A 144,179-nucleotide genomic window follows, 5' to 3' on the forward strand; every position below is an offset into this window, starting at 1 on the left:
TTAGTTTAAAATGCCAGCAACACAACAAACGCACCAAGAGAACACCTAGCGTGCGCCACTAATAAGTGTCCCGCCAGAAACAAACCCTACATACTTTAGTTCCGGGAATAATCTATGACTATTTAGCTATGACTAAATATAAATGAGCAATACAAATCAGAAAACGGTTTAGATCAAATTAAATTTATTAGTGGTAGTTAGTCTATTTTCCACATTTGATTCGACAGATCTATGTAATTAATGGCTAAATAATCATGTGCCATTCCAATCATTTGTCACAAAGCTGCAGATGGCAGATTATGATATTACAGTGTAAATTATGACAGTATTAAATCACGTTTAATTCAAATTCAGAGTACTTCTTGTTTACTCTTATGGAGCCTGATTTATTTAGTTTATCCCTAAATGTTAATTAATGCATTAATTATCAAACATGTATTAACGCGTAGTTAAGGCTGCTGTTTTCATGCATGAATCCTTATGACTCCTGTAGTAGTTAAGGATCACTCTTCATTAGTTCATATCTTAACTAATCATGAGTTCATGTTGAAGTAACTATTAATTTAGGTATTAGTTCATGATTATTCATGTACTGTTATTGTAAAGTGTTACCCGTGATTGGTTGACTACCAAATCAAAATATTAAACGGAACGATAAAATAACGTTATTAAACCGGGTGTGTCTCATACGTCCTGAAAAGTGAAGCCGCGGGCTCTTTGATCGCCCCCTGGAGGCTGGATGCAGTACAGGTCATAAACCCCGCCCTCTCAATGCAGTCGAGACTTCAGTGAAAACTTAAAAATAAATTCTGTTTCAAATAAAACTTTCTGAAAGATGGTTTTGGTCATTTAAGGTAGTTGTTATCACGCTGATATATATTCAATTGTTCGTTTTTGTGATGATTTAGATTTTAGCTAGTAATTTGATGCTATAAAAACGGGGCGTGTCGTCATGATTCGAAGTTGATTGACAGCTTGTCTGAGGACTGTCGGAGCTTCGAGGGGAGATTGAAGATGTATTAACTAACTGTTAATTTTCGATTTCTTTGTTATTTAACACCAACAAAATTAGTTGTTCAGCAGTAAACTGTACTAACCGACCTACAGGATCTGACGGATCACTGAACCTTTTTCTGTAACATTAAATATGGGTGTTATAAGCTAATTAATAAATGTTATTAGTTAAGATAACACACCTAATGTTAACCATGTCGGGAAAAAGCAGGTGATCGTTATCTGGCAGTTACTTGTTATTTTTATGGGTATAAAATAATAATTAGCAGGAAAAAACTAATGATAGCCTACTCTAATTACAGCAATCGATCTCCTGTAACGTTAGTTGAACTTGATTTAAAATGGCAGGACCGTTTCTGACGATTTAGAGTTGTTTCTAGTGGCATATTATATTGATTTTATCTACTGAATTTGCTGTTTCAAAAATATTATTGCTCTAGAAACAGAATAGCCTATTATTTTATAGGTAGAATTTTAAATTGTATATAATTTTTATAGTCTATTTAAAATACATGAATGATGACGCAGTCGTCTGGGCGGAAGTTTGATACCGCGACTCCGCCTCCGGGCTCCACTGACGATTCCTTCTGCGCATGCCCAGGCTCCAAACTTTTTTTTTTTTGAGGTATTGCGTAATGTGTCAGCGCCCATTCAACGGCCCATTTTGGCTTCAGTTCAATACAATGGAAGGAGGCGGCGTCGCGTCGTCCATCTTTTTTTACAGTCTATGTATTAAACGGTTAATGGCCGTTTCCGGTTTTTGTTTTCGTTCCTTGAACCGGTTCAGAGCCCTGAATAAGAGGGTGATATCTAGTGGAGAAGACTCGTAATTAGATTAACGTTAATCTTACGTTCAATGTTTGCGGAAATAAATATGGAAAAAAAATCGATTCGTGGCCTTTGAGAATCGATTTCGAATCGACCACATTTTTAAAAAACGATTAATCGAAAAATCGATTTTTCGATTAATCGTTTTTGTGACATTTAAATTTGGATTTGGGAATGCAACATTCGTCATTAGAATTGTTTTTAATTCTGTTGTTGTTTACAAAGAGAAGTTTCAGTGTCACATGATTCTTCAGAAATGTTGATTTGCTGCTCAAGAAACATTCACTATTATCAGTTTTAAAATGCTTTTTTTGCTGCTTAATTTTTGTGGAAATCCAATTTAAACATTTGAGGTAGGATTTAAAAAATAGAAAAATTAATACTTTAATTCGTCATACTTTAAAGTGATAAAGTGAGTGAAGAGTGAAGACATTAAAAATGTTACAGAATATTTCTATTTAATAAATGCTTTAATAAATAATATATTTGACAAATACATGTAATAATTTCAAATAAATGCTGTTCATTGAACTTTCTAACGCAATAACTACCGCGAGAAAAAAAAAAAACTTCTGTTCAATGATCAGTATACTGATACAGTATACAGTTTTTTTTTTCTCGCGGTAGTTATTGCCGTTTGTAGAAAATGTTTTAAACTGGTACAATGGCATTAAAGCGGTACGCACATGCCGAGCATCTGAATGCTTCTTTTGCGGTAATGCGACGGAATATATCCGGAATTCCGTTTTTTAGGTCTAAAATCATGACGCACATGAATCATGCAGATCAGTAAGATGTTTTATATGTTTTATGTATGTTATGTTTCATGTTTTCTAATACATCAACGACGGAATGGTCCAGCGTCGTGTGCCGCCATCTGCAGGACAAAGGTCAGCAAAGATGTAGGAATATCTGATCAGAGCTGTACACGGATGCACATTTTTTAATAAATCTGCTGTGGCAAAGCTACTGCAAGTGATTTTCGGTGCTGGAAATCCATATATCCTTTGCTGAAACAAAGACGTCATGGAAAGCGCAGCTAATGGTTGCTTAGTAACGGCAGACGCCACCGCAGCGCCCGAGCGCTTTGGAAAGGAGAAAGCGGCGCCGACGCGTTTTCCATACGTTTTTCGACGCGACATATGAACGGTCCCTAAAGAGTTCAAATGGGTCAACGCGCCAAATGCGTTGAGTAGAATGAGTAGAATCAGCACTGAAACGTGTTACTCGCTCGGTAACTTTTTTATGAATGGTGGTGAGAATTTAATATATAATTTGCTGATGTGATGTAATTATATAAATAATAGTCTGACGCCGCTGCATGTTTGCTGTAGCAGTGGTGTTTTAGTTTTCGATTCACTGTAAATGCTACTTTTTTTGTGACGTTTAAATTTGGATTTGGGAATGCAACATTCGTCATTAGAATTGTTTATAATACTGTTGTTGTTTACAAAGAGAAGTTTCAGTGTCACATGATTCTTCAGAAATGTTGATTTGCTGCTCAAGAAACATTCACTATTTATATTATCAGTTTTAAAATGCAGTTTTTGCTGCTTAATTTTTGTGGAAATCCAATTTAAACATTTGTGGTAGGATTTAAAAAATAGAAAAATTAATACTTTAATTCATCATACTTTAAAGTGATAAAGTGAGTGAAGAGTAAAGACATTAAAAATGTTACAGAATATTTCTATTTAATAAATGCTTTAATAAATAATATATTTGACAAATACATGTAATAATTTCAAATAAATGCTGTTCATTGAACTTTCTATTTTTCAAAGAAAACTAACAAATATCACCATTTCCACAAAAATATGAAGCAGCACAACTGTTTTCAACATTGATAATAATTCGAAATGTTTCTTGAGCATCAAATCAAATTGTAATGATTTCTGAAGGATCATGTGACACTGAAGACTGGAGTAATGATGCTGAAAATGATCACAGGAATAAATTACATTTTATAAAATATTTTTTTATAAAATATAGAAAACTTTTTTTATTTGTAAGAATATTTCACAATGTTGCTCTTTGTACTGTATTTTTGATCAAATAAATGCGGCCATGGTGAGCAGAAGGGACTTTTTGATTTTAAAATTTATTTTAAAATCAATAATTGTTTCCAAACTTTTCGCAGGTACTTTAATAATAACAATTCTATCAATACATTTAATATATTATATTATATTAATTATTATCATGATTATTAAATTCTGCTTTTTAATTTTACAGAACAATAATGTGCATTATTACAATAGGCCTATATGACATTATCTTTTAATGTGATAAATATATATTATTTTTTTTTTTAAATTTGCCGGGGCGTGGCTTGGGTGCAGGGTCAAACTTTCCTGCTTTTTTTATCTCTAGCTGATCACATGCCTGATATATTGTGTGTGTGTGTGAGAGAGTGTGTTTCCATCGCAGGTTTGGTCTTAAATTTCATGTAAGGTGGTATTAAAAAGGTCTTAAAAAGTCTTAAATTTAACTTGTTCATATCTGCAGATACCCTGTTTAAGATATGCGGAAAACGTAGACAGAATTGCAGAATCCATTCATAAAAATTGAATTGATGAGGAATATTACAGATTCAAGCATTTAACGGCCCTGTAGTATTAGCCTAATATAAAATAACAAATAACTTACTCAAAGTTTAAATAGGTAGGCCTATACAAAACTTAAAATCATTAAAGAATGAGGAACAAATAAATATGAAATGTAGAACGTTTAAAGAAAGTTTTGAGGCACGGATGGCATACACCTTCATGTAAAATAAAAAAAAATTAAAAAATACACAGTTTAAAAATAAAAATCAGCAATATCTCTGAATCAAATAAATGAGAAACGAATGTTTAAAAAAAACTTCCATGTCACTTAGATTAATGGCAGAAGACAACAGGCTTTTCAAAATCCCAAATATTTTTAAAACGGGCACATTTACATTTAGTTTTAAAACTCTTCCGCCATCATCTTGTCTTTTTCACCTCACTCTTGTCAGTCAGCTCGACTCACTCTCTTCACGTGATAAATAAAACCTGATCTGTGATGTGCGGCTGTTATTCATCCGCTGCATTTAGGAGCCGTGTTCAGTTTTAATTGTAGTGTCCTCTAACTGAACTCAATTATTTATTACTAAAAAAAAAAAAAAAAAAAACGGTGCCTAGTTGGGCAAGTGATGTAACCGGTGTTGCGGCTTAACACCAGTATGACCGCAAAACAGTCTATCGCAGCAAGATTCCAAAGTCTAATTATCGTTATTGATAAAATCCAAAAAAAATTATCGAGATACCAATATCGCACACCCTAATTTGTTATTTAATTGATATAATAATTTATTGATAATAATTGTTTGAACTAATATAATAATTAATACTTATCCATTTTCATAAAAATGGTTTAAAGGCAGAAATGTAAAGTTTATCATTTTATAAAGCTTGTTTTTGTGAAAACTTGTATCTGAACTGTAAATTATGCTTTTTACAATAATTGTACAGTTTAATATGGTACTATAGACATTTCCCTACCCCGCTCATATGGTATTAATTTATTTGTGCAGGTCTTAACAAGGTCTTAAAAAGGTCTTAAATTTGAGCTTAAAAATCCTGCAGAAAGCCTGCTACAGAAGAGTCAAGTTTTAAATAGGAAAAATATTGAAACTCTTTGGTAATTTTTAGCTAATGGTCTAATCCGATTCAATTATCTGTGCTAAGACTAAAAGTGCTACCCCCAGACCCGGAGATCGGCTGAATGGAGTTGTGAAATGAGCCTATTTTCAAAAATAGTGGAGTTCCTGTAAGGACATTTATTCAAAAGCCTTTTACTGATTTTTCTTTTTAAAATATCTTTTTAGGCCAAATAGAAATTTTTTTCCTTGCACAAGCGAAGAGTCAGACAGCACTGAGGATGAACTACCACCCACACCTCCCCACCAACTAAAAATTACAACCCAGAAAGTCACCACCAAGAAACTGGATGGCCAGACTGAAACAGGACCTGCCGCTCAGAGAGTCGCCACGACAGGACCTGCTGTTACAGGACCTGCCGCTCAGAGAGTCGCCACGACAGGACCTGCTGTTACAGGACCTGCCGCTCAGAGAGTCGCCACTACAGGACCTGCCGTTACAGGACCTGCCGCTCAGAGAGTCGCCACTACAGGACCTGCCGTTACAGGACCTGCCGCTCAGAGAGTCGCCACTACAGGACCTGCCGTTACAGGACCTGCCGCTCAGAGAGTCGCCACTACAGGACCTGCCGTTACAGGACCTGCCGCTCAGAGAGTCGCCACTACAGGACCTGCCGTTACAGGACCTGCCGCTCAGAGAGTCGCCACTACAGGACCTGCCGTTACAGGACCTGCCGCTCAGAGAGTCGCCACTACAGGACCTGCCGTTACAGGACCTGCCGCTCAGAGAGTCGCCACTACAGGACCTGCCGTTACAGGACCTGCCGCTCAGAGAGTCGCCACTACAGGACCTGCTGTTACAGGACCTGCCGCTCAGAGATTGGCTACTTCTGATTCTGCTATGTTCATCAAACTCTTAACTCTATTAGAAGAAGTGAAGGAGACCCAGTGGGTGCATAGCAATATGTTAAATGCTTTGCTCAAGCAACATGATGAGTCTTTGCCAGAGGTTCCTGAGGGAATTGTCTTCCCTATAACAACAACTGAAGACTTGGAAGCAATGAATGAAAAGTTGCATGACTCAAGATTAATGTCCATTGTTGTAAGTTCATATTGCTTGCTGATCTTATTTTTGTGTGGTCATCCAGGTCATCCATTAAGACATCATTTCAATTCATATACAACCAAAGCATGCATGCACAAAGCTGCCTCTCAGACAGTGTGCGTCTATTAAAATGAGTTATTTTTAGTGACTCATCATGTCAAATTGCCCATCTTAGTGAGTATTCACGTAAATGGTCATTATATATATATTAAGTGAACATAAACAGTGGAGAAACAATGAATTTTTTTGCAATGCAACAATAAACAGCAATAAACAATGCAATGTTTATTCACAGATATGTATAGGTAGATGCCCTATTAGCAGCTGTTTGTATGGGCCAGAATATGCAAGCCGTCCACCAGATTAGAATGATTAGAGCAAGTCTGTGAAGACTTGAAAGATGCAACCATAGTTATACACATAATGCAATGATTTTGCTAACCCATCACAATACAAGATGATGAATCCTTTATCAAACAACATTAAAAAGTTACTATAGTTTAAAAAGCTGTAATATTGAGTTACAGTAAAAACAAACCAACATTCTTACATAAAGTTTATCCAATTTTTCAGGAAATTAAAATGTTGGTATTTTTTTGGTGGTATCTCATTGATTGACAAAACCACACATTGATTATTCGGAGATGGCAGATGCGTTGACATGTCTGGAGCGGTCAAATGTGGCGTCTACCTACATATCTAAGAGTGTGTCAGTATATCATATCCATGCGTGAGGTCTTAAAGATCCAGGAGCCTAAATAAACCTGCTACTGTCAGTGTCATTAATGTTAATCAAACAACATAAGAGAGTAGTGTTGTCAAAGGTACCGACTTCGGTATCAGTTGTTATTGAAATTTTTAAAATATTACGATACCAGCAATTTCCTGCGAACATTTTGTGCACTTTTGAGCAGATTAAAGCATTTCTGATTGGCCATTGTTTTCATGTGCTCAACAGATATGTCTGTGATTGGGTACAATGATCACTGATTCATGCTCTTCACTGAGCGCTTACACAGACACATGGGAGCATTTGAAGCCACATCTATCAGCAGATCTGTCAGCGGATCCCTAATATATCTGCTCATAGACAGATCCTCTGCGATGCGGCTTTCAAAATCTCCTGTGTATATCTGTGTAAGTGCTCCGTGAGGAGGGTGAAGCGATGATTGTTGAAGTTAATCAGACATATCTGTTAAATGCGTGAACTCAAGTGCTGGAAATGCTGGTATCGCCACATTTTGGATATTGGAAATGCGCTATATAATTAAAAATAACAATTATTATTAAAATTATTACTATTATTTAAAAAAAGAAAGAGAAAATCTAAAATGTACTTTATGTTCTGAGATCACTGCAGGTGAACTGATTTATGCATGTCATCTACAAATAATTGCAAAGATAGCAGATATTGGTGGTTCTTCACTGGATGATGCTACGAGGAGGATGATGAGATTCCTGATTTCAAATGAATTGGCGATCCAGTACAATCGCTTTGGCCGTCATGGCAAGAAAAGATTTCGAGATCTTTAAGAGGATTAGTATGGAAGAGGATTAGGGCCAAGCAATAATAAAAAAATAAAACCATCTCGAGATTAAAGTTGTTAAATTTCGAGAAAAAACTCGTTAAATTACGAGAACAAATTCGTTAAACTATGAGAAAAATGTTTTTTTTTCATAGTTTCCAAAATTTTATATATATATATATATATATATATATATATATATATATTAGCCTAAGTATATTAATTCTGCAACACATGTATGTGTTTTTTTTTTTTGTTTTTTTATATGTGTTGAACACTGTTATCTTATAACGAAATAATGGTAACACTTTACATTAAGGTTCCCTTTGTAAAGGGTTTATAAAGGTGTTTGTTAATGAGTAATAAGTAATTTACAAATGCATTATAAATCAATAATAAGCAGTTATAACTGCATGAATAAAAAGGGCGACTTTAATGCAATACCTGCCAAATAATGAGCTGTTTTTAACTCACATGTTAAATGCTTAATAAATGTATTTATTCACACTTATTTAACTCAAAACCAGATTCTTGATTTATTTCATGATGCAGCAAAAATGTCTATCATAATTGACTATCATAATTAGATATGACTATCATAATTAGACTGAAGGTTGTTGTTTTTGTGCTTTTCTTATTAATATCTCATGACTGCCACTTTTCTTATGTTGCTTACCATAAGTTTCTGTCTTACCCATGATACTCTCCAAAAAGGTCATGATGCCTATCCACAGCAGTGTATAAAAACTGATTTCTTGTTTTTTAAGATGAAATTCCAACTTTATTTTGAAAATAAAACATAAGATAACCATGACTTTATGAGATAGGCCTATTAATAATGAAAAATTTAATTCCAGTATTAGTTAACTGTGAACCTTAATGTAGGGTGGACACTTGTGAAACATTTATTAATGAGTTATAAACATTAATAACCTGTGAATGTTAAGTGGAAACCTACGGATCCGGACATGGTGGAAAAAAAAAATTGGGATGGGAGGATTTTTTTTTTTTTTTTTTTTTTTAATCTTTTGCGTTCCCTCGCAAAAGATATTTGCGTTCTAACGCAAATGGGAATTTCCTCCCTTCCCAATTTTTTTCCCACCACCCCTTTAGGGGCTCCGTAGAAACCTGTGAAAATTGTACATGTATATGTTAACAGTTTGTACAAATCATTTTTTTCATGCTTTATCACGACATTTGAATCTGAGAGTTATCAGAGTTAGCGCACAGCGCCCCCTGTTGTACAGATATTTACAAACATTTTGTTGCTTGTTTCTGAACTTCTTTTTCTTCCAATCAAATCTTGACATGTCATTTCCTCATACGCAGAGAGACTGTACTGAAACTAAGAAGTGTTTGCTCTCCGCTGCTCTTAAAACGTGTTAGATTTGTTCGTAGTAAATTAGTTTCATTTTTCTCTCTATTTATGGCGCTTGAGGCTGACCTGTCGTGTCCCGTGTGCACTGAACTCTTCATAAATCCTGTGTTATTGAGCTGTGGACACAGTTTCTGCCGTCAGTGCATCAATGATCACTGGACCTCGAGTAGATCCAGAAACTGTCCCGTCTGTCGACAGGTGTCACCGCAGCAACCGGTGTCCAATCTGAGCCTGAGGAACACCTGCGAGTCTTACCTGAGAGAGCAAAACACGAGGAAAGAGAGGGATGGAGGACAAGAGTGTCAGATACATGGAGAGAAAATTGAGCTGTTCTGTCGAACAGATGAACAGGCTATATGTGCAACATGTAAGAAACACGAACACAAATGGCATAAAACACTGTCGCTACAACAGGCTGTTCGACAACGAAAGGTGAGTAGTCTACGCGTGCAATAAATATGTAATTATTAAAGTGATAGTTCACCCAAATCCAGTGATAGTTCACGAAAATGTAATGTGAACTATCCCTTTAAATGCTTAAGTATGGCAGCCCAGTTAATTCCTGAAAGAAATCAAATGGGTTTAATGAATTGTATATGATTACAAGTGTTGTTACTTTTAAAGGGGAAGCTGAAAGGGGATCTTCGTTCAGCTGAAAAGAGTTTGGTGTCATTACAGAATGGAACAGCACAAGATAACAAAATCTCCAGGTACATTCAGGTGAGGTTTGTTTAGAATAAAGATAACTGAGCAGAAATTACACAGATCTTTGCTTCACACACAAAGAAAGTTTAATTAGAAAGGCTAAACTGAGGACTGTAGTCTGACTGGTTACGAAATGTGTTAACAGGTCTGCAAAACAAACAAACAAACAAACAAAAAAAACACCTAAATATTACTAGAATTTTACAACATTGTTTGCTATAAAAGTGTATATATGCCCACAATAAAGTGACATGCACAGTAAAAGGGAAGAATTGTTGTGTTTTTAGGCCTCTCATATAGGACAACACATTTAAATGTTTTCTTTTTATTTGTCTTGTTATTTTATGTGTGGATGATTAAATGAACAGTTTTACACATGCCATTCCCCCAGTCTCAAGTTCAGCAGACAGAGAGGATTATCAGGATGGAGTTTGAGAAACTCTATCAGTTCCTCAGAAAGGAGGAGGAGAGCAGGATAGCAGCTCTGAATGAAGAGGGGAAAGAAAAAGGTGGGAAGATAGAAAGAAGAATACAAGGAGGAATACTATCTCTCTGTGAACAAGTCAGAGAACTGAAAGAAGAAATTGAGGACGATGACATCACCTTCCTGCAGGTCAGTACACACACACACACACACACACACACACACACAAGCAAGCTGTGGTAAATCCTGGCATTCACTCCACACAGCTCTGACACAAGTGTTATTCTTTTACAGGAAGCAAAGAAAAGGATGTAGGTGCTTCTACATCAGTGTTATTCAGCTATCATTTCCCTCTGAGGGAAAAGGTATACAGGGTTAGATTTAGGGGTAGAGATATCCCAGCGGGCACCTTGATGTCAATTTGACGTCAAATATTAGGCAAGATTTGATCGATGCTGCAAAACATAATTTCAAAGTCAGATTATTCATCAAGTCCTTCCAGTGGTTACTTGGTGAAAATATTAGGTTCATCCCATACTGAAATTGATTATGTAAGTATATGGGCCAACATGTTTGACATTGAGGTGACGTCAAATCAACGTCGTGTTATAGGCATTCAGTTGATGTCATATTGACATCACATTGATATCAATGTAAATAGCAATTTTATTCTTCAAAATGCATCCATTCGGCATATTTTGAATCATATGGTGTTTGATTTCTGCATGAAAGTGGACTTCTGTAACTTCTGTGGTTAAAAACATAAACAACAAAAACAACAAAAAACTATTTATATAACATTATTTGACTTTGTTGTATATTTGTTTTGTTTTCAAAGTTGAATTATATTGAATAGTAACTTACAGTAGGCATACTGATAATGAAAGAGGTGAATATATTATATTTTACACAAAATATACTGATTTGCTTAATTACAAATAAAAAAAAATATGCAGCATTTTTGCTGTAACCCCACATTAAGTATGTGTATATCCTTATTTTTTTATATACCTTAAAATTAAAATACATTTGCCATAATTGATAATGAAATTGTAAAACCAAGTATATACACTCTCAGAAAAAAAAAGTACAAAATTGTACCTTGAGGAGTACAATGGTACAAAGGTACAAATTTGTACCCTTGTGATTTGTACCTTAAGAGACGAGTTTTGTACCTTTGGTGACAATTTTGTACCTTTATTTAACAGTACAAAAATTGACCCTTCAAAAAGGGGACAAAATTGGCTTTGACAGCGTACAATCGTTGACCATAATGATATATATATATATATTTTACACACACACACACGCTGAATTAAAATCAGAATTTATTAAATCCTTTTCATTTTAAACACATTTTTAAACATTCCATATGAGTCCATCTTGCCGAGTGTTAAAAAGTAACACTGAAGCAGTGTTAAAGTTAATGAGATAATTGATTGATGATTGAGTGATGATTGACAATTAGTGGAGACACCTGATGTTAATAAGCAGAATCACTGAAGGAAAGAGAGAAAAAAGGTCTTAATTAATGTTTTATGGAGTTTCATTTCAAGTCACCATGAAAGAGGGCAGCGTTTGCTTTAGTTGGGCTCTTGACTCTTTACCTTTTATTGTTAATTATTCTCTGGCTGCTCCAGCTTTGTGTTTGTAAAGCACTTTTGTTATGGTCAGAGAAAATAGGATCTGGTCACAATATGTTTGGTGATGATATTGTCATCATGTGATGGCCTGATGTTGTTTAGTGTCGAAATCTCTAACCATTTGCTTGATGTGTAGCTTTAGTATTAATGATTGTAGTCCTGTGATTTTACAGCTTGAGATCCAACAGTAGTATTAATTTATTTTTTTTTAAGAATAGCACATTATGCACTGAAGCTTCAGAGTTTAAACACACACAGACATCAAGAATCAGCATCTGATTCTCAAGAACGGTGACGATAAATAAATACAAAATACTGACAAACAGATCAACTCTGAACATCACAAAACAAGCTACTGTCACAACAAAACAACAGAAAAATAAAAGCAAACATGAACAATCTACGAAAATTACAGGACAATTCAGCTGCATAATTTATTCATGCAGCAATGCATGATGGGAGCCATGGATGAGTTTTGATTGGTGGTTCCCATCATGCACTGCAACATGAAGCACTTTGTTTGATTGTCACCATTGTTGAGGGTCATATGCTGATTCTTGATGTCTGTGTGTGTTTCAAAAAAACCCTTCAGATTATAAAAGCTCTGCTGGATCTCAAGCGGTAACCGAGATTTACTATAAAGAAATAATATAACATCTATATCACCAGTTAATACTGGATGTCACCAATGAATCTGACCATTTCACAATGAGAAAACACAACCATTATGACTGTGCTTCCCAAAGCATTGTAAACCTAAATTGATCAACTTTGGCTCACAGCACTTTTGGGAAACACAGTTCAGATCATAGTTTCTCTGGCCATAACAAATGTGCTCTACAAACACAAAGTTGGAGCAGCCAGAGATAAATTAATGTTAATAAATAGAGTCAAGAGCCCGACTAAAGGAAATGCTTTTCACCATCATGGTGACTTCAAACTAAACTTTCATTAAAACATTAACGTCTAAACATCTGTTAATTCTCAATAAGAACTTTTGTTGATGTATGACAGAAATCAAATCAAACTGGTTAATAATAAGTGTAATAATGTTTAATGGCTGGAAGTCAGTTGTAGTTGTTGTGTCTCTCTCTTTTTCTCTTGTTGTTTCTTCAGTGATTCTGCTTATTATCATCAGGTGTCTCCACTAATTATCAATCATCACTCAATCATCAATCAATTATCTCATTAACTTTAACACTGCTTCAGTGTTACTTTTTAACACCCGGCAAGATGGACTCATATGGAATGTTTAAAAATGTTTCAAATGAAATGTTGTAAAATGTGAAAATGAAAGGTTTTAATAAATTCTGATTTTAATTCAGCGTGTGTGTGTGTAATATATATATATATATATATAGCATTATAGTCAACGATTGTACGCTGTCAAAGCCAATTTTGTACCCTTGTTGAAGGGTCAATTTTTGTACTTTTGTACCAAGGTACAAAACTGGTCTCTTAAGGTACAAATCACAAGGGTACAGATTTGTACCTTTGTACCATTGTACTCCTAAAGGTACAATTTTGTACTTTTTTTTTCTGAGAGTGTACAGTATTACAACTACGTTCATTTGTGGAAAATTTACATTTTTCATTAAATTTTTCATAGTGAACAGGCTACATATTTTAACATTATTTCGATTTTCTTGTCTTCAACTGATAGATGCAATGCTAGGGTTCTTAAAAAAATCATATTTATTTTTCAGAAATTCTGTTTTCTTTTTTATTCTGAAAAATGTAGGGCCTACAATGCCCATTCATATTCTCTATTCCTAATACCACCTGTAGATGGCGCCTTTTTCACATTCTCGGGTTGTTTTGCAGCTTAGATCCATTACGCAGGTAACGACTGTTTTTTTTAAAATGTCTATTTTGAAATGTCACGAGTACTGTTAGTTTTACAATTTTTGTTCATACTAATAAAAATGTCCTAACGTTTGAATCTCTTTCCCGATGCGATTCGACAAAACGCAACATTATTATGATTTATATCAGATTAAAATTTATATATAAAATTCTGATATAAACCAGTGGATTTAATAAAACATGTCTTGCATTTAATACTGTTTTGTCATTATTCTTGTGGTCTAGAATAGGACATCAATGTGTTAAAAAATGTTTAAAAAAAAATGCAAATCAAATGAATGTCAAAACTTGACGTCAATTTAATGTCAAGTTTTGACATCAATTTGATTTGCATTTTTGACCAATTCTTTGATGACTGTTTGACATCAATTGCCCGCTGGGATGGTTAGGACTAAATTGTCAGACCAGAATATTGTTCCAGGATTAACAAAACATGTTGACCCAGGAACGCTCTGCAAAATCAGGATGTGCAGTTACTCATTTTTCTTCCAAGTGGTTTGGGTTTTTGTTGCCATTTAAAGCATTTGAGATCATTTCAGCTAAACATCTTATAATTCGCTGCACTTCTTTAAATGTTTGCCCCACTCCAATCAACTTTGTAATCAAATTACGTTGTTCCTCTGAACAATGTTTGGAGTGGCCATAATGTGTAAAACATTTGCTACTCTTTTACCTCAGTAAGGCTGTGTGTCCACCAGAGTGTTTTTTCCAGAGGCTAGCGTACTTTTACAGTTGTTTTTAATGGGAGCGCCACGTTTTTTAAAACTGCATGAGCGTAACGAGGCGCTGAGCATCTTTTTCACGCTGAAGCGTTGAGTGCTCTGCATTTTTTACCAGTCTCCTCGAGTTGATTGAAGAATGTTCAACTTAGAGTAAAACGAATCGCTCATCACTGTCACTTTGTATCCAGCCATCCAATCACAGCGGAGGAGGGGCGGGACAAATACAACACCGACCAACCCCCACATTCTGCTTGTACAACGTCAACAGCATAATAACAGAACAAAATCATTTAAAACAAGAACCAGAGCTAATACTTTACATTAGCATATAAAATACTTACATTAACATATAAAAATGTTGCAAATACAACATTTTTATATAGAAACAGTACAGAAACAACCTATCTGTGAAATGAGATACTAATAACACTTCTGTGGATTTTCCGTATCACAGCAAGCAAACAGTCTCAACTGAAAAAACGCTGCGCTCACAGAAAGACGCTTTTAGCAGAGCGCCTAGTGTTTTCAGCTGGCTAAAATGCTAAAATGCCTAAAGGACAATCAATTACACCTATTTTTTTTCACAGAATGACTGATGTAATGAGGTTATACTTTATTATTGTTAAATTATAATGTGGTCTAATATTATTGTCCTTCTGTGCTTTTTCTCAGAACTATCACACAACTATGAACAGGTATTCAGATTTCCATTTTTCATTTTACAATGATCATGAGAATTAACTTTCAAAACTGATTCTGTGAGGTGTGTGTGTGTTTAGAGCTAAATACATGCTTCCAGATGCAGAACTGAGTTCAGAAACATTTATTGATGTTTCCAAACATCTGGGCAACTTGAAGTACCGAGTGTGGGAGAAGATGAAGGACGTCTGCCCTTACTGTGAGTACTAGACTTGATCATTCCTGTAAAACTGCTTAGTTTATCAACATACGTGACTATTCCCTGTTCTCCTCAGATCCTGTGATCCTGAATCCAAACACATCTCCACCGGACGTCTCTGTGTCAGATGATCTGACCTCTGTGACCTCATGTTTCCGTTGGCAGGATGATCCCAACCCTCTTCCTCTGCACAGGAACCGTGTGGTGCTGGGGAGTGTGGGATACAGTGATGGTGTTCATACGTGGGAAATTGAGGTGGGAAACAGTCGGCACTGGAGCCTTGGAGTGTGTTTTAGACAGGAGGGAAAACCTACTACACAACCTTTGACCTCTGAAAATGGCTTCTGGGGTCTCAGTCGTGATGGAGACTCATACAGATTGATGACCGCTGGACTGCTGAGAGTGCAGATGATGGATGATCTAGAGGTAGTCAGAGTAAAGCTTGACACTTGTCATGAGTTTGTTCAGGACACGTTGCAGCGGAGACGCTGGAGGATGGTGAGCTTCTCTGATGCCAGAAGTAATAACCTTATTGCATCATTTAATAGAGTGCCACTGGGGAATGAACTCTTTCCCTTTGTGATCCCAGAAGATCAGTCCATCCCGCTGCGTGTCGTCCCAGGTAACGTTACTCTGACTGTTGAAAAGGAATTATCGTTCCTGGAGAGACATCTAGTCTTGCTCATTGCCTGTTTTGTTTTTGTGTTTATATTGGGGATTTCATTTGGAACGAGTGTCAAACAAGGCAGATGAAAAGGAAATGGTTGTTCATTTACTGTAATTGTCTGTTAATGGTTCAGTCAGCTTAGACAGACTTCTGAAAATTGAAGGGTTCCTGCACTATTTAATATAATATATACTTATATTGAATATAATGGAGAACATCCGTGATGGTGTATCATGTTATTCTCATGTGACTGGGACATAAGTTAATGACTCTAGCAGCACGGTATCCTGGTTAATGTGTGTAAATATCCCATTTGACCAGGTCTTGTAAAACTTTCATGTCTTCCCACTTTTCCTATTAGTTGTTTGCATTGCTATTTGTTTTTTGACTATAATGGCTTTCTCCAATAAATGTTTGTACATGGGTGAAGCACATTCGTTTGTCATGTTATATCTTTAACATTCAGACTCAGGACTGTGAGATCCAGATTAAGGTCTTAGTTAATCAAACATTCAGATGGTCCAGTGATTGAAGTATGAGGCTTCAGTCAGTGTGCTGAACAGGATCTGGGAACTGCCTCATTAAACAAAGACTAGATGAGTCCAGTTCCCAAATCAACCCATATATCATATCTTATGATGGCCATATATATTATCTAGTCTATATATAATAGAAAAATATCAAATAATACTGGATTATCATTAATTATTTGATTGAGTTTGTTTATTTGGTTGTCAGTGTGACACTAAATCTATCCACCTGTTTCCGGGGGGCGCTACTGTAAAAAAGAATATGGGTACAACTTCCGGTAAGGCGGCAGAAGTAGCATACCAATGGTATTTCGTGTGCTAATTACTGAAGAGGCTAAGTGTTTTTCGGATCATTGTTTACTTTGTAAAGTTCCAAACTTTTATGAGAGTTATGGCGCTCAGGGACAATATTTCAGTCTAGTACATTTATTAGTTAATAAGATCACAATACAATAAACAATTTTCCTGCCCTTAAAGGGTTAGTTCACCCAAAAATGAAAATTCTGTCATTAATTCCTCACCCTCATGGCATTCCACACTGTAAGACCTTCTTAATCTTAATCTTTTAAGACAATCTTAATCTTCGGAACAAAAAAATTAAGATATTTTAGTTGAAATCCGATGGCTCTGTGAGGCCTTCTTAGCCAGCAATGACATTTCCGCTGTCAAGATCCATTAATGTACTAAAAACACATCTAAATCAGTTCATGTGAGTACAGTGGTTCAATATTACTATTATAAAGTGACGAGAATATTTTTGGTGCACCAAAAAAAAACAAAAAACAAAAAACGACTTATATAGTGACGGCCGATTTCAAAACGCTGCTTCAGAAAGCATCGGAGCATAAATGAATCAGTGTGTCGAATCAGCTGTTTGGAGCACCAAAGTCACGTGATTTCAGCCGTTTGCTGGTTTGACACGCGATCCGATTCATGATTCGGTACGCTGATTCATTATGGAATCGGCCATCAATAAATAAGTCGTTATTTCTTTTTTTTTTTTTTTTCTTCTTTTTTTTTTGGTGCACCAAAAATATTCTCTGAAGGATTGTTACGTGTTTGATGATAAAATTGGGATGTTCTCATAACATTCAAGTGAGACAACTGTTTCAAGGTGTGGTGCGGACCAAAGATGAAACAAACAGAGCAGTTTTAGATTATTTTTACTTTGGCGTTGTTAGGTGTTACAAATAATTTAGAAAGATGAGAAGAAAATGTTACCATACATAAAAGAAACAAGAGTGTCGCCCAAATAAAAGAAATAAACAAAATAAACCAATCCTTACAAATAACCTCTAAACTAACTAACAAAAGAAAAATGTGAAAAGAAAACCGAAATCTTCAGCGTATACGACGCCCAAGCTAAACTATAATAATCTACAAACAAAAATACATGGGTGGTGCGACACTCATAAACCTAAACTAACATAGTATAAATTAACCTAATCAAAACCAAGGCCGAAGGCTCATGACTACATTCTCAAAACATGTCAGATTTAATAAGACACATAAACGCCAACCCGACACACACACACAGTAACAAATACTCCAACACGAACGTTATTAGATAAATCTATAATTTGATCAAAACTCACATCACGAAGCAAAAACTGGCACCAAGTGAGTTAACTAAAGAAACAAAATAGCCATAACCCAAAATAACTGGCCGCGTTGGAGCACGAGGTACGCCAATCTGGCGCACGCCAAACACTGTCACATCAAGCCATTAAATACAGCTGGCGCATCAACGAATGGGCCGGACATCATGACGTCAGCAATGATTGGCAGTCGAAGTAGCCAATAAACGCCCACCTACAGGCAGGAAGAAAAGAAAAGAAAAAAAAACAGAAAAGCGCAAAAGTGCACACGACACGTGGAACGTAACACTCTCCCCCTTAGAATAAAACCATATGGGTAAAAAAAAAAAGAACCCATATAGTTTTAACATTTATCACTCCCCTTTAAGCTCTTGACAAGGCATCAGCCATTATATTTTCTGAACCCTTCTTGTGTTCGATCTTCAGATGGTAACCTTGGACAACCAAGGACCAGCGCATCAGCCGCTGATTATGGTTATGCATGCGGGACAGAAATACTAGAGGATTATGATCAGTATAAACGGTTATGGGCAAATTACTTGAACTCACATATACATCAAAATACTGCAATGCCAACAATAAAGCCAAAGTCTCCTTCTCGATGGTAGAGTAATTCAACTGACTCTTGTTGAACTTACGTGAGAAGTAACATACAGGATGGTCAATTCCGCAGGTATCTTCTTGAATGAGCACAGCGCCCGCGCCAACAAAGCTTGCATCAACCTCCAATTTGAAAGCTTTTTCATACACCGGGGCTGCAAGAACAGGAGCATTACACAACAAAGCTTTGACACTATCGAAAGCATTCTGACATTCATCAGACCACACGAATGCTCGAAGAGGACTGATGAGTGACGTCAGTGGGCTAACAACTGTAGAAAAGTTCTTACAAAAATTCCGGTAATAACCAGACATCCCCAAGAACCTGCGCAGTTCTTTCCGTGACAGAGGGACCGGGAACTCCACAATAGCGCTTACTTTCGCTTCGATAGGTCTCACTTGCCCTTGACCCACTTCTCTGCCTAAATAAGTGATTGTGGCTTGACCAAAGTTACATTTGGCAAGATTCAACGTTAAAGAAGCATTCTCAAGCCGTGTAAACACCTCCCGAAGAGTAGAAACGTGCTCTGCCCAGTCAGTAGAATAAATTACAAGATCGTCCAAATAAGCGTTACAGTTAGAAACCCCTGCAAGTACAAGATTAATAAGTCTCTGAAATGTGGCCGGCGCGTTGCGCATGCCAAACGCCATTACGCAATATTGCATGAAGTTATCTGGGGTTACAAACGCAGAAATGTTCGAAGCGCGGTCTGTTAAAGGCACTTGCCAGTATCCTTTTAACAAATCCAGTTTACTGACAAATTTCGCTGGACCAAGTGTATCCACACAATCCTCCATGCGTGGCAACGGAAAACAATCAGGAATAGTAAGTGCATTCACTTTCCGATAATCTGTACAGAATCTAGCAGAGCCATCACTCTTAGTTACGAGCAGACATGGAGAACTCCACGGACTGCAACTTGGTTTCGCCAGCCCATTCTCCAACAAATACTCCACCTCGGCTTTCATCACGGAACGCTTCAAAGCATTCACTCGATATGCATGCTGCTTTACAGGGACAGCATCACCGACATCGATGTCGTGGCTAAGGACAGTGGTGCACGAGGGAACATCGTGAAAAAGTGAACGGAAGGTAGTAATCAACTTTTTGATATCATGTCTCTGGGGAGCAATTAAATGACGTAAGTGAGAATCCAGGTCGGCTAAAACCTCGGAATTTTTAAACCTAGCGCACTGTTGGTACGTGTGTCTAACAATTATCCCATCCTCTTCACCATCAAGAACAGTATCACAAGTTAACACCGCGACTGGTACCTCAGAAACATCAGACTGTTTAGCCTCGAGAGCATCTCCTAACAACGGCTCTCGAGCGCGAGCATAAAACGCCTTTAACATGTTCACATGACAAACGCGGGTGTTTTTTCGGCGGTCAGGAGTGCGGATTACATAATCGGTATTGCTCAATTTTTTCAGCACTTCATACGGTCCCGAAAAACGTGCCGAAAGAGCAGATCCAACAACTGGCAGTAACACCAGTACTTGATCACCTTCTTTAAATTCGCGCAGAACAGATTTCCGATCAAAGTGACTTTTCATTGTGATCTGTGCATTCGTCAATGCCTCCTTAGCAGCTAGACAAGCCTGATGCAGTCGTTCTCGAAATTTGCTGACATAATCCAGTACATTGGTATTAACACTTGTCCCCACAGATAACATGTCTTCCTTAAGCATCTTAATTGGACCCCTCACAGAATGACCGAAGACTAAGTCCGCAGGACTAAAGCCTAAGCTATCCTGCACAGCTTCCCTAACGGCAAATAATACTAGAGGTATCCCCTCGTCCCACTCCTTACCCGTATCCAGGCAGTATTTACGAAGCATAGCCTTTAATGTCTGGTGAAACCTCTCCAAGGCTCCTTGCGTCTCTGGATGATAGGCACTTGATGTCCTGTGAGAAATTTTCAAAGTTTTCAACACTTGAGCAAAAAGATTCGACATGAAATTTGTACCCCGGTCAGTCTGTATCACCGCGGGAAGTCCAAACAACGAAAAAAACTTCACCAGCGCTTTAACTACTACGGGCGCCGTGATTTTCCTCAGCGCAATCGCTTCAGGAAAACGCGTTGCCGCGCACATCATTGTCAACAAATATTGATTACCGGCTTTTGTTTTGGGCAAAGGACCCACACAGTCAACAATGACACGCTCAAAAGGTTCCCCCATGACCGGAATAGGAACCAATGGAGCGCGCGGAATTATCTGGTTCGGCTTACCCGAGAATTGACAGACCTGACACGTTCTACAATGTTTCGACACGTCAGTTTTCAATCGAGGCCAAAAAAAATGTTTCAGTATTCGATTGTATGTTTTCCGGATACCCAAATGCCCAGATAAATCATGATCATGAGCCAACGAAAGTACCATTTGTCTATAACGGGCAGGAACGACAATTTGGCTTAACACGTTCCATTCAAAATCATTCAAATCCGAACACCATTTACGCATCAGTACTCCGTTCTCCATGCAAAATGCAACTTTTCTCACCTGTGCAACTTCCGGAGAAACAACAGAAGACAGACATTTACGCAACGTCAGATCATCCTGTTGAGCAGCAATAAGGTTGTCACGGGTTACATGCAATTTCAAATCGTTCGAATTTGAAGAAAAAGATTTTTCATCCGAACGGTCACCAGCCATCAACACATCGTGCTCAAACGTAGGGGCCATAAAAGTTGTACACAGATCATCGGCGTCAGCAAATTTACGAGCCTGGGCGCGCGTAATAGCGCAAACAGGGAAAACTTCAGAGAACTCATCTGACAATTCATCGGATACCAACAAGTCAGGTTTATCATAAACCTCCAACAAAGGCATAACTCTTCCCCCAGCTAAATCATTGCCCAGGATGAAATCCACGCCTTGCACAGGTAAACTATCACGCACTCCAACCCTCACAACCCCAGTAAACAAGTCTGATTTTAAATAAAACTGGTGCAGAGGGACTTTCAGCGTACCCATTTCGAACCCCTGAACCAACACATAACTACCGCAAAAAGTTTGCTCAAGGTGGGGCAACGCGTCCGTCTTTATAAAGGACCAACCCGCGCCAGTATCACGGAGCATAGTTATTTTTACCGGATTCGTAAGCGTATCATCGACAGATACCAACCCATTCATCAGAAAAGGCTGGTAACTGGCATCGATCTTTTCATGGTTCTCAGCAATAACGTCAACGGTTTTCACCAAGGCAACATGTTTAGTACCAGTGCCTTGTTGCTTGCGTTTTAAAGCAGGACACTCCGCAATAACGTGTCCACTTTTACGGCAGTAAAAACACGCCCTATCCTCCTTAACTTTTGTGTCGTTATTTTTCAAGCGCGTCTGATCTTTTGGGACAAACGGGACAGGCAAAACTTTCTCAACACGACCTGAATTAAAGACATTCTTATGGGTCAATGAAAACTCATCGGCACAGACAGACGCTTGAGACAGAGAGGCTACTTTTTGTTCATTAAGGTAAACCACAATGCGATCAGGGATACAGCTCTTAAATTCCTCCAAGAGGATTAATTCACGCAACGTCTGAAAATCTGACACCTTATTCGATGCGCACCACTTGTCGAACAATACACATTTTTCCCTAGCGAACTCAACAAAAGTCTGAGCTGAACTCTTCCTACAGTTCCTGAAGCGCTGCCTATACGCTTCAGGTACGAGTTCATATGCTCGCAAAATTGCCGCTTTAACAATATCATAATCTAAACTGTCCTCTAAAGACAAAGCAGCACATACTTCCTGAGCCCTCCCAGTTAATCTACATTGCAAAAGCAAAGGCCAAACTTCTCTAGACCACTGTAGAGCGGAGGCAATTCGCTCGAATGCGTTAAAATAAGAGTCAACCTCAGCTTCTCTAAATTGAGGTACAAGGGAAATATTCTTACTCACATCAAACGTACGTCCAGGCAATCCAGGGTCAGTCGGAGACGCAGCAGTCGGCGCAAGTTGGACAGGAGGTAATGGTACATCTCTGGCTGCACTTAGTTCGAGCTCTCGCAACTTAATTTGAGTGTCCGCCTCGATTTCCAGCCGGCGGATTTCAAGCCGCAACTCCCTCTCGGCGTGACTATCCGCTAAACTCTTGCGCTCTTCACTCTGAAGTTCCGCAAGACGCAACCTAAGACGAGCAGCTCCTCCGGACTCACCCGGAGAAAAGGGCTCGAAGGGCGGCAGAGCAGTTTTGGCTTCGGAACCCTCCGCCGCAACAGCTCCACTCGAACTTCCAGCCAACAACAAGACGCCTTGTTCCTCTAAATGCTGCTCAATGACCCTCTTAATATCACGCTTTAACTGCTGTCTAGTAACTACAATTTGAAAATGCTCAGCGACTCGCAACAAATCATCCTTTCTGCACTCATCTAATTGTTCGACAGTTGGTGCGCTGATAAAACTTTCGAGATCAAAATCAGCCATGCCAATTACGTTCAACACGTTAATTAAACAGCCCACAACGAACCTGCTCAAAAACAAAACGAAATGTTCAAAATTGATCCGTCACCACCCTAGAAACAATGTCTCACACATCATCCCATTATAGGAATGGTTTAAATTATCCCACCGCTGCCACCATTAAATGTTACGTGTTTGATGATAAAATTGGGATGTTCTCATAACATTCAAGTGAGACAACTGTTTCAAGGTGTGGTGCGGACCAAAGATGAAACAAACAGAGCAGTTTTAGATTATTTTTACTTTGGCGTTGTTAGGTGTTACAAATAATTTAGAAAGATGAGAAGAAAATGTTACCATACATAAAAGAAACAAGAGTGTCGCCCAAATAAAAGAAATAAACAAAATAAACCAATCCTTACAAATAACCTCTAAACTAACTAACAAAAGAAAAATGTGAAAAGAAAACCGAAATCTTCAGCGTATACGACGCCCAAGCTAAACTATAATAATCTACAAACAAAAATACATGGGTGGTGCGACACTCATAAACCTAAACTAACATAGTATAAATTAACCTAATCAAAACCAAGGCCGAAGGCTCATGACTACATTCTCAAAACATGTCAGATTTAATAAGACACATAAACGCCAACCCGACACACACACACAGTAACAAATACTCCAACACGAACGTTATTAGATAAATCTATAATTTGATCAAAACTCACATCACGAAGCAAAAACTGGCACCAAGTGAGTTAACTAAAGAAACAAAATAGCCATAACCCAAAATAACTGGCCGCGTTGGAGCACGAGGTACGCCAATCTGGCGCACGCCAAACACTGTCACATCAAGCCATTAAATACAGCTGGCGCATCAACGAATGGGCCGGACATCATGACGTCAGCAATGATTGGCAGTCGAAATAGCCAATAAACGCCCACCTACAGGCAGGAAGAAAAGAAAAGAAAAAAAAAACAGAAAAGCGCAAAAGTGCACACGACACGTGGAACGTAACAAGGATTTTTTATTCTTCTTCTTCTTCTCTTTTTTATGTCTGATTCAGGTATTTACAGGTTAGGCCTGTAGGTGCTTGAACCCTAATAATTGCTGCTCGCAGCTATATTTGTCCTCAGAGACAAATATACATCCTATACATCCAAACATCCTAGAAACACCCAATTTAGCAGGCTGGCCCAAAATGCTAGTTGAGGAAATTATGGCAATGGGTCAAACAGTACTCTCTGAAACTGGACCAACTGAACCAATTCACTATTGTGAAGCACTTGAAGAAACATTCATCGAGGACTTCTGCTGGTCACGTGTGTAAATACTACACAAAGACTCGAGTTCAAACCAGCTACAATAGTGTGATGCAGGTGTGATGTAAATTTGTAGGCCAGTCGGCAGTTCGTGTCACTCTGGTTCACTCGACAAAAATCCATTGATGATGGAACCAGAAGTGCTAAAATGCTAACTCATTTCCGCGTTTTGGCCTACAAATTTACGCCATACCTACAGTATATTAATACCCTTTTTTCAATTCAAGTCACTCTGCAATATAATACTGAAATGACTAATTTAGTTCTAAGAATGATTATTAACACTACCCCTAAATCTGACCATCACACAACTGACATTTCAGTTTTACTCCTGAAGTGTTTTCCAGTTTGTGTGCCTTATGCGTCAGATGTTCATCCAGCGGTCCATGGGTGTGACGTCTGAGGCTGAGACTATAGTCTTCAACCACTTTTTCTTCCAATCAGATTTTGATGTGACAAAAGAGGTTGTACTGAAACTAGGAAGTGTTTTGTTTGCTGTACAACAACAAAAGGTCACACATTTTGTTTAATTTTATTTAATAATTAAATTCTTGGTCTCACAATGTCATGACTGACCAATCAGAGTCAAGCATTTCATAGTGTAATAATATAAATTAAGATAATATTCTGCAACACATGTATGTGTTTTGTTGTAAAGTCAATTTTGTCTTACTATGTGTTAAAGACTGTTATCTTATAATGAAATGATATTAGCTGAAACTTTAATTCTTAGTTGGTACTTCTGACATGAAGTCTATTCTGCTCACCAAGGCTTCATGTATATGATCAAAATTTAAAATATCTGTTTTCTATTTGAATATATTTTAAAATTCTATTTATTTCCATGTTGGCAAAGCTGAATTTTCAGCATCATTACTCCAGTCTTCAGTGTCACATAATCCTTCAGAAATCATTCTAATATGATGATTTGCTACTCAAGAAATATTTCTGATTATCATCAGTGTTGAAAGAAATGTGTACAATGTTTTTTCAAGCTTTTGTAACATTATCACTACCTTTTAAAAGTGTGGGGTCAGTAAGAGTTTTTTCTTTATTTATCTTTTATTCAGCAAGGATGCATTAAATTGATCAAACGTGACAGTAAAGACATTTATAATGTTGCAAGTACTTTCTATTTTCTTTTAGAAAAATACTATTTTCAACTTTCTGTTGGGGGTTCTATTTCAGATCTCTTTTATAGATGCCATCAATGCTTTTGCATTTCAAGATGTAATTACTGAAATCAAAACAGTCCATAAACTATAAATCCTCACGAAAACTTCAGTCAAGCCAGCTCACGCGTCAACCTGAGAGATCAGCCTCCTTACCTTAAAGTGTCAAATTTCTCGTTTCTGAATGGACGGTTTGGCTTGATTGACAAACGCTAACGTTCGGGCATGATTTATATAGGCTACCATCAACCTGTCCTAAAACGTTAGCATGCTTTGATCGATGGTTTGGAGATCGTGTGTTTCTTCGTTCGAGAGCGCATTTCCTGTTCACATCCGCGACAAAACTGATTATTTACGAACGGAAGCTCACAGAAACGTGAAAATGGTCTCATTTGAAAGAAAATATCCTAAGCTAAAATATGATATAGTGTGACTAATTGAAGCAGCCCTTATCAAAAGTGCGGGGGTCGACTTCTATCTTTTCAAAACTGCGGGGGTCCTGACCCCCCTGTCCCCCGTGCCAACGGCGCCCCTGTTCACACTATTATTGATCTTGTTGTTTTTTGGATCAAATAAATGAAGCCTTGGTGAGCAGAAGAGACTTCTTTTAAATGTCTCTTTTTGTTCAGGAGTAAGGTCATTCCTAAGGCTTTTGAGCAACAGGAGATTTTTGTTAGACATTTTACTTATTTCCCATTTATGCAGCGATATCAGATTCAGCGTGATATATTTAAAATGACAAATGTATGGTAACAAATTTGTAAAGCTTTATTGATTAATTTGCACTTTTATCAAAGTTATCTGAAAAACATTCTTATAATGTGCTATCTGATGGAAGAAGTGCACATTTTGGATGGCAAAAACGTCTTAGCAGTTAAATGGTTAACATAATAATATGGCAATTGCAAAGTAATGTCTTAGCAGTTAAATGGTTAACATAACGTCTTAGCAGTTAAATGAACATCTTAGCAGTTAAATGGTTAACATAATAATATGGCAATTGCAAAGTATATGCGAAAATGTGATTAAAGGGATAGTTCACCCAAAAATGAAAATTTGATGTTTATCTGCTTACCCCAGGGCATCCAAGATCCAAGAAAAATGAATGTATATAAATGATAATAGCATACAGTATACTGCAGGTATATATTTAGAATCCATTTTTGCATAAAAGGACCATCTTTAACTTGATTTAAGGCAAGAAACTAACAGTCACCAGTTTTGTTGTTCACTGGTCAAACTTGAGAATTTGGTCTATTTAGATTTTTTTTTATTACACTGTATCTATTCCTTTTGTAGATTTCAGTTACAATACAAATCTCAAAATCATTTTCAATGTTCAGATTTCTGGTGTGGAAATGTATTCAAATCCATGCATATTTATTTAGATGATGCCTCATTTGCCTATAATAAAAAGATCATGTTTAAATGTGACGAGAAGCAAACTGCTGTATTTATTTTAGCGGAGCAATGCACTGAGGGTGAGAAAAAAACTGCAAGAGATTGTTTTGACTTTGGGCTGGAATAAAGCAAAGCAATTTAAATGGGATTTTTAACATTTACCTTCCTGAACAACTCCATAACGTGATCAGCATGAGCCCATTTACAGAACACCTCCACGATGTACATGATGAAAAAACGTTCAGTGTCACGATGCCTGTATGCGCTGGTACCTGAGGAGAAAAACCATTGGCAGGTTGAAGTACTTCACAAAGCAACCCAAACCTTGAAACTTTGCTCATTATTGAAGAAACACTGGAAAACGTGGAGACTGTCACACATATGAGGGGTTTTGTTGTATAAAAAAGGAAAACTTGCTTTATTTTTTGAACAGACAAGTGTGAGTTATAGTACAAATCAATCTTACTTCATCAATCAGTGTTTTCTGAGCACTTACCTGGGAGGGTGGACTTAAAACTGATGAAGTCTTTCTCTATGTGCACAATGGCATCTGATTGTATTTCCACACCTCCTGTGTGAGCTGGACAAAGAAATGGTTAATGATATGGATGACACTATTACAGTAAATCCAGAAAAAAAATTAAACCTGGAGTACAAAGAAAAACATCAATATGGTAAGAGGAGTTGAGTTTTATCAGTCATGTCGCACCTCCTCTGCAGGCTTGGATCAGAATAACCTTTGGTTTGTCAATCAGATCATGACATTTCACTGAGTTCAGATGGTTGAAGATGTCATCAACAAAGAAGTAATCTTTGGGATTCTGCTGGTGATGATAGTTGACACCTAAAATGGCATCTTTATTTTCAATTATGTTCCCGTGAGACATTATAACCACGAAGGTGCTGTCCGAGTCTTGATGGTCAGGAGATGCAGCGAAGTTCCTGACTGCAGCATCTATTTGGTGTGAATAAAAATAAGATAAACATGCATAGTATAAAGTGCATTGTATAATTAAACTAGATAAAGTCAAGAAAAACTTTGATGTTGGCTTGAGAAAGCCTGACCACAAGTTTAAAAAGCTTGAAGATTGAAGGTTTTCAGTTTGAAGTTGAAAGTAATTTCATCTTAAAATTTGAAGGCAAACAGGTCAAGAGATCAAAAATCTTAGTATGTGTCTGTGATTTGATCAGTTAGAAAAGATATAACACTTTCACCCAGTTTCACAGACAAGGCTTAAGCTAGTCTTAGACAAAAATTCATGTTTGAGCTGTTTTAACTGAAAGCAGCTTGCACTGACGTATCTTAAAATATGTCACTGCCATTGTGTTGTCTTAAGATGCACAAGTCACATTTATAAAAGCTACTTAAATGGCTTAATTAAACTAAGGCCAAATCCTGGCTTAATCTAAACCCGGTCTGTGAAACCTCCCTTACGGCACAAAAATATATTTCCAATATATTAATGATCCATACATTAAATATTATACTGAAAAATATCTGAAATAATATATTCAGTTAATATATTACAATATATTGAATAATACATACAAAATTGCCACTTTTCATATATTGAAAAATATGACAAAATATTTACACTGTGAAATGTAATTTGAGTGTACTTAGAAAACACGAGGAACATATTTGCCTTAAATGATTGACTGTGCATTTATTTGTATTTATTAAACTGCAAATACTTTGTGCATGTCTGAAATTTAGCTAAATAATAAAAAAAAAAGATAAAAAAAAAAAAACTTATCAAAGTAGTTAATAAACATCACTGCCTGTCAAATAAAGCAACATGCAGCATATCATCAGTGTTTCTTGATCTTCTCCTGGACTGAAGGTTCTACTCTTCAGCACAATGGTGACCCACGAAAGACAACAGAAACCCTTTAAATCCTGTATTTTTAACACACTGTGCACAAAGAAAAAAAATGCTTCAAGTTGAAAGGCATTCTAGGAGCTAACATAGTATAAAACTAATCTATGTCATGTATTTTACAAACACAGTCAAGGGTCAAGGGTCCCAACTTAAGCAAACACTGATCTCCATACTGTTTTATGTTCAATAAAACATCAACATCTAGACCTCTGTTAATTCTCAATAAGAACTTCTGTAGATGGCTGACAAACTGGTTAGTAATAAGCAAAGCTGGTAATGCTCTTTGTGGACCCAGCTAACAGAATTTTGTTACAAGAACGTTCTTTAAATATTCAATGTTCTCCAGAGAGATTTGTGTATTTCTCACCTCTGTAACCCAAAGCTTCCAGCAGCGACTTCATGTTCACCTCATCTATCTCTGCTCCACTCTTGTAACTTAAAGGTGCCCAAGAACGTTCTTTCACAAGATGTAATATAAGTCTAAGGTGTCTCCTGAATGTGTCTGTGAAGTTTCAGCTCAAAATACCCCATAGATTTTTTTTAATTAATTTTTTTAACTGCCTATTTTGGGGCATCATTAACAATGCACTGATTTACACTCAGCGCCGCCCCCTTAAATCATGTGCTCCCTGCCTCACCAGCTGTCGACTATATTACAACGCATTTACAAAGTTCACACAGCTAATATAACCCTCAAATGGATCTTTACAAGATGTTCGTCATGCATGCTGCATGCATGCTTGGAATTATGTGAGTAAAGTATTTATTTGGATGTTAAAGTTTTATTCTGAGTGAATTTGAGGCTGTCCTCCGTGGCTAAAGGCTAATGCTACACTGTTGGAGAGATTTATAAAGAATGAAGTTGTGTTTATGCATTATACAGACTGCAAGTGTTTAAAAAATGAAAATAGCGACGGCTCTTGTCTCCGTGAATACAGTAAGAAACAATGGTAACTTTAACCTCATTTAACAGTACGTTAGCAACATGCTAACGAAACTTTTAGAAAGACAATTTACAAATATCAGTAAAAATATCATGCTATCATGGATTATGTCAGTTATTACACTCTAAGCTGCACTTTATTCAGCACTATGGGAACGTCTTTAGTCGTGACCAGCTGTGAATATATGTGTAAAACAACATCAATGAAATTGACCTATATTTATAGCCTTGCGTGACGTCATTGGAATGCGTCGTGAGTGAGGCTATGGCTGCATCCGAAAACTGGAAAATGCTGCCTTCTGAGGACACATTTCAAGGTAGGAAGGCATCAAGGCACGTCCGAATCCATTGTTAGCTTCACTTCCTGTCTCATGAGATACCTTCCTCAGATCGATTTTTGAAGGAAGCATGGATGTATCCTTAGCTACCTTTGATATCCCACAATCCAGTGCTTTCCATTCTGTGACAGTTGAGCTAGAAAAATAAAGATGGCGTCCGAAAGTTGCGTTTGCTGCTCAGTTTGTGTATAAATGTACGATTTTGGCCAACATATTTCAATTTTGATATCATTTCTATCGAGAAATTACTACTGTAATAATGAAATATTTGTTTAGTTCTCACCAAAGCTCGCGCTATTTTGCTGTAGATCATTAAACTATTACGCTGCCTCAGAAGTCTGTCCGAAATCAGTTTCGTGAGGTGCCTTCATGCACAAACGCTGCCGTACAAGTCATTCTCTTATAAGACAGCAAGGCAGCAAGACAGCTACCTAGGTTTTCGGATGCAGCCTATAATTAGATGTATCACCTGTGCATCAGCAGGTCTTTTGTCTTCAGAGACCATACTGTGAAGTGTGTGTGTGAAGCAGCTCTGCTCAAACTCTTTCCTTCCTTCATTGCTTTGTTAGGAGTTAGATTTGACAGGCAGTGTGCAGAACTTTCTCTCCCCTTGTTCCTTTTTCAACTCTGTCTGACAAGTGTAAAGTGAACAAACATATATTATATTATATATTTGAAAGAAAGTCATGAATGAACAAAACAAAAGGTGTGTGTCTCCATGTTCACGTTCCATCTTCGAATCGGACACACACCAGTATTTTGTTTGTTTGGGGAAGAGCACGCTGCCCTTGCGTTGTGAGAGCATTGTGAATGTTCACAGTTGAAGTGCTTCGCGTTCGCTTTGCTTATTTCAAAGGGGTAGCACCCACAATGTGATCGTGGGGCTCTTGTGGTGATCTGGCTGAGGAGCGAGAAACAGGTTCATACTTTACTGCTCTCTCTCTCTCTGTCCGGATCGCGATATCCTTTTACCGAGACCGAAGCATGCCTCGGCTCTTCTTCAGCTCGGGCAGAGGACACTTAAGTGTTTTCCTCTGGAATGGAAGAGTTTGTCCATCTCTAAGCGTTCCTCCCGTGATGATAAAGCAAAACGGAACTGCTCTGGGCAGTCATTCATGCAGTGAAACACAAGCATACCCCAAACATTTCTAATTATAAATGTGTTTTGTACCCATGACGTCGACCCGATCGACTATCGCGGGTGCGAAGACATGTGTTTTATGATGCTGCCTCAGATCAGAGAAATGCTTGCATGCTATCTCTCCCCTGGGGCCGCATCATCAGAGGTGTTTCACAGCGAGTCGGGCTGGTACTGTGCTGTACACAATGGCTGTGTTACAGGCATATCAGACTGATCTATGACTGTAAGACTGATCTATTTCATTCAGACCGTGTTTACTTGTCTGGTAATTGGCTGCATTTAATTCTGAGGAATTTAATATGTGAAATGGCCTTATTATATATATATAAGCAAAATAAATAGGTCCTTATTTTTCGTGTGCTTTCAATGTCAACTTATTTGACTATCGTGGGTGCAAGGGCATGTGATTTGATGCTCCAGTTTGAAGAGACACTTGCGAGCTATCTTTTCTCTGGAGCTCATAGTCACTTAAAGAGACAGTACTCCCCACCAAGCTATGCATAATAACATCCATACTGGTGGGAAGGCGTTTCGATCAGTGTGTCAGACCGGTACTGCTGCACACTATGGCAGTGTTGCAGGTGGACCAGGCTGACCTGCTAAGAAGGCTCAAAAGCAGACTGTGGCGAGTTGTGCTTCCCCTCGTAAATCTGGGGACCAGCTTGTCACATTCAGCAGCCTCATAATATCTATTACCCGTCCCTTCTCAATATCTTCACACCTTCGCCACCTCTGGTGCTTCGGGGGGCAGCGATTTTCAGTGAAATGTTAGGTGTTCCGTGGATTTCTGTAACACATCGGGACACGAAATATTTTACATCCCCTCAAAGGGAAGTATCAAAATTAGTGCCCATTTCAGAGAACTTGACAGCGTGGAAACTACTGCCAGGGATTTCTGCGTGGGTTCTAAAGACAGTAGGAAAAGGATACAGAATCCAATTTATTCATCGTCCTCCGCGTTTCAACGCCGTGGTCTCCACTACCGTGAAGCCGGGTAAACAACTTTACTGTCATAAGAACTGCAATCTCTTCTAAAGAAAGGGGCCATAGAGCATGTTTTTCCCCTCTAGAGAGAGAGTCAGGTTACTACAGCAGATACTTCTTAGTTTCCAAAGGACGAGGGGCTGCGTCCAATCTTAGATCTTTGAGGCTTTAACCATTTAGTTAAAGCTCTCAAGTTCAAGATGTTAACCATAAAGATGATCATGTCACAATCCAACATCATGATTGGTTTGTCACAATCGATCTCAAGGATGCATATTTTCACATAGAAATATTGCCACAACACAGGAGGTTCATGAGGTTCACTTTTCAGGGGCAAAGCTTACCAATATCGGGTTCTCTTCCATTCGGCCTAGCCTTATTACCCCGCCGCTCATATACAAGATGCATGGATGCAGCACTGGCTCCATTGTGACTCCAGGCCATTCACATTTTGAATTACATGGACGACTGGCTAATACTAGAACAGTCACAAGAGATGGCGTTACAACACAGATGTCGTACTAGCCCATCTAGTTTCTATAGGGTTGAGACTAAATGAGAAGAAAGTGTTCTTTGTCCTACCCAGAGAATGACATATTTAGAGGTTGTATGGTATTCGACCATGATGTGGGCACAATTGTCTCCCGCTCGAGTTGAGTCCATTCTAATCACCTTGAACAATGTCAGGCTAGGCAAATATTACACTGTTCTGCAGTATCAAGAAATGTTAGGTCTCATGGCATCAGTGTCCTGAGTGATTCCTATGGGCCTCTTGCATGTGAGACGTTTCAGTTGTGGCTCAGAGCCGAAAGGTTTTGTCTAAGCAATTCCCCACAGCAAATAAGGGTGAGGGCACGCGCTGAATGCTTCGTGCCCTTTCTAAAATCCATGTTTATGGTAAGGGTTATGCGCTGCGGCTTTGTTCCCTTTCTATGTGGCTCAGACCCCGGTTCTTCACCTTGGGTCCCAATCTATATGCGTTGATGTTGCAAGATGCCAACAACAGACGCTTCCCATATGGGCTGGGGAGCGGCCTTAGGTGGCTGTCCAGTCCAAAGGGATATGGTGAGGTCATCATCTCGATTGGCACATCAATTGCCTCGAATTGATGGCTGTATTTCTGGCCCTGAAGTACTTCCTCCACCAGTTAAGGGGTTACCATGTCCTAGTGCGGGTGGACGTTACTGCGGTAGCCTCTAATATAAATCACCAGGGTGGACTGTGTTTGTGACGTCTAGACAGGCTAGTGCAGCGCATTCTGCTCTAGGCTCAGGACAAGTTCCTGTCCCTCAAGGCGATCCCCGGAAATCTGTCCAGACAGAGCATACCAACGGGGGAGTAGATACTCCCCCTGAGGTAGTCAAACAAATCTGGTAAAGATTTTATGAAACAGATGTATCTCTTTGCCCCCCAACAGGCAGCGCAATGTCCACTCTATTTCTTTCAGAGTCACCCAGCTTCCCCTTGGTCTGGGTGTGATGCGCATATGTGGCCCAGAATGCGCCTTTATGCGTTTCCTCTGATTTCTGTGCTCCCAGGAGTTTCTAGCCAAATTTTGCCAACAAGGGACTTGCCTCTTTCTGATAGTGCTGCGTTGGCTGAATGGAATATGGTTCTTGGAGATAATATCTCTTCTCAACGGCTCACCGTTGGCGATACCGAAGAGGAGAGACCTTTTGTCTCAGGTGCAGGGGACATTATTTCATCCCCTGACGGAGATGTGAAACCTTCATGTTTGGCCCCTGAAGGGAACCAACTGAGGGACACAGTGCTTTCACCTGATGTTTTTGAGACCATTAAATGCTGGGGGTCTCTCCACTAGATAAAGTTAAACCAGCAAATGGGGTGTCTTTGGAAGATGGTGTTTTGGACATAATGTATATCCAGTTAACTGCCAGATTGTTACAGTTCTGGATTTTCTGCAGGGAAAATGATCAACAGGCACATGCCTCGCCACTATCAGGGTTTATGTGGCCGCTCTCTGGGCTTGCCACGCTCTGATTGGCAGGGTGCCTTTGGGCAAGCATGCCCTGCTCTCTCGCTTCGTTCGAGGGGCCAGGCGGCTTAGGCCTCCCTCAAGAACTAGGATCCCTTCATGGGACCTAGCTATAGTCCTGGAGGGCCTGGTTGAGACCCCCTTTGAACCACTAGAGTCAGTTTCTGATAAGCTGTTAAAGGGATAGTTCACCCAAAAATGAAAATTTGATGTTTATCTGCTTACCCCCAGAGCATCCAAGATGTAGGTGACTTTGTTTCTTCACTAGAACACAAATGATGATTTTTAACTCCAACCGTTGCTGTCTGTCAGTCAAATAATGCTAGTGGATGGGAACTTCTACAATAAGAGTAAATAAAACTTGCTTAGACAAGTCCAAATTAAACCCTGCAGCTCATGACTACACATTGATGTCCTAAGACAAGAAACGATCGGTTTGTGCGAGAAACCGAACAGTATTTATATAATTTTTTACCTCTAATACACCACTATGTCCAACGGCATTCATCACTCGATTCGTTTGGTCTGATCGCGCTCTGACAACGGCAGTGATGTCTCGCTCTCATTGAAGTATATGCGCGAGACATCACTGCCGCTGTCAGAGCGCGATCAGACCAAACGAATCGAGTGATGAATGCCGTTGGACATAGTGATGTATTAGAGGTAAAAAATGATATAAATACTGTTCGGTTTCTCGCACAAACCGATCGTTTCGTGTCTTAGGACATCAATGTGTAGTCATGAGCTGCAGGGTTTAATTTGGACTTGTCTAAGCAAGTTTTATTTACTCTTATTGTAGAAGTTCCCATCCACTAGCATTATTTGACTGACAGACAGCAACGGTTGGAGTTAAAAATCATCATTTGTGTTCTACTGAAGAAACAAAGACACATCTTGGATGCGCTGGGGGTAAGCAGAATTTGAAACATCAAATTTTCATTTTTGGGTGAACTATCCCTTTAACTCTAAAAATGTTCTTCTCATGGCTATAACTTCTCTAAAGAATCGGGGATCTGCAGGCTCTGTCCATGGCCATCCTGCTTAGATTTTTCCCCAGGAATGGTGAACGCTATTTTGCATCCTCATCCTGACTATCTGCCTAAGGTTCCTTCCTTGACCTTGCATCCAGTCACTCTTGAAGCCTTCTGCCCTCTGCCGTTCACAACGCCGGATCAGGAGAGACTTCACAGACTGTGTCCAGTCTGTGCTCTTCTGACTTATGTCCACCGCACCAGCCAGTGGCGTAAGTCAGAGCAACTGTTTGTTTGTCATCGCCATAACAGGGGTGTGGCCACCACGAAACAGACAATGTCAGAGATGCTATTGCCCTTGCCCATGAGGCGCGTGGTCACGCTTCGCCAACGGGTATTAGGGCTCATTCCACCAGGGGAGTTGCCTCTTCTAGAGCTTTGGCAGGGGGCGCTCCCTTGCAACATGTTTGTGATGCGACAGGTTGGTCCTCACCGCACACATTCATAAGATTTTATAGTTTGGATGTTTATGTTACTCCAGGCTCTCATGTCCTTGAGTCGACATCACAAGCTAGTGTCTGAGACTCTCTGTACTTTGTGACAAACTTCACAGCCAGGAGGTCCGGACACACAGTGCGGCGGCGTGGGTATTCTCGTTCCCAAAGCGTTGTATAAAGCGCAGCTTAGAGTGTAGCCTTTGAAAGGGAATGCCCCGGGTTACTTCACTGTAACCCTGTTCCCTGAAAAGGCTGGAACGAGAAGCTGCGCTTCATTGCCACACTGAGATGTACCTGGACTGCTCTTCAGACAAAATATCTGCTGATGCACAGGTGGCACATCTAATTATAGCGTCGCTCACGACGCATTCCAATGACGTCACACAAGGCTATAAATATAGGTCAACTTCATTGACGTTGTTTTACACATATATTCACAGCTGGTCATGACTAAAGACGTTATTAAAAAGCAGCTTCTCGTTCCCGCCTTTTCAGGGAACAGGGTTACAGTAAAGTAACCCAGGGCGTTATGCTGCATGTTGCTTTATTTAAAAGGCAGTAATTATTGCAGTGGTGTTTATTTAGATAGTTGATGTGTTTTTTTTAGTTAAGTCTTTGCAGTTTAATAAATGCACAGTCTATTGTTGTTCCAAAAATATGTCTTTGTATTAGAAACTTGCAACTTTGAGTAAAACATCCTTGAGAAACTGAAGGCAATGTTTTTCCTCATTCCCTCGCCGAGCGATGTCGATGATGCTTGAGCACTTTCCCATTGAGAATGGGCAACAAATTTCTATTTGGATACTTAAGATCAAATTTTGTTTCCTATTCTCAGTGGAAAAGTGCCCAAGCATCATCGCACAGTGACATTGATGGGCAACATTGCTCAAAAAGTAGTAGAAGTAATATAATGAAGTAATAGTTTAGGTAGCACATGTAACCCTTATGGATCACTCGACCTGCTTCGAGTGATCCATAAGAACGCTAAAGTTCGCAGCCTCTAGTGTCAGTCGCTAGAGCTCCCCTTGAGATCAGGGGAGTGAGGTTTACACACACAGCTCTTATTAGCTTGCCTCTGTTACACATACAACAGAATGTTGTCTTTCTCAAGCCAACACAACTAGAGTATTTGTTCATATTTCTGTGCTACACTAAGTCCACTAGCTTTATACGCACCTGTCCAGTGAGGTTTGTGTATTTCTCAACTCTGTAACCCAAAGCTTCCAGCAGCCACTTCATGTTCTCCTCGTCTCTCTCTGCTCCGTCCCTGTTGTACTCTTTAACACTGAATTTTATGTTGGTGATCAGCAGTGCTAAACGTTTCCTCTGAGACTTGTCCTTTGGTATATAGCTCTATTAAAATAAATAAATAAATAAATAAATAATAAAAAAATATATGCAGAATTAAAGCACAAGAGACAGATTGGGTGTTTCCTAACCCCTGCAGTGAATGTTTTGGATCAGTTGTTTTCCTGTCCTTTTTTGTTGGAATACTGAGACTAAATAACAGCATAAAGCAATAGGTATATAAATAAACAAAAAGAGTGTATATGTAGGGGTGTGACGAGATCTCATGCCACAAGATCTTGTGAGATTAAAATGTGAAATTTCTCATCGAGGTGAAAAGCTGTCTTGGCTCCCTGATGCATGCAAATATCTTCCAATATGAAAGTTACCTTAGGCTGGGCTGTGTAGTTGTAACCATTTTTTAGATCTGTATCATAAATTTGTCCCTATTTGCACTTTGAATATTGAGAGAGTACTTTAATTATGGTTGCACTTATTGCTTGCACTTAAAGGGTTAGTTCACCCAAAAATGAAATGTCATTAATGACTCTCCCTCATGTCGTTCCAAACCCATAAGACCTTCATTCATCTTCAGAACACAGTTTAAGATATTTTAGATTTAGTCCGAGAGCTTTCTGTCCCTCCATTGAAAGTGTATGTACGGTATACTGTCCATGTCCAGAAAGGTAATAAAAACATCATCAAAGTAGTCCATCATGTGACATAAGTGGGTTAATTTTTTTGAAGCATCGAAAATACATTTTGGTCCAAAAATAACAAAAACTACGACTTTATTCAGCATTGTCTTCTCTCCGCAGTGACGCTGCTTCTTCTTCTTCTTTCCTGTTTTACAGCGGTTAGCATCCAGCTTATTGGTGCATTACTGCCCCCTTCTGCTCCGGACAGTGACGCTGCTGACGTGTTATCTGGTGCGCCCGAGCTTCGTTTACAGTTTGAGGGAGACGCACGCTGTATTCAAGCTATTCTACATTGTTTGTATTTTGGTATTGCTATATTTTTTAAAATGGTGCGTAAGTGTGCTTGACCCCCGTCAGCAGCGTCTTACGTCAGCACACACAGAAAAAAATTGTACCTTTAGGGGTACAACAGCTTGTCGCTAAAGGGACATTTTTGTACCTTTTTTACTCCAAAAAGTATAAAATATCAGAGGTGTAAAGTCCAGGTTCAGAAAGTAAAAGTCCTCCTCAGTATCAGAGGTGGGTAATCCAGGGGTCAAAGAGTAAAAGTCCTGCCATATTTTTATTCCACCCACTGAAGCATTCATGAGATAAATAAGTGATTAATTGAGTGATGATTGAGCATTGTTGAAGACACCTGATGATAACAAGCAGAATCACCAAAGGAGAAAATCACAATTTTTAAGTTACCATCATCGAGGTCAGGGTTTGTTTTAGTTGAGCTCTTGACCCTTGACTTTTTAATATTAGATTTTGTTTGGGCAGTTTTAACTGCATTAAAACCAACCAACCAAAGTTAAAAGATGATCAGGTGTTGTTGGTTATGTTTTCACATAATCACTATTTGATCTGAACTCATTTAGAACTCAATCTCTGAGTTAGATTTACATTATTGATTACAGCACAAGATCAACTTTATCAGTACATTTTTTTTTTTTTTTAAGAGTTCTGATTTAAAAAAAAAAAAAACAGAGCTCATTTAAACACACAGACATCAAGAATCAGTCTGTGAATCTCAACAGTGGTGAGAATAATAAAGCATGTTGCAGTGCATTCTGGGAGCCACCAATCAAAATTCATCCATGGCTCCCATCATGCATTGCTGCATGAATAAATTATGAGCTGAATTGTCTTAGTAATTGTCTTTATTCTTACTATTAAAACTTTGCTGTTTTTCTGTGATTTTTTAGAAGCTTGTTTTCTAATGTTCAGAGTTGATCAGAATATGTTGCTGATCATCTTTGAACTTTGCTTTTCTGGTTGGTTTTAATGCAGTTAAAACTGCCCAAACAAAATCTAATATTAAAAGGTCAAGGGTAAGAGCTCAACTAAAACAAACCCTGACCTCGATGATGGTAACTTAAAAATTGTGATTTTCTCCTTTGGTGATTCTGCTTGTTATCATCAGGTGTCTTCAATAATGCTCAATCATCAGTCAATTAATCATTAATTTATCTCATTAACGCTTCAGTGGGTGGAATAAAAATATGGCAGGACTTTTACTCTTTGACCCCTGGATTACCCACCTCTGCTCAGTATTTAGTTCAAGTCACCTGGATTTACCGTTATGATAAGCAGAATCACACTCTAAAAAGAAATGTGTAAAAAAAATAACACATATTATGTGTAACACTCTAGTTTACACATTTTGTGTCAATATTGCATAAAATTGTTGAAATAATTCAATTGTTTTACACATATTATGTGTAGTTTTAAAATGAACACAACCTGTGTATTTGTTCACAGCATCAACACAATCTGTGCAGCCAAGAACACCTGTAATGTGTTAATATTACACATTTACACAACTTTGTGTTCATTTCAGAGGTGAAGACCAGACCTCAAAAACCAAGACCATTCAAGACCAGAGGTGTGGACGAGACCAGACCTTCCAAGACCAAAACAAGACCATTCAATCAAGATAATTCATTAATCATGTGACTATTGAACATTAAAGGTGCTAAAGAGGTTCTTTTTGTCGACTGAGTTTTTGAAATGAGCGCATGCGCAAGAACCCCCCTCCTTCACAGCTCATTTAGAGGGAACGCCTCCCAAAACTCGTGCACAAGTATCGGAACACGAGTGTTTACCACCGGCATTCGCTGTGTTATTAAGCCGGGCACACATTTAACGACTAGCTAAAACATTCTGACTATGCTCAACATACAGCGATTGTTTCCTGCTCCTGAAGCAGATTTATATACTTTCACATGGAATTTGAACACCGACTGTAATCGCAGACTGAAAGCAACTGGCTCTGATTGGACGCATTTGAGCACGATCAGTCATAAGTATCAATTTACATTCATAATCGGCCTTACAATCGTTAAGTGTGTGCGCGACTTAAAGCCGTGGATTCATTATATTATTACTTTCAGTGCACCTAATAAATAGTCTTTTATGAGTTAGTAAAGACAGTTTCAAGTAATATTGCAAAAATGTATAAAACAAAACATCCTCTTTAGCACCTTTAATGATGAGCACCTGCTGTTAACAAGCAGAATCACCAAAGGAGAAAATCACAATTTTTAAGCCACCATCGTGGAGATGAGTGTTTGCTTTAGTTGAGCTCTTGACTTTTTAAAATAAAATTTTGTTTGGGTTGTTTTAACTGAGTTATAACATCCAGACAAACAAATGGAAAAGATGATTAGGTGGTGTTGGTTATGTTTCACATAATCATTATTTGACCTGAATCACTGAATTCATTTAGAGCCCAATCTCTGAGTTAGATTTACATTATTGATTACAGCAGCACTGTGATTCTACAGCAGAAGATCAGCTTCATCAATATAATCTGAAGGATTTCTCAAACAGTTGTTCTGAGCAAAAAAATATATATATATTTTAGGCACACACAGACATCAAGAATCAGCCTGTGAATCTCAACAGTGGTGGCCATCATAAAGCATGTTGCAGTGCATTCTGGGAGCCACCAATCAAAATTCATCCATGGCTCCCATCATGCATTGCTGCATGAATAAATTATGATCTGAATTGTCTTAGTAATTTCCTTTATTCTCATATTTTATTTTGTTCTGTTTATGTGACTTTTAGTAGCTTGTTTTCTAATGTTCAGAGTTGATCTGTTGATCAGAATATGTTGCTTGTCACCATCCTTGAGATTCACAGGCTGATTCTTGATGTCTGTGTGTGCCTAAAAGAAAGATTTTTTTTTTGAATCAGAACAACTTTTGAGAAATCCTTCAAATTATATTGATTAAGCTGATCTTCTGGTGTAGAATCACAGTGCTGCTGTAATCAATAATGTAAATCTAACTCAGAGATTGGACTCTAAATGAGTTCAGTGATTCAGATCAAATAATGATTATGTGAAAACATAACCAACACCTGATCATCTTTTCCATTTGTTTGTCTGGATGTTATAACTCAGTTAAAACAGCCCAAACAAAATTTTATTTTAAAGAGTCAAGAGCTCAACTAAAGCAAACACTCATCTCCATGATGGTGGCTTAAAAATTGTGATTTTCTCCTTTGGTGATTCTGCTTGTTAACAGCAGGTGCTCATCATTAATGTTCAATAGTCACATGATTAATGAATTATCTTGATTGAATGGTCTTGTTTTGGTCTTGGAAGGTCTGGTCTCGTCCACACCTCTGGTCTTGAATGGTCTTGGTTTTTGAGGTCTGGTCTTCACCTCTGAAATGAACACAAAGTTGTGTAAATGTGTAATATTAACACATTACAGGTGTTCTTGGCTGCACAGATTGTGTTGATGCTGTGAACAAATACACAGGTTGTGTTCATTTTAAAACTACACATAATATGTGTAAAACAATTGAATTATTTCAACACAATTTTATGCAATATTGACACAAAATGTGTAAACTAGAGTGTTACACATAATATGTATTATTTTTTTTTACACATTTCTTTTTAGAGTGTGATTCTGCTTATCATAACGGTAAATCCAGGTGACTTGAACTAAATACTAAGGAGGACTTTTACTTTCTGAACCTGGACTTTACACCTCTGATATTTTATACTTTTTGGAGTAAAAAAGGTACAAAAATGTCCCTTTAAAAGGTACTGCTCCAGCGACAAGCTGTTGTACCCCTAAAGGTACGATTTTAAACCCTTTTTTTTCTGTGTGCAGCGTCACTGTCCGGAGCAGAAGGGGACGGTAATGCACCAATAAGCTGGATGTAGTAAAACAGGAAAGAAGAAGATGAAGAAGCAGCGTCACTGTGAAGTCGTGAACGCGGATTGTCGACAGACCCGGAAGAGAAGACAATGCTGAATAAAGTCGTAGTTTTTGTTATTTTTGGACAAAAATGTATTTTCCATCCATCCATCCATTTTCTTCCGCTTATCCGGGGCCGGGTCGCGGGGGCAGCAGTCTAAGCAGAGCCGCCCAGACTTCCCTCTCCCCCGACACTTCCTCCAGCTCTTCCGGGGGAATTCCGAGGCGTTCCCAGGCCAGCCGAGAGACATAGTCCCTCCAGCGTGTCCTCATGTATTTTCGATGCTTCAAAAACTTCTAACTAACCCACTTATGTCACATGATGGACTACTTTGATGATGTTTTTATTACCTTTCTGGACATACTACTTTAGTTATGAACTGAGAAAGAACAATACTTCTACAGCATTTATTCATCTTAGTTAATGGTAATTTCAACATTTACTAATACATTAATACATAAAATCAAAAGTTGTGTCCAATCAGTATATATATATATATATATATATATATATATATATATATATATAAAATGTAGGGACCTTAGGTCATTTATTAGCTCAATTTAATTGATACAGGGAATAAAAATTGAATCAACTGTAAATGATTCACTGTAAATGATTCAGAATTAATATTTAACACTTCATCAATTATTCGTCCAGCGAAAAATTGAGGTTAAAGTATTTTACCAATTCTGGATAAAATATTATTCTGTGGCCAACAGTAACATATTTTATTATGATTATTATACGCAAGAGGTAACTGATCTTTGAGTTTAAGACAGTAATTTGATACACAGCACAAGAAACTCGTATATGTGAAAATCAAAACAAGCTTTATTGACTACTTCTAATGATTACAAGAAACTAAGGCTAAACACACACATACATACATACATACATACATACATACATACGCACACACACACATTCGCGGAGTTGATATGAGTTATGAAGAAAGTCCCAAATACTAACTAAACATCGCAACCTGAGGAAAATCACAAAAGCAGAGCTTTGGCTTGATTCTTTAGGTTTAAAGGAGTTTCACCAGTTTCCAGCAAGAGAGAGAAGTTTGCTTGTACCTGCGTTTGCTCTGACAGCTGAGGTAATCGGGTTGTTCTGCGACTCGTGTGCAGCGGAGCCCCGTTCTGGATTGGCTGTCTTTCAGGTGACGTCTTCTCGGGAAAGCCCTTCGTGGGTTGCGCGGAAGCTTTAAAGTTGTTGCGCTGTTCTGAGCAGTTTTCTTCTTTGGAGACTTTAGTCAGATATTTCACAGAGTGTTTTGGAGTCTGGATGTGACGGCTGTTGAGTGGTCAGCTGCGCGGCTCGTGGATGAAGTCGGCGACTGTTAGATGGAAAATCAGCCCCGGTAAGGATCAGTTCTCAATGACCCATGCGACTTTTCCGCCGTGGTCAAAGTAGCGGTGCTTCGGCTGCTGGGTTTCAACTCCGACTTCGACGACCGACTTCGAGCCTTGACTTCTGACCGATTTCTGACTTCCAGCACTAGCTTGTTTGGACAGCATAGTTTTAAAGGAGCGATCCTCCAATGAGACGTTGCTACAGAGATTAGACACGCCTCGTCTATTGTCTATTGATCACACCGCGTGATATCTGTGGAACATTCTCCTGTTTTATTAACAACTTTATAATGTTTCTTAATATCTTCCTGATACTAAATTTCACTATTTCATTCACACAGAATTACAGAGAATTATAAATTCTGCATTTAGAACTCAAACATGACACACTTCTTACACACATATTACTAGACTGACCTAATTAAAACAATGATTACAAGAGAAAGGAAATGCATACGGGAATACAAACATATAATGCATTGACTCCAACATGTTAGTAATCACATCATAGCAAGTATTATTCTGGATATAGTTAATACTTTAAATGATTGTCCCTTTTGAGATTCAAGATTGAGTCCTTACACTCTCAGAAAAAAAAGTACAAAATTGTACCTTTAGGGGTACAATGGTACAAAGGTACAAATTTGTACCCTTGTGTTTTGTACCTTAAGAGAACAGTTTTGTACCTTTGGTGACAATTTTGTACTCTCTCAGAATATAAAGTACATAATTGTACCTTTAGGGGTACAATGGGTTGTCACTGGGGCTGTAGCCTCAAAGGTACACATTTGTACCCTTGTGATTTGTACCTTAAGAGAACAGTTTTGTACCTTAAGAGATCAGTTTTGTACCTTTGGTGACAATTTTGTACCTTTATTTAACAGTACAAAAATTGACCCTTCAAAAGAGTACAAAATTGGCTTTTTGACAGCGTACAATCGTTGACTATAATGCTATATATATATATATATATTACACACACACACGCTGAATTAAAATCAGAATTTATTAAATCCTTTTCATTTTCACATTTTACAACATTTCATTTTAAACACATTTTTAAACATTCCATATGAGTCCATCTTGCCGGGTGTTAAAAAGTAACACTGAAGCAGTGTTAAAGTTAATGAGATAATTGATTGATGATTGAGTGATGATTGACAATTAGTGGAGACACCTGATGATAATAAGCAGAATCACTGAAGGAAAGAGAGAAAAAAGGTGTTAATTAATGTTTTATGGAATGTTTCATTTCAAGTCACCATAAAAGAGGTCAGCGTTTGCTTTAGTTGGGCTCTTGACTCTTTACCTTTTATTGTTAATTATTCTCTGGTTGCTCCAGCTTTGTGTTTGTAAAGCACATTTGTTATGGTCAGAGAAAATATGATCTGGTCACAATATAATTTGATAATGATATAATCATCATGTGGTGGCCTGTTGTTTAGAGTCTAAATCTCTCTGTGCTTGATGTGTAGCTTTAGTATTAATGATTGTAGTCCTGTGATTTTACAGCTTGAGATCCAACAGCAGTATTAATTTTTTTTCTTTTTTTTTTATAATAATACATTATGCACTGAAGCTTCAGTCTTTAAACACACACAGACATCAAGAATCAGCATCTGATTCTCAAGAACGGTGACGATAAATAAATACAAAATACTGACAAACAGATCAACTCTGAACATCACAAAACAAGCTACTGTCACAACAAAACAACAGAAAAATAAAAGCAAACATGATCAATCTACGAAAATTACAGGACAATTCAGCTGCATAATTTATTCATGCAGCAATGCATGATGGGAGCCATGGATGAGTTTTGATTGGTGGCTCCCATCATGCACTGCAACATGAAGCACTTTGTTTGATTGTCACCATTGTTGAGGGTCATATGCTGATTCTTGATGTCTGTGTGTGTTTCAAAAAAACCCTTCAGATTTTAAAAGCTCTGCTGGATCTCAAACGGTAACAGATTTACTATAAAGAAATAATATAACATCTATATCACCAGTTAATACTGGATGTCACCAATGAATCTGGCCATTTCACAATGAGAAAGCACAACCATTATGACTGTGCTTCCCAAAGCATTGTAAACCTAAATTGATCAACTTCGGCTCACAGCACTTTTGGGAAACACAGCTCAGATCATAGTTTCTCTGGCCATAACAAATGTGCTCTACAAACACAAAGTTGGAGCAGCCAGAGATAAATTAATGTTAATAAATAGAGTCAAGAGCCCGACTAAAGGAAATGCTTTTCACCATCATGGTGACTTCAAACTAAACTTTCATTAGAACATTAACATCTAAACATCTGTTCATTCTCAATAAGAGCTTTTGTTGATGTATGACAGAAATCAAATCAAACTGGTTAATAATAAGTGTAATAATGTTTAATGGCTGGAAGTCAGTTGTAGTTGTTGCGTCTCTCTCTTTTTCTCTTGTTGTTTCTTCAGTGATTCTGCTTATTAACATCAGGTGTCTCCACTAATTGTCAATCATCACTCAATCATCAATCAATTATCTCATTAACTTTAACACTGCTTCAGTGTTACTTTTTAACACCCGGCAAGATGGACTCATATGGAATGTTTAAAATGAAATGTTGTAAAATGTGAAAATGAAAGGATTTAATAAATTCTGATTTTAATTCAGCGTGTATGTGTGTAAAATATATATATCTCATTATAGTCAATGATTGTACGCTGTCAAAGGCAATTTTGTGTCCTTTTTGAAGGGTCAATTTTTGTACTGTTAAATAAAGGTACAAAATTGTCACCAAAGGTACAAAACTGGTCTCTTAAGGTACAAATCACAAGGGTACAAATTTGTACCTTTGTACCATTGTACCCCTAAAGGTACAATTTTGTACTTTTTTTTCTGAGAGTGTACACGGACTGAGATTTCTCTTACATCTCTGAATCTTTTCACAATATAATGTATCGTAGATGATAAAATACCTTAATTATTTGCAAGAGAAATGTTATTTTTTTAATTGTTTGACAATTCTCTCATGAAATTTGGCACAAAGTGATAAACCATGACCCGTCTTTGCATGCAAAGACTGAGATGCTGCTTTTATACCCAAACATGATACACTCACCTATTACCAATTCACCTACTAAATGTGGACTGTTTCAAAACAGCTTAACTTGAATATTCTGTAATCTTTTCAAACTTTTATGGAGTGTGTTGCAGTCATCAAAATCAACATTTCTTTGTCTACTTTAGTCAGTTAATTAAAGCTTCAAGAGAATTAACAAATCACAAATTCTTGATTTCATTAAAAAAAAAAAAGTTTTCTGTTATTTATCAACATACATATTTATATGTGGGCTTCACTCCCAAAATGTGATTTTTATATCACATGATATGACATATTTAGTTAGATTGTAACACACTGCATGACATACTACTGATTTAAAACAAACAAACAAACAAAAACAAATTATGTCTTTTATCTATATTGTTTTTCATTTAGTGTAATATTTAACTGATTTTTTTCTTCCAAACCTAGGAAAAAATGAGGAAAGACTGGGGGGAAAAGATCAAGGGCAACCAGCATCTGAAAGATAACCACTTTGACATTCATGCAAGTTTCAACATTACAATAATTTGTATTCATTTTCTACCTTTTCATTTTCACAGTTTAACATTCTGTCATGTATGAAATCTTTTCTCATTCAGGTACTTGACATGGGTTTTGGTGAAGTGGGAAATGAGCCCATTGAAAATGTTTATTTCTACAGCAAGAATGAGCTAAAAAAAAGCATTCAAGATGGAGAAGTATCAGGTACTAAAGCTCACTTATCTCAAATATTTACAGAACCATCATGATTATGTCATGAAATCTGATTTCTTAACTGTCATATTCATCTCTATAATACCTGTTAATGGAGTTACCACTAACATATTTATGCAGAAACCTATGATGAAATGAAGGGATTTGAGCTCAGGCTTTCAGATTTCTCGTTTGTGGTGCTACACAAAAAGCAAAAAGCAGAGGTGTTCTTTCATGAGTGGTGCAGGAAAAATAAGTTCATCAATTCAGGTAATTCCGCATTTATATGTGTTTGTAGTGATGTGTTAATGTGTTGTCTTTGTGTCTACCATTTTTACTTTATGCTTTTTTATTTTAATATTTAGCCGATGCTTTTATCCAAATTGACTTATGCTGTATCTTACCCAGGCATAATGTGATACACCATAAATCACAGTATCAATCCACAGGGGCTTTTGCACCGGGTAGTTCAAGGAACTTAGTTCACGGAAATAACCACCAGGTGGTTCCCTGGAAACGTAAAATTTCCCTAGAGCCGTTTTCCCGGTTGCAATCGCACAGCCAGTAGGAATTATGAAGTGACGTATGCTACGTTTGTTGTTGTGACTTTTATTTTGACTGCGCTGAGAACGCCAGAGCACACAGTACTCACATTCTCAGTCTTCATTAGTTTATGATTTGTTTAACAGCCTGTCTAATATCTTTTATTAGATAGAACTGTTATAGAAAAAAACAAAGACAGTATATGGAAAAAAAAAAAAATACTGTTTGCCATGTGATTGATTGTCATGTGGTTGTACTAGCTGAGCAGAAATACAATCATGTTTCGCTTGGTCCCCTCAATGTTACATTGGATTTTCTCCTTAACTCGACTCCATCTACCATTGTTTTCCATGTTCATAGAGTTAGTTTATGGAGTAAAACATGGGCTATAATCTGTGTTTGTACACAGCTTCTTTTTTTTAATGGCGGGTTCTTAGTTCCTGCAGTGGGAACACAACAAAATCCGGGTACATCCGCCAATAGGTCCATATAACTTCAATCACATAACGCAACAATATTATTCTTATTTTATGGCCTTTTTTCAAATTTTAATATGATGTGTCAAAATTCAGATCTGAAATGTGCAACTGGAATCGAATATCTGCATGGCACGACTGCTTAACTCTGCATGAGTGACATGCAAATTGATGTTTACTGTGGGCTTATTTATTTGCACGTCAAAAGTGATGAGATGGGTTAACGTGAACCATTCCTATTGTGATGAAGATAATAAAATGTGTTACCATTTAAATTCTATCAAGAATTCACTATGTTAAAGGTGCTCTGAACAAAGTAAAACCTCTTAAATTAGAAGGCTTTTTGAAGTGCTCAAATTACTACTACAATTCATCACATTTCACTGTAGTAAACTTGTTGTACAATTCATAATAATTTGTTATGGAAATATATATCTCATTGTTTAATTCATATTCCAACTGTGGTATGTTGTAGTCATTTTTTTTTTTTAAATGTTTATACTGATATTTTTCATAACCCTCTAAAATGAAGTGCTATTTTTATAGGAAACGAAAAGGGGACTGTCAGAGAACCATCACTAAACAATCAACTTTCCTCAGGCAAGGTAAAAAATAAAAATGTCACTACACTTTAAAGAAAACAAAAATCCCAACAGAATATTAAACAAAAACAGATCTCTCAAGATCTTAGCCAAGGAGGGTTAAACAACAAAAACATTACCAGCTTCACTTACTAAAATCAAGTTTGAATATTTCTGTCATACGTTCTGTCATATATTTTTTATTTAGAATTAGAAGAGGTTTAGATGTTGATGTTTTATTGAAATGCAACACTTCTATGTATGAACAATAAAAGCTCTTGACCAAAAGATTGTTTTCTTTCCATTTCCATATCACACAGGATTTGTCCTCTGCAAAAAACTGACAGTTGTAATGAACATGCTATATTGTGTACATACTATATCAAGGAGTAATATATCTGCTGCAGGCCTCAAATTTACAAGGCCAATAACCTCAATTTTTTTTAACTAATATTTGACCTTGTATTTTCTAGATTTTCAATGACCCCATTTATGGTCATATAGAGCTGGACCCTCTTCTGATGGAGATCATTGACACTCCTCAGTTTCAGAGACTCCGACACATCAAACAGCTTGGAGGAAAATATCTGGTGTATCCGGGCGCCACTCACACTCCCTTCCAACACTCACTTGGGTAAGATAAAAGTCAAGTAAAAAAAAAAAAAAAAACAGTATATATAAATGAATTCAGGATTAAACCCTTTTTACAGTTTCTTGCTAAATTAATTAGACCCCTTGTAAATTGGTTTGAAAGATTATTACTAAAACACCTTCCCAAACTTTTACAGTCTGCCTGTGTTTACTTTCATTTTCACTGACTTTTAGTTTGTTACCTGTTTCCTGTGTTCCTTTGTTCCTGCCAGTCTTTAGCTGCCATGGATATTCATATACCAATCTCACCTGTTGGTCTTTGAGTTTATTATTATTGTGTATTTCTTTCAGTTCTTGGTCTGGTATTGTTCGTGTGTTACAAGCTGTTTCATTGTTTTTTTTTCTCTTGTGGAATTAACTGAGTTTGTTCTGTTTAATAAATATTATTGATATTTTATCCTTTTGGCATCTTCTTCATCTTCATTGGACTTCAACATTACAGAATACCTGACCATGAAAGAAATGGAGATTGCCTCGATTAATGTTGCCCCGTTGGGGAAAGGCCACAGGCCACAGGATGAAACCCAGAGGATTATGTGGAGGAGTTTGTCAATGTCAGCAGTCTTACCACCTGCAACAACCTGACACTCATTGAGGGGTTCAGGAGCCGACTGGATGATAAGATTTGGCTGGTCAGGGGGGACTCCTGTTGGACTTTGATGGATTACATAAATTTTGCCCAGTGGATTGACTCTTTTGCAGTGGGTGACATAGAAGAGGATTCCCTTACCAGCATCCAGCCCCATGTAACATTCGTCAGCACTCCAGAGCCAGACCCAGAGTCTACGCCCACCACAGACTGAGAGACCCAACATATACCTGGCACAGAATCCATGCCTGGGACAATGCCTGCAACAGAGCCAGCAGCCTTGTCCGTCCCTGAGGAAGAGTATGAGGTACCAGTTGAACAGATGTGTGAGCCACCATTACATCTGCACCAGTGGAAATAACTGTGGAGCTGGAACAAGAAGAGTGGCTGATAGTCTGGAAGACAGAGCTGGCACTTCCCACCCTGATCCCCACCCCTGAACCTCTTCTTCCATCCCGTCTTGCATAGATGTTTGTTCACTGCCACTGGTCCCGTCCAGGACAGAGTTGTCTTGTGGCTACTGATCCAGTTCAACACCAAACTTGTTTCCTCACCCAACAGCTGTTATATATTATGTATGTTCACACCCAGCCATCCTCTTCTGCATGTATCTCCTATTCTTTCTGCCTCACTTCCTTCAGCTTTTTGGATCTTCTGTTGACTCTGGCATGCAACCCAGACCTGCCTTAGGGCTTCCGGTCATCATCTCTGCCTTGGTGTGGGGATTCCCTGGCTCCACCTCATCCCTCAGAGTCCTTAGCTCCACCTGAGCCTGTTTACCAATTGCCTCCGCCCTGGCTCCTCGCCCCCTCGGCTACACCTGGGACCATCAACACGGACTTCCAGGCCTTTGGCTGTGCCTCTCTATCAGGTCTATCAGGTCTATCAGGCTCCTACTTCCTCCTCCACCTGGTCCATTTAGCGTTGCTTGGTCTCTCTGTCCATCTGACTCCACCTTGGCTCCTCCCTGTAACACAGGACATGGTTCCAGTAATCCATGTCCTTAGTCTGCTTGGCTTCAGCAAACTGTTTGTGGGCTTTCTTGTGCATCATCTTTAGAAGAGGTTTCCTTCTGGGATGACAGCCATGCAAACCAGTTTGAGGCAGTGTGCTCTGAGCATTGACAGGCTGACCCCCCACCAGCCTCTGCCTCTGCAGCACTGCTGGCAGCACTCATACATCTATTTCCCAAACACAACCTCTGGATATGACGCTGAGCACGTGCACTCAACTTCTTTGGTCGACCATGGCGAGGCATGTTCTGGGTGGAACCTGTCCTGTTAAATCCGCTGTATGGTCTTGGCCACCGCGCTGCAGCTCAGTTTCAATGTCTTGGCAATCTTCTTATAGCCTATGTCATCTTTATGTAGATCAACAATTCTTTTTTCAGATCCTCAGAGAGTTCCTTGCCATGAGGTGCCATGTTGAACTTCCAGTGACCAGTATGAGAGCGGTAACACCAAACACACCTGCTCCCCATTCACACCTGAGACCTTGTAACACTAAGGAGTCACATGACACTGGGTAGAGAAAATGGCTAATTGGGCCCAATTTGGACTTTGCATTGTAGCAAAGTGTAATTTCTTCAGTGTTGTCGCATGAAAAGATATAATAAAATATTTACAAAAATGTGAGGGGTGTACTCACTTCTGTGAGATACTGTACGCAGCCCAAACACATAGCATGGCCATCGATGATGGGACCCCTGGACTCAGATGTGCTGGACTCAGGGACGATATTGGGACCACCGGATGCTAGCCATGACATCAGCGGTGGGTCTGCCACATTAGACATCAGTCTCACAGAACTTGGGCCAGTCTTAGTAGCTTCAGGTGCAGCATTCATGAAGGCTAGAGAGACTGGCGTGGCGGCCATGATGGCTGAAGACTCTGGCATGGTTGCCATGGAGGCTGAAGACTCTGGATTTGAGAGCACCGGACTAGGAAGTGCTGTGAGCACTGGACTTGAGATAATCAGACATGGAAGTGCTGGAAATTGTGGTGGGCCAAGCTTGATAGTAATCACTGAGTCTGTAACAATAAAAATCAAAATCTGGGAGGTCTGTAAGATATGCAAGGTCCAGGAAATATGTGGTCCTTGAGTGATCGGTTACCTTGACAAAGTCAGATGAGTCTTACTGCTGGATCCATTTGTGGTGAAGTCTTCTGTTGCGGACTGCTCAGAGACACTGGGTGAACATCAAAATGCAGCTTTATTGGGACAGTCCAGAATTATAATCCATATAACAGGAAAAAGGGTCAAACGCTTAGGCACACAATCCAAACAAGCAACAAGGCAGAAAACACAGGCAAAAAGGGTAATCCAAGGCATGGATAAACAAGGATAACACTCAAGAATGCAGTGTTTCGTATTATTAATGAACATTTTTCACTGTGTTCATCAATAACAACAAAAAATATATGCTAACATCTTGAGCTAAAAATTATAATCCTGTTCAATGATGCAAATGATGCACTTTGTTTAAAATGATCTCTGGTCTGTGTGTTGAAGGATGGCATATTTAGCAGGATGCATGATCAATGTTCTGAAAGAAAAACAGCAGGATCCCAGCATTGATAAAAAAGACATCCTATGTGTCAAAATTGCTGCTCTGTGCTACAATTTAGGTGAGTGCTGTGAAGATATGTGCACATCTGAGCTTAAAATATATAGGGCACCAGTTCTTTATTTCCTTTAAATCACCTTTCTTGGGTAACAGGGTAATGACTGCCCTCCTGCAGCTCAAAGGTAGCAACCCTCCGGCCAGACTATCATTGAGCACAGATAGCAAGTCACTCCCCAGCACTGACCAAAACGTTTTATAAAACTCAACTGGCAGACCATCAATTCCAGGGGCCTTACCGCAATTCATGCTCCGCAAAGCAACATGCAGCTCAGATGCTGAAAGCGGCCTCTCAAGCCAGGAGTTGGTCTTATCTAATACTTTAGGCAAACCCATATAGAAAAAGATGGCCAGCTCATCTGCCTCCATATGTTCACTCTTATAAAGCTCAGAATAAAATAGAACAGCTCTTTTTCTAATTTCTTTAGGCTCTACCATTTCTATACCATCCAATGAGTATAAAGAATGTATAAATCTGCTTTGACCATTCTTCTTTTCCAAACCAAAGAAGAATTTAGTTGGACCATCCATTTCTACCACACTCTGAAAACGTGAACAGGTCCGTAGCCAGCCTATTGAAAGGGGGGGTTCTTTTTTTCAAAAAGTGGACCTTTTTGCAGTTTTTCTCCTCCTTTTGTATTTAATTACGAGGTTCAAATACTTCATTTTGGTGACCTTTTATGCACTAATTTGTGCTGGATTAGCTTGTCTGCTGGTATCTTAACGAGCACGCTTTTTGCACTTAAAATATATTTACTGTATTGTTGTCAAATTGCTTCCTCATGTACCACCTTTGTCAGTCCATACACAGTTCATAAGTTTAAAGACCACAGTAACAACAGAATAGATTTAATGAACTTTACTGAAATATTAATAATAATTCTTCTCATCATCATTTCTTGACTCTCTGTCAATGCCTCTTTGCATTTCCATTGGCTCCAGTCTGCCGGTATTGGCCAATCACAAAAGTCGATATTGCACAGCCAATGTCACTGAATATCCCACTATATTTTATTATTATAATTACGCTACGTTTATATGGCTATTATATTGTAGACTAATGAGTGGATAAAATATAGAAATCCTTTTAATAAAAAAAAAAAAAATGAAACACTGTACATATATATATATATATATATATATATATATATATATATATATAACCCCTCCCCCCCATCATTTACCATTGCTTTGAAAAGTGTATTGCGAGAAGTCTCTGAACTGCACGCGCAGCGCGCACACACACACACACACATCCAGCTACAAATGTAGGCTATCATATTAATTTGAAACAGCAACCCAGAATATTTGTCACAAGCATTGATTAAAAAATATGATGACAAAAAAAAAACAAAAAAAACAAAAAACAACGACTTAAATCTGGACCTTTGGCAGTGAGAGGGGGGAACCACCCGAACCCCCCCTGCCTACGGGCATGGTGAATGGATCAAAGCTCCCTGTGCTCTGATGCCTAACAGGTTATCTAGGGTCTTTCTTTTAACTTTGAGGAGCTCAATATGTGGACTCTACCAAATTCTGAAGTTCCACTATTTCAATCTCTAGAGTTTTCATTGATTGGGAAATGTCCTTAGATACGTTAAGAGTGTACTGACGGCACAGTTGCTGTATCTCTTTTTTTCCATGATCCCACCATTGCTGTAGGGAACTAAATTCCTTTTTCCTAGCACTAAACTGTTTCCAAAAAAACTAAAAACATCTTTTAAAAAAAATGTCTTGTAACAAGGAAGTGTTAAAATGCCAGTAAGCACTCTTAGACTTTATATTAGTAATGAAAGCACTACAGATCACTAAACTGTGATCAGAAAAACCACAAGGCAAGATTTCACATTTCTTGATAATATTGAAATGGTATTTAAAACAATAAAACCTATCAAATCTAGCCATCGGAATAAAGTTCTCTCTTGTTTGAGCCCATGTGTACTGCCTTTGTTCTTTATATAAATTTCGACATGCACCTTTTCATTTACAGCCACACTCTCATTTTTATTACTCCCACGATCGCCATTTACATCGTTAACCACTTTATCACTCATTTGTGCATTGTCTGTCAAGCTAACCGCTTCTCCTGCATTGCGATTCTGATCTGCACTCTTCTCAGGGCACACGCGAATCACGTGACCCTCCTGCCCACAACCAAAACACATGGATTCTGAGGTAGCAAAAATAACATAATTAAAATCATCAATCCTAAATTTCATGGCCAGATTTAGCTCTTCATTTTGATTGTTTAAGATCATATGCACATGCTTCCTAAAAGATACAACATGTTTCAACTGTGGCGATTTACAATCAAGTGAGATTTTCCTAATTTTTGACACAAGTTTTCCGTGTCTCGTCAACTCCCGTTCAATCACTTCGTCTTTAATAAATGGCGGGACATTTGACAAGATTACTCTTTTTGCTGGTTGCACAAGGGGCATGACCGGAGTAAGAGAATCATTCACAACAATACCGGTCTCTACGACTTCATTCACTTTGTCAACGCTATTCAAAAACATCACTATTGCGCTATTCATTCTAGATACAGAAAGAATGCAATCATGACCAACAATAGCAGCAACAGCGATGACACAATCTTCCACAGAACAAGGTTTCGCGGGCACGACCTTAACGCCATGCCGCCTTGTTAAACTTTCCAAACTCGCATGCTGAGACGCCGCCATAGCGATCAGTGCACACTGACCGACGACGCTCCTCACAAGCACCCACAAAGTACATTTTATGTACTTAAACAACAAAACCACAAAGATAAAAAGATGTAGAGCTCACTCCAACACACTCGTCACACTCCGTCCACTCACTTCCAGCATGCACTCGAGGGAGGGAGGGAGGGAGGGAGAGAGAGAGAGAGAGTGTTTAGAAAACAGACACTTTCAGATTGTGATTTTTTTTTTTTTTTTTAATTCATAAATGAGTTGGTTTTGGTGCCATATATAATAACCCCTGTTTGTTCTTTCTTTCAGGATTATATTACAAGGTAAGCATCAAAATTGTCCTGTACAAATATACATGTTTTACAAGTGCTAGATAAAAACAAGATGCAAATATGGCTTATTTTAAGCATAAATGTAATGTTTAATTAGAATTTTAAAACAAAAATACTCTAATACTCTAATCACTGATTTACTGTCACTATCATGCAATGTATCTCACTTTTTTTTTTTTTTTTGGAGGCTTTTCTCTGCCGATATTAATATTTACACAAAATTGGGAATTAAGCAGATGCATTTATCCAAGTGATAGCACATGAGGAATAGCTACTGAAGCCATGTGTCCATTTGAGATTATTTTGTGAATAAAAATTGTGGCAGATGTTGCTGTCTAAATCAATTTAAAGTAACACAGCTATTAACCTAAATTGGAAGGAGATTTTGATCTGCACTTGACCTCAGGTAAACAAGTGCAGCCTGACGGGATATTTTAGTTCTTCATAAATACAGTAGGATATCTGGGCATAAAAGCTGGTTTATGTTACTTTTTGAGCAGCTCCTAGCTAGTTGTTGTTGTTATTCACACAATGTGGTGTTAGATGTTGGGTAAATAGGCACTTGTTTAGTGATTAACAGTAGAGGATGGTGAAGGCTTATACTATGACAGGTTTGTTTGGTGACTGCCCAGATAGCAAACAATGATCGAAATAATGTTAAATCAATGTTAATGTGTCAACATTAACAGCATTGAATCAATATCACTTTTGCACCTGGAATTAATGTTGAAAAAATGTTGAAATTTCAACAAAAAAATCAATGGAAATGACATTGGTGTTGGTTCAACATCATGTTTGCACTCTCAGAAAATGAAACACAGCTACAATTGACTTAAAGCCACACAGCCTGAAATCAACTGAAGATAAAAGAAGACATTAAATCTCTCAAGATCTCAGCAGAAGCTCTTTTTGAGAATTAACAGGTTTAGATGTTGATGATTTATTGAAAATGTTTGGTCACCATTATGATGGTCACTGGTTCCTTTAGTTGGGCAGTTTGACTCTTGGCTTTTTGTGTGAGTTTGTGGTCTTTGTAACAGTGTTTACCAAAACCATTTGTTGAAAATAAAACCAGAAACAAAATGATCCACTGATATAGTTTTCAGCATCATAAAGAAGAGTTTATTAATCTTGTTCCTGACCAAAAGTACTTATTTGTTATTCAAATATTATGTTCACCAATAATACTTTCTTGCCACAGATCATATTCTGATTTTTTTTTTAAATGCATTATGGGGAAACATTTTTTTTGACACACACAGACATCAAGAATCAGCATATGAATCTCAACAATGGTGACAGGCTTCATGCATGCTGGGAGCCACCGTAGTATACAACTCATGAGACTGCCTCCATGCAACTCATGCATTGCTGCATGAAGCATGTCACCATTGTTGAGATTCATTGATGATATGTGATTCTGATTCTTGATGTGTGTGTGTGTGTGTCTAAAGATTTTTTGCTCTTTAAATTTAACGATTCAGAATGTCTGATCTGTAGCAAGAAAGTATTGTTGATGAAAGTAACCTATTAAAAGCAAATACACACTTTTGATCAGGAGAACAATTAGTAAATGACTTTGCTTTATGATGATAAACTATATCAGCTGATCATCGTTGTTGTTGTTGTTGGTGTTGGTTTCTTTGCCACTAATGATGTGTTTTGATAAACACTGTCACAAACTCACACAAAAAGTCAAGAGTCAAACTGCCCAACTAAAGGAAACACTGACCACCATAATGGCGACCAAACATTTTCAATAAAACATCAACATCTAAACCTGTTAATTCTCAAAAAGAGCTTCTGCTGAGATCTTGAGATTTATTGTCTTCTTTTATCTTCAGTTGATTTCAGGCTGTGTGATTTTAAGTCAGTTGTAGTTGTGTTTCATTTTCTGAGAGTGCAAGCATGATGAATCAACATCACATGTAAGATTGATTCAATGCCATTACCATTGATTTTTTTTGTTGAACTTTCAAATTTTTTTTAACATTAATTGTGGCTGCAAAAGTGATATTGATTCAATGTGGTTAATGTGTGTGTGTGTAGAGTAGAGATCAGGTGACGGTTCTTGTGAGACATTTTGTGGAGTAACACATTTTTAGAAATTAAACTGTTTAATGAATCAGTCTTACTACATCGGAGTTCAGTTATATCTTTCTTGTGGGATTTCTGGGAAAACATGTGTTTTGTTTTTTTTTTGAGGGGGGGGGTGCTTTTCAGTTTGTTATTCTCTGAGACTGATGAAACTGTATTGCATCAATAACAAATGGTGGGGCAATGATTTATTATCTCTTATCTAATAAATGTTTCTTTTAGTCTGCTTCATAGATGTGTCTTATTAATGAACGGCTAACCCAGCTAACACATTTCTGTTCTCAGTACATTTTCCAAACGTTCAGTTTTTATGGAAATGTTCAAGTGCCCAGTTTTTAGGGTTAGTGTGACATTCCTGAAACATACAAACACCTGCTGTGAACAAACACTGAAAGAAAGAGAAATAAGAACACAAACCACAACTTTCTTCAGCCACAGCCTTAGATGAACTGAAGATAAAAGACATTAAATCTCTGAAGATCTGATTCAACAACTCCACAAACAGCATTACCAGCTTCACTTATTACTAACCAGACTGACTTTATTTCTGTCACACATCTACAGAAGGTCTTATCGAGAATTAACAGAGGTTTAGATGTTGATGTCATATTTAAAATGTTTAGTTTAAGGTCGCCATCATGGAGATCAGTGTTTGGTTTAGTTGAGCTCTTGATCCTTAAATTTTGTTGGGTTGCTTTATCAGCAGTTGCTTATTTTAGAAAACATTTTTTGCATTGATGAAGCAGCTCAACATGTCTGTTTTTAATAACTGACGAACAACTTCTTTTGAAATTGAAATGTTATTTGTGAAGTAATAAACTCAAATGATGTGGAAAAAAAATAATAATTTGTAACACTTAAGTGATTTGTATAAGATTGTCCAAAACTAGATGTTGAGACACACTTAGACATCAGCACTAATCATACAAACCTCAACAATGGTGACAACTAAAAAATAATTCAGCAGCATAATTTATTCATGTCGCAATGCATGTTGGGAGCCATGAATGTGTTTTGTATGCTGGCATGAATCATGTCACCATTGTTGTGTTTCATATGCTGAATGCTGATGTTTGTGAGTGTAGAAATGACCTCTCTCTGCAACTTTCTCTTATACTTAACATTGGATACTCATGGTATCTCTACTCATCATTTTAATAATAACCCAAACCTTCTTCACTAGAGTATTCCTACCTCTTTCATTACAGAGTTTCTCCAGTAATTCCACTTTGTTCTATTCATTGTTCTGTTAGCTTGAGATTGATTATATTTTTATCAAATGTGGCTAATTATATGTTTGTCTCAAAAAAGAATCTTACTCTCTCTAGTGGCGCAGAGCATCACAGGTTCAAAAGCACTGCTGTGGTCAGACACCTCTCTGCCTATTTTGGGGACAAATTTGTACCAGAAGCGAGTTAATGCTGTCAAAACCTTCTTTTAGTGACATCCTCAGTGACAACAAAATTGTTAGATTCAAATGACATCAGGCCATTTCATGACCACCATCACTTCATGTTATTTTAGTTTAGCTTTCTTTGTTACTTCAAATGTGTTTAACAAGCATACTGTCACAGCAGCCAGAAAAGACAAATGTATAATAAGAGTGAAGAGCCAAACTAATGGAAACAGTGATCACCGTTATGGTGACTTCAAATGAAACACAGAGTTAAACCCCTGTTAATTCTCAATAACAACTTTTGTGCATGTCTAACATAAATAAAGTCAATCTGTAAATAAGTGAAGCTGGTAATGCTGTTTGTGGAGTTGTTTAATCAGATCTTCAGAGATTGAATGTCTTTTATCTTCAGTTGATTTCATCTAAGGCTGTGGCTGAAGAAAGTTGTAGTTCTTGTGTTTCTGCTCGTCTCTTTTTCTGTTCTCTTCTTTCTTCAGTGATTCTGCTTGTTAACAGGCTTATTAAGGCTGAGACTGTATATTCAATATACACAGATTTTGTGGCTCAGATAAGGTCCAGTTCAGGTTTATTTCTTTGGCTTAATTCACTGATCTTATGACTGAGTTTAATATGAGCAATATCTTACTAACTTTGTTTTATTGGGATTCTATTAAAGATCCAGTATAGTTTCAAACAGAAAAGTTTCTAAAACAATCACTAAGGACTTTAAACTAGAGTGTGATTTACTCACAAACATACTATGAATCTCAACAATGGTGACATGCTTAATGCTGCAATGCATTCTGGGGGCCAAATTGCTTAGTGTACAATGTGTTTTAAAACTCACTCTGATTTTCTGTTTAAAACTGTTTTATTGTTGTATTTCTGGAAAAGATCCAACACAAACTTAAGATTTTGCACATATAAAACTCTAGTCATTAGATCAGTAAGTTGTCACTACATGATGATTATACTCTTATCATCAAACAGCTGACAGTAGCTGATCACATTGTCTATTCCCTTTAATGCCATAACAGTTACAACAACCACAGAAAAGCTAACACTTAAAAAGTCAAGAGTAAAACTGCACAACTAAAGCAAACACTGACCTCGATAACGGTGACATCAAACCAAACTGTTATTTTCAACAAAACATCAACATCTAAACCTCTGGTAATTCTCAGTAACAACTTTTGTAGATGTTTGTCAGAAATAAAGTCAGTCTGGTTAGTAATAAGTGAAGCTGGTAATGCTGTTTGTGGAGTTGTTTGATCAGATCTTCAGAGATTTAATGTCTTTTATCTTCAGTTGATTTCAGCTGTTGCTGAAGTCGTAGTTCTTGTTGTTTCTCTGTCCTTCTGTGATTCTGCTCGTTATCACCTAATTATCTCATTAACTCCAACACCGATTCAGTGTTACATTTAACAGCATGTAGTGTTCACACTGAAGAGTGTGGACCTAAGAGATAGAGACAGAGATCTGGGCTAATCCATGCGGGGCCTACATGGGTGTGCTGGCTGGGAGGCGTCCCGCCAGGGGGACTGTAACAGTTAAGGGGTTAATAATGTGAGGTTAAATACATAAAGTATATTTGTGTAATTTAACATATTTAATTATTGCAGGTTTAAAAAAAAAATTGAGTTTGCATTTCACTGTTTTTATTAATTTTGAAGAATACTGAATCTGTTTTTGTGCAAGTGAGATGAGTAAATGCATGCTCAAATTTAGTCCATCATGATTAAACAGCACCTCTGCACTTACGATTTCTCTCAGCATGGGGAGGTGTCAGTGACTAAATGTCAAAACACTTATTTGAAAAAAGTAACTCTCATATTTTGTTGTAAATTTTAAAAAAAGTATTGCGTTATTTTACTAGTTACTTGAAAAAAGTAATCTGATTACAGCCCTGTCATTACTTGTAATGCGTTACCCCCAACACTGCCACTGATCTGGACGAGCTCACAGATACTGTAACATCATACATCAGTTTCTGCGAGGATAAGTGCATTCCTACCAGGACATTCTTATCATTCTCTAATGATAAACCATGGTTTACTGGGAAACGCAAACAGCTTTGTTTTGCCAAAGAGGATGCTTATACAAGTGGGGATAAAATTTTATACAAGCATCAGCCTTGACAGATCTGAGGACCATCACCAAATACAAGATATTTTGACACACAAAATACAAGACATTGCATTGACACTATTTTGGATGGAGAAAACTCCTTAGCAGTTACATTGTTAATATAGTAATATGACATTAGCTAAATATATGCGAAAATGTCATTAAATGAGATTTAAAAAGTACAATGAATGTATATAAGTGATAATTGCATTATACTGGCTGTATATATATATATATATATATATATATATATATATACATATACACACACTCTTAGAAAGGATGTGTTAAAACGGACTCAAACTGTGTTCAATTCTTACACATCAATGTGTGAGTTTAGGGACAATGTTTGTTGTGTTAATTCTGACACATTCATCGAGTCAATGATTTTAACACAGTGAATGTGTCAGGAAGATTAACCAGAGGTGTAGTCAAGACCAAACCCTCCAAGACCGAGACCAAGAGCATTCAAGAGGGAAGTTAATGAGATAATTAAGTCATTAATCAAGCAGTAGTGATGAACACCTGTTGTTAACAGGCAGAATCATTGAAGGAAAGAGGAAAACAACAACAAAATAAAACACCTGTGCTACTTCTGAACATGAAGATCAAATGATCAATGATCTCTTTATCAAATCCAGTCAAAAAACATCACTTACACATCAGTGCTTGTGTTTTAGGACAACACTTAATTTTTACACATTCACTGTGACAAACACTGACATTCAGACTGTGTCAAAAAGCATTTGTTAAAAAAAAACCCTACTCAAATTGACTAAATTCTTAAATTCAAACAGAATCACCAAAGAAAATCAGAAGAAGAAAATTTTACGTCACCATCATGGGGAACAACTTTTGAGAAATCCATTGGATTATATTAAAAAAGCTGAACTTCTGCTGTAGAATCACAGTGCTGCTGTAATCAATAATGTAAATCTAACTCAGAGATTGGGCTCTAAATGAGTTCAGTGATTCAGGTCAAATAAACATTAAACATTATGATTTCAACAGCAGGTGTTCATCATTAATGTTCAATAGTCACACGATTAATGAATTATCTTAATTGAATGGTCTGGTTTTGGTCTTGGAAGGTCTGGTCTCGTCCACACCTCTGGTCTTGAATGGTCTTGGTTTTGGAGGTCTGGTCTTCACCTCTGAAATGAACACAAAGTTGTGTAAATGTGTAATATTCACACATTACAGGTGTTCTTGGCTGCACAGATTGTGTTGATGCTGTGAACAAATACACAGGTTGTGTTCATTTTAAAACTACACATAATATGTGTAAAACAACTGAATTCTTCCAACACATTTTTATATTTGTATTCTTTATGAAATATAAACTAGAGTGCTACTCATAATATGTCACTTCCCTACACATTTCATCTTAGAGTGAATGTATACTAGATTAACTTGATTTAAAGCAAGACACAACCAGTAACCAGTTTTGTCGTTCTCTGGTCAGTCTTCAGTTTTTTGACTATTTTGCTTCTATAATATGTCTTTTAGTGGAAACAAAATATTCAAAATCCATATTGAAGCATTTATTACACTTTATTACTCAATTTATTGTAGATTTCAGTTACAATACAAATCTCAAAAAAGTTTCTTCATCCAATGTTCAGATTTCTAGTCTCGAAATGATAATGCCAATTTATATAAGGCTTTATTTGCGTTCTTACTTTTAACCTGTGGTGTCTTGCCTTAAATGATTTTAAACCGCACATCCTCAGAGTCCAGGAAACAGGTAGAGTTTCTTTGGAAGGGTCATCCTGTCAACACACGGCATTAGTTTACCAGGGACTGATAGTCGTGTGTCTTTCTCCATACATGAGGTGACCTATAGAAAGAAAGATCATATTTGAATGTGACAAGCAAGCCCCTGTATTAATTTTAGCTGAGTAGTACATCGAGGGTGAGAAACAGCTGGAAGAGATTGTTTAGGCTTTTGGCAGAAATAAAGCAAACCAGCTTAAATGGGGTTTTCAACATTTACCTTCCTGAACAACTCCTTAATTTCATCACTATGAGCCCAATCGCAGAACACCTCCAGTATGTAACAGATGAAATAACTTCCATTGACACGATTCCTGTACGCAACGATATCTGTGGAGAAAAAACATTGGTTGACTGAAGTTCACCATTGGCACTGTGAATCCACATTAAAGTAACTTTGATAAATAGAGGAAACAGTTGCTTTTTTAACAGTTCTTTGAATACAAAGAAAATGAACAGAAGTGTGAGCTACAAGTCAATCTCATTTCAGCACGAAATGAGCATTTACCAGGGAGGGTGGACTTGAAACTGACAAAGTCTTTCTCAATGTGCACCGCGGCGTCTGATTGTATTTCCACAGCTCCTGAGTTTTCTGGATAGAGACACGGTTTACAATATTACAATAAATTCAGGAAAAAGATAAATACAGAGTACAAAGAGAAACAGAAATATGCTTAGAGGAGTAAAATTTTATCAGTCATGTCGTACCTCCTCTGCAGGCTTGGATCAGAATAACCTTTGGTTTGTCAATCAGAGCAGGACAATTCACTGAGTTCAGATGGGTGAAGATGTCGTCAACAAAGAAGTAATCATCGGGGCCAGTATAACTGACACCTGCACCTAAAATGGCATCTTTATTTTTGATTATGTTCCCGTGAGACATTATAACCACGAAGGTGCTGTCCGAGTCTTTATGGTCAGGAAGTGCAGCGAAGTTCACGACTGCCGCTTTTATTTCCTGTGAATAAAATGCACATTATTAAATAGATAAAGACTAGAAAACACCATAACTAAACCAAAATATTTGTTTACATTTCTTTTCTATATCCACACTAGAGGTCTACTAGCTCTATATAGACAAGGTTGCTTTCATCAGGCTGGACTTTCGTCTTACGCACTTTTCCAGAGAGATTTCTGTGTTTCTCAACATTGTAACCCAAAGCTGTCAGCAGCCACTCCATGTTCTCCTCGTCTCTCTCTGCTCCGGGCCTGTTGTGTATGTTGGTGATCAGCAGGGCTAAACCTTTCCTCTGAGACTTGTTCTTTGGTAAATAAACCTATGAGAAAACATCAGTATTATGCAGAATTAAAGCACAAGCTGTTGGTGCTGAAGCTGTTTCTAATGGAGTCACCTGAACTCAAACTATTAAGTGATTATAAATAAATAATATGATAGATGATTAACCAATAATAAAATTCATAATAATATAAAAGAAAACATAATTGTCCATAATATAATAAAACACATGTTCCGGCACTAAATTAAACGATGGATATTAACTCATTTTGCATTAAAAACAAGATAAATGTATCTCTGGGGCATCAAACCCTGCTTCTGGAGGGCCACAGTCCATCAGCGTTCAGCTCCAATATACCTGTCTGAATCCTTCAGCTCATCCTGAACACTTGGATGGAGTTAAACTCTGCAGGACGACGGCCCAACAAAAGAAGGACTGGCAGTCCCTGAATGTACTGTTTTATACAAAAGTTAATTGAAAAATACTTGCATCATCTCTATTGTCTCTAAGAATTTTGTTCTTAAACTCTTGGGTGCAGAGAATAATCCTGTCTGGTCTCTTCCAATCGGACTGGATGGGCTGCTGCTGACACACAAAGACTGGAGCATTTCTCCCGTCCACCTGCTCAGGCTGCTGAACTGGAAAGACAGGAAAACACACATCTAAATATATGTAGAACAAAGAACATTCTATACATCTATAGTTTTGACTGCAACTACATTCATTTACAAATTAAAGTCTACAGCATAAGAGTCTCCAGTGTCCTTGTGTTCAGGTCATAAACAGTTCTTTTTGATCTAATATTTGATGTTTTTTAAAATGTTGTAGATTTATGTAGCAAATGAGAAATGAGACCTTTGAGACAAAGGTCTTGTTAAAGCATTAGTTCACTTTCAGATAAAAAATTAGCCCAAGCTTTATGCCTTCTGTATTCAACATACAAAAAAAAGGAAAAACTCTCACAGTTCAAAAAGCTTACGCTATGTCCTACACCTTCCCTATTTAACTTACGGAAAAAAATTAACTGACGTGACGCCAATTTACACTTTCTTCATAACTTGAATGCAGAAGGGATTCACTTGTTAAATATGGAGTATGTTTATGATGGATGGATGTGGATGGAGACACTTTCTTCAGCTCATACTCGTGACCCATGTTCACTACCATTATAAAGCTCGGATGCGTCAAGGATATTTATTAATATTTCTCCGATTGTGTTAATCAGAAAGAAGAGAATCATTTACTCCTAGGATGGCTTGAGGGTGAGTAAAGCTTGGGCTAATTTTCATTTTTTTAGGTTTGTTAAATATGTAAAAGTATGGTATCTGGGGTAAAATTTGTTGACAGGACATGGTTAGATTGAGATGGGAAATATCATATATTAAGTTGGGTGTCCAACTCAGAGATAATCGCCATATTTATAATGAATCCATCATATTTAAAATATTGTGTGTCTGTGGGGTAAAAGACCCACCTCACCAAAAAGGATGTGTTAATTAATAAAATTGAAGAATGTGGATAACCAAACAGTTGTGGGACACCATTGACTAAAAAGAAAATAAAAATAAAAAATATGATGGAAGTCAATGGTGTCCCACAACTGTTTGGTTATCCACATTCTTGACAACTTGAGGTCAATTTTTGGGTGAACTAACCCTTTAATAGTTTATTTGTTGGATTTTAAAGGTGCTTTATGTAAGAATGAGAGCTAGGGTTGAAATGGGTACTGCAGTCCAAATTCAAAACATTGTTTGCTCCGCCCCCTCCTCCTCAGACTCGACACTAATGTGGGTTGCCAGTTTGAAGACACTCAACAGGAACAAGCCCAAAGTTCAAAGTGGCTGTATGGTTTTCAGAGAAACAAGTATGTGAACTCAGAATGTTTAATACATATCTGCAAACATATGCTTTAGTACAGTTAAAACTTAGAGCACCTTCAATTGTTTTTATCAGCAAATACTGTTTTTGTTATGGCTATTATAACACATTTTTTGTGTCAATTGATCATGTGTAGAGAGAGAGAGAAACAACACTGTGTCCAACACAACATGTGTTAAACTATCATCCAATCACATTGCTGCTACGTCACTCCACAAGCCGTTAAGCAAGTTTGTGCCTCTTTCTTCATTGGTGGATGACTTGTGTTCATTTTGACACATTCATTGTGTCAGGAAGGTGATCTGCTGTTAACAAGCAGAATCAAAGGAGAAATTCACAATTTAAGTCACCATCATGGAGATCGGTGTTTGCTTTAGTTGAGCTCTTGACCCTTGACTTTTTAATGTTAGATTTTGTTTGGGCTGATGTAACTGAGTTATAACACAGTGCTGCTGTAATCAGTAATGTAAATCTAAGTCAGAGATTGGGCTCTAAATGAGTTCAGTGATTCAGATCAAATAATGATTATGTGAAAACATAACCAACACCACCTGATTATCTTTTCTCTTTGCTTGACTAGCTGTTACAACTCAGTTACAGCAGCCCAAACAAAATCTAATGTTAAAATGTCAAGGATCAAGAGCTCAACTAAAGCAAACACTCATCTCCATGATGGTAACTTAAAATTGTGATTTTCTCCTTTGATTCTTCACCTTCCTAAAACATTTACTGTGTTAAAATCATTGACTCAATGAATGTGTCAGAATTAACACAAGCGTCGTCCCTTAAACTCACACACTGATGTGTAAGAATTTAACACATTTTGAGTCAGTTTTAATTCATCCTTTCTAAGAGTGTGTATTGCATTCATTTGAACTGATCAAAAATACCACATCTATGACACAAATTGTGTGATTTATGATACATTAGTGTGTTCAATATTTTAACACTGCCTGTGTTAAGAAGAATAACACACTGGTTGAGTTAAAAAAAAGTAACACAACATGTGTTGTCCTTACCTACACTCTAAAAAATGCTGGGTTAAAAACAACCCAAGTTGGGTTAAAAATGGACAAACCCAGCTGTTGGGTTGAATCTTTAACCCAACCTGCTGGGTAGTTTTATTTAACTCAACTGATGTTTAAAAATTACTTTATTGATCACTTAAAATGAACCCAAAATAGGTTGGAAAATAACATTTATTAATATGTTTAATTAATAATAATTAAATAATAAACATGTATTAAATTGCTTTTTAATGAATGTTCACCTTTTGATTATTATTGTTGCCTCTAGTAATTATGTGTCTGATTTTTAATTTCCAACCTTATTTTGGGTTCATTTTAAGCCAGCCATGTAGTCATTTTTAAACAATAGTTGAGTTAAATAAAACTACACAGCACATTGGGCAAACATTTACCCCTACCGCTGAGTTAAAACAACTCAATCACTGGGTTTGTCCATATTTAACCCAACTTGGGTTGTTCTTAACCCAGCATTTTTTAGAGTGTAGACACACAGGTGTGTTGTTTTTAACACAACCTGTGTTATATCTTAACACACCCATGTGTTAAAGGTGCTCCAAGCGATCCTGGGTGGAGTAACTTTCTGTTGACGTTCGAAGTGTTGTCAAACAAAACAGAGGCTAGCTAGACCCTCTCTCCTCCTCCTCCTCCTCCCCTCCCCGCTTCCTGAAACAGTCATGAACGCGCATTTAAAATCATTCTTGTTGGTTATTGGCTGGAGCATGTTTATTATGTTTTGTGGTCCAGGCTGCACCAGTTTGTTTTTATTGCCGTTCTCGAAGCTTGTGGCGACTACAGAGACCGCGTTTTTTTACAGTGTGTTCAGGGGACAGGCAGCTAGCAGATAGTGAGGAGATGTTTGCTGTATGTGACAAAAAATGTTTTGGTCTAAAAACACGTGACATCACTTGAAGAAAGACCAATGAAGGTCCAGGTATCGTTCGTTCATTTGTTTTTGGTTTCACATAGGAAAATGAAAAAAACGAGAAAACAACTCCTTTTTCCGTTTTTTCATTTTTTTAGAAAAACAAATAAATTAGAAAAAACAACTCCTTTTTCAGTTTTTTCGTTTTTTTAGAAAAACAAATAAATGAGAAAACAAATCCTTTTTTTGTTTTTTCGTTTTTTAGAAAAACGAAAAAACGAAATTATGACTTGATTTTTGGTTTTCCCGTTCTTGCACAGAAATCAGAAAAAACACTTGATATTCCGATTGGGTCCTGTGGGTGGTGCTAAATCTGATTGGTCATTGTTTTTCAAAATAAGAGTTTTCCCAACACTGAAATTTTTAGCTTGTAAAATTAATTTTAGATTAATTTTTAAAGTTTTAGATGTTTTTATAAAATTAAATTCTTATTTTTTTATTCTTATTTTTTTTTTATTGTTATGAATAATATATTTTTATAATGTCTATTTGTTATTTAAGGCCTACTTACGCTACAAACATCATAGATGTATGATGTATGGAGTAGCACAAATTACACAAAAATTTAAATATGCTTTGAGGTTCCTAGAACAAGTAATATGCAACATGCCTTTAGTGAAAGTATAGCGGTAGGCTAACAGGCCTATTACATCGTCATTATTATACAATATAATGCAGTATGTGCTCACTCGGTTGTTTTCTCGTTTTTTTCGTTTTCCTATGTGAAACCAAAAACAAATGAATGAACGATACCTGGACCAATGAAGAAAGAGGCACAAATTTTGTGGAGTGACATAGCAGCAATGTGATTGGATGATAGTTAACACATGTTGTGTTGGACACAGTGTTGTTTCTCTCTCTCACACATTAGTGTGTTAAATATTTTATGCCTGTATTAAGAAAAAATAACACACTGGTTGAGTTAAAAGTAACACAAAATGTGTTGTCCTTAACTAGACACACAGGTGTGTTAAAATATAACACAGGTTGTTTTTATTTAAACATTTATTTATTTTTATTTTTTATTTTTTTTCCCTGCAATCATACACTATGGGTGAAGTGAAAAGCACATTTTTCTTGGGGTGTTCCTTTAGCCCTGTTGAGCCCTATAGTATATTTTAGTACTGCAGATTTTACTGCTTTATATATATATGACAATGTTATGAAGAAGAATCGCACACCCTTATTTTCAACATAATTTTCTGTTAAATATTGAACAATATTCACATGATTATTTGTATTATTTAGAATAAACACATTTTTATATACAAAAATATTAACATAACTACCATTTCATGTATATTTCTCTTTATGTTTCCAAATGATGACTACTAGAGTGCTACACTAAGACTAAATCTTAAACTAGTAGTTATTTTTTTTACCTTCCTTAAGTTTCCGCTCAAGATCAATTGCAAGGTCATTTTGTTTCATGTTTTGCAGCACTTTCACTGCAATATTCCCAGCATTAGCACTGTACTGCTGAACCATGCGATCCACGACTTCATGACGAACAGTAGTCTGAAGCCTCGCTCGAGGAATAGGCTTGATGTCTTCTGTCATAGGATTACAGAGTTGCCAGATGAATTGATCGAGCTCTTTATCCACAAGCTCATCAAGTGCCTCGACTATCACTCTTTTAGTGGCGGCCATTTTTTGTCACTAGGAGAAAAAGGACAAAAGTTAAAAGGACAAATCTGGGATCAATGTACACCAATTGTTCTCTTTAATAGTTCACATAATAAACTAAATCATAATTGTTTGTGATGCAGTTACAGCCCAACAGATCTTTCATTCAGAAAAGCAGGAATTCAAGGATATAAATGGAGGTTAGGTGAACTCTGGCTTGTAAATTACTAGTGAAAAGATGTTTCAGGAGGATCAGTACAAAGAATACAAAGTTATAAAATCTGCATGGATCGCAATGTTATTGTAAAATAGACAAATCTTTTTTCATATTTGTTCTGGGTTCAAAGTAATTTGCATGCATAAAATCAAGAGTGTGTCATTTACTGTACATTAGAGGTCAGAGTATCCTCTGAATGCACTGCTTCACAGAAGTCAGTTTAACCAATCAGAATGAGCTACAGGGAAAATTACTCCACTAATTCAACACCATTTTAATGTGGGACTATGAAAACAAATATGACGTGATGTTGGCTGGATCAATATTAGCCTAAGTATATTAATATCATATACAATTAATATCAGCCAATTTCAAAATATGGCTGTCTATTAAAACAAAACACACTTCTGAAAGATTGACAAACACTCAAAATATATATCAGTGGACTGAAGGCCTTGTGATAACTGATACAGAATTAAAACATGCAACACTGACTTCCAAAGCCATTTTGTGTGATTTTTTTCCAGTGATAGTGATAATTCAGGGATAATTCACCCAAAAATGAAAATTCTGTCATCATTTCCTCACCCTCAAGTTGTTCCAAACCTGTACAAATTTCTTTCTTCTGCTAAACACATAATAAGATATTTTGAAGAATGTGGATAACCAAACAGTTGTGGGACACCATTGACTAAAAAGAAAATAAAAATAAAAAATATGATGGAAGTCAATGGTGTCCCACAACTGTTTGGTTATCCACATTCTTGACAACTTGAGGTCAATTTTTGGGTGAACTAACCCTTTAATAGTTTATTTGTTGGATTTTAAAGGTGCTTTATGTAAGAATGAGAGCTAGGGTTGAAATGGGTACTGCAGTCCAAATTCAAAACATTGTTTGCTCCGCCCCCTCCTCCTCAGACTCGACACTAATGTGGGTTGCCAGTTTGAAGACACTCAACAGGAACAAGCCCAAAGTTCAAAGTGGCTGTATGGTTTTCAGAGAAACAAGTATGTGAACTCAGAATGTTTAATACATATCTGCAAACATATGCTTTAGTACAGTTAAAACTTAGAGCACCTTCAATTGTTTTTATCAGCAAATACTGATTAATTGCGATTGATTAATCAGAATAAGCTATCATGGAAAAATTAATACATTTTTGTTACTCAGTGTATTTATTAATTATATCCATTTGTAATGTTTATAGGCATATACTATGCTACTTTAAAAATAGCTATAACCATTTAATCAATTATAATATTTGTTTATATTTACATGAAAATATAATAATAATTGGAAAAAGCAGAGGAGTAAAATAGTTTAGAATAATTTTATTTTATTACTGTAATTATTTTAGAGGAATTGTGCTTAACTCAAGTGAAAATTATTACATTTCAATTTTATTTAAAAAAAAAAGTAGGCCTACTCGTTGCATGCTTGTATATTATTTCATTCTGTCTTACTTTATTCAAACCCAGTCGAAACTTGCGCAGTCTCATTTTATTTCCGCAAATGACATAATTGTTTTAACAATCAGACAATAGCTGAACACAGCTGCGAGAACTTGAGACGTGACTCAGCTTTTCCATATTATTATTTTGCTTTGAAATGAAAAAAAAAAAAAAAAAAAAAAAAAAAACTGCGTTAACCTGCGAACCTACATGATCAAAGCAAAACTATTGCTCGATTATTGCAATACAAGTCTTTTGATTCGCCTATTACAGAGGACGAATATTTAAAATATCGAGACAGGACAATGCGTGTGACATAATTTACAGACTAGGCTAATTGTTGCTTGCAATACTTCCAATGCGCTACAGGACATTTTAACGCGTTCAGAACAAACAATGTCATCTTATATTCTCCTAACAACATTCACTTTTAGAAAAAAAGGTACAAAAGCTCACACTAGGGCGGTACCCTTTAAAAGGTTCTATTAGGCTACAAAAGTAGGTACAAAGGTGTACTTTTTTTTTTTTTTTTTTTTTACTTTTTTTTTTTTTGAAAGGGTGCCGCCCGAGATGGTAAAATTAAGTAAGTATATGGAAACCCTAAGGGCACATGGTTGAAATTATTTGTCAATGCATTTGAGTTCTCTCGCACAAATGTTCGCTGTTTGTGCTCTTTGCAAACGAACGCAGAGTTCTCGGGAGAACGCAAACGCATTTGCGAGATAATTTTGTGAGAATTGAGAATTTGTTAAAAGTGAATTATGGATGCTCTACTTACGTCTCTGGTTGAACAGAATTGTGTGTAGTCTGTCTGCACCTTGTATTTCACTTCGTTTGAGGTTTTACTTTCTCTTTGGTTCTGACCGTCTCACATTTGAGCGCGCAAAGTACCCACCTTTTCCTCTAGGTCACTTCTGCAACGGACTGTAAACAATCAGCGCTCGAGATTCTTCCTGCAATGAAAGCAATAAGCATTCGAGAAAATCGCTGAAACTATAGTGTAAAACGATTTGAGATTATCCTTTTTGAATATCAGAAGGAAAATGTGGTAATTTTTTAAATATATATACTTTTTTATTAAAGGTGTCTTTAATTAAAGGTGTCTATGTCTATTCAGTTGCTTCTGAGTATTTGGAATTATTTTTTAGCAAATATTTATAATATTTAAAATTACATATTCATTATTCACTGTCACAGTTTAATATTGTTACAGTTCATGTCTCCCCTGGACTCCATCTCCCATGATCCTCCCTGTTCCACACCTGCACTCACTTCATCACTCTCCACGGATCACTTGCACCTGGACTTTGTCATTAGCACTCCCTTTATATTGGACTCACTTCCCTGCACTCCGTGTCCATTCTATTGTTTACTATGTGTTTGCTGTTCTGTTCCTTGTTTAATAAATCCCCGTTTTTTGTTGAAGTCTGATTCTGCTGCAGCCACACACTTGTAACAAATATATGACCAATGGTGAATAAATCCTATAATGAATCACACATGCTAAATATGCATATGTGTGAATGGATATATTGTTGATCTTCATGACCTTAGACAGTTATCTTTACACGTCTCATACAGCTATCTATCGCAAGAATAAAGTTCAAACTGATAATTCTCTTTCTACAAACTTTGACTCTTGGTTTATTTGGTTGTAAAGAGAACATATTTTTTCTGTGGAAACTGGGATAAAAACTGTTGCTTCATTCCTGACATGACCCTTAGTCACCTTTCAGATATGCCTGCCAAATACAGGAACTGCCTGTGAAATATAAGTGACCTCTATATAGCACTTTATACAGTACAGACTGTTTAAAAGCAGCGATAACAGTAAAATTATGCATGTATGGCTGTTCTGCTTAAGTCAGTTCGGTGTCGATTCGGTTCCGTTGTAAAGATCATCAATTATTAACCCTTATGTTGTGTTTGGATCATTTCAACCTGGAGAGGATTTTCCCGTACCCAAAAATGCAAGTTAATGTTATTGCATTGCACTAAAATTTACTGACTTTACTCACCCAGAGTCTAACAACTTCTCATAGATTTTCTGATACTGAAAAATTGCACTGTTTTTCACACTAGTGTGCTTTAATGTTTAAATATGAAATTTGTTTTAATGCGGTTAGTTTTAAGTTTTTATTTTGTACAAATTGGCACAAAGTCACACTTGTGGTGTTCACAGTCAAAAATGACCAGCCTACAGAAAAATAGCTCATAAATCTCTTTTTATGCTGTTTTATCACCAAATATTGTATTCAATCTTTTTGTCAACTTGTTTTCTTTAAATTAGGACAGGTTTTGTATTTATTTTTTAAACTGATTGATTGTAGGCCTCATTGATCTGAGCTTATTGGTCAAAAATGACCACCCATTGAAAATGAATGGGGGAGTCGAAAATCAGAGAAACACTTAGTGTTCAGGAGCATGTTCATCGTGTTCATGTTCACATATGTACATGTGGGTGAGCAAAAATAAAGGCCTGGGACCTCTGCATGTGTGGATACATGCATACTTGTGCATCCACGCATATACACACACGTCCATGTACACAAACAAAGTTTTTTGAGTATTACAGGCTTTCTTTTGCACAGAGATGAACTTAAATCAGTTAAATCATCTTCAAATCAGTGAGGCTCAGATCAATGAGGCCTACGATCAACCAGTTTCAAAAATAAATACGAAACCTGTTTTAACTGATAGAAAACAAGCTGACAAAAAGATTGAATCCCAATATAAACTAGTGTATCGAGTGATTTATAAGTAATTTTTCTACAGGCCGGTCATTTTTTACTGGGAACACCACTAATGTGATAGGGTTTTCAACACAGCACAAGGGTTAAATTAGTTCATTTCCTCTATAAAGCAGTTCTGAAAAAAAAAACAAACAAACAAAAAAACAAAAAAAAACAAAAAAAAAAAAACAGTGATGTCATCATCCAGGTCAGTTCAGTTCTCATACAACAGTGTCAGTACAGTCAGTACAGATCAATAATATTGTTGAATATTAACGACATTGGCAAGAAACCAAACTGCATCAGGTGACAGAATAAAGAGAAGAAAAAAACAGAACAGATACACTGGTTTTAGGAAAACTATGTATTCCAATTCATTAATATGAGAAGAGGGATTGTAAATCCACCCCAGAAACTTTTATGTAGATTTTTCTTATTGTATATATTTCACATTCAAGAGATCTGAATCTGAGAGGATCATCAGCGCAAATGACATGTCATTTATTCATAAACTCTTAAATCATGTTAAATCGTGGATTTATTCTCTGTGAAATTATATTTATTTGAGTTTTTCTGACCTTAAATGGCACTTCAGACTGACCTGTCATGTCCGTGTGCACTGAACTCTTCGGTGATCCTGAGGGGAAAAACATCTTCTATAGAGACCAGAAAAACAATCTTAGGCTAATCTAAACTTATCAATGCAAGTAACAATTCTTACAACAATAATAATGTTCTTTAAAACTAATTGAAATTTAAATAATATTGCTTTAATACCCAATTTATACCTTAATAAATATTGGAATTCATAAAATTTCACAATTTCTCACCTTGCATTGACAATGTACAACCTGTTGTAGTGTAACTGGATGTTGTGTGCGTTTTGTGTTTACTTGTGACTGAATAAACAGATGGATGGCAACTGGGTTGAATCTTCTCCTCTCTGACATGAAACAAACCAGTGGCCTCTGAGGGAATTGCCCTTAATGTTTCTCTCCCATGTGATTACAATCCAAAAGAGACAGAAGAACACAAATCATAAATTGAGTAAAGAAAAATCACATTAAACAGGAAAATAGTATAAACAACTGATAAATGATTTCCTTACATTACCTTTCAAAACCAGAGGGTGACTATGACCTGATGGGCAGATGGAGGAGGAAGGTGAGATTTTTGATGCCAGGAGGAGTGATTCCCAGTTTGCAGCGATTACTGGAGTGTCCTCAGGGAAGGAACTGTGCTGTGTGTCATTCCAGTCCCAGCTAAAATCCCCTTCCAGGAGAGATATAAAGTCTGATTGAGATCTGTTGTTGGTTCGTCATCGCTGTATCTGTGATTCTATCATGGAAGACAGACAGACATGGCAAATGAAAGGAAATCATTCAGTCAGTTTCTGGGATGTCTAAACACTGTGTACATGAATCTGGAAAAAAGCCAGGTATCATCATTGCAGCTCTTTACTCTCAGTCACTTCTTACTTTTTGTTTGCTGTCTGAGTGTACGTAATTCATCAATTGAATGTGTTTTAACATGAAGCAAATTTACACATAAAATTATTACATTAATATAGCTGTTTCTAAACATGTTTTTTTTTTTTTTTGGATATAACCAAACTGTCTCTACTGGAATGATCACAATCATGTTAAACCAAAGTGATCTTCCTTATATAGTCAAACTTATACATTACATAGTTTTCCTTAATATCAAACTTAGCTATAATACATTGATTTTTACATACATTATCATACCTTCACAAATATGCAGTTTGTTTCCATCATACTTTTGTTTATTCATTTCTTATATTTAATACATCTGCACTATGGCTAAAAACAATTCTATACATGACAATGTGCACATTAAATAGTGCTGCTATCATGTTAGCCGACTAGTTAGCAGAGCTCTGTTAGCCATGCTATTCCAGAATAAAAACAAATCTACATAGCAGAATAAATGTGTGTGTGTGCGCGCGCATTTTTGTGACATATCAGGACACAAATGTGTATAATGACATGGGTCTGACATAGATATTAAAAGGAGAGGGTGTCTTATGAGGACATTACAGCATGTCCCCACTTTTCAAAAGGCTTATAAATCACACAGAATGAGTTTTTGTGAGAAAGTAAAAGTGTGCACAGTTTCCTGTGATGGTTAGGTTTAGGGGTAGGGGTAGTGTAGGGGGAGATAAAAATTAAGTTTGTACAGTATGAAAACCATTACGCATATGGAATGACCCCACAATTCACAAAAATGAACATATGTGTGTGTGTGTGTGTGTATGTGTGTGTGTGTGTGTGTGTGTGTGTGTCAGGAAACACTATACACAAATTATAATTTGCAGCATTTTCTAAAGCCAGAAAGCTTACATTAGAAAACAATTAAAGAGTAATGTACAGGGGTGTCAATCAAACCCTGCTTCTGGAGGGCTTCTTCAGTTCAACACACCTGTCTGTAGTCTTCAGGTAATCCTGAACACCTTGAGCATATGCCTGAACACCTGAATGTAGTGTTTTCACAACAGTTTTTAATTGAAATACTTGCTTCTTTTCTCTTTTCTGTAAGACGTCTGAAATTAAACTGTTGGTTGCAAGGAGTTCTGTTATCTATGGAAGCCCGTTTCCGCCACTAAAAAAAAAAAAAAAAACGGCCACAAAAAAAAAAAAAAAAAAAGCCACTAAAAAAAAAAAAACGATTAATTGCGACTTTTTATCTCAGAATTGCGAGTTATAAAGTCAGAATTCTGACATATAAAGTCGCAATTGCGAGATAAAAAGTCAGAATTCTGAGATGTAAAGTCGCAATTGCGTGATAAAAAGTCAGAATTCTGAGATGTAAAGTCGCAATTGCGTGATAAAAAGTCAGAATTCTGAGATGTAAAGTCGCAATTGCGTGATATAAAGTCAGAATTCTGAGATGTAAAGTCGCAATTGCGTGATAAAAAGTCAGAATTCTGAGATATAAAGTCGCAATTGCGTGATAAAAAGTCAGAATTCTGAGATATAAAGTCGCAATTGCGTGATAAAAAGTCAGAATTCTGAGATAAAAAGTCAGAATTCTGAGATATAAAGTCGCAATTGCGTGATAAAAAGTCAGAATTCTGAGATATAAAGTCGCAATTGCGTGATAAAAAGTCAGAATTCTGAGATATAAAGTCGCAATTGCGTGATAAAAAGTCAGAATTCTGAGATAAAAAGTCAGAATTCTGAGATATAAAGTCGCAATTGCGTGATAAAAAGTCAGAATTCTGAGATATAAAGTCGCAATTGCGAGTTATAAAGTCAGAATTCTGAGATATAAAGTCGCAATTGCGTGATATAAAGTCAGAATTCTGAGATATAAAGTCGCAATTGCGTGATAAAAAGTCAGAATTCTGAGATATAAAGTCGCAATTGCGTGATAAAAAGTCAGAATTCTGACTTTATTTCTCGCAATTGCGACTTTATATCTCAGAATTCTGACTTTTTCTCACTACTGTGAAACGTTATTTCTCACAGTTCTTACTTTGCTTGCGTTTCCTTTCATTGCGACTGACCATCAGGATTACTGCTTTGTTATTATTATACATTAAATAGACCATCAGGATTGCTGCTTTGTTATTATTATACATAAAATAGAGGACATCATAAAGGATTATTTTTAGCGCCGATTTACCAATAAAGAAATACTGATTTTACTGAAGGAGACACATAAAGATTAGTCTCCGGACATATGCATTATGCAGGAATATGCATATAGAATGTTTCCACGGTAACCTTGTACACAGCGTTTCAAGGAGAAAAAACAGCTTTTACTGCCATCTAGTGGGCTTAATACTAAAACAACCAATACCTATCATGTTTCATTAACTTTGCAACTCAAGGGTAGAATCATGCAATTCTGCAAATTACAGTCGAGGTATTTGGGCATTAAAAGTTGTTTTTAACAGAATGGATACACTAATGAATTTTACACAATAATAACAATATAATAATAATCATAATAATAAGAAGAATCAGCTGTGGCGGAGGCGCAATAAATCAGACAAAGCTGAAGTGGCACATTTTATACACCAACAGCTTCAGACTTCACGGCAGCACGGCTATCGTTGGATGCACTGTTACAAACAGAGATACTGACCATCAGTTAATTGCGAGAAAAAAAGTCAGAATTCTGACTTTTTATCACGCAATTGCGACTTTTTATCTCAGAATTCTGACTTTTTATCACGCAATTGCGACTTTATATCTGAGAATTCTGACTTTTTATCACGCAATTGCGACTTTATATCTCAGAATTCTGACTTTATAACTCGCAATTGCGACTTTATATCTCGCAATTCTGACTTTATAACTCGCAATTGCGACTTTATATCTCAGAATTCTGACTTTATAACTCGCAATTGCGACTTTATATCTCGCAATTCTGACTTTATAACTCGCAATTGCGACTTTTTATCTCAGAATTCTGACTTTATAACTCGCAATTGCGACTTTATATCTCAGAATTCTGACTTTTTATCACGCAATTGCGACTTTATATCTCAGAATTCTGACTTTTTATCTCGCAATTGCGACTTTATATCTCAGAATTCTGACTTTATAACTCGCAATTCTGAGATTAAAAAGTCGCAATTAATCTTTTTTTTTTTTTTTTTTTAGTGGCTTTTTTTTTTTTTTTTTAGTGGCGGAAACGGGCTTCCATAGTTATCTCCATACTGTATTTAGTCACATATAGCAACTGTTCACTGAGAATGTGATGATGCTCTGCGCCACTAGAGGGAGTGCGTTTGTCTTTCACATGAGTCAGTGGAGCTGAAGAGCTGGTGAGACGAATTCAGTAAGCATCCCTACAGACCTTATTTACCTGTCTTTGAACTTCCGTTTTGACCATTTACATTTCTATGGAATAGCTGTTGAAGAATAATTAGCTGGTGAAATGGATTTACCTGTTGTACAGTTAATGAAAGTTATCATGAGCATTGTTATGTTTAAAGCAGGTGTCTTAACAAATGTCAGTAGACTGGGAAGATTGAAGATTGATTGATAAAATGAGCAGCTCATTCATAAATACATAAGATCGCTGTGGAAATACAAACCGGAAGTCAAAAGACAATGAGCGCAGCGCTGAAAAGGGGCGGGGCTACATAAGGTCTAGTCACACTGAAGCCCTTGAAATGGGAACTCTGGAGAGAACAAACCAATTTTGTATCATAAAAAGGCGTTTGGGACACAGCTGATGAACGAAGCGATGAAAAAACGCCATTAATCTACAACGACCCTTCTTGTGGCGCTCCTCCCCTCAGTGTCCTTCAAGGGCGCAAACGAAAGTGAAAGGAAAATAAGCGACGCCATTCCGGGGTTTTAAACCCTGATCATGGATATTTAAACGCCCTCGTTTTGTGGTGAGTTCAGAACTTATTCTTCATATTACCATGAAGTCATATAAAAATGAGCTGCTATGTGTTATTTGGTCTTCCTTACACGTCGTTTCAAACGGCGGTAAAGGTAGTTTAACGTCTGACATTCGGTTTCATACCCATTAAACTCTCAACTCGAACCATCATTGTACTTCGACAGTTTTCAAATACTAGAAACTTAGACGATTAAATTAATGTTAAAATTAAATTAAAAATAGTCAGACTCTTGTTATTTATTAGTTATATAACATCAACATCAAATAGTATAAGCCTTTTTATATGATGGTATGTGTTTGTGATGCCAACAAAATGATGAAATGTGACTAATATTATTATTTTTACGAATTTGATAATATATTTATTTGCCAGCACACATTTAATGCACAGAAACATTATCAATGAACCAATGATTGTTGTACAAATGAGAGAAAACGTGACGCATGTCGATTGTCATGAAGCCTCTGTTAGGCCTTTAGTGCGTCTGTAATCAGTTGTGATCAATACTGCACATCTACTGCATTAATATATCAGAATATTAGAGAGTAAAGATAGAGATCACACACAAACACTGACCAGGAACATACCGTAGGTGTTAGCAACAGCCATTTAGTTTATTATAAAAACGCCCACAGTTACCATGGCAACAAGTGCAGTAACTGCAGTCTAGGGCTGCGTCTCAATCAGCTCCTTATCTCCCTAAGTCGTGAATCAGTATATCAAATTCACGAATTCGGGCACTGCTCAGGCTTACATTGGGACATTGATGACTCTATTTTCGACGACATGGCAACGTCACTAGCTACACTCTCAAAAAGGATGTTAATTAATAACACATTTTTTGTGTGTTATGGCTATTTTAACACGTTTTGTGTAATTTTAAGTTGATCATGTGTAAAAAGAAAGAAAGCGAGAGAGAGAAACAACACTGTGTCCAACACCACATGTGTTAACTATTATCCAATCCCATTGCTGCTACGTCACTTCACAAGACTTGTGTTCATTTTGACACATTCATTGTGTAATGATTTTAACACAGTAAATGTGTCAGGAACATGATTTTTTTTTTTAAAGGTCCCGTTTTTCGTGGTTTTTTGAAGCTTTGATTGTGTTTATAGGGTGGAATATAACATGTGTTCATGTTTTGCGTGTAAAAAAAACACAGTATTTTTCACATAATTTACTTATCTGTATACCGCTGTTTCCACTGTCATAAAAACGGGCTGATGACTTCCTTGTTCTATGAAGTCCCTCCTTCAGAAATACGTAACGAGTTCTGATTGTGCCAGCGGTTCCTGTGTTGTGATTCGACAGCAGCTTAGCGAACCTTGCCCGGAAAGGTCACGCCTCTTACCATAACGTGGAGATGCACGCGCTCAGTGTTATTGTAAACATGTCTTTAATTTTACCCTATCAATTTGAGCCGGAATCAGACCCGGTGATTGGACTGCGGGATGAAAATAACAGCGTTTCGACGACATGGCGACAAACACACTCTACAAACGCAACTCTTGTGTATTCCTGTGGGCGGAGGTTAGTCAAAAAACTGTTTTAGTGACGTCATTAAAGAAGGAAGTAGAGGGATGTAGTCCAAACTGGCTGTTCGATGTAGGCGACTTCTGTTAAATAAAATATCTCGCTTGGCATTGAACTTTGAGCTTTAAAATTTTACAGATTTTATTTATACTCTAACAACAACATTACACACTAACTAAAGTTTGAAACATGGGATCACGAAGAACGGGACCTTTAAAGAAATCCTTCAGATTATATTGATAAAGCTGATCTTGTGCTGTAGAATCGCAGTGCTGCTGTAATCAATAATGTAAATCTAACTCAGAGATTGGGCTCTAAATGAGTTCAGTGATTCAGGTCAAATAATGATTATGTGAAAACATAACCAACACCACCTGATCATCTTTTCTCTTTGCTTGTCTGGTTGTTATAACTCAGTTACAACAGACCAAACAAAATCTAATATTAAAAATTCAAGGGTTAAGAGCCCAACTAAAGCAAAGACTGATCTCCATGATAGTGACTTTGTGAAAATTGTGATTTATTTGATGATTCTGCTTGTTAACATCAGGTGCTCACGTGCCTCTCATTTTGCTCCTGCCAGCCGGGATTTTTCCAGGAGATATTTCTCCACATACGTTCTGAAATCAACCATGGAACAAAATTATTATTGAATGGTCTTGTTTTGGTCTTGGAAGGTCAGGGGCCTGTACCATGATGGCAGTTGAACAAACTCAGGGTTATAGGATTAGTTTTGAGCTGACAAAACCAAACCACTCCAATCCGGCTTTGTTGGTACCATGATGCTGATCATCAACTTTCTCTGTCAACTCGGGCTTTGATCCTGAGTTTGTGGAGCGCGTGCACATGAATCCATGACATCAGTGGTGAACAGCCAATCACATGCCTTGCAACAGAAATAAACTATGATTCACTTGCGAGAGAGCCAGCGTGATTCAAAACTCTTTTGCTGAAAATTAAGAATTTAAACGCATTTACACTAATGGAAAATACTTGTCTGTGAAAGAGGATAAATAATAAAAGAAATAATCTTGCTTTATCAATGCAAGTGAAAGTTGTGAAGTTAGTTTATATAGTTGATAATATATAACGGTAGACTTAAACATACAAGGTCTCATGTAGTAATTTGTAATTACTATTTACTCCTTATTTAGGCCTATATTACATATGATCTATATATATTAATATTCATTGAAACTAAGTGCTTAATAACTACTGTTACACTAAACTTGCGTGTGTGTAAAAATATAGATCATATAATTATACAAATCATACATAAATTATATTATCATTAAAACCAGACAATTTCATTGTTAAATATTTGTTTTTACTATATAATGACCTTTAATTTAGAGGAAGAGAAACTGGGGGAGTGACTTTATTGTGTTGGGTGTGTCAGTGTCACTTTGCTCACATCTGATTGGTACAATTTCAGTTTTAATTAACACAGAACATAACCTGCCCCGAAGCAGGTTAGCCGCAGAGCGTAAGTTACTATGGCGATGAATACTGCTAAAAGTCAAGTTACTTTCAGTGTACCTAAAACCCAGGATTGGCACAAACTAATCTGAAACTTACCTGGCTAGCCAGCTAATCCAGCTTCATGGTACAGGCCCCTGGTCTCGTCCACACCTCTGGTCTTGAATGGTCTTGATTTTGGAGGTCTGGGGCTGTATTCACAAAACATCTTAAGGCTAAAAGTAGCTCCTAAATTACAGATTTAGGAGAAACTCTTAAAAATAATGGGCGTGTCAGTCCTAATTTTAGGAGTCCTAAATTTTTGCTCTAAGAGTTTTTCACAAAGCATTTTAGCGCTAAAACTAGCTCCTAAATCTGTGAAACGTTAGGAGTAGTCAAGAGGACTCCTAATCACTGAGACCAAATCACAAACAATCCTAATCCACCCAAAGACACTGAACACCACTGAGACAATAGCGATAGAGCCTTGGGTGCTGAAACTTTTCTTCATAAATGCAATACATTTTGATTTATTAGATTTAAATCTACGATGAGACGCCAAAAATGAATCTTTAACAAATAAATAAATTTTGTACGATTACATGTGGCAGTGGTTTTCATGAGTTCACATTTACAAATGAAAAAAAACTTTAATAAGCGTATTTGGTGTGCTGTCCAATGGGATCGAGGGCTCTGAGCTTGGAATTTAGCCCAAACACAAAGTTCTCCCCGTATCCCCAGCCGAGAGTGAGGAGCGGGTTGGAGGAGGGATACAGAAAACTGTTGAAGTAACTATAGGCGAGTCGGCTCTCGTCTGTGTATATATTCCTCCTCTCGAGCTGATTAGAAAGACTGTTTGAATGTGTTTCTCCCAAACTTTGTTTATAAAACATAATTTGTCGCTTGAATTCTGCATTCTGTTGAGATACAGACATCCAAGAGGCGGACAATTAACTGTAGTTTAATTAGTGACACTTAGCCTACATTTTAAAACCTTTTTGAAACAATGATTACGTAGTTTAACATACATTTTTAATTAAAAAATATAATTTAGGGATGTCACACCAAAGGACAACAAAACTTTACACTTTTATAGTGGTTCCAAAAAAGTTAATATTTGAACAATTCTTAGACAGAAACTAACCATGTGCACATGTCATGGGCTTTACAAGGGGCTTCAGTAACATGACCTTGAATGGGGTCCTTCAAATAATTAAATTATTCTGTGGAATTGACTGATTTAATATCAAGATATGGCGTCACACCAGAGGACATAATTTTCTGTGATAAAATGTATCAAGATTATACGCTTTTAGAAATATATGGATGAAAAAAGGACTGCCATTTGCTAAAATAGACACTTATAAAATTATGCCTGAGGTATTTATTAACATGTTAATGCCTTTCCTTTTAATTTATAAAAGTTGCAATTTATTGAACCATGCTTGAGACAGTCACACCACAGGACAATTTTGAGATTTGGCTCAAAAATGTAAAAAAAAAAAATCTAATAACAAAGCAGTTTTAAGACTGTATGTTTGACCATTTACTGCATTTTAAATTATGACAATTTTAATAATATTTATTTTTGTCATGTGTGACAGTGAAAATGCCACGTCACGTAAACAACCCAATGACAGATTTTTATGTAAATTGCCATTTCACCACTGCACTGCTCGGGCTGAACGGCTCTATGAATGTTAAGGAATGGTTCCAGTTGTATTTCCACATGAGCCTGGTACAGAACGATTATAACCCGTTCTCGGCCCGGAATCAGCCACCCGTGCCAAACCGTGCTGCTAGGATGCGAGTAGTGTCGTCGTCACTCAGGATCGGTCACTTGTCTGTTGCCTGACTGCCGGGTTCTCCGTAGCTTGCTAAGCATGCTATTTGAGCAATGTGGACACAAATTAATCATACAATTAAAATAAATAACTGATCATCCTCCATAAAGTGGTCACTATTTACATCACATATCGTGTGTAACCTATTGTGTTACAATGACTGAAGAGCTCCATTATCAGCCCCACAGTGGAAAACAAAAGCATATCCGTAACGATTGGCTCGGATCAGCACAGAATGGAATGGTAAAGCAAAGAGAACGGTTTGGCCCAACGATGGAAAAGCGGCTAATGAGAAGTATGAAAGATACACTTGACACCATGAGTTACACTTGTCTTAGATTTCAAAGGTGAAATCCATAGTCAACAAAACCTTTTTGCCAAACAAATGACAGAAACGTATACACTTAAGTTAAGTGTATACGTACATGCACTTAATTATGTTTTTATACATTTTTTAAAAATATGATGTTTTTTCATGGTAATATAATATGGAACGACTATTTTTTGAACAGGCTAAGCACTTTTTAAGTGCTCTCTGATGTTGAGATGAGAATGTTCTCTAGGCTTGACATATGTACATTTGTTTGTTGCAGATTTACAGATAATGCAATTGAGATTTTTCCATCGGCTTGTTGGGGTAATATTGCTTGTCAACTGAAAACAAAGTTTCTTATTTGTATTAGCATAATTGCAGTTGTATAGTTAATACAATCTTTAAAAACAAATTGCATAAAATGGTGTAAAAGTGTGGATTAGTAATCTGGCCCCTTGGTATGAAGGAGAAAATGTTGGCCCTCGTCACTATCGAAGTTGTCCATCCCTGTACTAGAGAAAGTTACAGATGCCAACCTCACAATGCAGTTGACATTGTTCACAATAATACTTGCAAAATCTTGCAAGCTGCAAGTGTGAAAAGCCATAATGGCATTGCTCATTAAAACTAGTTTCAGTGGCCACTGAGACTAAATGTGAACGTGACCATGCATAGAATCCATATGGAATTTTATTCACATAATATTGTGAGGAAGGTAATTAGACTGCAGTGTCCTGCAGTGATGCTACAGCAGGTTACGAGAATGATTTAATGTATATGTACTGTATTACTTAGGTTTTAAAAAATTATCTGTTTCAATACAGTATCATTTCAGAACACAAAACTGCACTTTGAATGCATAGATAAGTATCTAAAGCTACTGATTAATGTCTGCCTGTTTGTCTATTTTTTTCCCCCTTTTATCTATCATTTTAAACTCTGTGTAGACGGCCATGCCTCTAAAATGAGTAGATGAGTGAGGACACTGACTTTAAAATGAGTCTCCCTGAGCAGAGAGAGGAGAAGGACACTGAATCTAAATGTGATGAGTCCATGAAGAATCTGCCTTCTACCTTCAGTGATGCAAATACAACCTCGGACCCCAGGTAGGTTACTGACTATTTTTTCATTTGTCATGCTTTTATCCAAATAAGCCTGTGGTTTGTGAATGAGCGGTGTGGGATTACAAATTTTAAGAATGTTTAAAATCTGCTGATCCTACGTCCTGACATAACATCACATGAAATACTAAGGTGAAGTACAATGTATTTAGCATTTTAAGGTTAAAATGATATCAGATGAATGATTCTGTTAAGCAAAGTTTCCAGCAAAAGTTTTCTGCCAGTTCCTGTTCTATTTATTGTATGTCTAATGAGTCAGATTACTGAGATTCTCACCTTTTGTCTTTAAAGGATTAGTTCACTTTCAAATTAAAATTTCCTGATAATTTACTCACCCCCATGTCATCCAAGATGTTCATGTCTTTCTTTCTTCTTTTGAAAAGAAATTAAAGTTTTTGATGAAAACATTCCAGGATTTTTCTCCATATAGTGGACTTCAATGGATCCCAAACAGTTGAAGGTCAAAATTACAGTTTACTGCGATCCCAGACGAGAAATAAGGGTCTTATCTAGAGAAACCATCACTCATTTTCTAAATTTTTTTTTTTAAATTTTATACATTTTAACCATAAATGCTCATCTTGAACTAGCTCTCTTCTTCTCTAATAGAATTCCGGCAGTGTAGACGCTGCTAAGTGTATTACTGCCCTCCGCAGGTCAAAGTTTGAACTAAATTGTCATATACAATATGCTAGTGCAAGTATATAACAATTAGTTCAATCTTTGACCTGCGGAGGGCAGTAATACACTTAGCAGCGTCTACACTGAAGAAATTCTAATAGAGAAGAAGAAGAGAGCTAGTTCAAGATGAGCATTTATGGTTAAAATGTATATATATATATTTTTTTTAATTTTTTTGTTTAGAAAATGAGCGATGGTTTCTCTAGATAAGACCCTTATTCCTCGTCTGGGATCATGTAGAACATTTTGAAGCTGCAATGAAATGGTAATTTTGATCTTCAACCATTTGGGCTCCATTGAAGTCCACTTTAAGGAGAATAATCCTGGAATGTTTTCATCAAAAACCTTCATTTATTTTCGATTGAAGAGAGAAAGACATGAACATCTTGGATGACATGGGGGTGAGTAAATTATCAGGAAATTTTAATTTGAAAGTGAACTAATCCTTTAATGGCTCTTGGAGCCCCTGTCCCATTTATTGAATAGTTACGCTGATTGGATTAGGACTTGCGACACTCTAGAGTCTGGGGCGGGATCCTATACCTGGATACTTCATTCGCATGCTTTGTTTAAGGTCGTCAGCTAGGTGCTTTGTCTCTGTTTCTAAGCACTGCCCCCTAAATGTATATAAACTACATCCAAGTCTCCTGGTCTTTGCTTCTGAGGTTTCCAATAGTGGCATCTCATGGTACTATCAGAGAGGCACACAACACACAATCCCCAAAGTAAGTCGAGTCTGGCCTAAATTATAAGCATTTAAAATTACTTACAATTTGGTCAGAAGACTCCTCTGTGGTATGTTCTTGTTCAAAGTCTTAAAACACTATAAATCAAGCCAAGGTAGGCAGCTTTTGTAATCAATTAATTTTCTTTTAATTGGTTACTTTTCTTTTTATAATAAACGAAAATGTAGAGGCAAATAAAACTTCATCATTAAGGTATAAATTACAGTAATCACTCTTTTGAGTCAAAGGTGTAGTCAGCTCTGGGCTTCCCATCTTCAGCTTGGGGTTTCTTGTTCTCAGCTCTGGGCTTCTGACGTATCAGTATCCGAAGAGGCAATCAACTCATCAGTCTTTTATACTTGTGTTGTTTATCGCAGACGTAAGGACGTTATCTTCTTGATTGATGTACATTGTAACTTTCCCAACATTTCCCAACACTTCTCATATTATTGTATTCCTTATTTCCAAGTGAATTTATATAACAGCATCTGCTAAATCAAAGTGCATTCAAGCTCTAGACCATGGCCCAGATAGCAAGCAATGATCGAAACAATGTTAAATCAATGTTAATGTGTCAACGTTACCCGCATTGAATCAATATCACTTTTGCACCCACAATTAATGTTGAAAAAATGTTGAAATTTCAACAAAAACTCAATGGAAATGGCATTGATGTTGGTTCAACATCATTTTTGCACTCTCAGAAAATGAAACACAACTACAACTGCCTTAAAGCCACACAGCCTGAGATCAACTTAAGATAAAAGAAGACAATAAATCTCTCAAGATCTCAGCAGAAGTTCTTTTTGAGAATTAACAGGTTTAGATGTTGATGTTTTATTGAAAATGTTTGGTCACCATTTTGATGGTCAGTGTTTCCTTTAGTTTGACTCTTGGCTGTTCGTGTGAGTTTGTGGTCTTTGTAACAGTGTTTATCACATAGTTTGTTGCAAAGAAACCAGAAACAATGATCAAGTGATATAGTTTTCATCATCATAAAGCAAAATCATTTGCTAATGTATTCTTGACAAAAAGTGTATGTTTGTTGTTAATAGATTACATTCACCAACAATCCTTTTTTGCCACAGATCAGACATTGTGAATTTTGAATTTCAAAGTGCAATTTTTTTTAATCTTTAGACACACAGACATCAAGAATTAGCATACAAATCTCAACAATGGTGACATGCATCATGCCGCAGTGCATGCTGGGAGTCATGAGTTGTATACTATAGTGGCTCCCAGCATGCATTGCGACATGAAGGATGTTATTGTTGAAACTCACATGCTGATTCTTGATGTCTGTGTGTCTAAAGTTTTTTTTTTTTTTTTTTTTTTTTATCCTAAAATGTGCTTAAAAAACATTCAGAATATGATCTGTGGCAAGAAAGTATCATTGGTGAATATAATAATTGAATAACAAATAACCACTTTCTGTCAGGAGCAAGATTAGTAAACTACTCCTAATGAGGCTGAAAACTACATCAATTAATCACTTTGTCAAACTGCCCAACTAAAAGAAACACTGACCACCAAAATGGTGACTAAACATTTTCAATAAAACATCAACATCTAAACCTGTTAATTCTCAAAAAGAACTTCTGCTGAGATCTTGAGAGATTTATTTTCTTCTTTTATTTCCAGTTGATTTCAGGCTGTGTGGCTTTAAGTTAGTTGTACTCGTGTTTAATTTTCTGAGAGTGTAAGCATGATGTTGAACCAACATCACATTGTAACTGATTCAATGCCATTTCCATTGATTTTTTTGTTGAAATTTCAACATTTTTTCAACATTAATTGCGGGTGCAAAAGTGATATTGATTCAATGCGGGTAACGTTGACAAATTAACATTGATTTAACATTGTTAGGGGCCAAGGACCGAAGGTGCTTAGGCACCTATTGTTATTGTTGGCGTTCCGTACGCTTATTATTCTTCTTCTTCTTCTTCCGCTCTTGAAGTCTATGGCAGCCCATAGAACCGCTTACGGGAAAGTTGTGAAATTTGGCACACAGTTAGAGGACAGAATGACCTTTGTCCATAGCAAATTTGGAGTCTCTAACTCAATCCCTCTAGCGCCACCAGCTGTCCAAAGTTGCACTTATGTTTATGCTAATAACTTTTGAACCATAAGGGCTAGAAACAAAATTCTTTTTTCCTCTGATTCCTTGGGTCAAGCCGATTCGAATGTACCCTATGACGTCATTTTCCGTCATGAAAATTTTTCCGCCATTTTTAATTTTCTGAAAAACGTACTTTTTCGAACTCTTCCTAGGCCGTTACTCCGATTTTCACGAAAATTGAACCAGATCATGTTCAGACAATGCTGACAAAAAGTTATGGAATTCAAGTTGATTCCTCAAACCGTTTTCGTAAAACAAGCGAACGAATTGAACATAGTGATTGCGAAAATAGACATAAGGCTGTATCTCCGCAACGCTTTATCATATTCAGACCAAACTTGGTACAGGTCATCACAAGCATGACTTGAGGCATTATGCAGTGTTTCGGTGCAGCGCCACCTACTGGTGCGGAAATATGAAAAATGGCTATTTTTCCTTATAACTTCTGATAGGTTTGTCCAAAAATCATACATTTGGTCTCGTTGGATTTGGGGTATCATGCTGAGTTGAATGATATCCAATTTTCCCATATTGGACATTTTGGCCGTCGGCCATTTTGAATTTTGTGCTAAACTGCTGTATTTTACGAACGCATTAGCGTATCTTTACGAAACTCGGTATGGCTCATCAGCTCAATGCCCTGAAGGAGCCTGAAAAGTTTCGGAACAGCGCCACCTTGTGGTCAAAAGTTATAACAAAATTTTCAAAAATGCTAATAACTTTTTACTTTTTTACCTCATTGTAATGAAACTGGTCTCATTTGATTTGTTGGTTCATGCCAAGAACATAGATATCAAATTTGCCATAGTTGGCTGAACTTCCTGTCCGCCATATTGTTTTTCTTTAAAAACCTACTTTTTCGAACTCCTCTTAGACCGTTGCTCCGATTTTCACCAAAATCGAACCGTATCATCTTCAGACCATGCCGACAAAAAGTTATGGATTTCAAGTCGATATGTAAAACCGTTTTTGTATACTGGAGCAATGAATTTGAGGCATGATGTAAAACACACTCTTGAAGCTGTATCTCCACAACGCTTTATCTTATTCAGACAAAAACTTGGTACATGTCATCACAAGCATGACCTGAGGCATCATGCAGTGTTTCGGAGCAGCGCCACCTACTGGTGCGGAAATATGAAAAATGGATATTTTCGCTTATAACTTCAGATGGGTTTGTCCAAAAATCATAACTTTGGTCTCGTTGGATTCGGGGAGTCATGCCGAGTCGAATGATATCCAATTTTCCCATTTCAACCATTTTGGCCGTCGGCCATTTTGAATTTTGTGCTAAAATGCTGTATTTTATGAACGCATTCAAGTATCGTTACGAAACTTGGTATGGGTCATCAGCACAATGCCCTGAAGGAGCCTGGCAAGTTTCGGACCAGCGCCACCTTGTGGTCAAAAGTTATTATGAAATTTACAAAAATGTTAATAACGTTTGAATATATTAATCAATTGTAATGAAACTGGTCTCAGTAGATTCCTTGGGTCATGCCGAGAACACGGATATCAAATTTGCTATAGTCGGCTGAACTTCCTGTCCACCATATTGTTTTTCTTTAAAAACATACTTTTTCGAACTCCTCCTAGACCGTTGCTCCGATTTTCACCAAAATCGAACCGTATCATTTTCAGACCATGCAGACAAAAAGTTATGGATTTCAAGTCGATATGTCAAACTGTTTTCGTACACCGGAGCAACAAATCTGAGGCATGATGCAAAAACGACTCTTGAAGCTGTATCTCTGCAATGCTTTGACATATTGACACCAAACTTTGCAAGTGTCATTGTCACCTCACTCTGACCATATCACATTAATTTGGTCACAGCGCCACCTATTGGTCGAAAGGGATGAACCAGTAAATCCTCATTTTTGATCATTTTTCAGCTCTTTTACCTAAAATGATCTTAATAGGACTTTAATTGCTCACTGCTGCTGTTGGTCTGATGCTCACAGCCATGTTGGCTGGCTTCTTGTGCTGTTTTTGTGCTTGGCCCCGTAATTGCTGCTTGCAGCTATATTTATTATTATTATTCTTCTTCTTCCGCTCTTGAAGTCTATGGCAACCCATAGAACCGCTTGCGGGAAAGTTATGAAATTTGGCACACAGTTAGAGGACAGTCTGAGCTATGTGCATAGCAAATTTGGAGTCTCTATCTCAATCCCTCTAGCGCCACCAGCTGTCCAAACTTGCACTTATGTTTATGTTAATAACTTTTGAACCATAAGGGCTAGAAACAAAATTCTTTTTCCCTCTGATTCCTTGGGTCAAGACGAATCGATCGCACCCTATGACGTCATTTTCCGTCATGAAAATTTTTCCGCCATTTTGAATTTTCTGAAAAACGTACTTTTTCGAACTCCTCCTAGGCCGTTACTCCGATTTTCACGAAAATTGAACCAGATCATCTTCAGACCATGCCGACAAAAAGTTATGGAATTCAAGTTGATTCCTCAAATCGTTTTCGATAAACACGCGAACATATTGTACGAAGTGCTTGCGAAAATAGACATAAGGCTGTATCTCCGCAACGCTTTATCAAATTCAGACCAAACTTGGTACATGTCATCACAAGCATGACCTGAGGCAACATGCAGCGTTTCGGCGCAGCGCCACCTAGTGGTGCGGAGATATGAAAAATTTATGTTTTTGCTTATAACTTCTGATGGGTTTGTCCAAAAATCATAAATTTGGTCTCGTTGGATTTGGGGCATCATGCCGAGTCGAATGATATCCAATTTTCCCATATCGGACATTTTGGCTGTCGGCCATTTTGAATTTTGTGCTAAAATGCTGTATTTTACGAACGCATTGGCGTATCTTTACAAAACGTGGTATGGGTCATCAGCACAATGCCCTGAAGGAGTCTAAGAAGTTTCGGACCAGTGCCACCTTGTGGTCAAAAGTTATAATAAAATTTACAAAAATGCTAATAACTTTTGTCTATATTAACCGATTGTAATGAAACTGGTCTCAGTAGATTCCGTGGGTCATGCTGAGAACATTGATATCAAATTTGCCATAGTTAGCTGAACTTCCTGTCCGCTGTATTGTTTTTCATTAAAAACCTACTTTTTCGAACTCCTCCTAGACCGTTGTTCCGATTTTCACCAAAATTGAACCGTATCATCTTCAGACCATGCTGACAAAAAGTTATGGATTTCAAGTCGATAAGTCAAACCGTTTTCGTATACCAGAGCAACGAATTTGAGGCATGATGCAAAAATGACTCTTGAAGCTGTATCTCTGCAATGCTTTATCATAATCAGACCAAACTTGGTATGTGTCATCACAAGCATGACCTGAGGCATCATACAATGTTTCAGCACAGCGCCACCTACTGGAGTGGAGATATGAAAAATGGCTGTTTTTGCTTATAACTTCTGATGGGTTTGACCAAAATTCATAAATTTGGTATGGTTCATCAGGACAATGCCCTGAAGGAGCCTGAGAAGTTTCGGACCAGCGCCACCTTGTGGTCAAAAGTTATAACAAAATTGACAAAAATGCTAATAACTTTTTTTTCTAATTGCTCACTGCTGCTGTTGGTCTGATGCTCCCAGCCATGTTGGCTGGCTTCTTGTGCCGTTTTTGTGCTTGGCCCCGTAATTGCTGCTTGCAGCTATATTTTCAATTAGTGTTGTCACGGTACCAAAATTCCAGTAGTCGGTACCGATACCATGAAAATTTTACGGTTCTCAGTACCAATTTCGGTACCACAGCAAAATCTGTTGGAACTATTTTACTATTTTATATAGCCTATTTTAAAAACATTAACTATATATAAAAATGCTCAAACATCCATTTTGTACTGTTGAAAAAAACAGCATATGCTGGTAAGGTAGGTTTTGGTTTTTTCAACAGGGGTAACAGACGTTCGTGTTTATTTTAGCTATTCAGTCAGTGAAACAACACACTACAGCCTGTAAAACTATTAAATAAATATTGGTAAATTATGGTAACCTAAATAATACGAAAGTTAAATATTATTTAAAAAAACATTCGTTTTTTATTTCCACACAAAGACGCGTCATATATAGCCAAAGTCCCGTTATTACTTTGATATAGCCACTTTGCGCTTTGAGAGGGATGTGGGACACGAGCAGGAAAGAGACCATTTCTCTTTAATAATATCTTCATGTTATCTCCTGAAGTTACAAGCAACTGACACTTGTTGTAAAAGGTCTGAAGAGTGAGTTTTATCCTCCGCAGGGGCAAGACATTCAGGCTATGTTTGATTTTGCGCTGTCAGAGAAAACGAAAGTAAAAATCATCAGCGTGTGTGAAACGCGCTATACAAATAAACTTGACGCGCATTATAAAGTCTAATAACAATCACAAGCTCTTGTTAAATAGAAATTGACGTGCAAGCAAAAAGGTTTCTGTCCTACGGTGTTTTTTCTACTTTACCACAGTAAAGAATGCGAATAATAGGCCTAAATGCGAACGAAAGGAAGAAACGTTTATAATCCCCTGCGTGAGTGAAGATTTGGGAAAAGAAACAGAGATTCCATGTGGAATAACTAATGGAATATTGTTAAATTCTCTGCTAATCAGGTGACCAGATCGCGATTCGAAAAACAGAATACAAAGCTTAAATGTATGGACTCACGTAGGCTACCTCTCATTCGGCAGGAACCAAATGTTTCCATGGCTGCGAAGTCACATTTAATTGTTAACCTATTATTTCTTTTGTAAACAAAGCTTTGTGCTTCACTCGTGTCATATTCACATAAATACTGCCACAGCCCTGTCAGTGGGTACCGAATGTACCCGGATTCTCGGTACTACCGGTACTACAGAAATGCGGGTATCGTCACATTTTCAAAATTTCAGTACCGACTTGGTACCGAAGTACCGGTACTTTTGACAGTACTAGTTTCAATCATTGCTTGCTATCTGGAGGGTCTCCAAACTCAGTCCTGGAGGACCACTGTCCTTCAGAGTTTAGCTCCAACTTGCCTCAACACACCTGCCTGGAAGTTTCTAGTATGCCTAATTAGACATTGATTAGCTGGTTCAGGTGTGTTTAACCCTTAATCGGTCCTTGGGGTCAGGCTGACCTCGCTGGCAGCAGGGGCGGATCTACCGGGGTGGCACGGGGTGGGCCACCCTAAGAAAAAGCTTTGCCACCCCACTTGCCACCCCAAAATTATCACAAAATAAAATATAAATGTAAGCAGTGTTTCAAGTACTTCTTTTCAGCAGCGGCGCTTCAATGTGATGACCTAAAAAAGTCAGCGTAATGCAAAATAATAAGAAAACAAGTCTTTCAATAAACTGTGCATGATGGTTGCACACACACACAGCGCGCCCATGTGTAGTCCGCTTCATTAACAAATGACTCTTATGAACCGGTTCTTTGAGAGTCAAACACACAGCGCAGCCAAGTTCACTTACGTTTTTTTCCCCTATTTGTGCGTGAGTCGGAAAATTATTGCTTCCCGGCTAACTTAGAAGTCCTGTGAGAAATGTATTCATTTTAGTAATTTTTTGGCGAGCTGATTCACCGACCGCCTGCTCCATTTTCATCATGGATAAAGGTCTTTTTGTCATCCGACGAAACAATAACATGAAATCAATAAGAAGATCCCGATCACAGAAAATAATAGCAGATTTAGGTAAGAATCTAAATGTATTTTAGCTTTTCTGGATTGCTAACACATAAGTGGCCATTTCCCAAACCATCAGTTCTCGAAACAAAGACACATTTCTCAAAACGTTTAACAATGACATTTGGTAGCAAAACTGATGACACACCAGTCAAAATCTGAGAGAGTGCTGAATGAATAATTTACAGGGAAGACCAATACACTGCTATAATACTGTATATACTGTAATGAAATTTAGCCAAATGTGCAGAGGATGCTGAATTTACTTTTACTGCAATTGAGATACTGTATTGTGTGGCACACCAAGTTCATTCTTATTTTTCTCATGCTTTTCATCTACTGCAAGATCAATTTATAATTGTAAAATGAAAAGAAAAAAAAATCCCTCCAAAAGGTCATTGCTGTATGTTACTGTGTCTGCATCTGTACATTTATTTTTGTGTAGTAGACATTGAGCTTCAAAATAATTCCTGAATCCCAGTGAGAGGTATTTTTGTTACAGTGTTATATGATCTCACTAGTGTTCACTGGGCAGTGCAGTAATCTGTGTATTTGTTACGTTTTGTGTGTCATCTGAGGCCAAAGTTTGATTTTGTCAGACAAGAATAAGTTTTTGACTAGAACATTTTATTTTGACGTGGAACTTTGAGGTTTGTACAAGTTGGTGTATAGTTTTGACATTGTGTTTATAGTTGTGAGAAAATGTTGAATTGTTTCATGAATTATGCATTAGCAATCAAGAAAAACAATATGACTGAAAAGTTTGAAAGACAAATTTATGTTGGCTTGTCATAAAGCCAACTTAAAGTCTTGATTAAAAAATGTAAAAAGTTTGGTCAGTTAGGCCAGAATATTGATGTTCTTGGTGATTGCTAGGTGGTTGCTAGGAGATTCTGGGTGGTTGCTAGGCTCTTGCTGCAATTGCTGGGGTGTTGCTAGAGGATAGGGTGTTCTGGGTGAACACACACAGACATTCCCACCTCTGTTAATAACAGAAACTCAAAAATTGTTTTGTTGCTCTTTAACTTGCACTAAAACATGTGATTTAGGGTGCTTTCACATTAGCACTTTTGGTGCGCACCCGGGTTCGATTGACGTCAGAGTTCGGTACGTTTGGATGATGTGAACACCGTCTTCTGAACTCGGGTGCGCACCCGCGAACCGTACCCGAGTCCGCTTAAAAAGGGTGGTCTGGGGTGCGGTTCAAGTGAACTCCGGTACGGTTCGCTTCTGATATGAATGCAAACGTACCAAATTGCGGAAGTGAACCGCTATTAATGCCGTATTATTTGATAAAAATGTTTGTTTGTGCGTGTGTTTCACTCACTTTCCCAACGAGCGTGACTGACGTGCTGCAAACAGAGAGCTGTAGTGTAGCCTTTCTTATTTCTGCTCACCTTCCGTACTACAGTCACGGCAGATGGAGGCAAGTGTCGTTATGAACAAAACCAATGGTTCAAAAACAAAAATATGAAAGTGAGGAGAGCAACGTTATGCATTTTGCCGCCTTCTCCTGCGCCGTCGTTACTAAGCAACGGAGTAAACAGCTGCTGGTTTGATGACGCAAACGAACCGCGGGTCGGACCCAAATAATATAATGTGAACACAGTCCAGTGGGGGCAGGGGGAGGGGGGAGCAATCGAACTCGGGTTCGGTCCAGGCAATCGAACCAAGTGTGAAAGCACCCGTAAACCACCTAAGTAGCATATGTAATATTAATAAAACTGCTCATCTCCCTTAGTGATACAAGCTCAGACTCATTTAGAATCTGTTGATGTTTTTCATATAGTGTCTTTACTTGGTGCCATGATGGATATTGAAATCTTATTTAATTTTAAACAGTATATAGATGACTACTTTGTGGTAATGCAATATTTGTGAACACAATTGTGTATATTGTGTATGTAAGGCCATAAATCTCCAAAAACTATGCATGGGCGCTTGCTTTGGTGTTGCCACCCCTCATAGACCTCATGCCACCCCTTTGCCACCCTATAAATAATTTTCTAGATCTGCCCCTGGCTGGCAGTTTCCTTCGTTTTAAAAAAGTGTTACCTTCATCTCAGGGGCATGAAACTCTGTAACTTTTCCTAAATAATCAATCTAAACATGCACAAAAAATCTGAGCTTGATTTGGTTGTTCTAAAGGTCCGTAAAAAAAGTACCTTTTGGTCAGATTGACCCCACATTGAAAATTAATGGGAAAATGAAAAAATGCATTTTTTTCCCCCAATTCATTCGTTAAAAAAATAAAAATAAATCCAGTATAAATCTGAAATGTTCTACATTTCCATAAAGGTCTGGTCTTTGATTATAAACACAAAGTGGAACAAACTTTCTATCTCATACACACACACACACACACACAAACACACATATGTGTGTGACTGCAACAGAGAGCATTTTCTAGAAATTGGCAAATAAAATCAACAAAACTGGCCTAAATCTAAAAAAATGTACATAAAAATAAAGGTTTGGTCCTTGGCCATAAACACAAAGTCGAATGAACTTTCTAACTCATACACACACATAAACAAACACACACAGTCCCTATTGAGTCCCTATTGACCTCTATTGGAGAGATGAGGCATTGCATGTTATTTCTTTAACTATAAAACCTGAAGTTTTTCCACAAACCTCTAGATCAGTGGTTCTCAAACCTGTCCTGGTGTTGTGTCCAGTAGATGGCGTTGTAGGCTGGTTCTGATGCTGTGGCTAAAGGAAAAGAGAAACAGAGTAAAAAGTGAGTTCATGGAAGAAACATGTGTCAGTGTCCATCTGTTCTGATTTAAGTTTAATCTGAGAGAATACTACATATTGGCGACGAGGATGGCGAGTGTCCCTGCCCCTCCACCTTTACTTCAAAATGTTGGCGAGCCACCAATTCCTTTTGATACATGGCAAAAGACTTTTTCTAACTACTTGGTGGTAATAAATTCTACGGGAAATGCATGGCCTAATGCAAGGCGCCGTGCAACTCTACTACATTGCTTGGGCACCGAAGGTCAAAGACTTTACTACACATTACAGGACACAGGTACAACGTTTGATCATGCAATGGAAGCACTTACGAAACATTTTGTTCTGAAACTGAACGTTGTTGCATGCCGACATAAGTTTCGCCAAAGATCACAAAGAAATGACGAGACTGTACCTCAGTACATTTCTGCACTACGGGAGTTAGCGGTCCAGTGTCAGTATGGTGCTATGGAACAAGAAATGCTGCGTGATCAGCTGGTGGAACAAGCGTGGCTGCCTGTAGTGCAAGACAGATTATTACTGGAGGATGAGCTCACCTTGGAAAAAGCTGTGAATTTAGCGTGTCAAGTTGAGCCCGCGGTGCATAATGCTTCACTTCTCTCCGGTACGGACGCAAGTGGAAACCAACCACTGAGTGCTGTGCAAGCTGTTTCGGCGAATAAAGGTCAGTGGAGACGTCATAAAACACGCTCCGACTAATTAAAAAGACTTGAAGATTCTAAAGCGCCAAAACCAAATCAACATTGCTACCGCTGTTGATCACGTAGTCACTTAGCTAATGATAGAGACTGTCCTGCTGCATCTGCTATTTGTAATAAATGCAAAAAATTTGGCCATTTTGCAAAAATTTTGCAATTCAAGCAACAACTAGGGTGCTCAATTTTGCGGAGGAACATTTACATGTGCAAGGCGAGTGTGTTAAAGGATTTGTACATAAGGTGCAAGTGGACAACACCATTAAACCTGTGCAGCAAAAAGTCAGTCGGCTTCCATTGTGCGTTCGCCAGGATGTGTCAAATGAGATCCAAAGGCTGCTAAAAGCTGGAATCATAGAGCCCATAGATGCGAGCCCCTGGGTTTCACCATTAGTGGTGATGAAAAAGAAACAAGGAGGAATCCGGATGTGCGTGGATTGACGTGAGCCAAATAAAAGTATCATTGTGGACTCACACCCACTACCACATATGGAAGAGTTGTTCGCAGAGTTGAAGGGTGCCACAGTATTTTCGCAGATTGACTTACAGAGTGCTTATCATCAGTTGCCTCTAGCTGTGGAAAGCAGAAATCTGACTGCGTTTCTATGTCACGAGGGACTGTACTGGTTTAGGCGGGTCCCTTATGGTCTTGCTTCGGCACCCGCTGCATTCCAAAAAATGATGCACACACTCTTAGGAGATCTGCCAGGTTTCCAGTGCTATTTGGATGATATAATCTGTTATGGTGCAACGAAGGAGAAACATGACAAATGTCTGAAAGGCTGTCTTACAGCGAATGCAAACCTGAAATTGAACCTCAACAAAAGTACATTCGCCCAGCAGAGTGTGTCATACTTGGGCCACACTATTTCAGCTGAAGGCTTGCGCCCTAGTATGGATCACATGGTCATTATCACAAGCGCACCTGCTCCTAGAGATGCCACTGCACTTCGCTCATTCTTGGGTCTCACTTCGTGGCTAAGCAAATTCATTCCTAATTATGCAACCGTTGTTGATCTTTTACGGCGCCTGCTAAAAATGGCTTCACAAAAAAGCATGGACTGGCCGCCTGAGGCAGAGGACAGTTTTCAAATCTGAAAACACTGCTTACACATAGTCCAGCTCTTGCACCCTTCGATCACAACTTGCCAACGTTTGTCTCAACGGATGCATCTGATTATGGCTTAGGAGCTATGTTATCTCAGCTTCACCCAGATGGCACAGAACGAGTCACCGTGTTTGCTTCTCGAGTACTTAGTGATGCAGAGAAAAAGTACAGTACTGTGGAAAAGGAAGCATTGGCTTGTGTTTTTGCTGTGGAACGCTGGAGAACGTACCTCTGGGGGAGTAGATTCACTCTCAGAACGGACCATCAAGCGCTATGAACTCTACTTGCTACAAAAGGCATGAATCAAGCTGGCTTACGCTTTGTTACCAATATGACGTGGTGCACAGGGCTGGACACAAAAACTTTGTAGCCGACTGCTTGTTTAGAATGCCGGTAGAAGCACAAGATCATGAGCAAAACACTGAACCTGCATTGCTTGCTGAAATAGACACTGTGCAAGGCCCCATACCTCTCTCACTTTTAGAAGAACAAAGTGAATGCTGCCCTGAACTCGCTCGCCTAAAAACTCAAATGCAGAGTGGATGGCCAAGGAAACAAAAAGATGTTCCTGTGGAGCTGCGTCCTTACTACCACTTACGACATGAACTTTCTGCTGAGGCTCCACACCTTCTACGTGGTTCTCGTGTCCTGGTACCAGTGTCACTTCGCACTACACTGGTGCATCTTGCGCATGAAGGACACCAGGGTATCGTGCGAACGAAACAACAGCTACGCAAACTGTATTGGTGGCCGCGCATGGACGCGATGGTCAGTGACCTCATAAAAACATGTACTGCCTGTCAAATGAATGATAAGTCAGCACACACACATGCAGCCCCGATGCAGCCAATGGAATTGACGCAAGGGCCTTTTCAAAAAGTAGCTGTTGACGTGGTAGGACCATTCAACACGGCTACACATGACTGTCGTTATGCCATTACGCTACTGGACTATTACAGTAAATGGTCTGAGGTGGCTTTCGCTTCATCTGTCACTACAGCTACATTAGTGACATTTCTAACTTGCTCATGAAGGCAACCCTGCATACATTGTTACTGACAATGGCAGTCAGTTCTGCTCATCAACATTCCAGGATTTCTTGAAGGACAATGGCATTACACACATTCGCACTAGTGTGTATCATGCTCAAGCAAATGGTGCTGTTGAACGTTTTAATCTTGAGTCCTCAAGAATTGCATCCAAACTGCTGCGCAGTTGCACAAGCCCTGGAAACAGGAAGTAACTGCATTCTTACACGTCTACAGAGCGACACCACATGCAACTTCTAACAAAACTCCTTTCGAACTGATGAGAGGGAGGCAAATGCGCACAAAACTGAACATCCTTCCTATGCAGACCACACTGGATTCTGCCATTAGGCAGTATGTCAAAGCCAAGCAAAAGAAAAGCAAGGCTTACACGGATGCCAAACATAGTGCAAAAACTCCTTCCTTTTGACCAGGAGATAAAGTGCGAGTGAAGAAACCATTCCTTGTAAAGAAGCCAGACTCTAAATTCTCAAAACCTCTCACTGTGAATAATCAAACAGGAGCAAGTACTTACCTTCTCAGTGATGGGAGACACGGTTCGTTTCTCCAGCTGTGCTGGAAAGGTAAACGAGGATTCCTTTAAGGACTCTAGCAGATCCAAAAACATGCCCAAGGAGTGTAAGGATGAAGAGGAGTCCGATATGGATGAAGGACTATGTAGCTTGAGAAGTAAAGAAAAGAAAGAAGAGAATTGCCAGTTCAGGTTAAAAGCAAAAAAAAAAAAAAAAAAAAAAAAATGCTGTTTATGTTATGACTTATTGTGGAAGTTGTAGCATTTATTCTCACAAAATATAGGAATATGTTGTGTCCAGTAGATGGTGTTGTAGGCTGGTTCTGATGCTGTGCCTAAAGGAAAAGAGACATAGAGTAAAAAGTGAGTTCATGGAAGAAATGTGTCAGTGTCCATCTGTTCTGATTTAAGTTTAATCTGAGAGAATACTACACCTGGGGACCAGGTGTCCACCACTGCACATTTTGCATGTCACCCTCTTCTAACACACCTGATTCAAGTCATCAGCTAATTAGTAGAGACTGCAAGAGTTGAATTGGGTGTGTTAGATGAGGGAGACATGCAAAATGTGCAGTGGTGGGGGGTCCCCAGGACAGGTTTGAGAACCACTGCTCTAGATGGTAGTATTCTATCCCTAACACATAGAGCAATGTCCAAATACAATTTAGATTTAATTATTTAATTATGACATGGTTAAGTAATTGTGCAGTAAATAGGTAAAAAAAATACAAAATATCCACAAAAACACAGCATAAATGCATAGATGAGAAGTAAATAAAAAAAAATGATATATAGTTTATCATATAAAAAATGTATATTTCCTTATGCAATCGCTCTGTAAATGTTTGGGGTCAATCTGACCCCAAGGGACTAAACCGTCGGTACAATTAAGGGACCATTGGGGTTGGAGCTAAACTCAACTCTGCAGGAGAGTGGCCCTCCAGGACCGAGTTTGGAGACCCCTGCTATAGACAGTAGTCAGTGCTTGAGACAAGAGATTGGATACCTGCACACAGGTCTTAAAATTGTTTCTTTTGTCTTTTGTCAATACCAGCATGATAAAGAGATATAGATCAGAATCTCCACAACCCAGCTGCTGGTCTTTGAAGAGTGACTCTTCTATGAAAACCCCCCCTAAATTGAGTGATGGACGAGTGACCTCTGACCCCAGGTAAGACACTAGCCACTTTTCATTTTTCAGATGCTTTTATCCACTTGCTGTGCATTCCTGAAGCCTGTATAGCAGCGTGTGCTACATCCTGGAGAAGTACATTTTTGGAACCTTCCCTTTTACTTATCTTATCTTATCTTATCTTATCTATCTATCTATCTATCTATGCACTGAACCATCTTGGAACTTTTTACAGCACTTCTTGCTGTCCTTGGGGTCAGGCTGACCCCCGCTGGCAGTTTCCTTCGTTTTAAAAAAGTGTTCCCTTCATCTCAGGGGCATGAAACTCTGTAACTTTTCCTAAATAATCTATCTAAACATGCACAAAAAATCTGGGCTTGATTTGGTTGTTCTAAAGGTGCGTAAAAAAAGTCCCTTGGAGTCAGATTGACCCCACATTGAAAATTAATGGGAAAATGAAAAAATGCATTTTTTTTTCCAATTCATTCATAAAAAAAAAAAAATCCAGAATAAATCTGAAATGTTCTACATTTCCATAATGGTCTGGTCCTTGACTATAAAGACGAAGTGGAACGAACTTTCTATCTCATACACACACACAAACACACACGTGTGTGACTGCAACAGAGAGAATTTTCTAGAAATTGGCAACTAAAATCAACAAAACTGGCCTAAATATGAAAAAATTACATGTAAATAAAGGTCTGGTCCTTGACTATAAACACAAAGTCGAACAAACTTTCTATCTCATTCACACACACACATAAACACAAACACAAACACAAACACACACAGTCCCTATTGAGTCCCTATTGACCTCTATAGGAGAGATGAGGCATTGCATGTTCTTTCTTTAACTATAAAACCTGAAGTTTTTCCACAAACCTCTAGATGGTAGTATTCTATCCCTAACATGTAAAGCAATGTCCAAATACAATTTAGATTGAATTATTTTCATCATTAACCCTCTGGAGTCTGAGGCTGATTTGGGGCCTGGAGAAGTTTTGACATGCCCTGACATTTGTGCTTTTTTCAGTTGTTCATAAACATATTAATGGAAAAAGTGTCATTACACTGTATTCAGCACAAACTAGGCTACAATAATATGTGAGGAACATGTATGTACATGTTTGTGTTTTTGAAGGAATAACATTTATGCGTGGTTATTGAAAAAACAAAAAACTTAAGTCACTGAAATAAGGCCAAAAAAAGTATAGTGAATCTGTGTTTACAATACTTTAGGGTATTGGAGGTTGTAGACTAGAGTTTTTGCTTCAAAATTATGTAAAAATTATGCTGCCTACTCCTTCATATAAAACAATATATTGATTTAGTTTTTGTAAGACACTTTTTGCCAAGAAACACGGTATGCGTGGAGGCGTGAATCACCACTGAATAATGGGCCATTCTCACCTGAGAAGACAAAAGAATTGGATAGTAATGAGCTGAAATGACTTGCATATTAATGAGGCATTTCAGTCAGGTAGGCTGTGAAAAAAACCTTCTGTGATGTCTCAAGCTCATCATGATATATGAAACATACAGAAAAATATTATTACAATATAAAGTAATGGTTTTATATTATACTTTAAAATATAATGTATTTCTGTGATGCAAAGAGTCTGAATATAGGCTTTTAGTTTAAAAGCATGCACATTTGGAGAAATATTGGATTCTCATATGCTTATGTCAATTTTCTATACAGAGGAGTTATATTTATTTAATATTCATTATCATTACTATGAGCGCTGGTGTTTTCAATTCATCCTTGAAGTCGGAGGGCGCTCTCTGTGCATTTTTAGTCCACAAATTCATCTAAAAGAAGAAGAGGCTATTCCATGAATGGAGTTTCCAATTCATACTGCAGCCGGAGGGCGCTAAAGAAACAAAAACTCATCTAAAATTCATCTATAGAAGAAAAGAAAACAGGAACTAACTGCATGTCTTCTAGAGCTCACTAACCATGACTTTTACATCCAGATAAACACTTTTCAAGACAATAAATACACGATTGAGACGATGAATGCATGTATTGCCTCTGAATTTGCGTCCGAATAGCGCTCCCTCCGTGGGCGTGGCCGCATTAGCGGATAATGAGCTGAATCACGGACTTCTGACATGGCTCTCTTTTCATACAGATTACATAAACACAGAAGGTTTGTTTTCGATTTGACTTACATGATTTAAAACCTGACATCTTAACGTTTTTTTAGACATAAGTTTAATTTTTCTGTGATTAGTATTCACTAAGTTACAGTTCATTTTCTGAGAACTATCAGATTGGACTTCGTTCAGAGGGAGAGGAGAAATCACGCATCATGTTAGTTTTCTTTATTTTACAAAAAGCACAACATTGTGTTTTTACTCTGAGTGTATACAAATAAAAGAAGATATTCTATAGTTTCAATTGATATATTACTTATGTCTCTATGACAACAAATGACGAAGTATTTTAAGTCTGTTTTGCTGCAATGTGAAAAAAAACCTGCAAAACGCGCCGGCGCGTTTTCAGACCTCAGAGTGTTAAAGTGATTTTTTTCATTAAAATTACATTTTTCATAAGCCAATTTATGACATGGTTAAGTACTTGTGCAGTAAATAGGTAAAAAAAAAAAAAAAAAAAAATCCACAAAAACACAGCATAAATGCATAGATGAGAAATTAAAAAAAAAAATGATATATAGTTTATCATATAAAAAAATGTATATTTCCTTATGCAATCGCTCTGTAAATGTTTGGGGTCAATCTGACCCCAAAGGACTAAATTGTTGGTACAATTAAGGGACCATTGGGGTTGGAGCTAAACTCTGCAGGACAGTGGCCCTCCAGGACCGAGTTTGGAGACCCCTGCTGTAGACAGTAGTCAGTGCTTGAGACAAGAGATTGGATACCTGCACACAGGTCTTAAAATTGTTTCTTTTGTCTTTTGTCAATACCAGCATGATAAAGAGAGATAGATCAGAATCTCCACAACCCAGCTGCTGGTCTTTGAAGAGTGACTCTTCTATGAAAACCCCCCCTAAATTGAGTGATGGACGAGTGACCTCTGACCCCAGGTAAGACACTAGCCACTTTTTCATTTTTCAGATGCTTTTATCCAAAGTGACTTGCTGTGCATTCCTGAAGCCTGTGTAGCAGCGTGTGCTACATCCTGGAGACTACATGCTACATTCCCTTTTACTTATCCTATCTATCTTTCTATCTATCTATCTATGCACTGAACCATCTTGGAACTTTTTACAGCACTTCTTACTGTCCTTGCTGTCCCTTGGGGTCAGATTGACCCCACATTGAAAATTAACGGGAAAATAAAAAATGCATTTTTTTTTTCCAATTCGTTTGTTTAAAAAAAATAATAATAATAAAAATCCAGAATAAATCTGAAATTTTCTACATTTCCATAAAGGTCTTGTCTATGACTATAAACACAAAGTGGAACGAACTTTCTATCTCATACACACACACACACACACATGTGTGTGACTGCAACAGAGAACATTTTTATAGAAATTGGCAAATAAAATCAACAAAACTGGCCTAAATCTCAAAAAATTTACATGAAAATAAAGGTTTGGTCCTTGGTCATAAACATAAAGTCGAATGAACTTTCTAACTCATACACACACAAACACACACGTGTGTGACTGCAACAGAGATAATTTTCTAGAAATTGGCAAATAAAATCAACAAAACTGTCCTAAATATGAAAAAAATTACATTTAAATAAAGGTCTGGTCCTTGACTATAAACACAAAGTCGAACAAACTTTCTATCTCATATACACATACACACATACACACCCAAATCAAGCCCAGATTTTTTTGTGCATGTTTAGATAGATTATTTATGAAAAGTTACAGAGTTTCATGCCCCTGAGATGAAGGGAACACTTTTTTAAAATGAAGGAAACTGCCAGAGGGGGTCAGTCTGACCCCAAGGACAGCAAGAAGTGCTGTAAAAAGTTCCAAGATGGTTCAGTGCATAGATAGATAGATAGACAGACAAGTACATAAACACAAACACACAGTCCCTATTGAGTCCCTATTGACCTCTATAGGAGAGATGAGGCATTGCATGTTCTTTCTTTAACTATCAAATCTGACGTTTTTCCACAAACCTCTAGATGGACTTATTCTATCCCTAACACATAAAGCAATGTCCAAATACAATTTAGATTCAATTATTTTCATCATTAAATTGATTTTTTTCATTAAAAATCAATTTTTTATTAGCCAATTTATGACATGGTTAAGTAATTGTGGAGTAAATAGATAAAAAAAAAATACAAAATATCCACAAAAACAGCATAAATGCATAGATGAGAAGTACATAAAAAAATGATATATAGTTTATCATATAAAAAAAAAAAAAAAAGTATATTTCCTTATGCAATCGCTCTGTAAATGTTTGGGGTCAATCTGACCCCAAGGGACTAAATTGTCGGTACAATTAAGGGACCATTGGGGTTGGAGCTAAACTCTGCAGGACAGTGGCCCTCCAGGACCGAGTTTGGAGACCCCTGCTGTAGACAGTAGTCAGTGCTTGAGACAAGAGATTGGATACCTGCACACAGGTCTTAAAATTCTGTTTCTTTTATCTTTTGTCAATACCAGCATGATAAAGAGAGATAGATCAGAATCTCCACAACCCAGCTGCTGGTCTTTGAAGAGTGACTCTTCTATGAAAACCCCCCCTAAATTGAGTGATGAACGAGTGACCTCTGACCCCAGGTAAGACACTAGCCACTTTTTCATTTTTCTGATGCTTTTATCCAAAGTGACTTGCTGTGCATTCCTGAAGCCTGTGTAGCAGTTACTACATCCTGGAGACTACATGCTACATGCATCTATCTATCTATGCACTGAACCATCTTGGAACCTTTTACAGCACTTCTCGCGTAACTGAAGCACTTTGCTTTATTCCTTATATGCATATTGTTTATTAAGTGTCTGCTAGATGAATAAATGTAAACCTAAATCTAAAGTGCATTCAAACTATACAGTAATTATGTGTACAATGCCATTTTGTTTGTCACTATCAGCAGGAGGAAGAGACAGAGATCAGAGTCCCCAGAACCCAGTGGTGTGTCTGTGAAGACATCCAGGAAGCCAAACCCTGTATTCAGAGATGGACTATTGTCCTCAAATCCTTTGTTAGTATAAACTTGTACTTAATTTACTGTAGTGAATAACAATCAATGTATTTTAAAAACAGAGACCTAAATATAGACCTTAACCCTCTGGAGTCTGAGGCTGATTTGGGGCCCTGGAGAAGTTTTGACATGCCCTGACATTTGTGCTTTTTTTCAGTTGTTTATAAACATATTAATGGAAAAAGTGTCATTACACTGTATTCAGTACAAACTAGGCTACCATAATATGTGAGGAACATGTATGTACATGTTTGTATTTTTGAAGGAATAACGTTTATGCATGGTTATTGAAAAAACAAAAAAACTTAAGTCACTGAAATAAGGCCAACATAATAATATTAAATATGTGTTCACAAGACTTCTGGGTATTGGAGATTGTAGACTAGAGTTTTTGCTTCAAAATGATGTAAAAATTATTTTGCCTACTCGTTCATATAAAACAATAGAGAGATTTCAATTTTGTAAGACTCTTTTTGTCAAGAAACACTGTATGCGTAGAGGCATGAATCCTCATGAATAATCCTGTGATTCACACCTGAGAAGACAAAGGATTCACATAATGTAATGATTTGCATAATAATGAGGCCTTGCAGTCAGGTAGGCTGTGAAAAAACCCTCTGTGATCATGTCTCAAGTTCATCATGGTGTATATCAAACATACAGAAAAAACAGCAATACTCTGAAATATTATTACAATTTAAAATAATGGTATTCTATCATATACTTAAAAATATAATGTATTTCTGTGATGCAAAGTGTTTGAACAATTATGTTACCTCTATGGCATTTCATATAGGCTTTTAGCTTAAAAGCATGCACATTTGTAGAAATATTGATGGATTCTCATATGTTTGTCAATTTTCTATACAGAGGAGTAATATTTATTCAATATTTATTGTCATTACTATGAGCGCTGGATACTGTTTTTTCAATTCATACTTGCAGCCGGAGGGCGCTCTATGGACCTTTAGTCCACAAATGCCTCCTAAAAAAAGAACAGGCCATGTGACATTCCAGGAACTAATAGAGGCTTCAAGAGATCGCTAAATATGGCTATGCAAAACACTTTTGAAGACAATAAATACACGATTGAGACGATGTATACATGTATTGCCTCTGAATTTGCGTCTGAATAGCGCTCGTTCCGTGGGCGTGGCCGCATTAGCGGATAATGAGCTGAATCACGGACTTCTGACATGGCATTTTCATACAGATAATATAAACAGAGAATATTTGTTTTCGATTTGACTTAATTTAAAACCTGACATTTCAACGTTTTTTTACACATAAGTCTCATTTTTGTGTAATTAGTATTAACTAAGTTACAGTTCATTTTCTGACAACTATCAGATTGGACTTTGTTCAGAGGGAAATGACAGATCACGCATATTGTTAGGTTTCTTTTATTTTACAAAAAGCACAACATTTTTCTTTTTACACTAAGTGTACACAAATAAAAGAAGATATTCTATAGTTTCAATTGTTATATTTCTTATGTCTCTATGAAAAAAAAGACAGAGTATTTTAAGTCTGTTTTGCTGCAATGTGACAAAAATCCTGCAAAACACGCCAGCGCATTTCCCGACTCCAGAGAGTTAATATTGTTGTAATACATCTCAGATGAAAAAAAAAATATTTTAATGGAAAAACTCAGTGAAAATACAAACAAAAACCTCAGCATCAACAACAATATACCACTAAATAATATCCAAAATAAATGGAGTATGCAAAACATAAAGAGTAGTGCAAAAATCATATCTAGTAACCAATATATTTCTGATGTTATTTAATGGTCATTTAGTGACTGCAATTGCTGCTTCTTTCTTTTTAATTACAACAGGGTGGAGAAGCAAGAGCTGATCAGATCTGTGCCATATTCTACTTCCCAATATCAGCACAAACCTAAAGCAGTCCTGCAGAACCACATACTGGAGACCACAGACCTGCAGAGAGTCAAAGACCAGCACAAATTCAGCATGAAGAACAAATACGAGAGATTATTTGAGGGAAACAAACTCCAAGAGAATCAAATCCTCCTGAACAGGATCTACACACAGCTCTACATCATAGAGGGTGAGAGAGGAGTGAATGAAGAACATGAGATTTTACAAATGGAGAAAACAGCCAGAACACAACACTCACAAGACACTCCAATCTACTGCAATGACATCTTTAAAGCCTCACGTGAAACAGGATGTGAGGAGAAAGATCAAATCAAGACCGTTCTTACTAAAGGCATCGCTGGAATCGGAAAAACTGTCTCTGTGCAGAAGTTCATTCTGGACTGGGCAGAGGGAAAAGCCAATCAGGATGTAGATTTCATGTTTGTGCTTCCATTTCGAGAACTGAACTTAATTAAAGATCATCAGTACAGTCTTCATAGACTTCTGCTGGAGTTTCATCCTGAACTTCAAGATCTGGACTCAAAGATTTATGAGGAGTGTAAAGTTGTGTTCATCTTTGATGGTCTGGATGAAAGCAGAATCACACTTATGTTTTCAGATGCTCAGAAAGTTTCTGATGTGACTGAGACTTCATCAGTGGGCCTGTTGATGTCAAACCTCATGAAAGGAGAGCTGCTTCCCTCTGCTCTCATCTGGATCACCTCCAGACCAGCAGCAGTCAATCAGATCCCCTCCAAAAATATCAACCGTCTGACAGAAATTCAGGGATTCAATGAGCCTCAGAAGGAGGAATATTTCAGGAAGAGAGTCAGTGATGAGCATCAAGCCAACAGAATTATCTCACACATCAAAAGAACAAAAAGCCTCCACATCATGTGCCACATACCTGTCTTCTGCAGGATCTCCTTCACTGTGATTCAAAAGCTCCTGAAAGATGATCTGAGTGCAGAAATCCCTCAAACTCTGACTGAAATGTACATCCACTTCCTGCTGATTCAGATCAACATGAGGAATCAGAAGTATGAAGAGAGAGATCCAGAGAAACTCCTGCAGTCCAACAGAGAAGTGATTGTGAAACTTGCTGAAGTGGCTTTCAAACAGCTGATGAAGGGCAATGTGATGTTCTATGAGGAGGAACTGAGAGAGAGCGGCATAGACGTTACTGATGCCTCAGTGTATTCTGGGATTTGCACTGAGATTTTTAAGGAGGAATCTGTGATTCATCAAAGGAAAGTCTACAGCTTCATTCATCTGAGCATTCAGGAGTTTCTCGCTGCTTTCTATGTGTTTTACTTTCATGTCAGTACAACTATGGTGGGACTAAGGAATTTTGCTTCAGTACAAAATATGCTTAAATGTGCAGTAGATGAAGCCCTCAAGAGTGAAAATGGACACCTGGATCTGTTCCTGCGGTTCCTGCTTGGCATCTCACTGGAGTCCAATCAGAGACTTTTACAGGATCTACTGAAACACACAGAGAACAGCTCAGAGAGCATCAGAGAAACCACACTGTACATTAAAGAGAAGATCAAAGATGGACATAGACTCTCCACTGAAAGATCCATCAGTCTATTCCTCTGTCTGCTAGAAGTGAAAGATCAGACTCTTTTCAGAGAGATTCAGGAGTTTGTGAAATCAGACATACACTCAGAGAAGAAACTCTCTCCTGCTCACTGCTCAACAATTGCCTACATCCTTCAGATGTTAGAGGAGCCGCTGGATGAGCTGGACCTCAAGAAATACAACACATCAGATGAGGGTAGAAGAAGATTAATACCAGCTGTCATCAACTGCAGAAAAGCTCTGTGAGTTCACAGTTAAGAGACTAAAAGCCTGTTCATATCAAGAAGGATAATTATAAAGATAACTCTATCACCATCCACACAACATTCTGCATCTTAGTGAGCCGGTCAGGCACAATGTAACATGATGTCAGCAACAAGTAAATTGTCTGTTCACAATGAACCATAAGTTACAAATCACAGCCAATCAGAACAATGTGTGCACACTCTCTCACACTCAGAGTGTAAAGCACTTACTTTGTATTTTCATGAATTTTGTAATGCTTCTCCAGACTGTTCTTTTCATGATTTTCTCTGAGGAAACTTAGGGATTGACAAGCAACAAGCAATCAAGATGCATTTTTTTGTGACACATTTAATATCAGATTTTTTAAAAAATAAATTTGATTTGCTTTTCACAGCAGCAGCTGTTATAAATTAAGGAAGGTCATATTTTACTATAAATAGACTGCCATAAATCTCTTGTGTTTTACTCTTTCAGTCTTGCTGGCTGTAATCTCACTGCTCAGGATTGTGAAATTTTGGCATCACCTCTACAATCCTCAAACTGTGTACTGAGAGAACTGGATCTGAGTAACAATGACCTGCAGGATTCAGGAGTGAAGCATCTCTCTCATGGTCTAAAGAGTCCAAAATGTCAGCTGGACATACTGAGGTTTGTATTCATTAGAAATGAATATAAACTGAAAATGAAAGTTTTACACTTCATTCATGTTTTACACTTTTTACACTTTGTCACTTCCAGTCTTATAATCTATTCCCTCTTCCCACCCAGTTAAATCTTTTAAATTAAGCTGGCACGGAAAGTTGTGCTCTGTAAATCCCAGTGAAATTGTTCAGTCTGAATTTACTTTTAATTTTTTTTTTACTTGGATTGTTTTAATTAACCCATACATAGACAACAAACTTTTCTTTACATGCCATCTTCACTATGTATCTGCAGGCTGTCAGGCTGTATGGTGACAGAGGAAGGCTGTGGTTATGTGTCTTCAGCTCTGAGGTCAAACCCTTCACACCTGAGAGAGCTCGATCTGAGCTACAATCACCCAGGACAATCAGGAGTCCAGCTACTCAATGACAAACTGAAGGATCCAAATTATAAACTGGAGATACTCAAGTATGTGGGCAGTAACAAGAGTTTTTTTCTCAGTAGAGTGAAATAAATTCAAAATCTGTCAGATGTGTGTCATGCTTTCAATCACAATTCGTTATGAATTAGTGAAGGGGGGATAGGCGGAACCACTCTGAATGTTCTCCAGCTTATCCTGTAAAGACAATCCATTGATTACTCTCCATCTAAGTGACTGTTTCCACATGCTTGCATATCTACTCACCTGCTTCACCTGTCAGCTTGCCACCTGCCAGTTTCCATGCCTCTGTTTATACTAAAGAGCTTGTTTATCACTTACCTGCCTGCCCCTGTCTGTGTGCCTGACAGAAGACCAGACCACATGCAGAGCACCACGGATTCTGGATGGGAATTTGTTGGACAGATCGCGGCGGCAGCCCAATCCAGCCACGATCTGTTTACATTCACAGACAAGTTCTGTGATCTGGTCCATACTAGTTCATTAGAAGATGAGAAAATCAAGAATCTGTACCGGATCGGGGCTAACTTCGTTGATCCCCTAGAACTCCCCGATCTCACTGGATTGGACTGGAAGGAGGCAATTTTCCAGTGCCTGGAGAGTTTCATCCCTCCGTATGCATTCCAGCCAGTCCAAGCATCTCCACTCCAGTATCCCTTTCCAAGATGGCTGCCAGTCCCAAGGCCCTTCCCAAGATGGCCGCCACTTCAGCGTCCCGTCGCGAAATGGCCGCCACTCCAATATCCCTTCCCAAGATGGATTCCAGTCCCAAGGTCCTTCCCAAGATGGCCGCCAGCCCAGAATTCCTTTTTAAGATGGCTGCAACCATGATAGAGTCCTCAGAAAAGATCACCGCCCCAACACTTGAGCCCTCTGAGAAGATGGCCACCACCACAACTGAGACCTCATTCAGGTTGGACGATGCCACAACTGAGCACTCAGCATTAATGGCTCCCTCACTTGTGCCCCTTGGCATACTCATAGAATATAAGGGGATGACCTGGAAGCCAGAATCCGCACCAATCGCTAAGCCCGCTCCTGTCTCCGTCCCAGTCTCTGCCCCGAGCCCATGGGGGCTTCAGTATCCCCCCCGATCCCCGGCTCCAGTCCCAGCCCCAGCCCACGAGCCCGCTCCAACCCATGAGCCCACTTTAGGCCACGAGTCCGCTCCAGCCCACAAGTCAACTCCAGACTCCGCACCAGAGCCTGTTCCAGCTCACGAGTCAGCTCCAGACTCAGTTCTCCACGAGCACACTCCAGTCCTCCTCGAACCCACTCCAGTCCTCCACGGGCCCGCTCCAGGCTCTGTTTCAGCCCACGGCCCGGTTCCAGAGTCCCTGCGGGCCAAAACACGTGGAGTCTCGCCCAAGTGTTTTTTGGAGGGGGGCTATCCGTCCCCGAAACTGGTGAAGCCTGTGGTCTGGGCCAAAGCAAAGGAGCCTACCCCGCCATGGCGTCCCAAGAAGCCTACACTGCCAGGGCGTCCAGAGTGGCCAGCACCGCCAGGGCGTCCCAATTGGCCAGCACCGCTGTGGCATCCAGACTGGTCAGCACCTCCGTGGCCTCCTGACTGGTCAGCACCTCCATGGCCTTCCGACTGGTCAACACCTCCATGGCCTCCTGACTGGCCAGCATCTCCATGGCTTCCCAAACAACCTGATTCTCCATAGTGCCCTTGTCAGCCAGCACCGTCCTGGAGATGACCTACCCTACAGCACCCAGATCACCCGTCACATCTCCAGGATGCCCGCCCTCCCTCCTGGTTATCTATATATGGCGAGAGGTCGCGCCTACCGGGAGGGGGAAGTAATGTCACAGTCACTGTCTGTTTTACCTTACCCCGGACTCCACTTCCCAGCATTCCTCTGGTTCCTCACCTGCACTCACTCTCCAATCACCTGCACCTGAAAGCCATCACCCTTGTTATCACTCCTCAGCACACTACTTAAGCCCCGTGTTCACTCCACCATGATGTGTGGTCTCATCTACTCACCTGCTTCACCTGTCTCCCAGTTTCCGTGCCTCTGTTTATAATAAAGAGCTTGTTTATCACTTACCTGCCTGCCGCTGGAAACAAAACATATTAAGGAGTGGAAATGGCTAATGAGCCAATAAGTGCTCCTTTCATGTCTTTTTTAAATTTTAAAATGTGTTTTTCACCAAATGTTAGTTTTCTTACATCATGAAAGTTTTATTTTTACAAATAGGGACACTCTTTGAAAGATTGTCCTTTTTGGTCGTCACATTTAAAATAACATTTAAATTGTATAATATTCACATTTTTTAACTTTGAAGTGCTGGAAAATGTTGTGTAAAGTCCTTGAAAAGGCTTTCATTCCTAACAGTGGTCTATAACTGTCTAATTTGCTAGGTCACGTTTAAAACTATAGGCCTATGTGATCTATCTTTGGATGCACCACACACATCCTTCATGAACAGAGATCAAAGATCACCCCTCACATACAGAAACTTTCAGGAGCACAGAAACTTTCATTAATAAAATAGCTTCGCAACTGAATCGCTATATTATATTTCTCAACAAAGAGGGGGTGACATCGCTGTTTTTGAAGTAATTAAACATCTTTGAATTGTCAATGCTGGAATATGACCATGAGATGGTCTCTTACATACTACATTTTTGGAAGAACATCATGATAATGTCTGCAAACGTACTCCGTACTCCTGAATTTACACAGCCTATTATGCAACAAGTGAGCTTGCACAGTGTCAGGATGTAAACAATAAGTAATTAATAAATTAAATAATCTTGTTTATCATTTGTGGTTTTATTTGTCTCTTTCTAGTTTGGAACATGGAAACCCTTTTAGAATCACACCAGGACTGAGAAAATGTAGGTCCTCTCTCTCTCTCTCTCTCTCACACACACACACACACACACAGCTGTAAAACTGTTATTAATGTACTTATCATCTCTCTTGTTGTGATTAGATGCCTGTGATCTCACACTGGATCCAAACACAGCACACACTCAACTCATCCTATCTGAGGAGAACAGAAAGGCGACACGAGTGGAAGAGAAGCAGCCATATCCTGATCATCCAGAGAGATTTGAGAACAATGAGCAGGTTCTGTGTCAAGAGAGTCTGACTGGACGCTGTTACTGGGAGGCTGAATGGAGTGGATTTAAGGCTGATGTAGCAGTGGCCTACAAAGGAATCAGCAGGAAAGGAGTGAGTGACTGTTGGTTTGGAAACAGTGACATATCTTGGAGTCTTTTCTGCACTGGTAATGGATTCCATGTCTGGCATGTTAATAAGAGCACATACGTACCAGCCCCTTCACCACCCTCCAATAGAGTAGGTGTCTATGTGGATATGTCAGCCGGTACTCTGTCCTTCTACAGCGTCTCTGACACACACACACTCACACACTTACACACATTCAACACCACATTCACTGAACCCCTCTATGCTGGATTTAAGGCTTATGATGCTTCCGTGTCTCTTTGTCAGATTAAACAACCTGCTAAGAGATACAACTGAGAGACACAAACAAACTACTTTGTTGCTGTTAGTCTATTAGCTTTTAGGTCATGTATATGTTAGTGCTAGTTAGATGCATTCCTGCAACAGCATTCCTGTCCGAAAATTTAGACCTAACCATATTCCTACTGCTAAACCTAACCCTACCCGTAAGTTATCCCTAAAATCAGTGGAAAATGATAGGTGAGTAACACTGATGTAGAAGCATCTAACCCTGGTTGTAAGCATTAACTTTAAACTTGTCCTGATTAGTTGATTGTAATGTTGTTCCAGGATCAACAAAGATGTTGATCCAAGAACATGCTGTACTTGGTGGAATCAGGTTCTGCTACTAGGCTACATATAAACATTGATGAAATCTGTTTTTACAAGATATATACATTTAAAAAGTACTATACAATATCATGTTGGAAATCAAAGTGTGTGTGTGTGTGTGTGTACATCTAAGGACTTTTTTGTGCAAAAAAAAATTCTGTTTTAGCTTAAATTTCTAAATTTTCTTAATGGTGAATGTTAATCATGGTTATTTATTCATTCATTTATTTGTGTGTTTGTTTTTGGGGGAGGGGTTGTAAAAATAATAAGTAATAAATTATAACAATAATATACTTTAAGTGCTTTGCACTTTTACACATTCTGGATGTGGAGATATACTATATGTGTGTGTGTGTGTGTGTGTGTATTTATACACAACAACAACAACAAAACAAATATATATTTTTTTAATTTTATCTTTGTGTATTTATCTGTATTGCTTTGTTTGCTTAATAAAATGTAAAAAAAAATAATAATAATCAAGGTTTTTGTCATAAACATCCACAATGGTGATACAGGCCACAGTGGATTCTATTTTAGAATTGCCAGTGGTTTCTATTTATGTGATGTTGTGCTTGAAAAAAAAAATGAAAAGTATGAAAATTATAATCTTAGGCACTGATTATGTGCTTTATTTAACGCTAAATGAATTTTCTGTGAGTTTACAATTTTGCATAACCTTTGTAGCCATAATGAAAGCGACAATGGAATTCACCTCAGATCTTGAAAATAAACAAGAACGTTCGCATACGCAACAAACTGATGCGCTGTGTGTTTTGACACCTTTCTATCAGAACCAGCATTAACTTCTTGAGCAATCTGAGCTACAGTAGCTGTTGGATTGGACCACAAGGACCAGCCTTCGCTCCACACGTGCATCAACCCAGCTAACAGAATTTTGCTATAAGAACGTTCTCTAAATATAACGTTCAGTTTTCTTGATGTTAGAGGAACGTTTTTTATAAGGTATAATGTTCCTCAAATGTTGTTTCAACTTAATTTTGATTTAAAATTCAACATTCTAGAAACATTGTTTTGTAACATTCCAAGAACATGAAAATGTTCAGTTTCCTTAATGATAGCAATGTTATTTTAAGGTTAGTATGATGTTCCTGAAACATTCTTTCAATCATTCAAACACCTGCTGTGAACAAACACTGAAAGAAAGAGAAATAAGAACACAAACTACAACTTTCTTCAGCCACAGCCTTAGATGAACTGAAGATAAAAGACATTAAATCTCTGAAGATCTGATTAAACAACTCCACAAACAGCATTACCAGCTTCACTTATTAGTAACCAGACTGACTTTATTTCTGTCACACGTCTACAGAAGCTCTTATTGAGAATTAACATAAGTTTAGAGGTTGATGTCTTATTAAACATGTTTAGTTTGAGGTCACCATCCTGGACATCTGCTTTAGTTGAGCTCTTGACCCTTGACTTCTGTTGAGTTGCTACTTTATCAGCAATTGCAGGTGCTTTCACAAAACATTTGTGTTGATAAAGCAGATCAACATGTCTGTTTTATTAACAGACAAGTGCCTGCATTTAAAGTGGTTTATACAACGGCTTTTTATGTAGTTTTGCTTGTTTTTGTAACACTGAAGTGATTTGTGTAATATTGTCCAAAACTATTTAAAAGTTAAAAATGACACACTTAGACAGCAGCACTCATCATACAAACCTCAACAATGGTGACAATCAAATAAAATTCAGCTGCATAATTTACTCATCCTGCAATGCATGCTGGAAGCCATGAATGTGTTTTATATGCTGGCATGAAGCATGTCACCACTTTTGTGTTTCATATGTTTAATGTTGATGTCTGTGAATGTATAAATGACACAAAACATGTTTGAAACAGAAATTTAACAATGACAGTGTTATTTATACACTCACATCAACATTCAGCATCTGAAATGCAACAACGATGTTACAAATGTTCTTTTTCGCATTGGTTGAGTTTTATATTTCTCAATAGCATTTTCTTAAATCAGCAATTACAGAAAAATAAGTATTTTAAACTACTTTAATGCAGTCACTGTTTTCTGAAAACACCTGCAATTGCTCTTACTGTTACAACCACGCCTTCCCGGACTCCAGTTCCCACGATCCTCGTTGTCTGCACACCTGAACTCACTTCCCTCATCAGTCTTCCTGCCATTTCCCTGGATTCCCTGCACCTGTTGTCTTCGTCAGCACTCCCTTTAAGTTGGACTCACTCCTAGCACTCCCTGTCCGTTCTTATTGTTAAGTTAATGTGTATGGTTGCTTGTCTGCTCCTTTGTTGTTATTAAATACTCATTTATTGTGGATTTCCGTATTCTCCTCGTCTCTACAACACCTACACGTGACAGAAGAATGGACCAAAACCACTTGATTTCCACAAAGATAATGGGATTATTCTTGTTTCCCGAGTCTCCCGTGTCTCCCCAACAAGCTTCAGCGGAGGATCGCCTATGTGGGTTCCGGCAGGACGGTCGCCCGCTGGAGAGGTATGTGGAGGAATTTACAGAGTTTGCTTATTTGGTGAACTGGCCAGATGCCCCGTTAAAGCCTTGTTTTCTGGTGGGTCTGGACGAGGGCACGATTCGTTTTAGTGAACCTGCGTGTATTTTTTCCCTAGTCGAAGAGTTAATCTGATTCTCTCCCTGAATGGTTCTGATTTTGTTATTGAAGAGGTTCAAGAAAAATCGTGCATTCCTTGTCCACTCCCCACAGAAATACAAGTGGCCTGGCCAGTTCGCAAACTGTCAGTTTCCTCCCCCTACTCCTCCAGTGGGTGTTCTCCCGGTGTCCTGCTGGACCCAAACCCCAAGCCGGCAAAGAAAAACTCCACTGCTAGGCCCAGATGGCCAAAGAAGGCCACCAAGCAACCCCAGTCTCCAACGTTTTCTGCCTCCGAGCAGCCCAAGTCGCCAGTGATAGAAAAGGATGACTGGCTAATAGACTTTTGGTCTGAACCTGCATCGAGTGTCCGCGAACCTGTCTCCTTGATCTTGCTCCTGTCTTCCCTGAGCCCCCTCCAGCCCTCGCCGAGCCCGCTCCAGCCCCTGCCGAGCCCGCTCCAGCCCTCGCCGTGCCCGCTCCTGCCCTTGCCGAGTCCACTCCAGCCTTTCTCGAACCCACTCCAGCCTTCCACGCGCCCGCTCCAGGCTTCCAAGAGCCCGCTCCAGCCCTCACCGAGCCCACTCCGGCTGCCAACGAGTCCGCCCTGGCTCCCAATGAGTCCGCCCCAGCTGCCGACAAGTCCGCCCTGGCTGCCAACGAGTCCGCTCCCGCTGCCCACGAGTCTGCTCCAAGTGTTCCCAAGTCAGCTCCAGCAGCCCGCAAGCCCACTCCAGCAGCCCCCGAGCCCACTCTAACAGTCTCTGACCCCACTTCAGCAGTCCCCAAACCCGTTCCAGCAGTACCCGAGCCCGCTCCAACAGTCCTTGAGCCCACTCAAGCCCACGAACCCACTCCTTACCACGAACCCTTCCAGCCCTCCCTAAGTCTCCCAAAAAAAAAATTTTTTTTGGGGGGGGCTATATACCCGTGGGTGGGGAACATGTGGGGGACACACATGTGGGTGGGGCTCGAAACCCGACCATGGCCGTCTGAGACTCCTGAACCGCTATGGCCGTCCGAGACGCCTGATCCGCCATGGCCGCCCACGGCCCCTGACCTGTCAGGGCCGCCTAAGACTCCTGACCTGCCGTGACGGCCCGAGGTCCTAGACCCGCCCAGGGTTTCCAAATACTCATTTATTTAAATACTCATACAAAAGTCAAGGGTCAAGAGCTCAACTAAAGCAAACACTAATCTCCATGATGGTGATCTCAAATGAAACATTTTCAATAAGACATCAACATCTAAACCTCTGTTAATTCTCAATAAGATCTTCTGTAGACGTGTGACAGAAATAAAGTCAGTCTGGTTAGTAATAAGTGAAGCTGGTAATGCTGTTTGTGGAGTCGTTTAATTGTGTTATGTTGGGGGTCAATTTGACCCGTTTAGATTTTCTAGTTGTTGGAAATACTGGTTAACCTATGTTTTTTTTTTTCTTGATATTTTGTGACTTTTTCTCATTTATCATCATGAACATGCATGCAAAGTTTCAACATGCTGGTGTTTTTTGACATATACAAACAAAATTACTATTACGTTTGTGATGTTCACGGGTCAATTTGACCCGCATATTTTAACGGTCTAAGGCAACTGTACTGACCCAAAATAATAACATTTCTTGGTTATATTTTGTTATTTAATTTTTTTTACTACCTTATGAAGCTAAAAAATTAGGTTTTCCACACTTATTTCAATACAGAAAAATATTTTGTCAGCCACAGATGGTCAAAATTACCTATCATTTATTTTTTCAAGCTACCTGATATAATATTAAACCTTTGTTTTTTTTCTTGAAATTTTGTGACTTTTTCTCATTTAGGGTCATGAACATGCATGCAAAGTTTCAACACACTGATGTGTTGTGAAATGTGCATACAGAAATTTTATACGTTCATACTGTTCGTGGGTCAATTTGACCCCCATAGGCAACCATTCAAAATCAAATACAGACCCTAAATTCAAAACACTTCTGTGTTGTACGTCAGAACTCCTCAACTCTAGTACTGATGTGTCAGTATCTTAATGAGTTTAACTGCTTTTTATTTTCAAAGTTTGTGGAAATATAAAGTTGTTTTACCTGTTAATTATCTATCCCACTTTTTGAGCATAGATATTAAAATGACTTTTCTAACTTAAATTGTTAAAAATGTTGAATACTTCAGAGCACAGACTTAAGTTTGGTATCTTTTTAAAGGGAAAACTTCACAGATTATTGTAGAAGTAAAAAGTAAAAAAAAAAAGTTGTAAAAGTAAAGTTTAAAAAAGTTTATGAAAATTTAAAATATATAAAATATATATTTTTTTATATTTTATATAAAATATATATTTTACAAAACATTTTCAACTCTAAAACATCAAGAAAATCAAAGTTAAATATCTGAACAAGTTCTGTGCTGAATTTTAGGTTGATATCTCAAAAAAATAAGTTTTAGTAAGACTTTTTGTGCGCAGTACCAAACTTTTTCACTAGATGACATCAAGACTCCACTGGTGATTCTTCGATTTCCATATATGGTTTGAGTGATCTGAACCATATTTTCCATACTTTTCAAATATTTATGTAGACATCCTATTCATTAGAAGTTTGGGGAGTAATATTAATATTTGATTTGAATTTGATCCCTAAAACACATAAAAAAACATAAGGAAAGAATCAGAGCGTGTTATAGTTTGGCATCCCATCACAAATGAAGAATCTATCGCTATTTATCTATTGCTCTGTCATTTATTTTGAAAATCAGTCACCAAATATGAAAACTAGAGTCTGAAAGCTTTCAAACGATATATAGTTTGTCAAGATTACTTTAGGTTTAGACTAAGATATTATTGTTATAAATGTATAATGGTAAATGTCCCACAGGTCGGGGGAGGGGCCGTCTTAAAAATAGTGGTTAAAAATATTTTTATTAATCATAAATTCTGATATTTATTCTTTTTAATGTGTGAAAAATATTGATATTAAAAGTTAATTATTTAAACATGATTGTATGTTTTTTTTCATAGTGTGATTTTTGGGGAATTGTATAGAATCCAATTAGGGTCAATTTGACCCGGACCATAACGAGTGTACACAGAAATCGAACAGTGCACAAGGTTAATCTGGGGCTGTATTCACAAAACATTTTATCTTACCACTAAGAGTTCTCTTAAATAGCAGTAAAAGTTCTTAGCTGAGAGTTTTCTCTTAAAACCTATTCACAATGCTGCTGAGACAAACTTTTATAGTCCTTCACGTCTATTGCGATCTCAGAATTCAGGCCAGTTGATAATACCCAGAATATCAAAATCAACTGAAGGCGGCAGATCCTTTTCCTATTTAGCACCTAAACTCTGGAACAATCTTCCTAGCATTGTTCGGGAAGCAGACACACTCTGTCAGTTTAAATCTAGACTAAAAACACATCTCTTTGCTCTTGCATACACATAACACATTATCAATACATTAACATTTTTTCAAATCCGTTAAAGGATTGTTACGCTGCAATAATTAGGTCGGCCGGCATCTACGCTAATATCAGTCTCTCTGCTTATCCTGAGGTTTGCCGGGTGCTGGATCCAGGCCGTATCCAGATCAGATGGAGAACCTGTGTCTGGACCTGACTACAACGTAGCCCAGGAGACAATGGGCCTACAGATCCAGTTCTGGCTGCATCTATAATTCAGATTTTTAAATCTCCGTATCCGCTTACATATACTTATATATAATCTATTTTTAATCTCTATAATAAAAATGTATAATTCAGATTTTGATCTCCATATCCATTTACATATATTATATATATCTTCCAAGGGGTTTTTTCCCTCCTAGGACTTTTTTCCCAGTGTTAGCACGCTGGGTTTTTCTCCTAGGGGGTTTTTTCCACCCCTGGGAGTCAGCCGACATTGGCTTAATGTAGCACCATCTTGTATATGTTACATATTACCACGCTTGCTTGTACAGCTTATTTTTAACCACTTCTCTTTTTTATGTGCTTCTAATATGTAAAGCTGCTTTGAAACAATTACCAATTGTAAAAAGCGCTATATAAATAAATTTGACTTGACTTGACTTGACTTTACTAAGGAAATGACTAAGGTCTTAAAATAAAAAGATATTTGTGTGATCGCATATTGCTGATTATTACCTTTCACTTTTATTCACTTTCATTCACATTTAAGTTTGTGGTCACAGTTTCATTGGATCGCAGATACTTTGTGTCGGATATGACTGAACAATATTGATTAGCCTACATTTTGGATAAGATTCACAACTATAACACACACATTTATGCACAAACACAGATATGTTCTACATGTCTAAAGTACAGAAAGAATAAACTCATTGATTTCACTTAACAACTTAAAATGTAATCTGTATGTATAATAAACCGTAGTAAAAATTTATTTACATCTCTCGACAAAAAAAGGATTTTGCAGGTTTTAATAAAATGTTATTTAATAAAGGTAGTCATAAGCATATTTCCAGTATGTGCCTCAGGCTTGCACGGTATCATCGACACACTCATCAGACTCCTCGGTAATCAAACTTTGACAGCTGGTTGAACCGGCTCAATCGGTTCTTAGTGAGTCAGACGTGCTACTTCAGCTTGTGCGTCTTGCGTCATCAGCCCGGAACTAAAGTTTGATTCAGTTCAGTAAGTGAACCAGCTCAACCGGTTACTTCCTATGAACCGGTTTCAACCTCCTCAAAAGAACGATTCATTTAAGAACTGAATATCACTAGTTTATGTTTTGTTTGAATAAAAAGGTTCACTTAGGTTCAATTACAACTCTCCTTTAGTGGACTACATTACACACATTGTATCAAAGCCACATTGTGAGATATATCTGTAAGTCAGATTGTGAAGTATACATTTGCAATAATGAGAAACAGTTGTACAGTTGCTTTGTGAGAAAAAGTCAGATAATGAGAACAGTCATATTTGCATTGTGAGATATTAAGTTGAAATGGCACCATATAAAACTTCCCTGATGGTCTTCACTGTTATATGTTGTCCTTGCCTGAGAATGTGATGATGCTGTCTGCCACTAAATGGAGTAAGTTTATTTTTCATAATCATAAGAGTGGAGATTTAAAACCAGCTAAGTGCACATAATTAGAGTCTAACTTGGCCAATCTTCAGGGTGGTGTACCCATGAATCTTTCTGAATGGATGTAAAGCCCACTGCTTAATATAGCTCTTTCATGTGACAAACATTTCAGGGTATCTAACTGTGACCTTTGAAGCCCAGGATGTCTTTATGTAATGTTTAATGCACTTCATATTGTTGATAACAAAGAATGGAATATACAGGTGCTTGTTATATAATTAGAATATCATCAAAAATTTGATTTATTTCACTAATTCCATTCAAAAAGTGAAACATGTATATTATATTCATTCATTACACACAGACTGATATATTTCAAATGTTTATTTCTTTTAATTTTGATGATTATAACTGACAACTAAGGAAAATCCCAAATTCATTATCTAGAATATTGTGAAAAGGTTCAATATTGAAGACACCTGGTGCCACACTCTAATCAGCTAATTAACTCAAAACACCTGCAAAGGCCTTTAAATGGTCTCTCAGTCTAGTTCTGTAGGCTACACAATCATGGGGAAGACTGCTGACTTGACAGTTGTCCAAAAGACGACCATTGACACCTTGCACAAGGAGGGCAAGACACATAAGGTCATTGCAAAAGAGGCTGGCTGTTCACAGAGCTCTGTGTCCAAGCACATTAATAGAGAGGCGAAGGGAAGGGAAAGATGTGGTAGAAAAAAGTGTACAAGCAATAGGGTTAACCGCACCCTGGAGAAGATTGTGAAACAAAACCCATTTTAAAATGTGGAGGAGATTCACAAAGAGTGGACTGCAGCTGGAGTCAGTGCTTCAAGAACCACTACGCACAGATGTATGCAAGACATGGGTTTCAGCTGTTGCATTCCTTGTGTCAAGCCACTCTTGAACAACAGACAGTGTCAGAAGCATCTCGCCTGGGCTAAAGACCAAAAGGACTGGACTGCTGCTGAGTGGTCCAAAGTTATGTTCTCTGATGAAAGTAAATTTTGCATTTCCTTTGGAAATCAGGGTCCCAGAGTCTGGAGGAAGAGAGGCACACAATCCACGTTGCTTGAGGTCCAGTGTAAATTTTCCACAGTCAGTGATGGTTTTGGGTGCCATGTCATCTGCTGGTGTTGGTCCACTGTGTTTTCTGAGGTCCAAGGTCAACGCAGCCGTATACCAGGAAGTTTTAGAGCACTTCATGCTTCCTGCTGCAGACCGACTTTATGGAGATGCAGATTTCATTTTCCAACAGGACTTGGCACCTGCACACAGTGCCAAAGCTACCAGTACCTGGTTTAAGGACCATGGTATCCCTGTTCTTAATTGGCCAGCAAACTCGGCTGACCTTAACCCCATAGAAAATCTATGGGGTATTGTGAAGAGGAAGATGCGATATGCCAGACCCAACAATGCAGAAGAGCTGAAGTCCACTATCAGAGCAACCTGGGCTCTCATAACAGCTGAGCAGTGCCACAGACTGATCGACTCCATGCCACGCCACATTGCTGCAGTAATTCAGGCAAAAGGAGCCCCAACTAAGAATTGAGTGCTGTACATCCTCATACTTTTCATGTTCATACTTTTCAGTTGGCCAAGATTTCTAAAAATCCTTTCTTTGTAATGGTCTTAAGTAATATTCTAATTTTGGGATTTATTTCTGAATTTGGGATTTTCCTTAGTTGTAAGTTATAAATTTTAAATATATCAGTCTGTGTGTAATGGATGAATATAATATACAAGTTTCACTTTTTGAATGGAATTAGTGAAATAAATAAACTTTTTGATGATATTCTAATTATATGACCAGCACCTGTATTTGTCTTTCTCTTTGTATTTTTATATCAACATGGTACAATAGTATCCTATTCAAATCAATGTAATAAATGCCTTAGGTCAAAAGTAATCAAAATGTAATCAAAACATACTTAGATTACATGACCTAAAATGTGGAAGGTAATGATTACGTTACTAACTATAATTTCTGTCATGTAATTTGAAATCAGTAATCAACTACAATTTGTAACTAATTGACCCAGCTCTGTTTCTAATGTTCATAATCTATATGTGTCAGGAGCACCAGTTGGAGTGCCCTAGTTAGCCACCAGAGGGCACTCCAACCCGGACTGTTCCTCACCACACCCTTGGACTTCATTTCCCATAACACACTTCCCGGACTCATTATCCTGTCATTGCACCCAGCTGTTTTGTGTTTGATCATTAGTTCTGTCTATTTATTCCTGGTTTGTTTCTGCTTTTGTTATTGTGGTTTCATTTATGGTCACCGGCTTCTCTGTTTGTTTTCCCTTGTTTTTGTATGGACTGTTTTATGGAGTTTGACCCTTGCCTGTTCTGGTTACGTTTTGGATTACCCCATTAAAGCTGCATATGGATCTTACCTTCTTGTCTCTGTGCTTAACGTGACAACATGATACATTCTATATGGGTGAGAAAAGGTTGACAGAATTTTGAAAAAAATATTTTTTGGGTGAATTAACCCCTGAACAGTTGTAGTGTTAGTGAGTGATTATAACAAAACAGACACATCTGCCATCATGCTGGCAAAGCCGTGGACAAGACAGTCCAGATTCATGCTGAACTTTATTGGATTGAGAATAAAATGAAGGCTGCATGTAAACCACACATCCTTTACACACGGCAGCCACTAATACAGACACAAAAGTTTTGAAATCAATGTCCAAACAAACTGATCACAGAATGAATAAATGTAAATGACATAATCATTCATCATCCACTACCATTAATGATTGGTTTCTAATTTCAACATCCAACACCAAATTCTGAGAATAATTATAACAAATAAAAATAATAAAATGTAACTGCTCAAGCAATAATTCATCACCCATTACACCCAATCAGTGAAAATCTGAATTTTATCCATCTGTAAAGAATATCTCATCAGGCGGCACATTAGGCTCCTTGACTTTATTTATTTATGATCTATTATGGTAGAAGTGATTGTACTTTATTCTCACTTGTTTTTAATTGAACTGCATAAATGAGGCCCCATGATGAATGGTTTAGAGTAGAGCTGTGAACGTAATTATTGTCAGAGTGAAGATGACAAATAAAAAGGCATGACATTATTGTGGCAGATTACTGACTTGACCATGTTTATGATGTAAAGCCCTTGTTTAGAGATGAATGAGGACTGAAGATGCAGTGAGGACCCTCACAGAGATTCAAGACGCCACTGAGCATCTTGTCCAAAGAAGGATCTTCCCATCTGATCATGAGCTTGATGATGATAAAATCTTCCTTATTGTCCACCAGAACCCGCTTAAAGAATTAATGAGAGAGAAAAGAGAGGATGTTTGTCTTACGAGGCAAGCAAATACATCAACATAGAGCAATGTGCATAATAAATAATTAAAGATTATAAATATATTAAATCCAGAATAACAACTATACTGGTTCATGTATATTTCTCTTTATTTTTCAAAAAATGGCTCTGATATACTTCAGAGTGCTATGCTATATCATAAACCAGTATAAACTGTTTTTTTTTACCTTGCTGAAGTTTCAAATTAAGGTTTTTTGCAAGATCATGTTGGTTGATGTTGCACAGCACTTGTACTGCGACAGTCCCAGCATTAGTAGTGTATCTCTGGACCATAATATCCACCAGATCCTGACGATCCACGTTCTCGAGAAGAGCTCGAGGAATAGGGTCGATGTCGTGTCCTACACCATTCCACAGGTGCCAGATGAACCTTTTGAAATCTGCACTCACAATCTGATCAAGAGTGTCCATAATCAGTTTTTTAGTGGCGTCCATTTTGTGTCACTGGGAGAAAAAGGACACAACAGTTTTGATTCTGGAACCACTGTTCACTAATTGTGTCCTTAAAGTAGTTCACTTAAAACTATTCATGAATGTTTCTGGTGCAGTTACACGCCACCAGGGAATTTAAGATATTAACGTATGTAATTTAATGGATGTAAATTACATTAGTGAAAAGATCTTTAGGGAGTATCGTGTCACAGACTGACCTCTTGGATTAGTACATGTTACACCTTTACTATCAGTTGTTTACCGAATGTTAAAGGTCAAAGTCACAGTATGTATCTGCTGAGTCCACGGCTTAATAATGTAGAATAAGTTTAACCAATCAGAATGAGCTTCAGGATAAATTATTTCACTACATCAACACCCATTTGACATGTGTATAAGCATAGTGTTTGTCTGATTTTCTTGTTGTTTCTTGTCTGTTTTTTATTTTATTTTTTTATTGCAATCGTGCTCTTGCTGTGGTGACTGAACTTTGGTCATTAGCTAGTGATTGTTTCAGTTTTTCTCAGGCACGTGTCAATGCGCTGTTTTTTAAAATTATTATTAATAACACAAAAATACAAAGTTGACATGCATAATCCACATCTTTTTCCCTAAATGCCTTACACATGCTGCTGCCAAGGGAATCAAAATAAAAAGGACCATAAAAAAGACAGTAACCTCTGTTTTGTCCTCATTTAAAAAATTCACAGCATCCAATTTTTATATATTTTAAGCAAGCTAATAGTGAATCCAGTTTGTATTACAACACCTTATGGTAGCTACAAACTTGTGTTGTTGACATAGCAATGGAAAGACAGCCCTACATGATCAAAACAGAACTGTCTTCTTGCACTCACAGAAACAAGGCAACATTTAGTCTTGTGATTATTAAAGAGGATGAAACTTTAAAAAAGAGACAAAAGAATGGCAGTGCCATAAACAGGATTTACATTCACAAGACTAATTTTTGCAGATCTCCATAAACTTCCAGTAGGCAACTTTCTTTTGAGGTGTTCAGAACAAATTATATCATCTTATTCTCCTAACATCTTTTTATAAAGTAACACAATTTTTTTTTTTTTTTACATATATATCAGATATTGAAAGAATTTGATAGAGTGAATTAAATAGGCTACTATACTTACATCTCTGGTTGAACACAATTTCGTGTAACGTCTGTTCTTCCTTGTTCTTTGTTTAAGGCTTTCTCTTTCTCTTAAGGTTTTCCCAGAAATACCTGATTTTTTTTTTTTTGTTTATTTCTGTCTCGCCTACACTTGCACACAAGCTTTTAAAAGTATCCACCCTTTTCCTAGTAACTACTGTAAAGAACTGCAAACAGTCAGCGATTGTGAATGGTATTTAGTCTATTCAATAAAAGGCATTTGTGTCAATTGCTTAAACAACCAATTCTAGTGTAAAATGGTTTGAGATTTTTCTGGGTGTGTGTCTGTATGAGTAGAGCATGTCATTTATCAGTTTGGTGCTTGTTGACTTTACAAGTTAAACTTAAAGGGGTGGTTTCCCGGACAGAGATTAAGCCTATCCTAGAATAAAATGGCCAGATTAACAGAAGTCTGCTTTCTCTGTCATGGTTTAAAATAGTCCTAGACTTAGTCTAGTCCAGAGTTTAATAAGCTGATTTCCTGGAGGAAGACTAAATTGAGGCTTAAATTAAACCTACAAGGAGGCTGGTTTAACTTCAGATTAACGTTGCGTTTCAAAGAAGACACATGTATTACTTATATATAGCGATTATATATAGCAATATATCTTATATTATATATATTAAAAAATGTTTTATGTCTGTTTTTCTGTTTTTGATTCACAATCATGTTATTAAACGTTAAATGACATAATTGATATCTGAATCAGGTGACATCCACTCCACAAAGGCTGAGACTGCTGAAAATATATTTTACATAAATGTAATAATAAATCTGATAAAGTTTGTTGTCTTTAATTTAATTTTATTTTATGTAGACAGACATCAATCACAGAGCACCGCTAACAAACAGCAGCCACCTTTTACAGTTCCTACTGAATCAAAACAATGAGCTTATGCTGAGTTCATGCCATAACTATAAGAGATGGCAAACTGTGACGTTCTAACCGGAGCTGTTCACATCCTCAGACTTAGATTTATGCGTTTCTATGCCAACAGTCTCAACACCAAAATGAATCTGCAGCAGTCAGGTACAAGCTCTCTTAGTTGTTTACATTCTTTTTATTGTAATGTAATCTAAATGGTTTAGCTCCCCAGTACCTAAGTGAGCTCTTAAAGCATTATAGTCCTTCACGTCTATTGCGATCTCAGAATTCAGGCTAGTTATCAGAATCAACCACAAAATCATCAAAATCAAAATCTATCTGCTTGTTATGCAAATGTTATAAATCAAGTAAACAAGAGAATCTGCCAATTCAGATGATACACATTCTATATAATTTAACATTCAAATTATCAAAATCGTGCCATTGTTTTAATTCTGTTGTATTCAATTGTCACATCAATACATGTTTTTAGTCACATTTATTAAATGCACAGTTTATTCATCTACTTAATATATATATATATATATATATATATATATATATATATATATATATATATATATATATAAAAGATCTGTTTGTGACTTGTGCTGCAAACTCGTCTCGGAGGATTACATAATGTTAAACAAGACTACACTTTAAAACCTAAATGTATAACATTTCTGTAATTGTTCAGCCATTTTGTAATATTTAGTTTGTTTGCTGTGAGACACAAAAGGCGTTTTCTCCTATGCAGCGACTGACACCCCATAAGATACAGCAAAATATAGCATAAATTCACAAATCACATCAATTTTACTTGTTTACTGTACTACAAATCTTTAGAATCCATATGTTTGCAAAGAACAGATCCAAATTCAGCCCTTTATCCAGCGATCTTCATCTTCATTCTCAGCAGTGACTGCCACACTCAAAGCCTGTTATGATTCAAATTTGAAAGTTGTGCCCAACATAATTTATGACGTTGATATCAACGCTCATTGACTGTTACCTGCTTCATCACAGATTGTGACATGCCGTGTTTTTCAATGGATTGACATTTGAAATGAGTGTGCGCCTTCATGGAGAGAATGCGGATTCATATTTTCATGAACTAATAACTTTCTGCTCTGTACCCTTTTTTTTTATTATTACCACCAAAGAGGACTGCGACTGCGACTTATCATCTTAACTACTTTTTGTACCTTTTTGACATTTGTTGCACTAAATAAGTAATTGTGATTACACTTGTTTGTCTGTTATTCTTTTATTTACAACAGTACATAGTTTTAAGAAATAGTTATGGGTATGTTTAGGGGTAAGTGTAGGATTAGAGGCTCAAAATATTGTTTTAAGGTTATATTTTTAATAAAATAGTCATTTTCCTACACATTTCAGCTTTATTCTTTTAATATTCTGTATAAGATGGGTATGTTTAGGTTTGGAGTGGGGTTTAGGGATCTTACATTTATCCATAACAATATAAAAGGGAAATTGTATATATCTTTATTGTCATGATCACTAGTGAGAGTGCCCTAATCAGCCACTAGAGGGCACTCCATCCTGGACTCTTGTTTTCACCCCATGAACTACATTACCCATAACACACTTCCCGGACTGATTATCCCACGTCATTGCACCCAGCTGTTTTGTGTTTGTTCATTAGTGTCTGTCTATTTATACCTGGTTTGTCTCTGCCTTTGTTATGGTGTTTTCATGTATGGTTCCCGGTTTCGTTGTGTGTTCTCTTGTTTTTCTTGTTCTTGTTTTGTACGGATGGCTTTTCTGGATTTTGACCTTTTGCCTGTTTTTGGACTCACGATTGTTGGATTACCCTTATTAAACAACCCGTTATTGGAACTGTCTTTTGTCTCCGTGTTTCAGCATGACACTTATGGCATGAAAGATTCATAAATATTTAAAAAAAATTTCACTGTAAAAACGTAATAATGCCATGTTTAAATGCTGCCAATATGTACATTTTAGAACCTATCCAAATGTACAAAATGTTTTGTGTTAATACTGTAGCAAATTAGATCAAAAGGAAAATATGAATAATTAATCATAACTCGTTATAATCAATTATAAATATTTGGATCAGTTTATCAAATTAACTGCATGTAGCTGAATTAATATTACAATCAATCTCTTCGGCCAGCAAACACTCAGTATTGATCATCTATTAATTGACATTGGTTCATAAGCAGATCAGAATCAGCTCGCAAGAATGTGCACAAAAGTTTTATTTAACTAAATCAAAGTGGAAGTGAATGAAATTGTAGCATAAGGGGTTCACAACTTAATACTAAATCGTGTTTAGTGTTCAAATGTACGATACTGATACTTGCAAATGCCTTAGCTGTTAAAGAATGTCCGGATATGCAGTGATGGTTCGGTCCGTTGTTGCTGAAGTTGTAATCAATATCTTCTGCATCTAATGAAGAAATGACAACAAACTTGCATTGTTAATTTGACTCTATGGTCGTGGAAGTTGTGCATGGTTTGAAGTGAATGAGGCCTTGCACTAGTCTGGCTATCACCAGACCAAGCTCAATTTAAAATTGAACATTGGTCTGGGGAGTTTGCTATGTATTTCCTACTGCACAAGAGGCGTGATCAACGAGCATTAGTCACGCAATTGGATAGTCCTTCAACCAATCAGATCAACGATTCAGGTGACGTACTTTGCAGAGCGATGCGAAAACTCCAGACAGGTTTACCGTGTCTCAATCAGCATCGAGCGATTTTTGCAGGTTGTGCAAAAAAACATGAAAGTGATCGGTATTTACACCCACTCGAGCAATTTGTTTGCTAAATAAAGAAGCCATTCAGCATCGTCGAGAGGTTAAAAGGCGACTCTGATACTGTTCTGGTTCAGTGTAAATGAACGCGGAATATAGCCGCCCTAAACTACGTCATTGTCATGACAACCAAAAAGAACTCCAGTCAGCTCAGGCGGCGCAAGATTCAAGAAGCAGGGAGACGAAACATATAGAGCAAATAATAAAAATATTGTCTACCATCAAGGGGCATTGAAGTAAAGGAGTCCTGTACTCACATCGTGAAGCAAACCACCAAAATAACAGCAGAGAATCGTTGTGTTTCATCAATCGCCGTTTGTAATCTTCCTATGAAGAGACTGCGGATCAACGCTCTGCTACATTTCTCTCAGATAAGGTAAATGTTTAACACAATCGGCGTCACTGTGATTGTGCATTGTTATTTTGGAGAGACGGGTAGATCAGATAGAGTTTGAAACAAGCGGCAACCTCCCCCTGTTTCTCGTGAAGCCAATACGGAAGTGAATTAATCTGCAATTCATCGACTGGCCGCTAGGGACAGGCTGCAGAAGTGAGCAGAATCTCATTGACCATCATGTTAAATTAGCCAAGTTTACAGCAGAAAAAAACATGTTTACAGTCTGGTTCATATTGTGGTTTTGGTCTATACTGCGAATTTGCCCTTCATGACAACTCTGAGGGGGGTGAATTTTTTTATAGCTCATCCGTTTAAATTATATTAACCCTTAAAGTTCTGCATAATTAAGGGCGTGGTCACTTGATACGTGGTCATGTTACCTCAGCAGCTCATTTCAGCCGCTGAATTTGGCATCTCACTCGTATTTGTGCTTTTTTCTGTATTATTTTATACAATATATGGCTTGCTGCATACTCGAGACAGATGTCAGTCTGTGTACATGTGCTCGCACGCGGAACACACGTTGTTGGATCGTCGTGGCATTGGCTAAAAGTTTTGTTCCTGAGATTTACTTCAATGACAGTACCAGGAGGATATACAACTCCGACAGCACTGCTTGGATATAACTAAAACTGCTGCACTATTTTGAAAAATTATACTTTGGATACGTGCTCATTAGTTTGAGAGAACATTTGAGAGATATACATCTGGTACATATATATATTTTACCCAAGTGCCACGGATTGGATTCATCTCGCGATCTCTATTTCATTATAAAGGTATGAAATCCCATTTGATTTGTGTTATTTGCACACCCCACACAAATTAATTAGCCTACTGGTGTTGGAGCATCTATAACGTTATCGTAAAAAAAAATCACCGTAGATTGACAGTAATCCTTTAGTACTTTCTAATGATATTGCTATCTTTATTAATATTTTAGATAGTATCTAAGATAGATAGCTAGGGCGGGCGTGGTTTCAGCAACAAGTCGCATGGGCTCCAACTTCGTTCCGCCTCTTTGCCCATTTTCAGTTATCCGTGAGTGACGTGCGGTCACATGCAGCTAAGATGGCCGCGGCCTCATTTATGCATCAAAACTGCTATTCAGAACTCTATGGGTGACGTCACGGACACTACGTCCATATTTTTTTACAGTCTATGGTTTGAAAGCTGCTTGCCGTCGCTTCTCTATCGTCATCGTGTTATACCCGCCAATAGCGAGCAAGGTGGATAAGCCAGTCTGTGATTGGTTCCCGCAAAAGTGTAAGAGCGCAGCAGAAGTGAATGCACGGGTTTCCAGACTGAGTTGCCGAGCGAAATCAAATCGCCGGCAGATCAGGCTGGGTTTACCCAGACTAGCCTTGCACCTTTGAGTTTTGGCTTGACCAATGAGAAAGGTGCAATTCTCAAGTGGGAAAGTTCCATTGTTTGAAAGTGAACTCATTTGCGTTAGGGGAGTAAGCTGGCTGTTTGTTTCCATTTATACTCTTATAAATATAACAAATACATGAGAAGGTGAAGTCCACTAAAGTGTGAGTCATTAAACAAGGAGTATTTTGATATGAGATACCACCTAGATGGGCTACATTATCTAGTACTTCTATCATCAAGCATGCATAACACTATACATTATACAAAAGAACAATATACAAACAGTAATAATACACAAAATGTACTGGGGAAATGCATGTTCATTAATTTAATCATTTGTAAATAATGGCTAATATGCCCTACTATATGTTAAGTAATTCATTAATTACTATTGTGTCCATGCTTTACTAATGTATAATTGTGAATAAGTAAATCATCAATTACTAGTTTATTTATGCTTAGCTAATGCATAATTCAGGAGCCTTAACATGTAAAGTTAATCATTAATTAATGATTAAAGGTACAGTATGTTTTTTTTTCACCGCTAGGGGTCGCTAAACAATAACAAAGGCGTAGATTGATGATGCAGTGAATGAGCATGGACTCATGGAACTTGTCGTCATTCCGATGGATCTAATAATGTTCATGGGGAAATAATGTTTATGGATGAGTGAATGCATTCATGTTTTTAACATGACTGTGGCATAAAGCAGGGCGTGGCTGAGAATTGTGGTCGCAATTGCTAATGAGAGACAGATTTCAGTGCCACAGGTGAGTCCCAGGGGATATAAAGGAATGAGGACATTTCATTCAACTGAACTGCTCGCAAGAGCTGAAATACTACTAACATAGCACAAGATCTAAAGACACCTGCTGTCAGTGACATCAAACTGATGCAACTGAATTACGTTGTGATTGTCATGATCAGAAAGTGAATAAACAATGACTAAATTTTCAGTTTTGGGTGAACTTTAGCTTTAAACCAACTCACATCTCAAATTTCTGAATTGTCTTAACTTTTGCTACATATGATCTAACAGGAGTAACTTATGTTCTATGTTATGTCACTGATCCTACAAATTCTGTTTCACATTGTCCAAAATATGACCTCAGACAGCTTTGAAAACTACATCAGGAGTATGATCAAAGATGACACCACCGAACAACACATACGTTGTGAAGACTAGGACCATGGTACATCTCACCTGTCAGTCATCGCAGAAGATGGGAGTGCAGTGGCAGTTATCAGCAGTATTAATGACTAGTAAGAGAAATATAACGAGAAAGAGAGCAGTTTTTCTTAATCATGGTCTGATCTAACACATCCAGTTTTAGTTATTGAGCACTGAAAGGACTGAATTCCCTACCAACCAGCTCTAATAATATCAGACATATTGAAAGTTGTCAGAGAGTCAGCAGAAACATTGCCTCTCGGGCAACTTTGAACATGTTTGCTATTATTTGAGATTTCATAGCCAGAGGAAACAAATACCTCATGCACCTTCATATGGTGAGATTACTGCATGAACTACATTTGAATGTTTTGTAAGTTCTACACTTCTAAGTTCATGCTCCTGTTCTTATTTTTCGACAAGCAAGAAAGTCAGAGGCAGTCGTTAAGTCTGTCAATGTCCTCTCACCGAGCAAGGCAAATCAGTAGATTTGAAGACTCCAGGTGGGTTAATAAAGGCCTTCTGAGGAGAAGCGATGGGTTTCTGTAAGAAAAATATAAAACTTTCTAATCTATCTAGTTTCTGCCAGACGACCGTACGCATACTGTGCAAGTGAACTTGTGCCAAAAGAGTAACCCCTGAAGCGATGTATGACGCAGGATGTAGGAGTAGTGTAAGCTTATACGCTGTTTAAACAAATAGGACTTGTGCAACAAACTCAAGCTCCTCTTTTCTTATATTGAAATCCGCCGACATTTTACCTTTAAAATGTCTTGTTTCAGACTTCTAATTCATGACCAGTGTTTTGTTTTTCTCTCTCCTCTGTGCGCCGCGTTCCTCATTGTGCATGCGTCAGGTCAGAGGTTACTCATCCGATGCAAATCGATGCATACAGCCGTTTGCTGGAAGCTAGTTATTTTACTTTATACAGTTTTAAATATGGATATTTTTGTTACAAAACCCATTGGTTTGCTTCATAAGATCTTTATTAACCCCCTGGTGCCATTTGGATTATTTTTTTTATGATGGATGGATGCAAAATCTGTGCTGAATCCGACCGCAGGAATTACGGCTCTCCTGCTGGATACTGAGCGCTTCTCCTGTGATCATGCTGCTGTTGAGCCAGCTAAAGTAAAACCGTTGTCTAGTGACAGATCTAGACTTGTTTGTTGGGATGCAATAAAACTTGAGCAGGCAACGTGCAGAAAGTTATTCATAACATTGTTTCAGCCATCCTGCATTATGATATCACACAGATCGTAAAATGCTGCACATTTTATCAGTACTATTCCAGTTTGTCCTTTTTTTTAATTTAGCTTATCTATTGCTATCACTTGCATTTGAAATCTGCTAAAAAAAAGTCCACTTATTCCACTTTACATGTGACGTCATCAAACACAAACACAGGTATGATGACATAGGCCTACTTATGTAAATAAATGTAATATATTTTACCATGCGTTCATATACACTGCATTCCAAATTATTATGCAATTGACATATCAGTAAGATTTCTGTACAATAAACATTCAGATTTTAGTTTTTCTAAGAAAATGTTTGTTTGTTTATTTATCCATGTCTTTTTAGATAACTGGAATCAATCTCAGACAAAATACTTTGACAGATCTATGGAAACCCTACTTAGAGGTTGTTCCACATTATTAAGCAAGTCACAGTTCTCATGCAATATGGGGAGGAAGAAAGATCTTTCTGAAGATGAAAATCTTGAAATGGTGCAAAAGGCATGAAAACAACTAATATTGTGTGTAACTGAATGGAGATTATCGAATTATCATAAGATTTGTGAGTGATTTAGAGCACAGCAGAACTCGGTCAGATAAAGGCTTATTAATGAAAGTTCCTATCAAAAAATGTATTGTATTAAAAGGGTAACTATAAAAAAAGCCAGTGTTGAGCAGCAAACAGGTATTTGAAGCTGCTGGTGTCTCTGGAGTCTCAAGAACCTCTCCATGCAGGCTGGCAGTTGTGCGTAAAGATGCATTTTAGACACCACTAACCAAACCTCACAAAGAGAAACATTTACAGTGGGTGTAGAAATACATTTTCAAACAGATTTATTGCTGTGGTGTTTTTTTGCAGCATGGGATAGTGCATAGTGCATTGTACTATGCACTATGCTCCTTTTTATACCATAGCTGAAAATGGCCAGTTATGAACTCCACATATCTTGCAAAAGTCATTTTAATACCCTCCATCTCACTTCCCAGTATTCCAGCCCAAATCATCACCCACCAGCTCCTTGCTGACATCGCAGTCTTGTTGGAACGTGGTGGCCATTCACCAACCATCCAGAAATCCATCCATCCAGACCATCCATTGTAGTACGGCATTAGTCAGTGAATAAAACTATTTAAAAATGAGTCTTCGTGTATTTCTACACCCACTGTAAATGTTTCTCTTTGTGAGCTTTGGTTTGGAGTGGCTGAAATGCATCTTTACGCACAACTGCCAGCCTGCATGGAGAGCTTCTTGAGACTCCAGAGGCACCAGCAGCTCCAAATACCTGTTTGCTGCTCAACACTGGCTTTTTTTTTATAGTTACCCTTTTAATACAATACATTTTTTGACAGGAAATTTCCTCAATAAGCCTTTATCTGACCGAGTTCTGCTGTGCTCTAAATCACTCACAAATCTTATGATAATTCGATAATCTCCATTCAGTTTCACACAATATTAGTTGTTTTCATGCCTTTTGCACAACTTTGCACCATTTCAAGATTTTCATCTTCAGAAAGATCTTTCTTCCTCCCCATATTGCATGAGAACTGTGACTTGCTTAATAATGTGGAACAACCTCTAAGTAGGGTTTCCATAGACCTGGCAAATTATTTTGTCTGAGATTGATTCCAATTATCTAAAAAGACATGGATAAATAATTGAACAAACATTTTCTTAGAAAAACTAAAATCTGAATGTTTATTGTACAGAAATCTTACTGATTTGTCTCTTGCATAATAATTTGGAACGCAGTGTAATATATGCAGGATATATAATACATCCATAGGCCTGTATGTATAATAAATTTAATTTATTTATAAAGCACATTTAAAACAACCTTGGTTGACCAAAGTGCTGTACAAAATTACCTATGTCCATCACCAAAATTAAAATAGACATTCACAAGACGTTAAAAGCACAATATATTTTCAAAAAACTTTTAAACTCATACACTGTGTTCACTGTTTTGATAGATAAAGGCAATTTAAATAAAATGTATTATTTAGTTAATATAAATTGTCATACTTGAAGCTGAATAAGTGATACTGTTGCAATGTTAAATATTAAAATTAATGCAGTTTATTTCACAATGTGTCTTTTAAACACAATCGTGATAATTGCATTGTAACTGTCACGTCTCGCTCACTTCCAGTGCCCACGTTTGCTTTACTCAAACTTACTGCGCAATAACAGTGGTTACATTTCCCTCTCCACCTCTGAGGAAGAGATATATCGATGTGAGTTCGAACTGAACACGCAGTTCGGATTGGAATCTCACTTAAGATGGCGGAATACCCTTTGAAGTTCACTTTGAAGAGCACTGACGGTCGAATGGAACACACCCAAAGTCACCTTATGTGACCAGAAAACAAAAGTAAAAGAAGACACGGAAGAGACGCCATTCCGGAGATGCAGTGCATTTAACTCCGTTATGCTGTGGTAAGTTCGGTGTTTGAGTTTAATTTATCGACAGAACTTTAATGTTCTTGTGATAGTTTCATACTACAATATGTTATTAGTAGCTACTATCCAGCAAAAAAAAAAAAAAAAAAAAAAAAAAATCTTTATGGAACGTTCGCTAAGACAACTAAATTTTAATTTCATAAACTTACTGCGTGCGTTCGTGTGTGCGCATGCGTGTACAAGTTTATATTCTGGGGACCAAATGGTACCCACAAGGATAGTAAAACCTGAGATGGAGGACATGGATTTTTTTATTTATTTATTTTTTTTTGAAATGTAAAAATGCAGAAAGTTTACTGTGATGGGTAGGGGCAGGGTTAGTGTAGGGGGGCAGAATATACAGTTTGTACAGTATAAAAATCAGTACGTCTATGGAGAGTCCCGACAAGGATAGTGAACCAGACGTGTGTGTGTCATGGAGAAGAATTAGATTGTTTTCCTATAATATTGAAGTTGAAATTGTAACAATGACAACTTTTTCTCTATCAAAATTAACTATTTTGTGATATACTCATATCATGATGTAATATCTCACCTGATTATTTTTTTAAGGGTCAATCAATCAATTTCCTCCACACTGCATGTGGTGTTTGTACACCTTACTGCAGGTACCTTGAAATAACAGACCACAGAGTTTAGAAAGACGTAGAAAGTACAATTGCAAACGCGAAACATTTCAAAATAAACCATAACTGCTAAGAATATTTACATTGTTGGCTGCCATCTTTTGTGTCTCTGTTCAAACACTTCAATTTCCATTTAATGACCACTGCATTATTTCCTTTAAGTATGAAAATACTCTACTTTTTGCCACAACTTAGGATAAAGTGATGTTTTCTACACCACCACAATCATATAACTGAACTTACCTTTTTGAAAGCCATAACTGACAGAAGGACCTAAGAAAATACAAACGAAAGATTCATGCAACAAATATAACAAAAGAAAAATAATAGAACTAGTAAATACATATTTAATTTAATATTTAATAATACAAACTTTAAAAAACGTTTTTTTTTTTTTTTTTGGGAGACAATGCATTTGTAAAGACTGTTGACAATTTAGATTTCAAGGTCAAAATTTGACTTTTGCCACATGAAAACGACTCACTGTGTATTTACCATTATTACATGAATCTAAAATCAGACATACCCTTTCAACCAACTCAAGTCCACGTCTGAGAAAATCAGCAGCAGGACCGTTAACTGCCACAGCTGAGCGTCGTCGTGGATACATGTCACATACCTTAACAAATCATGTCAAACGATCAGGTGCATTTGATCATCACTTGGTTGTATCTCCCAGTGTGGCCATATTACACTCTTTTTGTTTGTTTTTTAGAATGGCGTCTACGCTAATATTAGTCTCTGTGTTTATCCCGAGGTTTACCGTAGTCAGCCAGCTGTATCCAGGTGAGATCGAGGACCTACACCTTGACACGACCACAACGTAGCCCTGAAGTATCAGTAGATATTGAGTCAACTAGATCATCCATTGTGAAGGCCTCATCGACACAACAGCCAGTGAGACAGCTCCTCAACAAACCATCCATACCGGCGTAATGAATCCGATCTTCAATTAGATGGAACTGGATTAGATATTTTGACTGTTCTGATCCCATTGTGTTAAAATACTATTACTTCTTTACTGAGTTGTACTTTAGATGTGTCATACTGGAACTGGACTTGATGAATTATCAGAAAAATCTCAAGCTCATCCAATTTTGGTATAGAAAGGTATAACTCCCTTCCTCTCTTTTAAAGATACTTTGATATGTGAAGGAAACACTAGCTTGGCTGTCAGAGGGGAGACTACGTTCAAGGACATATAAGTATCTAGAACTTTTGTTCTCTCAAACTGAACAAACATGAGGCTTTTGATTATGATGCAAATTATAACATATCGTCCCCTTTGGAATTATAAGGTACATTTTTGTCAAAGTTGAGTTATTCACATATTCTTATTATGGGACAATCAATATCAATATCTCAAAACTACTCAGAATACAGATAAAAACTTTATAATAATAAGGGGATGAAATGATAAATAGACTATAAACAAGATTGTCATGCGGCTTTGTTTATTTATTAGTTTTGTAAAGTAATTTATTTAGACAAATTGTTTGCATAGTGCATCATCATCACCTACATCATTAGTATTGTTGCAGCTGCTGTGTTTAAAAAAGTAATAAAACATCATGTTTGAGAAACCATATTTTATAAAATGTATTTTAAAAAAAATATATGTAAAATATATATATATATTTTTTTTTTTACAGTTCCAAAGTAGGTGTTTGGCCCTATATCGAAGTTTATAATACTAAAGAACTAGCTTCACTCCTAAACCTCAGACTGGTTGACTTTTTAACTGTTTTTAAGATGTGTATTTTACGAAATTTTTGCATTCATGTGTAATATATAATGTCACTAATACTTTTTAATGCTTTTGGTAATAAGATACTTGAATCTGATTCTGAGAGGATCATAAGCGCCCAGCGCCCCCTATTGTGTAAAAGAAAAACAACAACAACAACAAAAAACTTTTGAACCCGTGATTCTTGTCAACCTTTTCTACCAATGAAAGTTTGACGTGTCATTCATGCGATATCAGGGAGTGTTTTGTTTGTTAGTTTTTAGTTTTTCGCTGATCGAGTCAGTCAGATTTAGTCTGCGTGAAATCTTGGTTTATGTTTTTAATTTTCTTCTTCGCTTGGTATTTTTTCCTCATTAAATGGCGCTTGAGGATGAGCTGTCGTGTCCCGTGTGCACTGAACTCTTCAGTGATCCTGTGTTATTGAGCTGTGGACACAGTTTCTGCCGTCAGTGCATCAATGATCACTGGACCTCGAGCAGATCCAGAAACTGTCCCGTCTGTCGACAGGTGTCTCAGCAGCAACCGGTGTCCAATCTGAGCCTGAGGAACACCTGCGAGTCTTACCTGAGAGAGCAAAACACGAGGAAAGACAGGGATGGAGGACAAGTGTGTCAGATTCATGGAGAGAAAATCGAGCTGTTCTGTCAAACAGATGAACAGGTTATATGTGCAACATGTAAGAAACACGAACACAAATGGCATAAAACACTGTCGCTACAACAAGCTGTTCGACAACGAAAGGTGAGAATGTTGAATAAATTAAAATAAAATAAATTAAAAATAAAAGCATTTCATGGCGTTATTAAATGAATACTGTTTTTGTTTGCTTGTTTGTTTTTTGGAAGTATCCTATAAATGTGTGTGTGTGTGTGTGTGTGTGTCACTTTCACTTTTGATAGTTAGAGCTGGTTAACCCTTTCATTGCTGTGTGCTTTTGCCTGCATTAAAGGATAAGAAATCCCTTAGGCCTCGACTTTTTCTATACAAATTTGAATGACAAAATAAAGGCATAGAACCAGTTCATTTGTAGGGCACTGACAATATAGTTTTATGATTAGGTTAACTGGGTAGGTTAATAATTAAGTTTATAAAAAAAATCAAAAAAACTTGATAAATAATGGAAATACAAAGAGTTTTGAGCATCAAAATATAACTTTGCATTCATTTGAAAGTGACCTATGACATTCAATGACAATATATTAATCTAAATTTAAATGACCTCATGGATGTGGCTGTTGTGGTTCACAGTCATAGGTTCACCAGCTGACTGCAGTAAATGTGGCGTATTCAAATAACTTTGACATTTTACTTTTACATTCACCCGGTTTAAATGCATATTGCCTGTCATGCACAGTTGCCCCAGGTGGCACCAGGGCTTGGGCCCGTCATCGCTGCTTGCAGCTATATTTTACTGCGAAAATATGTAAATTGACATTTTCAGAAATTCAGAGATTCAGAAGTATTTGGCGCATACATACCCTTTTGATGAGGCTCTCTTGGGTGTGACATGGCATGCTGTCGATTATCACAGACAGACCCTGTAGTAAATTGGGTTTTAAAAAAAATGGTGGCTGCAGGTTAATTCTTTGTTTTGTTATCTTTTAAGGAGAAGCTGAAAGCAGCTCTTCGTCCAGCTGAGAAGAGCTTGTGGTCATTGCAAAATGGTGCAGCACAAGATGCAAAAATCTCTAATTACAATCAGGTGACAAATTCCATATATATTTGTTTGTCAGTAAACTTGCCAGATTCCAATAGAGGACTTAATTAATTACAGTGGGAAGAAGAAAAAAAAAAAGAAGAAAAAAACTGGGGAGAGCTTAATTCAATTGGAAAAGTTTGTCCACAAATATTATAGGAGCCCTGTTGTAAGGAAGGAAGTTTTTTTTTGTTGTTGACCCTAAATTAATTGACTCAAAATGATGTGTAATCAATCTGTGAAACTAATGTAGTCTCATGAGGGTGGTGGTCATGTTTATCAAATGTTACATTTAAAATTAATATTTAAAACCCCCCAGTCTCAGGTTCAGCAGACAGAGAGAAGAATCAGGGAGGAGTTTAAGAAAATCCACCGGTTCCTTAAAAAGGAGGAGGAGAGCAGGATAGCAGCTCTAAATGAAGAAGAGAAAGAAAAGAGAGGAAAGATGGAGAAGAAAACAAAGGGCAAAATACGTTCACTCTCAGACAGACTCCGAGAGGTGGAGGAGGGAATGAAGGATGATGACGTCACTTTCCTTCAGGTGGGAGGGAAGAAACTTCATATACTCACAAGTTCAGTGTTGGTTACGTTTGCTTTGTCATTTAACATCAGTCACTGATCTGTCTCAATGTGCATTCCCACAGAATTATAACGAAATTATGAACAGGTATTTATTGGTTTCTAAATAAAAATATAATAGAGTTTAGTTGTGTCCAGTTGTTATTCTGAGGTGTGTGTGTGTGTGTGTGTTTAGAGCTAAATACACACTTCCAGATGCAGAAGTGAATTCAGAGTTTCATATTGATGTTTCCAAACATCTGGGTAACTTGAAGTATCAAGTGTGGGAGAAGATGAAGGACATCT

The 144,179-nt window shown here is 37.6% G+C and overlaps 5 protein-coding genes and 1 long non-coding RNA gene across 14 annotated transcripts in view; 3 read left to right on the top strand and 3 right to left on the bottom strand.

Annotated features, from left to right (window-relative positions):
* The first annotated feature begins 9,356 nt into the window (after nucleotides 1-9,356).
* Nucleotides 9,357-16,835, top strand: trim35-1 (tripartite motif containing 35-1). The gene is made up of 6 exons (XM_048194952.1): nucleotides 9,357-9,908; nucleotides 10,101-10,196; nucleotides 10,573-10,794; nucleotides 15,509-15,531; nucleotides 15,616-15,734; nucleotides 15,811-16,835. Exons 1-6 carry the CDS (start codon nucleotides 9,525-9,527, stop codon nucleotides 16,485-16,487), a joined length of 1,521 nt encoding a protein of 506 aa, XP_048050909.1. The 5' UTR covers nucleotides 9,357-9,524; the 3' UTR covers nucleotides 16,488-16,835.
* A 9,970-nt stretch (nucleotides 16,836-26,805) lies between these two features.
* On the bottom strand, nucleotides 26,806-42,651 carry LOC125271512 (caspase b-like). Its single transcript, XM_048195550.1, has 5 exons — nucleotides 42,556-42,651; nucleotides 37,361-37,541; nucleotides 28,145-28,390; nucleotides 27,932-28,015; nucleotides 26,806-27,707 (listed from the first exon to the last, which is right to left on the bottom strand). The coding sequence occupies exons 1-5, from the start codon at nucleotides 42,649-42,651 to the stop codon at nucleotides 27,574-27,576; spliced, it is 741 nt and encodes a 246-aa protein (XP_048051507.1). The 3' UTR covers nucleotides 26,806-27,573.
* Nucleotides 42,652-51,953: 9,302 nt separating this feature from the next.
* LOC125271031 (caspase b-like) lies at nucleotides 51,954-75,813 on the bottom strand. 5 transcript variants are annotated; one of them, XR_007185500.1, is made up of 12 exons: nucleotides 75,310-75,813; nucleotides 75,081-75,135; nucleotides 72,526-72,700; nucleotides 69,835-70,111; nucleotides 65,114-65,262; nucleotides 64,505-64,663; nucleotides 64,095-64,344; nucleotides 63,895-63,978; nucleotides 63,607-63,716; nucleotides 63,293-63,450; nucleotides 52,474-52,548; nucleotides 51,954-52,390 (listed from the first exon to the last, which is right to left on the bottom strand). XR_007185500.1 is itself a non-coding variant. In XM_048194969.1 (11 exons), the coding sequence occupies exons 4-10, from the start codon at nucleotides 70,100-70,102 to the stop codon at nucleotides 63,340-63,342; spliced, it is 1,131 nt and encodes a 376-aa protein (XP_048050926.1). In that variant the 5' UTR covers nucleotides 70,103-70,111; nucleotides 72,526-72,700; nucleotides 75,081-75,135; nucleotides 75,310-75,813; the 3' UTR covers nucleotides 60,807-62,764; nucleotides 63,293-63,339. The 5 variants fall into 5 exon arrangements, 4 of the variants coding, with proteins under 4 accessions (XP_048050926.1, XP_048050922.1, XP_048050923.1 ...); XM_048194969.1 differs by lacking the exons at nucleotides 51,954-52,390; nucleotides 52,474-52,548 and adding an exon at nucleotides 60,807-62,764; XM_048194965.1 differs by lacking the exons at nucleotides 51,954-52,390; nucleotides 52,474-52,548 and having other exon boundaries at nucleotides 63,146-63,450; nucleotides 75,310-75,812.
* A 3,432-nt stretch (nucleotides 75,814-79,245) lies between these two features.
* On the top strand, nucleotides 79,246-116,767 carry LOC125271005 (NACHT, LRR and PYD domains-containing protein 12-like). Of its 5 annotated transcripts, none has more exons than XM_048194923.1 (12): nucleotides 79,246-79,291; nucleotides 79,452-79,856; nucleotides 85,967-86,125; nucleotides 102,467-102,583; nucleotides 105,484-105,600; nucleotides 107,158-107,274; nucleotides 107,586-107,696; nucleotides 109,537-111,405; nucleotides 111,884-112,057; nucleotides 112,346-112,519; nucleotides 115,295-115,341; nucleotides 115,440-116,767. In XM_048194923.1, exons 3-12 carry the CDS (start codon nucleotides 85,992-85,994, stop codon nucleotides 115,991-115,993), a joined length of 3,414 nt encoding a protein of 1,137 aa, XP_048050880.1. In that variant the 5' UTR covers nucleotides 79,246-79,291; nucleotides 79,452-79,856; nucleotides 85,967-85,991; the 3' UTR covers nucleotides 115,994-116,767. The 5 variants fall into 5 exon arrangements, with proteins under 5 accessions (XP_048050880.1, XP_048050878.1, XP_048050881.1 ...); XM_048194921.1 differs by having other exon boundaries at nucleotides 79,257-79,291; nucleotides 79,449-79,856; XM_048194924.1 differs by lacking the exon at nucleotides 107,158-107,274 and having other exon boundaries at nucleotides 79,257-79,291; nucleotides 79,449-79,856.
* A 9,856-nt stretch (nucleotides 116,768-126,623) lies between these two features.
* On the bottom strand, nucleotides 126,624-129,049 carry LOC125271067. Its single transcript, XR_007185518.1, has 3 exons — nucleotides 128,915-129,049; nucleotides 127,505-127,781; nucleotides 126,624-127,273 (listed from the first exon to the last, which is right to left on the bottom strand). It is a non-coding gene; the product is annotated as an uncharacterized LOC125271067 (long non-coding RNA).
* Nucleotides 129,050-141,600: 12,551 nt separating this feature from the next.
* The window catches only part of LOC125271019 (E3 ubiquitin-protein ligase TRIM35-like), a 4,922-nt gene continuing 2,343 nt past the window's right edge, over nucleotides 141,601-144,179 (top strand). Inside the window, exons 1-5 of the mRNA XM_048194951.1 lie at nucleotides 141,601-142,360; nucleotides 143,226-143,321; nucleotides 143,635-143,856; nucleotides 143,960-143,982; nucleotides 144,070-144,179. The exon at nucleotides 144,070-144,179 is cut by the window's right edge and continues 9 nt beyond it. Coding sequence (XP_048050908.1) covers nucleotides 141,977-142,360; nucleotides 143,226-143,321; nucleotides 143,635-143,856; nucleotides 143,960-143,982; nucleotides 144,070-144,179 — 835 coding nt within the window. The 5' untranslated portion in view covers nucleotides 141,601-141,976. The remainder of the gene's footprint in view (nucleotides 142,361-143,225; nucleotides 143,322-143,634; nucleotides 143,857-143,959; nucleotides 143,983-144,069) is intronic.

Source organism: Megalobrama amblycephala, linkage group LG7 (genome assembly GCF_018812025.1).
Source record: "Megalobrama amblycephala isolate DHTTF-2021 linkage group LG7, ASM1881202v1, whole genome shotgun sequence".
Classification (NCBI taxonomy): domain Eukaryota; kingdom Metazoa; phylum Chordata; class Actinopteri; order Cypriniformes; family Xenocyprididae; genus Megalobrama; species Megalobrama amblycephala.

Coding starts and splice junctions, on each gene's coding strand:
- LOC125271512 (XM_048195550.1), bottom strand. CDS start 42,651: ATGAGGACACGCTGGAGGGACTATGTCTCTCGGCTGGCCTGGGAACGC. Junction 37,542..42,555: donor AAGTGTCGGGGGAGAGGGAA/GTCTGGGCGGCT, acceptor TTATTTTAATAG/AGCTATATACCAAAGGACAA. Junction 27,708..27,931: donor TTTTAAGTCCACCCTCCCAG/GTAAGTGCTCAG, acceptor TTTTCTCCTCAG/GTACCAGCGCATACAGGCAT.
- trim35-1 (XM_048194952.1), top strand. CDS start 9,525: ATGGCGCTTGAGGCTGACCTGTCGTGTCCCGTGTGCACTGAACTCTTC. Junction 9,909..10,100: donor AGGCTGTTCGACAACGAAAG/GTGAGTAGTCTA, acceptor TTACTTTTAAAG/GGGAAGCTGAAAGGGGATCT. Junction 10,197..10,572: donor AAATCTCCAGGTACATTCAG/GTGAGGTTTGTT, acceptor CCATTCCCCCAG/TCTCAAGTTCAGCAGACAGA.
- LOC125271005 (XM_048194923.1), top strand. CDS start 85,992: ATGAGTGAGGACACTGACTTTAAAATGAGTCTCCCTGAGCAGAGAGAG. Junction 107,697..109,536: donor CTATTGTCCTCAAATCCTTT/GTTAGTATAAAC, acceptor TAATTACAACAG/GGTGGAGAAGCAAGAGCTGA. Junction 112,058..112,345: donor TGTCAGCTGGACATACTGAG/GTTTGTATTCAT, acceptor ATGTATCTGCAG/GCTGTCAGGCTGTATGGTGA.
- LOC125271031 (XM_048194969.1), bottom strand. CDS start 70,102: ATGGCCGCCACTAAAAGAGTGATAGTCGAGGCACTTGATGAGCTTGTG. Junction 64,345..64,504: donor ACAGAAATCTCTCTGGAAAA/GTGCGTAAGACG, acceptor TTTTATTCACAG/GAAATAAAAGCGGCAGTCGT. Junction 63,717..63,894: donor TTTCAAGTCCACCCTCCCTG/GTAAATGCTCAT, acceptor TTTTCTCCACAG/ATATCGTTGCGTACAGGAAT.